This window comes from Oncorhynchus clarkii, chromosome 5 (assembly GCF_045791955.1).
Source record: "Oncorhynchus clarkii lewisi isolate Uvic-CL-2024 chromosome 5, UVic_Ocla_1.0, whole genome shotgun sequence".
NCBI lineage: Eukaryota > Metazoa > Chordata > Actinopteri > Salmoniformes > Salmonidae > Oncorhynchus > Oncorhynchus clarkii.
Genome location: NC_092151.1, coordinates 97,215,649 through 97,347,858, shown reverse-complemented (window position 1 = coordinate 97,347,858; position 132,210 = coordinate 97,215,649). Strand labels below are relative to the sequence as shown.

The window sequence follows — 132,210 nt, the reverse complement described above, 5'->3', positions numbered from 1 at the left end:
CGGTCTGAGAACTAGTTGGTGAACCAGGCGAGGCAGTCATTTGAGAAACCAAGGCTGTCGAGTCTGCCGATAAGAATGTGGTGATTGACAGAGTCGACAGCCTTGGCCAGGTCTATGAATACAGCTGCACAATATTGTCTCTTATCAATGGAGGTTATGATTAGAGGTCGACCGATTATGATTTTTCAACACCGATACCGATACCGATTATTGGAGGACCAAAAAAAGGCGATACCGATTAATCGGCCAATTTTTAAAATGTATTTGTAATAATGACAATTACAACAATACTGAATGAAAACTTATTTTAACTTAATATAATACATCAATAAAATCAATTTAGCCTCAAATAAATAATGAAACATGTTCAATTTGGTTTAAATAATGCAAAAACAAAGTGTTGGAGAAGAAAGTAAAAGTGCAATATGTGCCATGTAAGAAAGCTAAAGTTTAAGTTCCTTGCTCAGAACATGAGAACATATGAAAGCTGGTGGTTCCTTTTAACATGAGTCTTCAATATTCCCACGTAAGAAGTTTTAGGTTGTAGTTATTATAGGACTATTTCTCTCTATACCATTTGTATTTCATATACCTTTGACTATTGGATGTTCTTATAGACACTTTAGTATTGCCAGTGTAACAGTATAGCTTCCGTCCCTCTCCTCGCCCCTACCTGGGCTCGAACCAGGAACACATCGACAATAGCCACCCTCGAAGCAGCGTTACCCATCGCTCCACAAAAGCCACGGCACTTGCAGAGCAAGGGGAACAACTACTTCAAGGTCTCAGAGCGAGTGACGTCACCGATTGAAACGCTATTAGCGCGCACCCCGCTAACTAGCTAGCCATTTCATATCGGTTACACCAGTCTAATCTTTGGAGTTGATAGGCTTGAAGTCATAAACAGCTCAATGCTTGAAGCACAGCGAAGAGCTGCTGGCAAAACGCACGAAAGTGCTGTTTGAATGAATGCTTACGAGCCTGCTGCTGCCTACCACCGCTCAGTCAGACTGCTCTATCAAATCATAGACTTAGTTATAACATAATAACACATAGAAATACGATCCTTTGGTCATTATTAAAATGGTCGAATCTGGAAACTATCATTTCGAAAACAAAACGTCTATTCTTTCAGTGAAATACAGAACCGTTCCGTATTTTATCTAATGGGTGGCATCCCTAAGTCTAAATATTGCTGTTACATTGTACAACCTTCAATGTTATGTCATAGTTATGTACAATTCTGTCATGCCCTGAACTTAGATACCTCTGTTTTCTTTATATTTTGGTTAGGTCAGGGTGTGACTAGGGTGGGTACGCTAGTTTTTGTATTTTCTAGGGTTTTTGTATGTCTAGGGTTGTTGTAGGTCTAGGGGTTCTCAATCAAAGACAGCTGTTTATCGTTGCCTCTGATTGGGGATCATATTTAGGCAGCCATTTTCCCTTTGGTGTTTGTGGGATCTTGTCTATATTTAGTTGCTTGTCAGAACTAGTTGTATAGCTTCACGTTTCGTTTGTTCGTTTTGTAGTTTTTGTTCGGTGTTCATTCATTAAAAGTATAATGTACGCCTACCATGCTGCACCTTGGTCTCATCCTTATAACGAACGTGACAGAAGATCCCTCAGCTCCCAGCTGTGCCCTGGACACCATTTGTGAATTGATCGCCCCCCATCTAGCTTCAGAGTTTGTTCTGTTAGGTGACCTAAACTGGGATATGCACCCCGGCAGTCCTACAATTTAAGCTCAATCCCACACAAATCATCAAGGAACCCACCAGGTACAACCCTAAATCTGTAAACAAGGGCACCCTCATAGACGTCATCCTGACCAACTGGCCCTCCAAATACACCTCTGCTGTCTTCAAACAGGATCTCAGCGATCACTGCCTCATTGCCTGTATCCGCTACGGATCCGCAGTCAAACGACCACCCCTCATCACTGTCAAACGCTCCCTAAAACACTTCTGCGAGCAGGCCTTTCTAATCACTCCAGACCTGACTGCCCTCGACCAGCACAAAAACAGCCTGTGGCGGACTGCAATAGCATCTAATAGTCTCCGTGATATGCAACTGTTCAGGGAAATCAGGAACCAATACACACAGTCAGTCAGGAAAGTAAAGGCCAGCTTCTTCAGGCAGAAATTTGCATCCTGTAGCTCTAACTCCAAAAAGTTCTGGGACACTGTAAAGTCCATAGAGAACAAGAGCACCTCCTCCCAGCTGCCCACTGCAGTGAGGCTAGGTAACACGGTCACCACCGATAAATCCATGATTATCGAAAACTTCTACAAGCATTTCTCAACGGCTGGCCATGCCTTCCTCCTGGCTACTCCAACCTCGGCCAACAGCTCCGCCCCCCCCGCAGCTACTCGCCCAAGCCTCTCCAGGTTCTCCTTTACCCAAATCCAGATAGCAGATGTTCTGAAAGAGCTGCAAAACCTGGACCCGTACAAATCAGCTGGGCTTGACAATCTGGACCCTCTATTTCTGAAACTATCCACCGCCATTGTCGCAACTCCTATTACCAGCCTGTTCAACCTCTCTTTCATATCGTCTGAGATCCCCAAGGATTGGAAAGCTGCCGCAAAGGGGGAGACACCCTGGACCCAAACTGTTACAGACCTATATCCATCCTGCCCTGCCTATCTAAGGTCTTCGAAAGCCAAGTCAACAAACAGGTCACTGACCATCTCGAATCCCACCGTACCTTCTCCGCTGTGCAATCTGGTTTCCGAGCCGGTCACGGGTGCACCTCAGCCACGCTCAAGGTACGAAACGATATCATAACCGCCATCGATAAAAGACAGTACTGTGCAGCCGTCTTCATCGACCTTGCCAAGGCTTTCGACTCTGTCAATCACCATATTCTTATCGGCAGACCCAGTAGCCTCGGTTTTTCTAATGACTGCCTTGCCTGGTTCACCAACTACTTTGCAGACAGAGTTCTGTGTGTCAAATCGGAGGGCATGTTGTCCGGTCCTCTGGCAGTCTCTATGGGGGTGCCACAGGGTTCAATTCTCGGGCCGACTCTTTTCTCTGTATATATCAATGATGTTGCTCTTGCTGCGGGCGATTCCCTGATCCACCTCTACGCAGACGACACCATTCTGTATACTTCCGACCGTTCCTTGGACATTGTGCTATCTAACCTCCAAACGAGCTTCAATGCCATACAACACTCCTTCCGTGGCCTCCAACTGCTCTTAAACGCTAGTAAAACCAAATGCATGCTTTTCAACCGTTCGCTGCCTGCACCCGCACGCCTGACTAGCATCACCACCCTGGATGGTTCCGACCTATAATATGTGGACATCTATAAGTACCTAGGAGTCTGGCTAGACTGTAAACTCTCCTTCCAGACTCATATCAAACATCTCCAATCTAAAATCAAATCTAGAGTCGGCTTTCTATTCCGCAATAAAGCCTCCTTCACTCACGCCGCCAAACTTACCCTAGTAAAACTGACTATCCTACCGATCCTCGACTTCGGCGATGTCATCTACAAAATAGCTTCCAATACTCTACTCAGCAAACTGGATGCAGTTTATCACAGTGCCATCCGTTTTGTTACTAAAGCACCTTATACCACCCACCACTGCGACCTGTATGCTCTAGTCGGCTTGCCCTCGCTACAGATTCATCGCCAGACCCACTGGCTCCAGGTCATCTACAAGTCCATGCTAGGTAAAGCTCCGCCTTATCTCAGTTCACTGGTCACGATGGCAACACCCACCCGTAGCACGCGCTCCAGCAGGTGTATCTCACTGATCATCCCTAAAGCCAACACCTCATTTGGCTGCCTTTCGTTCCAGTTCTCTGCTGCCTGTGACTGGAACGAATTGCAAAAATCGCTGAAGTTGGAGACTTTTATCTCCCTCACCAACTTCAAACATCTGCTATCTGAGCAGCTAACCGATCGCTGCAGCTGTACATAGTCTATCGGTAAATAGCCCACCCAATTTTACCTACCTCATCCCCATACTGTTTATATTTATTTACTTTTCTGCTCTTTTGCACACCAGTATCTCTACCTGTACATGACCATCTGATCATTTATCACTCCAGTGTTAATCTGCAAAATTGTAATTATTCGCCTACCTCCTCATGCCTTTTGCACACAATGTATATAGACTACTGTGTTATTGACTTGTTAATTGTTTACTCCATGTGTAACTCTGTTGTTGTCTGTTCACACTGCTATGCTTTATCTTGGCCGGGTCGCAGTTGTAAATGAGAACTTGTTCTCAACTAGCCTACCTGGTTAAATAAAGGTGAAATAAAAAAATAAAAAAACTTGCCGGGCTCAAGTGAGCATCCAGCCAGGACGCATTGTGCCAGCGCTACGCTCCAGATCTCCAGTGAGCCTCCACAGTCCAGTACGTCCTGTGCCTGCTCCCTGCACTCGCCCTGAGGTGTGTGTCACCAGGCCGGTACCACCAGTGCCGGCACCACGCACCAGACCTCCAGTGAGCCTCCAGAGTCCAGTACGTCCTGTGCCTCCTCCCCGCACTCGCCCTGATGTGCGTGTCTTCAGCCCAGTGCCACCTGTACCGGTCCCAAGTACCAGGCCTCCAGTGCGCCTCCAGAGTCCAGTACGTCTTGTGCCTCCTCCCCGCACTCGCCCTGAGATGCGTCTCTTCAGCCCGGTACCACTAGTGCCGGCACCATGCATCAGGTCTCCAGTGCGCCTCCACAGTCCAGAGCTTCCGGCGACAGTTCCCAGTCCAGAGCTTCCGGCGACAGTTCCCAGTCCAGAGCTTCCGGCGACAGTTCCCAGTCCGTAGCTTCCGGCGACAGTTCACAGTTTCACAGTCCGGAACCTCCAACAACGGGCCACAGTCCGGAACCTCCAACGACGGGCCACAGTCCGGAACCTCCAACGATGGGCCACAGTCCGGAACCTCCAACAACGGGCCACAGTCCGGAACCTCCAACGACGGTCCACAGTCTGGAACCACCAATGAGGGTCCACAGTCCAGAACCTCCAACGACGGTCCACAGTCCTGAACCTCCACCGACGGTCCACAGTCCAGAACTTCCACCGACAGTCCACAATCCGGAACTTTCACCGACGCTCCACAGTCCAGAACCTCCACCAACGGTCCACAGTCGGGAACCTCCACCGACGATCCACTGTCCGGAACCTTCACCGACGGTCCACAGTCCGGAACCTCCAGCGACCGTCCCCAGTCCGGGGTCTCCAGCGACGGTCCCCAGTCCGGGGTCTCCAGCGACGGTCCCCAGTCAGGGGCCTCCGGCGATGATCCACGGTCCAGTTCTTCAAAGGTGGAGGGATCAGCGTAAAGAGGGGGGCCGGCGTCCAGAACCGGAGCCGCCACCGAGGGTAGATGCCCAACCGGACCCTCCTCTATAGGTTCAGGTTTGCGGCCGGGAGTCGGAAAATCGGTGTCCAAAAATACTGATTGTTATGAAAACTTGAAATCGGACCTAATTAATCGGCCATTCAGATTAATCGGTCAACCTCCAGTTATGATATCGTTTAGGACCTTGAGCGTGGCTGAGGTGCATACATGACCAGCTCGGAAACCAGATTGCATAGCGGAGAAGGTACGGTGGGATTCGAAATGGTTGGTGATCTATTTGTTAACTTGGCTTTCGAAGACCTTAGAAAGGCAGGGTAGAATAGATATAGGTCTGTAGCAGTTTGGGTCAAAAGTGTCTCCCCCTTTGCAACAATTTCGCCTGATATTTTTAGAAAGAGAGGGTCCAGATTGTCTAGTCCTTCTGATTTGTAGGGGTCCAGATTTTGCAGCTCTTTCAGAACATCAGCTATCTGGATTTGGGTGAAGGAGAAATGGGGGAGGCTTGGGCAAGTTGCTGTGTGGGGTGCAGGGCTGTTGACCAGGGTAGGGTTGGCCAGGTGGAAAGCATGGCCAGCCGTAGAAAAATGCTTCTTGACATTCTTAATTATTGTGGATTTATCAGTGATGACAGTAGTACTGTGTAATGTGTATATCAAACTGTATTCCTATCATGTAGTACTGTGTATATCAAACTGTATTCCTATCATGTAGTACTGTGGAATGTGTATATCAAACTGTATTCCTATCATGTAGTACTGTGTACTGTGTACTGTATATCAAACTGTATTCCTATCATGTAGTACTGTGTATATCAAACTGTATTCCTATCATGTAGTACTGTGGAATGTGTATATCAAACTGTATTCCTATCATGCAGTACTGTGTACTGTGTACTGTATATCAAACTGTATTCCTATCATGTAGTACTGTGTATATCAAACTGTATTCCTATCATGTAGTACTGTGGAATGTGTATATCAAACTGTATTCCTATCATGTAGTACTGTGTACTGTGTACTGTATATCAAACTGTATTCCTATCATGTAGTACTGTGTATATCAAACTGTATTCCTATCATGTAGTACTTTGGAATGTGTACTGTATATCAAACTGTATTCCTATCATGTAGTACTGTGTACTGTGTACTGTATATCAAACTGTATTCCTATCATGTAGTACTGTGTATATCAAACAGTATTCCTATCATGTAGTACTGTGTATAAACGTATCATGTTTAAATCAGAAGTTTACATACATTTAGGTTGGAGTCATTAAAACTCGTTTTTCAACCACTCCACACATTTCTATAGTCAAAACTATTGTTTTGACAAGTCAGTTAGGACATCTACTTTCCGCATCATTTTTCCAACAATTGTTTACAGACAGATTATTTCACGTATAATTCACTGTATCACAATTACAGTGGGTCAGAAGTTTACATACACTAAGTTGACTGCCTTTAAACAGTTTGGAAAATTCCAGACAATTATGCAATGGCTTTAGAAGCTTCTGATAAGCTATTAGACATAATTTGAGTCAATTGGAGCTGTACCTGTGGATGTATTTCAAGACCTACCTTCAAACTCAGTGCCTCTTTGCTTGACATCATGGGAAAATCTAAAGAAATCAGCCAAGACCTCAGAAAATAAATTGTAGACCTCCACAAGTCTGGTTCATTCTTGGGAGCAATTTCCAAATGCCTGAAGGTACCATGTTCATCTGTACAAACAACAGTACGCAAGTATAAACACCATGGGACCACGCAGCCGTCATACTGCTCAGGAAGGAGACGCGTTCTGTCTCCTAGAGATGAGCGTACTTTGGTGTGGAAAGTGCAAATCAATCGCACCTTTTTTAATTACTAAATGATTCCATGTGTTATATCATAGTTTAATGTCTTCACTATTATTCTACAATGTAGAAAACAGTAGAAATAAAGAAGAACCGTGGAATGAGTCGGTGTCCAAACTGGTGACTGGTATTGTACAGGATGGAACAAAATATTTGTAAAAGAAACGAAAATGTAAAACAAAATGTCCTCCGAAGAGGGGGGAGGATGGGCCACCAAAATATATACTGATAAAGAGTATGTAAGTGGGGTTAGGGTGGTGAGTTACCCCTGTATCGAGTAGGGTTAGGGTGGTGAGTTACCCCTGTATAGAGTGGAGTTAGGGTGGTGAGTTACCCCTGTATAGAGAAGGGTTAGGGTGGTGAGATACCCCTGTATAGATTGGGGTGGTGAGTTACCCCTGTATCGAGTGGAGTGGTGAGTTACCTCTGTATAGAGTGGAGTTAGGGTGGTGAGTTACCCCTGTATAGAGTGGGGTTAGGGTGGTGAGTTACCCCTGTATAGAGTAGGGTTAGGGTGGTGAGTTACCCCTGTATAGAGAAGGGTTAGGGTGGTGAGTTACCCCTGTATAGAGTAGGGTTAGGGTGGTGAGTTACCCCTGTATAGAGTAGGATTAGGGTGGTGAGTTATCCCTGTATAGAGTAGGGTTACGGTGGTGAGTTACCCCTGTATAGAGTGGAGTTAGGGTGGTGAGTTACCCCTGTATAGAGTAGGGTTAGGGTGGTGAGTTACCCCTGTATAGAGTGGAGTTAGGGTGGTGAGTTACCCCTGTATCGAGTAGGGTTAGGGTGGTGAGTTACCCCTGTATAGAGTGGAGTTAGGGTGGTGAGTTACCCCTGTATAGAGAAGGGTTAGGGTGGTGAGATACCCCTGTATAGATTGGGGTGGTGAGTTACCCCTGTATCGAGTGGAGTGGTGAGTTACCTCTGTATAGAGTGGAGTTAGGGTGGTGAGTTACCCCTGTATAGAGTGGGGTTAGGGTGGTGAGTTACCCCTGTATAGAGTAGGGTTAGGGTGGTGAGTTACCCCTGTATAGAGAAGGGTTAGGGTGGTGAGTTACCCCTGTATAGAGTAGGGTTAGGGTGGTGAGTTACCCCTGTATAGAGTAGGGTTAGGGTGGTGAGTTATCCCTGTATAGAGTAGGGTTACGGTGGTGAGTTACCCCTGTATAGAGTGGAATTAGGGTGGTGAGTTACCCCTGTATAGAGTAGGGTTAGGGTGGTGAGTTACCCCTGTATAGAGTGGAGTTAGGGTGGTGAGTTACCCCTGTATCGAGTAGGGTTAGGGTGGTGAGTTACCCCTGTATAGAGTGGAGTTAGGGTGGTGAGTTACCCCTGTATAGAGAAGGGTTAGGGTGGTGAGATACCCCTGTATAGATTGGGGTGGTGAGTTACCCCTGTATCGAGTGGAGTGGTGAGTTACCTCTGTATAGAGTGGAGTTAGGGTGGTGAGTTACCCCTGTATAGAGTGGGGTTAGGGTGGTGAGTTACCCCTGTATAGAGTAGGGTTAGGGTGGTGAGTTACCCCTGTATAGAGAAGGGTTAGGGTGGTGAGTTACCCCTGTATAGAGTAGGGTTAGGGTGGTGAGTTACCCCTGTATAGAGTAGGGTTAGGGTGGTGAGTTATCCCTGTATAGAGTAGGGTTACGGTGGTGAGTTACCCCTGTATAGAGTGGAGTTAGGGTGGTGAGTTACCCCTGTATAGAGTAGGGTTAGGGTGGTGAGTTACCCCTGTATAGAGTGGAGTTAGGGTGGTGAGTTACCCCTATATCGAGTGGGGTTAGGGTGGTGAGTTACCCCTGTATAGAGTGCAGTTAGGGTGGTGAGTTACCCCTGTATCGAGTGGAGTAACGGGTGGTGAGTTACCCCTGTATCGAGTGGAGTTAGGGTGGTGAGTTACCCCTGTATAGAGTAGGGTGGTGAGTTACCCCTGCATAGAGTAGGGTGGTGAGTTACCCCTGTATAGATTGGAGTTAGGGTGGTGAGATACCCCTGTATAGAGTGGAGTTAGGGTGGTGAGATACCCCTGTATAGAGTAGGGTTAGGGTGGTGAGTTACCCCTGTATAGTGTAGGGTTAGGGTGGTGAGTTACCCCTGTATAGAGTGGAGTTAGGGTGGTGAGTTACCCCTGTATCGAGTGGAGTTAGGGTGGTGAGTTACCCCTGTATAGAGTGGAGTTAGGGTGGTGAGTTACCCCTGCATAGAGTAGGGTGGTGAGTTACCCCTGTATAGAGTGGAGTTAGGGTGGTGAGTTACCCCTGTATAGAGTAGGGTTAGGGTGGTGAGTTACCCCTGTATAGAGTAGGGTTAGGGTGGTGAGTTATCCCTGTATAGAGTAGGGTTACGGTGGTGAGTTACCCCTGTATAGAGTGGAGTTAGGGTGGTGAGTTACCCCTGTATAGAGTAGGGTTAGGGTGGTGAGTTACCCCTGTATAGAGTGGAGTTAGGGTGGTGAGTTACCCCTATATCGAGTGGGGTTAGGGTGGTGAGTTACCCCTGTATAGAGTAGGGTTAGGGTGGTGAGTTAGCCCTGTATAGAGTGGAGTTAGGGTGGTGAGTTACCCCTGTATAGAGTAGGGTGGTGAGTTACCCCTGTATTGAGTGGAGTTAGGGTGGTGAGTTACCCCTGTATCGAGTGGAGTTAGGGTGGTGAGTTACCCCTGTATAGAGTAGGATGGTGAGTTACCCCTGCATAGAGTAGGGTGGTGAGCTACCCCTGTATAGAGTGGAGTTAGGGTGGTGAGATACCCCTGTATAGAGTGGAGTTAGGGTGGTGAGATACCCCTGTATAGAGTAGGGTTAGGGTGGTGAGTTACCCCTGTATAGAGTGGAGTTAGGGTGGTGAGTTACCCCTGTATCGATTGGAGTTAGGGTGGTGAGTTACCCCTGTATAGAGTAGGGTTAGGTGGTGAGTTACCCCTGTATAGAGTGGAGTTAGGGTGGTGGGTTACCCCTGTATCGAGTGGAGTTAGGGTGGTGAGTTACCCCTGCATAGAGTAGGGTGGTGAGTTACCCCTGTATAGAGTGGAGTTAGGGTGGTGAGATACCCCTGTATAGAGTGGAGTTAGGGTGGTGAGTTACCCCTGTATAGTGTAGGGTTAAGGTGGTGAGTTACCCCTGTATAGAGTGGAGTTAGGGTGGTGAGTTACCCCTGTATCGATTGGAGTTAGGGTGGTGAGTTACCCCTGTATAGAGTAGGGTTAGGGTGGTGAGTTACCCCTGTATAGAGTGGAGTTAGGGTGGTGAGTTACCCCTGTATCGAGTGGAGTTAGGGTGGTGAGTTACCCCTGCATAGAGTAGGGTGGTGAGTTACCCCTGTATAGAGTGGAGTTAGGGTGGTGAGATACCCCTGTATAGAGTAGGGTTAGGGTGGTGAGTTACCCCTGTATAGTGTAGGGTTAGGGTGGTGAGTTACCCCTGTATAGAGTGGAGTTAGGGTGGTGAGTTACCCCTGTATAGAGTAGGGTTAGGGTGGTGAGATACCCCTGTATAGAGTAGGGTTAGGGTGGTGAGTTACCCCTGTATAGTGTAGGGTTAGGGTGGTGAGTTACCCCTGTATAGAGTGGAGTTAGGGTGGTGAGTTACCCCTGTATAGAATAGGGTGGTGAGTTACCCCTGTATAGAGTGGAGTTAGGGTGGTGAGTTACCCCTGTATCGATTGGAGTTAGGGTGGTGAGTTACCCCTGTATAGAGTAGGGTTAGGGTGGTGAGTTACCCCTGTATAGAGTAGGTTAGGGTGGTGAGTTACCCCTGTATCGAGTGGAGTTAGGGTGGTGAGTTACCCCTGCATAGAGTAGGGTGGTGAGTTACCCCTGTATAGAGTGGAGTTAGGGTGGTGAGTTACCCCTGTATCGAGTGGAGTTAGGGTGGTGAGTTACCCCTGCATAGAGTAGGGTGGTGAGTTACCCCTGTATAGAGTAGGGTTAGGGTGGTGAGATACCCCTGTATAGAGTAGGGTTAGGGTGGTGAGTTACCCCTGTATAGTGTAGGGTTAGGGTGGTGAGTTACCCCTGTATAGAGTGGAGTTAGGGTGGTGAGTTACCCCTGCATAGAGTAGGGTGGTGAGTTACCCCTGTATCGAGTGGAGTTAGGGTGGTGAGTTACCCCTGTATCGAGTGGAGTTAGGGTGGTGAGTTACCCCTGCATAGAGTAGGGTGGTGAGTTACCCCTGTATAGAGTGGAGTTAGGGTGGTGAGATACCCCTGTATAGAGTAGGGTTAGGGTGGTGAGTTACCCCTGCATAGAGTAGGGTGGTGAGTTACCCCTGTATCGAGTGGAGTTAGGGTGGTGAGTTACCCCTGCATAGAGTAGGGTGGTGAGTTACCCCTGTATCGAGTGGAGTTAGGGTGGTGAGTTACCCCTGTATAGAGTGGAGTTAGGGTGGTGAGTTACCCCTGCATAGAGTAGGGTGGTGAGTTACCCCTGTATCGAGTGGAGTTAGGGTGGTGAGTTACCCCTGCATAGAGTAGGGTGGTGAGTTACCCCTGTATAGAGTGGAGTTAGGGTGGTGAGATACCCCTGTATAGAGTAGGGTTAGGGTGGTGAGTTACCCCTGTATAGTGTAGGGTTAGGGTGGTGAGTTACCCCTGTATAGAGTGGAGTTAGGGTGGTGAGTTACCCCTGTATAGAGTAGGGTTAGGGTGGTGAGATACCCCTGTATAGAGTAGGGTTAGGGTGGTGAGTTACCCCTGTATAGTGTAGGGTTAGGGTGGTGAGTTACCCCTGTATAGAGTGGAGTTAGGGTGGTGAGTTACCCCTGTATAGATTAGGGTGGTGAGTTACCCCTGTATAGAGTGGAGTTAGGGTGGTGAGTTACCCCTGTATCGATTGGAGTTAGGGTGGTGAGTTACCCCTGTATAGAGTAGGGTTAGGGTGGTGAGTTACCCCTGTATAGAGTAGGTTAGGGTGGTGAGTTACCCCTGTATCGAGTGGAGTTAGGGTGGTGAGTTACCCCTGCATAGAGTAGGGTGGTGAGTTACCCCTGTATAGAGTGGAGTTAGGGTGGTGAGTTACCCCTGTATCGAGTGGAGTTAGGGTGGTGAGTTACCCCTGCATAGAGTAGGGTGGTGAGTTACCCCTGTATAGAGTAGGGTTAGGGTGGTGAGATACCCCTGTATAGAGTAGGGTTAGGGTGGTGAGTTACCCCTGTATAGTGTAGGGTTAGGGTGGTGAGTTACCCCTGTATAGAGTGGAGTTAGGGTGGTGAGTTACCCCTGCATAGAGTAGGGTGGTGAGTTACCCCTGTATCGAGTGGAGTTAGGGTGGTGAGTTACCCCTGTATCGAGTGGAGTTAGGGTGGTGAGTTACCCCTGCATAGAGTAGGGTGGTGAGTTACCCCTGTATAGAGTGGAGTTAGGGTGGTGAGATACCCCTGTATAGAGTAGGGTTAGGGTGGTGAGTTACCCCTGCATAGAGTAGGGTGGTGAGTTACCCCTGTATCGAGTGGAGTTAGGGTGGTGAGTTACCCCTGCATAGAGTAGGGTGGTGAGTTACCCCTGTATCGAGTGGAGTTAGGGTGGTGAGTTACCCCTGTATAGAGTGGAGTTAGGGTGGTGAGTTACCCCTGCATAGAGTAGGGTGGTGAGTTACCCCTGTATCGAGTGGAGTTAGGGTGGTGAGTTACCCCTGCATAGAGTAGGGTGGTGAGTTACCCCTGTATCGAGTGGAGTTAGGGTGGTGAGTTACCCCTGTATAGAGTAGGGTTAGGGTGGTGATTTACCCCTGCATAGAGTAGGGTGGTGAGTTACCCCTGTATCGAGTGGAGTTAGGGTGGTGAGTTACCCCTGTATCGAGTGGAGTTAGGGTGGTGAGTTACCCCTGTATAGTGTAGGGTTAAGGTGGTGAGTTACCCCTGTATAGAGTGGAGTTAGGGTGGTGAGTTACCCCTGTATCGATTGGAGTTAGGGTGGTGAGTTACCCCTGTATAGAGTAGGGTTAGGGTGGTGAGTTACCCCTGTATAGAGTGGAGTTAGGGTGGTGAGTTACCCCTGTATCGAGTGGAGTTAGGGTGGTGAGATACCCCTGTATAGAGTAGGGTTAGGGTGGTGAGTTACCCCTGTATAGTGTAGGGTTAGGGTGGTGAGTTACCCCTGCATAGAGTAGGGTGGTGAGTTACCCCTGTATAGAGTGGAGTTAGGGTGGTGAGATACCCCTGTATAGAGTAGGGTTAGGGTGGTGAGTTACCCCTGTATAGTGTAGGGTTAGGGTGGTGAGTTACCCCTGTATAGAGTGGAGTTAGGGTGGTGAGTTACCCCTGTATAGAGTAGGGTTAGGGTGGTGAGATACCCCTGTATAGAGTAGGGTTAGGGTGGTGAGTTACCCCTGTATAGTGTAGGGTTAGGGTGGTGAGTTACCCCTGTATAGAGTGGAGTTAGGGTGGTGAGTTACCCCTGTATAGAATAGGGTGGTGAGTTACCCCTGTATAGAGTGGAGTTAGGGTGGTGAGTTACCCCTGTATCGATTGGAGTTAGGGTGGTGAGTTACCCCTGTATAGAGTAGGGTTAGGGTGGTGAGTTACCCCTGTATAGAGTAGGGTTAGGGTGGTGAGTTACCCCTGTATAGAGTGGAGTTAGGGTGGTGAGTTACCCCTGCATAGAGTAGGGTGGTGAGTTACCCCTGTATAGAGTGGAGTTAGGGTGGTGAGTTACCCCTGTATCGAGTGGAGTTAGGGTGGTGAGTTACCCCTGCATAGAGTAGGGTGGTGAGTTACCCCTGTATAGAGTAGGGTTAGGGTGGTGAGATACCCCTGTATAGAGTAGGGTTAGGGTGGTGAGTTACCCCTGTATAGTGTAGGGTTAGGGTGGTGAGTTACCCCTGTATAGAGTGGAGTTAGGGTGGTGAGTTACCCCTGCATAGAGTAGGGTGGTGAGTTACCCCTGTATCGAGTGGAGTTAGGGTGGTGAGTTACCCCTGTATCGAGTGGAGTTAGGGTGGTGAGTTACCCCTGTATCGAGTGGAGTTAGGGTGGTGAGTTACCCCTGTATCGAGTGGAGTTAGGGTGGTGAGTTACCCCTGTATCGAGTGGAGTTAGGGTGGTGAGTTACCCTGTATAGAGTGGAGTTAGGGTGGTGAGTTACCCCTGTATCGAGTGGAGTTAGGGTGGTGAGTTACCCCTGTATAGAGTGGAGTTAGGGTGGTGAGTTACCCCTGTATAGAGTGGAGTTAGGGTGGTGAGTTACCCCTGTATAGAGTGGAGTTAGGGTGGTGAGTTACCCCTGTATAGAGTGGGGTGGTGAGTTACCCCTGTATAGAGTGGAGTTAGGGTGGTGAGTTACCCCTGTATAGAGTGGAGTTAGGGTGGTGAGTTACCCCTGTATAGAGTGGGGTGGTGAGTTACCCCTGTATAGAGTGGAGTTAGGGTGGTGAGTTACCCCTGTATAGAGTGGAGTTAGGGTGGTGAGTTACCCCTGTATAGAGTGGAGTTAGAGTGGTGAGTTACCCCTGTATAGAGTGGAGTTAGGGTGGTGAGTTACCCCTGTATCGAGTGGAGTTAGGGTGGTGAGTTACCCCTGTATCGAGTGGAGTTAGGGTGGTGAGTTACCCCTGTATCGAGTGGAGTTAGGGTGGTGAGTTACCCCTGTATCGAGTGGAGTTAGGGTGGTGAGTTACCCCTGTATAGAGTGGAGTTAGGGTGGTGAGTTACCCCTGCATAGAGTAGGGTGGTGAGATACCCTGTATCGAGTGGAGTTAGGGTGGTGAGTTACCCCTGTATAGAGTGGAGTTAGGGTGGTGAGTTACCCTGTATAGAGTGGAGTTAGGGTGGTGAGTTACCCCTGTATAGAGTGGAGTTAGGGTGGTGAGTTACCCTGTATAGAGTGGAGTTAGGGTGGTGAGTTACCCCTGTATAGAGTGGAGTGGTGAGTTACCCTGTATAGAGTGGTTTTAGGGTGGTGAGTTACCCTGTATAGAGTGGAGTTAGGGTGGCGAGTTACCCTGTATAGAGTGGAGTTAGGGTGGTGAGTTACCCCTGTATAGAGTGGAGTTAGGGTGGTGAGTTACCCTGTATAGAGTGGAGTTAGGGTGGTGAGTTACCCTGTATAGAGTGGAGTTAGGGTGGTGAGTTACCCTGTATAGAGTGGAGTTAGGGTGGTGAGCTACCCCTGCATAGAGTGGAGTTAGGGTGGTGAGTTACCCCTGTATCGAGTGGAGTTAGGGTGGTGAGTTACCCCTGTATAGAGTGGAGTTAGGGTGGTGAGTTACCCCTGTATCGAGTGGAGTTAGGGTGGTGAGTTACCCCTGTATCGAGTGGAGTTAGGGTGGTGAGTTACCCCTGTATAGAGTGGAGTTAGGGTGGACTACAAGGCTATGTTAAGTTCAATAAATAAATTACTATAGTAAGTGCATAGGTGCCAAATAAAGTTATATTTTATCAGCCAAAAATCTGCCAATTTCAAAGATGTATCTTTCTGTGAAACAAAAAAAAAGGCATGTATCTCGGCGTTCGCGTCATCACACTCCCTCATCTGATTGGTGGAGTAGGCTGACTCTGTGGTTATGGTAAGTAGTGAGGAGCCCTTTCCTGTGAGGTCGTTCCCCACACCGTCCCTAGCGGATAAAATCTGCACCGCAGTGGAGGGGTTTCCTGTTCCATTTCCCCGCTTCAGTGGGACAGGAACTCCCTGTTCTCGACTCCCCGCCTGCCTGACGCGATAACCTCAAACAGGGAAGAAGATTGCACCAGACTAAAAAAAACGGTGCTATTTATGCTTTTTCACCGCCATTGCTTTCCAGGGGCGTCAAGCTTATTAATATTAGTGTTGAATGGATTTCTAAGTCGTTGAAGTGGACCAAATTCCCAGGAAAACAACTCCGGGTGAGTATCTAATCAGTTCGGGAAGTTTTAGCTGTGTAACCAACGCCTACGAAAACTTTCTGTGATGTTTCTCTGGATGGGTGTTGCCTTTTGTGGCTTCGCGTTGTTTTACTCCTTATGGGTTTTCTATTCAAGAGAATTACCGTTTGTATCGAATTTAGACGATAAAAAAATTGCTTATGCGCTTATTATTTTGATTTAATTAATGAAAAGTTAACTCTATAAACTGCATATTTTCCTTCAACGCCCTAGGCCTCAAACAGTGCGACTAATCAGACTATAGGATAAGATAGGATCTTGACACGCAGGAATCTGACACAGATCCGCCCGTCGAGAGTAACTCTTATACAGGCGAGTCACAGGTTGCAAGAATTATTTGTACCAATCATGGTGGATGTTGACTGACACATCAATGAGAAAATACTAAAAGTGATCCAAATAATTGCCTGTTGGGGAAGTTACTGTGAAAGCTACTGGTTGATAATGACTCTCTTACAGGGCATTTGGAAAGTATTCAGACACCTTGACTTTTTCCACATTTTTTTATTTTACAGCCTCATTCTAAAATGGATTAAATGTTTTACTCATCAATTTACACACTATCATATTATGACAAAGTGAATGACATCTGGGGAGAGCTCTGAGACAGGATTGTGTCGAGGCACAGATCTGGGGAAGGGTATCAAAACATTTTCTGCAGCATTGAAGGTCTCCAAGAACACAGGGGCCTCCATCATTATTAAATGGAAGGAGTTTGGAACCACCAAGACTCTTCCTAGAGCTGGCTGCCCTGCCAAACGGAGCAATCGGGAGGAGGGCCTTGGTCAGGGAGGTGACCAAGAACCCGATGGTCACTCTGACAGAAATCTAGAGTTCCTCTGTGGAGATGGAAGAGCCTTCCAGAAGGACAGCCATCTCTGCAGCACTCCACCAATCAGGCCTTTATGGTAAAGTGGTCAGACGGAATTCACTTAAAGGATGCTCAGAACATGAGTAACAAGATTCTCTGGTCTGATGAAACTAAGATTGAACTCTTTGGCCTGAATGCCAAGCGTCACATCTGGAGGAAACCTGGCACCATCCCTACGGTGAAGCATGGTGGTGTCAGCGTCCCATCTGGAGGAAACCTGGCACCATCCCTACGGTGAAGCATGGTGGTGGCAGCGTCACATCTGGAGGAAACCTGGCACCATCCCTACGGTGAAGCATGGTGGTGGCAGCGTCACATCTGGAGGAAACCTGGCACCATCCCTACGGTGAAGCATGGTGATGGCAGCGTCACATCTGGAGGAAACCTGGCACCATCCCTATGGTGAAGCATGGTGATGGCAGAATTAAGGGAAAGATGAACAGAGCGAAGTACAGCGAGATTCTTGACGAAAACCTGCTCCAGAGCCCTCAGGACCTCAGACTGGGGGTGAAGGTTCCCCTTCCAACTGAACAACGATCCTGTGTTGTCTTGGCACACAGCCAAGACAACACAGGAGTGGCTTCTGGACAAGTCTTTGAATGTCTGGACAAGTCTCTGAATGTCCTTGAGTGGACCGGACTTGAACCCAATCTAACATCTCTGTAGAGACCTGATAATAGATGTGCAGCGGCGCTCCCCATCCAACCTGACAGAGATTGAGAGGATCTGCAGAGAGGAATGGGGAAACTCCCCAAATACAGGTGTGCCAAGCTTGTAGCGTCATACCCAAGAAGACTTGATGCTGTATGTGCTGCCAAATGTGCCTCAACAAAGAACTGAGTAAAGCGTCTGAATACTTATGTAAATGTGATATTTAAAAAAAAAAAAAAAAAATTGCTAAAATCTCAACTTGTTTTTGCTTTGTCATTATGGGTAATTGTATGTAGCTTGAGGGGGGGAAACACAATTTAATCCACTTTAGAATAAAGGCTGTAATGTAACAAAGGTGGAAAACGTCAAGGGGTCTGAATACTTGTCCGAATGCACACGCGCTCATTGGACGAAGACGTCTTCTGCAGGGGGGAGTTTTGCTAACAGCCGAACATTAACAGGCATCACTCGTTATTTTGGATGTATAAGGACTACGGCGATATGGACTAAAAATCATATCTAAGCTCAGCAGAAAAAGAAACGTCCTCTCACTGTCTTCTGCGTTTATTTTCAGCAAACTTAACATGTGTAAATATTTGTATGAACATAACAAGATTCAACAACTGAGACATAAACTGAACAAGTTCCACAGACATGTGACTAACAGAAATGTATTAATATGTCCCTGAACAAAGGGGGGGTCAAAATCAAAAGTAACAGTCAGTAGCTGGTGTGGCCACCAGCTGCATTAAGTACTGCAGTGCATCTCCTCCTCATGGACTGCACCAGATTTGCCAGTTCTTGCAGTGAGATGTTACCCCACTCTTCCACCAAGGCACCTGCAAGTTCCCGGACATTTCTGGGGGCAATGGCCCTAGCCCTCACCCTCCGATCCAACAGGTCCCAGACGTGCTCAATGGGATTAAGATCATTCCTTGCAGGAAATCACACACAGAACGAGCAGTATGGCTGGAGGGTCATGGAGGGTCAGGATGAGCCTGCAGGAAGGGTACCACGTGAGGGAGGAGGATGTCTTCCCTGTAATGCACAGCATTGAAATTGCCTGCAATGACAACAAGCTCAGTCCGATGATGCTGTGACACTCTACCCCAGACCATGACGGACCCTCCACCTCCAAATCGATCCCGCTCCAGAGTACAGGCCTCGGTGTAACGCTCATTCCTTCGACAATAAATGCGAATCCGACCATCATCCCATGTGAGGCAAAACCACAACTCGTCAGTGAAGAGCACTTTTTCCCAGTCCTGTCTGTTCCAGCAGCGGTGGGTTTGTGCCCATAGGCGATGTAGTTGCCGGTGATGTCTGGTGAGGACCTGCCTTACAACAGGCCTACAAGCCCTCAGTCCAGCCTCTCTCAGCCTATTGCAGACAGTCTGAGCACTGATGGAGGGATTGTGTGTTCCTGGTGTAACTTGGGCAGTTGTTGTTGCCATCCTGTACATAACCCGCAGGTGTGATGTTCGGATGTACCGATCCTGTGCAGGTGTTGTTACACGTGGTCTGCCACTGCGTGGACGATCAGCTGTCCGTCCTGTCTCCCTGTAGTGCTGTCTTAGGCGTCTCACAGTATGGACATTTCAATTTATTGCCCTGGCCACATCTGCAGTCCTCATGCCTCCTTGCAACATGCCTAAGGCACGTTCATGCAGATGAGCAGGGACACTCTTTTTCAGAGTCAGTAGAAAGGCCTCTTTAGTGTCCTAAACGTTCATAACTGTGACCTTAATTGCCTACCGTCTGTAAACTGTTAGTGTTTTAATGACCGTTCCACAGGTGCTTGTTCATTATTTGTTTATGGTTCATTGAACAAGCATGGGAAACAGTGTTTAAACCCTTTACAATGAAGGTCTGTGAAGTGTTTTAGATTTTTACGAATTATCTTTGAAAGACAGGGTCCTGGTTTACACCATAGCTATATACATACATACATACATACATACATACATACATACATACATATGATTAGTCCGTTCAACGCGTTTCCACTGCTCCAGAGTCCAATGGCGGTGAGCTTATCACCACTCCAGCTGACGCTTGGCATTGTGCATGGTGATCTTAGGCTTGTGTGCGGCTGCTAGGCCATGGAAACCCATTTCATGAAGCTCCCTGATGAATTAACCGGACTGCCAGATGGTGAAGTGATTCATCACTCCAGAGAAGGTGTTTCTACTGCTCCAGAGTCCAATGGCGGTGAGCTTATCACCACTCCAGCTGACGCTTGGCATTGTGCATGGTGATTTCATGCTTATGTACGGCTGCTAGGCCATGAACACTTCTTATGCTGACGTTGCTTCCAGGGGTAGTTTGGAACACGGTAGTGAGTGTCGCCACCGAGGACAGACGATTTTTACACGTTTCATCACTCAGTGGTCCTGTTCTGTGAGCTTGTGTGGCCTACCACGTCACAGCTGAGCCGTTGTTGCTCCTAGAAGTTTCCGCTTCACAATAACAGCACTTACACTGGGCCAGTTCTAGCAGGGCAGACATTTGACAAACAGATTTGTTGGAAAGGTGGCATCCTATGACGGTGCCACGTTGAAAGTCAATCAAATTTCAATTAAATGTATTTGTAAAGGCCTTTTTACATCAGCAGTTGTCCCAAAGTTCTATACAGAAACCCAAGGTAGCACGTCTGGTGAACAAGTCTGGGTTCCATAGCCGCAGGCAGAACAGTTGAAACTGGAGCAGAAGCACGACCAGGTGGACTGGGGACAGCAAGGAGTCATCAGGCCAGGTAGTTCTGAGGCATGGTCCCAGGGCTCAGGTCCTCTGGGAGGGGAGGGAGAGAATTAGAGTGAGCATACTTAAATTCACACAGGACACCAGATAAGACAGGAGAATTTCACCAGATATAACAGACTGACCCTAGCCCCCCGACACACAAATTATTGCAACATAGATACTGGAGGCTGAGACAGGGGTGGGTTGGGGGACACTGTGGCCCCGTCTGACGATACCCCCAGACAGGGTCAACCAGGCAGAGTATAACCCCACCCACTTATCAAATCAAAAATCAAATCAAATTTATTTATATAGCCCTTCGTACATCAGCTGATATCTCAAAGTGCTGTACAGAAACTCAGCCTAAAACCCCAAACAGCAAGCAATGCAGGTGTAGAAGCACGGTGGCTAGGAAAAACTCCCTAGAAAGGCCAAAACCTAGGAAGAAACCTAGAGAGGAACCAGGCTATGTGGGGTGGCCAGTTCTCTTCTGGCTGTGCCGGGTGGAGATTATAACAAAACATGGTCAAGATGTTCAAATGTTCATAAATGACCAGCATGGTCGAATAATAATAAGGCAGAATAGTTGAAACTGGAGCAGCAGCACAGTCAGGTGGACTGGGGACAGCAAGGAGTCATCATGTCAGGTATTCCTGGGGCATGGTCCTATGGCTCAGGTCCTCCGAGAGAGAGAAAGAAAGAGAGAATTAGAGAGAGCATATGTGGGATGGCCAGTCCTCTTCTGGCTGTGCCGGGTGGAGATTATAACAGAACATGGCCAAGATGTTCAAATGTTCATAAATGACCAGCATGGTCGAATAATAATAAGGCAGAACAGTTGAAACTGGAGCAGCAGCACAGCCAGGTGGACTGGGGACAGCAAGGAGTCATCATGTCAGGTAGTCCTGGGGCATGGTCCTAGGGCTCAGGTCCTCCGAGAGAGAGAAAGAGAGAAGGAGAGAATTAGAGAACGCACACTTAGATTCACACAGGACACCGAATAGGACAGGAGAAGTACTCCAGATATAACAAACTGACCCTAGCCCCCCGACACATAAACTACTGCAGCATAAATACTGGAGGCTGAGACAGGAGGGGTCAGGAGACACTGTGGCCCCATCCGAGGACACCCCCGGACAGGGCCAAACAGGAAGGATATAACCCCACCCACTTTGCCAAAGCACAGCCCCCACAACACTAGAGGGATATCTTCAACCACCAACTTACCATCCTGAGACAAGGCTGAGTATAGCCCACAAAGACCTCCGCCACGGCACAACCCAAGGGGGGGGGGGGCGCCAACCCAGACAGGATGACCACATCAGTGACTCAACCCACTCAGGTGACGCACCCCCTCCAGGGACGGCATGAGAGAGCCCCAGTAAAGCCAGTGACTCAGCCCCTGTAATAGGGTTAGAGGCAGAGAATCCCAGTGGAAAGAGGGGAACCGGCCAGGCAGAGACAGCAAGGGCGGTTCGTTGCTCCAGAGCCTTTCCGTTCACCCTCCCACTCCTGGGCCAGACTACACTCAATCATATGACCCACTGAAGAGATGAGTCTTCAGTAGAGACTTAAAGGTTGAGACCGAGTTTGCGTCTCTGACATGGGTAGGCAGACCGTTCCATAAAAATGGAGCTCTATAGGAGAAAGCCCTGCCTCCAGCTGTTTGCTTAAAAATTCTAGGGACAATTAGGAGGCCTGCGTCTTGTGACCGTAGCGTACGTGTAGGTATGTACGGCAGGACCAAATCAGAGAGATAGGTAGGAGCAAGCCCATGTAATGCTTTGTAGGTTAGCAGTAAAACCTTGAAATCAGCCCTTGCTTTGACAGGAAGCCAGTGTAGAGAGGCTAGCACTGGAGTAATATGATCAAATTTTTTGGTTCTAGTCAGGATTCTAGCAGCCGAATTTAGCACTAACTGAAGTTTATTTAGTGCTTTATCCGGGTAGCCGGAAAGTAGAGCATTGCAGTAGTCTAACCTGGAAGTGACAAAAGCATGGATTAATTTTTCTGCATCATTTTTGGACAGAAAGTTTCTGATTTTTGCAATGTTACGTAGATGGAAAAAAGCTGTCCTTGAAATGGTCTTGATATGTTCTTCAAAAGAGAGATCAGGGTCCAGAGTAACGCCGAGGTCCTTCACAGTTTTATTTGAGACGACTGTACAACCATTAAGATTAATTGTCAGATTCAACAGAAGATCTCTTTGTTTCTTGGGACTTAGAACAAGCATCTCTGTTTTGTCCGAGTTTAAAAGTAGAAAGTTTGCAGCCATCCACTTCCTTATGTCTGAAACACATTCTTCTAGCAAGGGCAATTTTGGGGCTTCACCATGTTTAATTGAAATGTACAGCTGTGTGTCATCCGCATAGCAGTGAAAGTTAACATTATGTTTTTGAATGACATCCCCAAGAGGTAAAATATATAGTGAAAACAATAGTGGTCCTAAAACGGAACCTTGAGGAACACCGAAATTTACAGTTGATTTGTCAGAGGACAAACCATTCACAGAGACAAACTGATATCTTTCCGACAGATAAGATCTAAACCAGGCCAGAACTTGTCCGTGTAGACCAATTTGGGTTTCCAATCTCTCCAAAAGAATGTGGTGATCGATGGTATCAAAAGCAGCACTAAGGTCTAGGAGCACGAGGACAGATGCAGAGCCTCGGTCCGATGCCATTAAAATGTCATTTACCACCTTCACAAGTGCCGTCTCAGTGCTATGATGGGGTCTAAAACCAGACTGAAGCATTTCGTATACATTGTTTGTCTTCAGGAAGGCAGTGAGTTGTTGCACAACAGCCTTTTCTAAAATTTTTGAGAGGAATGGAAGATTCGATATAGGCCGATAGTTTTTTATATTTTCTGGGTCAAGGTTTGGCTTTTTCAAGAGAGGCTTTATTACTGCCACTTTTAGTGAGTTTGGTACACATCCGGTGGATAGAGAGCCGTTTATTATGTTCAACATAGGAGGGCCAAGCACAGGAAGCAGCTCTTTCAGTAGTTTAGTTGGAATAGGGTCCAGTATGCAGCTTGAAGGTTTAGAGGCCATGATTATTTTCATCATTGTGTCAAGAGATATAGTACTAAAACACTTGAGCGTCTCTCTTGATCCTAGGTCCTGGCAGAGTTGTGCAGACTCAGGACAACTGAGCTTTGAAGGAATACGCAGATTTAAGGAGGAGTCCGTAATTTGCTTTCTAATAATCATAATCTTTTCCTCAAAGAAGTTCATGAATTTATCACTGCTAAAGTGAGTCATCCTCTCTTGGGGAATGCTGCTTTTTAGTTAGCTTTGCGACAGTATCAAAAAGGAATTTCGGATTGTTCTTATTTTCCTCAATTAAGTTAGAAAAATAGGATGATCGAGCAGCAGTAAGGGCTCTTCGGTACTGCACAGTACTGTCTTTCCAAGCTAGTCGGAAGACTTCCAGTTTGGTGTGGCGCCATTTCCGTTCCAATTTTCTGGAAGCTTGCTTCAGAGCTCGGGTATTTTCTGAGTACCAGGGAGCTAGTTTCTTATGAGAAATGTTTTTAATTTTTAGGGGTGCAACTGCATCTAGGGTATTGCGCAAGGTTAAATTGAGTTCCTCAGTTAGGTGGTTAACTGATTTTTGTCCTCTGGCGTCCTTGGGTAGACAGAGGGAATCTGGAAGGACATCAAGGAATCTTTGTGTTGTCTGTGAATTTATAGCACGACTTTTGATGATCCTTAGTTGGGGTCTGAGCAGATTATTTGTTGCAATTGCAAACGTAATAAAATGGTGGTCCGATAGTCCAGGATTATGAGGAAAAACATTAAGATCCACAACATTTATTCCATGGGACAAAACTAGGTCCAGCGTATGACTGTGACAGTGAGTGGGTCCAGAGACATGTTGGACAAAACCCACTGAGTCGATGATGGCTCCGAAAGCCTTTTGGAGTGGGTCTGTGGACTTTTCCATGTGAATATTAAAGTCACCAAAGATTAGAATATTATCCGCTATGACTACAAGGTCCGATAGGAATTCAGGGAACTCAGTGAGGAACGCTGTATATGGCCCAGGAGGCCTGTAAACAGTAGCTATAAAAAGTGATTGAGTAGGCTGCATAGATTTCATGACTAGAAGCTCAAAAGACGAAAACGTCATTTTTTTTTTTTGTAAATTGAAATTTGCTATCGTAAATGTTAGCAACACCTCCGCCTTTGCGGGATGCACGGGGGATATGGTCACTAGTGTAGCCAGGAGGTGAGGCCTCATTTAACACAGTAAATTCATCAGGCTTAAGCCATGTTTCAGTCAGGCCAATCACATCAAGATTATGATCAGTGATTAGTTCATTGACTATAATTGCCTTTGAAGTAAGGGATCTAACATTAAGTAGCCCTATTTTGAGATGTGAGGTATCATGATCTCTTTCAATAATGACAGGAATGGAGGTGGTCTTTATCCTAGTGAGATTGCTAAGGCGAACACCGCCATGTTTAGTTTTGCCCAACCCAGGTCGAGGCACAGACACGGTCTCAATGGTGATAGCTGAGCTGACTACACTGACTGTGCTAGTGGCAGACTCCACTATGCTGGCAGGCTGGCTAACAGCCTGCTGCCTGGCCTGCACCCTATTTCATTGTGGAGCTAGAGGAGTTCTATGTCTATGTTGGTAGATAAAATGAGAGCACCCCTCCAGCTAGGATGGAGTCCGTCACTCCTCAGCAGGTCAGGCTTGGTCCTGTTTGTGGGTGAGTCCCAGAAAGAGGGCCAATTATCTACAAATTCTATCTTTTGGGAGGGGCAGAAAACAGTTTTCAACCAGCGATTGAGTTGTGAGACTCTGCTGTAGAGCTCATCACTCCCCCTAACTGGGAGGGGGCCAGAGACAATTACTCGATGCCGACACATCTTTCTAGCTGATTTACACGCAGAAGCTATGTTGCGCTTGGTGATCTCTGACTGTTTCATCCTAACATCGTTGGTGCCGACGTGGATAACAATATCTCTATACTCTCTACACTCGCCAGTTTTAGCTTTAGCCAGCACCATCTTCAGATTAGCCTTAACGTCGGTAGCCCTGCCCCCCGGTAAACAGTGTATGATCGCTGGATGATTCGTTTTAAGTCTAATACTGCGGGTAATGGAGTCGCCAATGACTAGAGTTTTCAATTTGTCAGAGCTAATGGTGGGAAGCTTCGGCGTCTCAGACCCCGTAACGGGAGGAGTAGAGACCAGAGAAGACTCGGCCTCTGACTCCGACCCGCTGCTTAATGGGGAAAACTTAGCCAATGCACAGCCCCAACACCACGAGAGGCATATCAACAGACCACCAACTTACGACCCTGAGGCAAGGCTGAGTATAGCCACGAAGGTATCATCCACTGCACCAGCCTGAGGGGCTGCGAAACCTGACAGGAAGATCACGTCAGTGACTCACCCCTTCTAGGACTGTCATGCAAGAGCGCTACTAAGCCAGTGACTCAGCCCCCGTAATAGGGTCAGAGGCAGAGAATCCCAGTAGAGAGAAGGGAGCCAGCCAGTCAGAGACAGCAAGAGTGGTTTGTTGCTCCTCCTCCTCTCCAATCCTTACATCTTATGGTTCCACAGGAAAAGGGTAGTAAAACCTTGAAATACTCCCTTCAGATCTGTCCTCACCTCCTGACCTCAACCCCTCCTTCCCCTAGTCCACAGATGTCCATCTGTCTCCCCTGTATCAACACGTTGCTCTGCTCCCGTCCCCCAACACATTCCACAGCCACTCTGTCTTTCTACAGATCTCTCTCCTTAATATGCATCTGATCTATCATGTCTTATCTCAATGTTCAAAATGTCAAATCCAACAATACTGAACAAAAATATAAATGCAACAATTTCAACGATTTTACTGAGTTACAGTTCATGGAAGGAAATCAGTCAATTGAAATAAATTCACAAAGCTCTTATCTATGGATTTCACTTGCCTGGGCAGGGGAGCAGGGGTACAGTGGGCGCAGTGGGCGCAGTGGGCGCAGGGGTGCAGCGGTGCAGTGGGTGCAGTGGGCGCAGGGGTGCAGCGGGCGCAGTGGGCGCAGGGGCGCAGGGGTGCAGCGGGCGCAGGGGTGCAGTGGGCGCAGTGGGCGCAGGGGTGCAGCGGGCGCAGGGGTGCAGTGGGTGCAGCGGGTGCAGTGGGTGCAGGGGTGCAGCTATGGGTGGGGAGTTTTTGCAGGTATGGAACGTTTCTGGGATTTTTGTAATTTCAGCTCATGAAACATGGGACCAACACTTTACATGTTGCGTTTCTTCTATTTGTGTTCAGTGTAGTTCAGCTACCACCTGCAAAATGTCTAGTAGTTGAACTACTAGTTGAACTACGTGTCGGTCACTGCTGTTGGGTTGTTATTGAGGAACAGAGATTTCAAAGTTGACATTTAATTCTTTCTGAACTGAAGTCATATCCATTGCTCTGCAAAAATCAAGGTTTAAATTGTATTTGGTGTCAGTGCATACGAACCAGATGTCTGTAGTGACTTACATTGTTGATTTATAAATGTGGTTTCTATGTACTCGTATCATATCTGTTGGGTGTGGGCTGGGTGGCATGGCCCAGGTTCCTGCAAAACCACAATGTAACCATTCACCGGTTGGTTGGATCCTTGCTTTGTAATACACCCACTATCCTGTAGTCATTCTGCCACCACTAACCAATTCTGCAATTAGATAAGGAGAAGTTTCTCTTAAAGCTCAACACGTCTCTATTGAGACCAGATAGGCCTAGATCTAGTTTGCTGTAGGCCTAGGCCCTCCAGCAGTCTGGTATAGGCCCTCCAGCAGTCTGGTATAGGCCCTCCAGCAGTCTGGTATAGGCCCTCCAGCAGTCTGGTATAGGCCCTCCAGCAGTCTAGTATAGGCCCTCCAGCAGTCTGGTATAGGCCCTCCAGCAGTCTGGTATAGGCCCTCCAGCAGTCTGGTATAGGCCCTCCAGCAGTCTGGTATAGGCCCTCCAGCAGTCTGGTATAGGCCCTCCAGCAGTCTGGTATAGGCCCTCCAGCAGTCTGGTATAGGCCCTCCAGCAGTCTGGTATAGGCCCTCCAGCAGTCTGGTATAGGCCCTCCAGCAGTCTGGTATAGGCCCTCCAGCAGTCTGGTATAGGCCCTCCAGCAGTCTGGTATAGGCCCTCCAGCAGTCTATAGGCCCTCCAGCAGTCTAGTATAGGCCCTCCAGCAGTCTATAGGCCCTCCAGCAGTCTGGTATAGGCCCAAGGAACTCTGTGTGTTTTGTATTTGCTCTGTGTCTTCCTTCCTTGTGTGATCTGGTGAAGCACAGTTGAGAGAGGGGGCAGGGTAGAGGGAGTTGCAGCTGATGTTTAGGAGAAGTGAGAGTTGCTGCTGATGTTTAGGAGAAGTGAGAGTTGCTGCTGAGGTTTAGAAGCGAAAGAGAGAAACTGTAGATGGGGGAGGGTGACAGCTGGACCCTAGTATATCTGGATCTTGGTATTGCAGGTTTGGTTTGTGGTGGGGACGTCATTTATCTCTGCAGGGTTTCTACCTCTGTAGTTGTTTTTCTTGTGGCAAAGTGAGGCTTCGAGCGAAGTGGTTTCCTTGGAAGCTGACGTTTTCATGTGATTTCACACCTCTTGTATATTTGCAACGTGACAACTTGTTGCAACTGCACAGCTACTGTTGGAGGTGTGACTCTGTCAATCTCCTGTTCAGAGGTGCCATTGGCTACATCTTTTGCTGCTGGTCTCGACAACAGGGCCACAAAACATAACTTGACTTGAACGGAGTTTCTACCACGCCAGGCTTCATCCAGACGAGAGTCTGTGAGAGGAGACTTATTTCCAACAGCGCTGGACTCCTGGGCTGGGTTCACTACATTTATACCTTCAATTGAATTGAAACGGTGCTGTATTGAATGACCAGTTGTGGGGGAAAACGGGTTGGGTTGTGGGTTAAAAATGCACCGTTTCCCTTTAAAATACGCCGCTCTTTGCTTCAAGCCACACCCACCTAAATGGAGAAAACTTATCTTTCTGTTTAAGAACTTACAAAAAATGTTTTGGAAAATGTGGCATTCAGGTACAAACCATTCCACAACGTAGCAAACGTCTGAGTGAACTGAACGCCCCCCTAGATATTAGGGCTGGGAATTACCAGGGACCTCACGATCCGATATTATCACGACGCTTCTATGATGTGTATTGTAATTGCATACTGTGATTTTTATTGTGATTCGATGTTGCGAACATATTGCTCACCATGTCTGCTGCAGAGAGACGAGTCATGAGAAAACATCAAGTTTCAATCCGTCATGGAAAGAGAAGTGCTGAAAACAAATTGGCCTCCTAAATTACAAAAAGGACATATTGGTTTCCTTCCCCTGTAAGCAGTCTGTGGCCCTTTGATAAAGGGTGTAGCAAATGACATAAGACTGTAAGCAGTCTGTGGATAAGGTATGACAGCAGACCATGTTTTGGTTTTGTTGGACCCTGTTTCAGATGCTAACTTTTTAGCATTTGTGGCACAAATCCAATGCAAGTCAATGGTACCAATATTAGCATTTTCACGCTTCATATCCAACTCATAATAAAGTATCTAAAAATGTTGTAGCTCAATTATGTTGCTTATAGAGTTGGATATGATGCGTGAAAATGCTAATACTGGTACCATTGACATGCATTGGATTTGTGGGTGGCTCTTGGTTTGGGAGGGGGGGAGGTCCGTGGGTGGCTCTTGGTTTGGGAGGGGGGGGTCCGTGGGTGGCTCTTGGTTTGGGAGGGGGGGGTCCGTGGGTGGCTCTTGATTTGGGAGCGGGAGGTCCGTGGGTGGCTCTTGGTTTGGGAGGGGGGGGTCCGTGGGTGGCTCCTTGGTTTGGGAGGGGGGGGTCCGTGTTTGGCTCTTGGTTTGGGAGGGGGGGTCCGTGGGTGGCTCTTGGTTTGGGAGGGGGGGTCCGTGGGTGGCTCTTGGTTTGGGATTGGGGGTCCGTGGGAGGCTCTTGGCCATTGATTTGGAATCCTGTACATTGACATGAATCCTGTACATTGAAATTACCAATTTGGGTGCAATCAATTACACTACAGACAGGGATCAGGGACACCTCCTGAGTCTCTTAGTTTGCTGTGGTTCAGTCCTACTTGTCTCTCTACTCTGCTGCTGCCCACCTCCCTAGGGCCCGGACCTCCCTAGGGCCCGGACCTCCCTAGGGCCCGGACCTCCCTAGGGCCCGGAACTCCCTATGGCCCGGAACTCCCTAGGGCTTAGACCTAATCCTGGGACAAGGCATTTAACCCTATTTATAAGGGAAGGAGAAGACGACCGGAGACTTTGCAGCTTCAAGAGGAACTGAACCAGAAGTCACTGAGTCTTCCTGCTTTTCTACAGTGAAAGTACACCTATTCTATTTAGCTTCTGGGTTTGCGTCTTTGCTGTTTTTGGGTCTTTTACATAGGGGTTTTGTACACCAGCTTCAAACAGCTGAAAATAGAGTATTCCTGGTTATGGATAATAAATGTCACAGTGGTTGAGAGGGAACGGTGATTCTCTACACTACACTTGCTTGTTTTGTAGTCAAACTACTAGTTTTATCAACCAGGAAATGGCAGAGTGATATCTGCATAGTGAATCTGTTAAGTCATTTGTAGAAACGTAAGCATAACATACCATGTGTAGTTCTCTCCAGTTACTACCCTGCTCTGCCAGACTGTATTCCACAGGTCTGCCAGACTGTATTCCACAGGTCTGCCAGACTGTATTCCACAGGTCTGCCAGTGAGTCAGTGTTGAAGAGCTTCACAACTATAATACGTATTCGGTCTACTTCCATCTTTTAGATTGAGTGTTTCAACCAAGAAATGTGATTGTTGTATCCCATACCAGTGTTTATTCTAAGCCAATCGGATGTCTTATTGATCAGTTATGTGTAAGTTCCTGTCAGGGGTTTGCTGACATGGCTATACTCATAATCATATCCGTAAATTGACAGTTGGATCGGATGATACTTGTGATTGTAAAACACAACAGGGAAGTGTTTTAATGTGAATAGATGTTGGCTAAATATGTCACTGCAAAAAAAGCTTCAGATTAGCACTCTGAGTGTCTGTGGTCAAGTTGCAGCAGGCAGCCAAGTTTACTGTCACTCAGTCAGAATGTGCATTAGCATTTCATAGTGTCTTCTCTACTCTTACCCCGCCTGTTAGATAGTATACACATTGATAGCCTCCAGCCTGTTAGATAGTATACACATTGATAGCCTGATGCCTGTTAGATAGTATACACATTGATAGCCTCCAGCCTGTTAGATAGTATACACATTGATAGCCTCCAGCCTGTTAGATAGTATACACATTGATAGCCTCCAGCCTGTTAGATAGTATACACATTGATAGCCTCCAGCCTGTTAGATAGTATACACATTGATAGCCTCCAGCCTGTTAGATAGTATACACATTGATAGCCTCCAGCCTGTTAGATAGTATACACATTGATAGCCTCCAGCCTGTTAGATAGTATACACATTGATAGCCTCCAGCCTGTTAGATAGTATACACATTGATAGCCTCCAGCCTGTTAGATAGTATACACATTGATAGCCTCCAGCCTGTTAGATAGTATACACATTGATAGCCTGGTGCACTTACCCCGCCCTCTTTTCCTTTGATAGGTGCACTTACCCTAACCCCGCCCTCTTTTCCTTTGATAGGTGCACTTACCCTAACCCCGCTCTCTTTCTGCTCTACATGCAGTTGGAGTCGCAACATTAAGATGTTTTGTACCACAAATGGAATGAGCATAGACAATGCAGCTGCTCTATGGGTCTGGACTTAAGCCATACAGCTGTGGGTGCCGTTATTTTGGGTGCCGTTATTTTGGGTGCCGTTATTTTGGGTGCCGTTATTTTGGGTGCCGGTATTTTGGGTGCCGGTATTTTGGGTTCTGGTGTTTGGGTTCTGGTGTTTGGGTTCTGGTGTTTGGGTTCTGGTATTGCAGTGGTGGGAAAAAGTACCCAATTGTCAAAGTTGAGTAAAAATATAGATTCTTTGATAAAGTTACTCAAGTAAAAGTCAGCCAGTAAAATAGTACTTGAGTAAAAGTCTAAAACTATTTGATTTTAAATATATGTAAGTATCAAAAGTAAATGTAATTGCTAAAGTATACTTAATTATCAAAAGTAGAAGTAAAAGTATAAATAATTTCAAATTCCTTATATTAAGCAAACCAGACATGGCCATTTATTTACTAAAGATGCGTTTGTGTTTATCGAGTCCTCCAGACCAAAGGCAGTAGGGATGACCACGTGTTCTCTGGTGCGTCAATTTCAAAAAATGTTCTGTCCTGCTAAGCATTCAAAATGGAACGAATACTTTGGGTTGTCAGGGAAAATGGAACGAATACTTTGGGTTGTCAGGGAAAATGGAACGAATACTTTGGGTTGTCAGGGAAAATGGAACGAATACTTTGGGTTGTCAGGGAAAATGGAACGAATACTTTGGGTTGTCAGGGAAAATGGAACGAATACTTTGGGTTGTCAGGGAAAATGGAACGAATACTTTGGGTTGTCAGGGAAAATGGAACGAATACTTTGGGTTGTCAGGGAAAATGGAACGAATACTTTGGGTTGTCAGGGAAAATGGAACGAATACTTTGGGTTGTCAGGGAAAATGGAACGAATACTTTGGGTTGTCAGGGAAAATGGAACGAATACTTTGGGTTGTCAGGGAAAATGGAACGAATACTTTGGGTTGTCAGGGAAAATGGAACGAATACTTTGGGTTGTCAGGGAAAATGGAACGAATACCTTGGGCTGTCTTACAAAATCACTATTTTGTAGTTCTTCAAAGTAAAATAAGGCATACTTTCATGACTGCTGAATACCAACTATCAATCAGTGTTTCCCAAACTCGGTCCTGGGGCCCCCCTGAGTGCATTTTTTTTGTTTTTTTTTGCCCGAGTACTACACAGCTGATTCAAATAACGAACTCATCATCAATCTTTGATTATTTGAATCAGCTGTGTCGTGCTAGGGCAAAAAACGAAACTTGCACCCAAGTGGGGCACCAGGACCGAGTTTGGGAACCCCCGACTTAGTGCATGTATTTTCAGGTAGCGATACCTCGAGATGCAACAAATTTAAATACCTGGACATCTGAGATCATGTATTTTCAGGTAGAGATACCTCGAGATGCAACAGATTTATAAACCTGGAGATCTGAGATCATGTATTTTCAGGTAGAGATACCTTGCGATGCAACAGATTTATAAACCTGGAGATCTGAGATCATGTATTTTCAGGTAGAGATACCTCGAGATGCAACAGATTTATAAACCTGGAGATCTGAGATCATGTATTTTCAGGTAGAGATACCTCGCGATGCAACAGATTTATAAACCTGGAGATCTGAGATCATGTATTTTCAGGTAGAGATACCTCGCGATGCAACAGATTTATAAACCTGGAGATCTGAGATCATGTATTTTCAGGTAGAGATACCTCGAGATGCAACAGATTTATAAACCTGGAGATCTGAGATCATGTATTTTCAGGTAGAGATACCTCGCGATGCAACAGATTTATAAACCTGGAGATCTGAGATCATGTATTTTCAGGTAGAGATACCTCGCGATGCAACAGATTTATAAACCTGGAGATCTGAGATCATGTATTTTCAGGTAGAGATACCTCGAGATGCAACAGATTTATAAACCTGGAGATCTGAGATCATGTATTTTCAGGTAGAGATACCTCGAGATGCAACAGATTTATAAACCTGGAGATCTGAGATCATGTAGAGATACCCCACGAGACATTCTTCTCACTACTGTCCGTGTCTGCCCAACACTACTAACCTAACGTAGCCGTCGTAAAAGAAACACACCTGCGAGCAATGGATGATATGGTCATTGTAGTTAATTACCACGGTTTCTGAGCTAAAATATGTAGAGTTTTGTCCTGTTGGAAACTACAACTCCCATCGCACAGTTCAGCTGGTCTGATTTACTGTATCTCTAGAGCAGTGGTTCATCCCGGTGCTGGGGACCCACAGGGTGCACATTGTAGTTTTTTCCCTAGCACTACACAGCTGATTCAAATGATCAACTCATCATCTTTGATGATTTCAATCAGGTGTGTAGTGCGAATGCAACAACTACAATGTGCGCCCTGTGGGTCCCCAGGACCAGGATGATGCACCGCTGCTCAAGGAAAACTAGGAAATGTGTGCATTAAGCTCTCAGAAAAAAACCCAGAAGGAAATGGAATTCATATTATTGAACCGATGTCGGTCAATTAGTTGTTTAAAATCGAAAAATAGCCAACATTTCAGTTCATTTCTCAGCACTAGTGTCTGTTAGTGGAGCGTCCCCTGAACCGGTCTGCCGCCTGTCTGGCCGGTATCCCTCTCACACCCTGTCCATGGGTGATTGTGTGTCCCCACAGTCCTTTGTAATACCGATCTGACGGTCTGTTTTGATTGCAGTGAGTCTTTATTGTTCCATGGCAATAAATCTCCATCAGCAGTTGAGATAAAGAGAAGAGAAGCATGTGACTGTATTATCAAGACTGCAACGAAGCTAATTAGAATGTGTTTAACCTACAGCTGGAGGCCTTTAATCATGATTTAACCTACAGCCGGAGGCCTTTAGTCATTATTTAACCTACAGCCGGAGGCCTTTAATCATGATTTAACCTACAGCCGGAGGTATTTAATCATTATTTAACCTACAGCCGGAGGCCTTTAGTCATTATTTAACCTACAGCCGGAGGCCTTTAGTCATTATTTAACCTACAGCCGGAGGCCTTTAATCATGATTTAACCTACAGCCGGAGGTATTTAATCATTATTTAACCTACAGCCGGAGGCGTTTAATCATTATTTAACCTACAGCCGGAGGTGTTTAATCATTATTTAACCTACAGCCGGAGGTATTTAATCATTATTTAACCTACAGCCGGAGGTGTTTAATCATTATTTAACCTACAGCCGGAGGCCTTTAATCATGATTTAACCTACAGCCGGAGGTATTTAATCATTATTTAACCTACAGCCGGAGGCATTTAATCATTATTTAACCTATAGCCGGAGGCCTTTAATCATGATTTAACCTACAGCCGGAGGTGTTTAATCATTATTTAACCTACAGCCGGAGGCGTTTAATCATTATTTAACCTACAGCCGGATGTATTTAATCATTATTTAACCTACAGCCGGAGGCCTTTAATCATTATTTAACCTACAGCCGGAGGTGTTTAATCATTATTTAACCTACAGCCGGAGGTGTTTAATCATTATTTAACCTACAGCCGGAGGCCTTTAATCATGATTTAACCTACAGCCGGAGGTGTTTAATCATTATTTAACCTACAGCCGGAGGCGTTTAATCATTATTTAACCTACAGCCGGAGGTGTTTAATCATTATTTAACCTACAGCCGGAGGTGTTTAATCATTATTTAACCTACAGCCGGAGGTGTTTAATCATTATTTAACCTACAGCCGGATGTATTTAATCATTATTTAACCTACAGCCGGAGGTGTTTAATCATTATTTAACCTACAGCCGGAGGTGTTTAATCATTATTTAACCTACAGCCGGAGGTGTTTAATCATTATTTAACCTACAGCCGGAGGTATTTAATCATTATTTAACCTACAGCCGGAGGCCTTTAATCATTATTTAACCTACAGCCGGAGGCGTATTTAACCTACAGCCGGAGGTGTTTTAATCATTTATACTAGGCTATTATGTTATACCTGGACCTGTCCTGTACTTTACACTGTCTATATAAAAGTATGTGGACACGCCTTCAAATTCAGCTATTTCAGCGCAACCCATTGCTGACCGGTGTGTAACATCGAGCACACAGCTATGCAATCTCCATAAACAAACTGGCCGAGCAGCCGCACACAAGACTCTGGACTCTGGAGCAGTGGAAACACGTTCTCTGGAGGGATGAATCGAGCTACACTATCTGGGTTTGGTGGATGCTAGGACAACGCTACCTGGCCCCAATGCATAGTGCCAACTGAAACGTTTGGTGAAGGAGGAATAATGGTCTGGGGCTGTTTTTCATGGTTCAGACTAGGCCTCTTAGTTCCAGTGAAGGGAAGTCTTAAAATTACATTCTAGACTAGGGATGCACATTTTGGGGAATATTCAGACGTGGAAACTTTCTATGGGAATTAACAGGAATATATGGGAATTCATATTGATACTGTTTATATGTAGATGTCTTTTTGCATTGGATATATTTACCAGGATGAGGGCTGCAGTAGATATCTCAGATAAGGGGGAGTGAGGCCTAAGACGGTTTTATAAATAAGCATATAACTAGTGGGTCTTGCGACGGGTATACAGAGATGACCAGTTTACAGAGGAGTATAGAGTGCAGTGATGTGTCCTGTAAGGAGCATTGGTGGCAAATCTGATGTTGGATGGACAAGGAGGCATGGCTGAGTCAAATAGGAGTCCTGACCTATATCTGTGTGTTGTTGCAGCATCATATCTCTAACTCTTATATCTGTGTGTTGTTGCAGCATCATATCTCTAACTCATATCTGTGTTGTTGTTGCAGCATCATATCTCTAACTCCTATATCTGTGTGTTCCAGCAGCATCATATCTCTAACTCATATCTGTGTGTTGTTGCAGCATCATATCTCTAACTCATATCTGTGTTGTTGTTGCAGCATCATATCTCTAACTCCTATATCTGTGTGTTCCAGCAGCATCATATCTCTAACTCTTATATCTGTGTGTTGTTGCAGCATCATATCTCTAACTCATATCTGTGTTGTTGTTGCAGCATCATATCTCTAACTCCTATATCTGTGTGTTCCAGCAGCATCATATCTCTAACTCATATCTGTGTTGTTGTTGCAGCATCATATCTCTAACTCCTATATCTGTGTGTTCCAGCAGCATCATATCTCTAACTCTTATATCTGTGTGTTGTTGCAGCATCATATCTCTAACTCATATCTGTGTGTTGTTGCAGCATCATATCTCTAACTCATATCTGTGTTGTTGTTGCAGCATCATGTCTCTAACTCCTATATCTGTGTTGTTGTTGCAGCATCATGTCTCTAACTCCTATATCTGTGTGTTCCAGCAGCATCATGTCTCTAACTCCTATATCTGTGTTGTTGCAGCAGCATGGCGTCCACGGTGACCCTGGAGGATGCTCTGTCCAATGTGGACCTTCTGGAGGAGCTGCCTCTCCCAGACCAGCAGCCCTGCATCGAGCCCCTGCCCTGCTCCCTCATGTACCAGGTAAGAAGTGTTCTCAGATCTCCTGTCAAGCTCAGCAGGTAAACACCTGAATGTAGATTTAATTTGATTAAAACATCCTCTCTCTCTCCAAAGCCCAACTTCAACACCAACTTTGAGGACCGTAATGCCTTTGTGACGGGGATCGCCAGATATATCGAGCAGGCCACCGTCCACTCTAGCATGGTAAGTACCAGGTTCCAGACACATCGAGCAGGCCACCGTCCACTCTAGCATGGTAAGTACCAGGTTCCAGACACATCGAGCAGGCCACCGTCCACTCTAGCATGGTAAGTACCAGGTTCCAGACACATCGAGCAGGCCACCGTCCACTCTAGCATGGTAAGTACCAGGTTCCAGACACATCGAGCAGGCCACCGTCCACTCTAGCATGGTAAGTACCAGGTTCCAGACACATCGAGCAGGCCACCGTCCACTCTAGCATGGTAAGTACCAGGTTCCAGACACATCGAGCAGGCCACCGTCCACTCTAGCATGGTAAGTACCAGGTTCCAGACTTCCTTACCATGTGAACATAGCCACTACCCCAGCCTGTGTCAGGGTTGTTCCCTACCATGTGAACATAGCCACTACCCCAGCCTGTGTCAGGGTTGTTCCTTACCATGTGAACATAGCCACTACCCCAGCCTGTGTCAGGGTTGTTCCCTACCATGTGAACATAGCCACTACCCCAGCCTGTGTCAGGGTTGTTCCTTACCATGTGAACATAGCCACTACCCCAGCCTGTGTCAGGGTTGTTCCCTACCATGTGAACATAGCCACTACCCCAGCCTGTGTCAGGGTTGTTCCCTACCATGTGAACATAGCCAGGGATATGGTGCAGCATTCACAGAGAGCCAGGGATATGGCGCAGCATTCACAGAGAGCCAGGGATATGGCGCAGCATTCACAGAGAGCCAGGGATATGGCGCAGCAAAAATATGATTTATTTTCCTTTAAATCTAAAAAAGTATTCTCCGATCAACTAAAAGCCCAGACTATTTGAAATGAAAAGGCATGATATGGTCAAGACTTTACAGCTCCTGCGTCTAGCTAGGACTCCTCCCACAGAAGGCCCAACTTCCTCCATTTACCTGCACACTTGCCAAAGTGCAGCAAAAAATAATTTATATTCCTTTTAATCGAACAAATCCTATCAACTTAAAGCATAGACAACAAGACAGGAAAATACATCATCTGATCTCCTCTGTGTATGGTCAACAGACCAAGCACTTCCCCCACCGAAGGCCCGACTTCCTGTCTTTATCCTTCTACTTCCACACTTGCCACAGTACAATGAATGGCCAAGAGGGGGAGCCATATACAGTTGCAGTCAGAGTTTACATACAGTACACCTTAGCCAAATACATTTCAACTCAGTTTTTCACAATTCCTGAATCAAGGGCGATGGTGATGTCATTGAGGACCTTTAAGGTTGCAGTGACACATCCATAACCTGAGTGGAAACCAGATTGCATACCAGATATAACTATAGACATTAAGAAAACCAGTCAGTTGATTATTGACAACACTTTTGATAAACAGGGCTAAATAGAAATAGGCCTATAACAGTTATGATCAGCTTGATCTCCCCCTTTAAATAAAGGATGCACCGTGGCTGCCTTCCAAGCAATGGGAACCTCCCCAGAAAGGAGAGAGAGGTTAGAAAGGCTTGGCGATGATAGGGGCAGCAACCTTAAAGAAGAAAGGGTCTAAACCATCTGACCCAGATGTTTTTTGGGTCAAGTTTAAGGAGCCCCTTTAGCACCTTGGAGTAAGGGACGCCCTGCAGGGAGAAACTTTGTAGCAGGGCTAGGGAGGAGCATCGGGGCTAGACGCATTAGAAGGCGTGGGAGATGAGGAAATGTTGGACGGGCAAGGAGGCGTGGCTTAGTCAAATAGGAATCCTGACTTAATGAAGTGGTGATTAAAGAGCTCAGCCATGTGCTGCTTGTCAGTAACAACCACATCAACCAGGATCCCCATTAGTTCCTGCCAAGGCAGCAGATACTCTTCCTGGGGTTTATTATGGATCCCCATTAGTTCCTGCCAAGGCAGCAGCTACTCTTCCTGGGGTTTATTATGGATCCCCATTAGTTCCTGCCAAGGCAGCAGCTACTTTTCCTGGGGTTTATTATGGATCCCCATTAGTTCCTGCCAAGGAAGCAGCTACTCTTCCTGGGGTTTATTATGGATCCCCATTAGTTCCTGCCAAGGCAGCAGCTACTCTTCCTGGGGTTTATTATGGATCCCCATTAGTTCCTGCCAAGGAAGCAGCTACTCTTCCTGGGGTTTATTATGGATCCCCATTAGTTCCTGCCAAGGCAGCAGCTACTCTTCCTGGGGTTTATTATGGATCCCCATTAGTTCCTGTCAAGGCAGCAGCTACTCTTCCTGGGGTTTATTATGGATCCCCATTAGTTCCTGTCAAGGCAGCAGCTACTCTTCCTGGGGTCCAGCAACATTAAGGCAGTTATATACAGTTTAAAATATGACATGACATTACATTTCATAACCCTTTTCACAACACATTTAGTGTGTTCCCTCTGACCACTTCTCCACTATCACATATTTACAATATAACATCCATGTTCACGTGTGTCTTATCATGTGTGTCCGTGCCTGTGTGTCTCTTCACCGTCCCCTCCATTCCATAAGGTGTTTTAATCTGATTCTACTGCTGCATCAGTTACCTGATGTGGAATAGAGTTCCATGTAGTCATGGCTCTATGTAGTACTGTGGAATAGAGTTCCATGTAGTCATGGCTCTATGTAGTACTGTGGAATAGAGTTCCATGTAGTCATGGCTCTATGTAGTACTGTGGAATAGAGTTCCATGTAGTCATGGCTCTATGTAGTACAGTGGAATAGAGTTCCATGTAGTCATGGCTCTATGTAGTACTGTGGAATAGAGTTCCATGTAGTCATGGCTCTATGTAGTACTGTGGAATAGAGTTCCATGTAGTCATGGCTCTGTGTAGTACTGTGGAATAGAGTTCCATGTAGTCATGGCTCTATGTAGTACTGTGGAATAGAGTTCCATGTAGTCATGGCTCTATGTAGTACTGTGGAATAGAGTTCCATGTAGTCATGGCTCTGTGTAGTACTGTGGAATAGAGTTCCATGTAGTCATGGCTCTATGTAGTACTGTGGAATAGAGTTCCATGTAGTCATGGTTCTATGTAGTACTGTGGAATAGAGTTCCATGTAGTCACGGCTCTGTGTAGTACTGTGGAATAGAGTTCCATGTAGTCATGGCTCTGTGTAGTACTGTGGAATAGAGTTCCATGTAGTCATGGTTCTATGTAGTACTGTGGAATAGAGTTCCATGTAGTCATGGTTCTATGTAGTACTGTGGAATAGAGTTCCATGTAGTCACGGCTCTGTGTAGTACTGTGGAATAGAGTTCCATGTAGTCATGGCTCTGTGTAGTACTGTGGAATAGAGTTCCATGTAGTCATGGCTCTGTGTAGTACTGTGGAATAGAGTTCCATGTAGTCATGGCTCTATGTAGTACTGTGGAATAGAGTTCCATGTAGTCATGGCTCTGTGTAGTACTGTGGAATAGAGTTCCATGTAGTCATGGCTCTATGTAGTACTGTGGAATAGAGTTCCATGTAGTCATGGCTCTATGTAGTACTGTGGAATAGAGTTCCATGTAGTAATAGAATCCAATATGGATGGTGTAAAGAGATAGATGGGAGGGGTTGAATGGAGCTGAAGGTTGGGAATAATAACAAGATAACTAATGTTAAACATACTGTGACGTACAACAAAGGTTCAGAACGTTTGGGAAACAGCACAGTTAAAAATACAAGGCAAATAGAAATCAAACTGGATGGACATCAGTAATAGATGGGAAGGGTTGAGGGTAGAGGAAGGACAGTACTAAAAACAAACCAAATATAACTATTGTAGATAGACTGTATCCATAAAATGTGTATAGTATGTATAAACTGGGAGAGGGGTGGTGGGGTTTTTCCACATTATAAGATTCCGTTGAGGTTTACAGTTTTAGTGAATGATTTGTCCCAAATGCAGTGCTCTTAGTTTAAATATGTGGGACTAATTTATTTCTGGCCACCCATTCTGAAACTAACTGCAGCTCTTTAAGTGTTGCAGTGGCATGTCATTAGTAAAGATTGAAAAAGTAAGGGGCCTAGACAGCTGCCCTGGGGAATTCCTGATTTTACCTGGATAATGATTCTGAGGGGAACATCAATTAACTCTTTATCCACATTATAGCAGGGGGGGGGGGGGGGGTGTAAAGCCATAACACAAGTTTTTCCAGCAGCAGACTATGACCGATAATGTCAAAAGCTGCGTTGAAGTCTTAACAAAACAGCCCCACAATCTTTTTGTCAACAATTTCTGTCAGCAAATCATCATTCATTTGTGTAAGTGCTGTGCTTGTTGAATGTCCTTCCTTATAAGCATGCTGAAAGTCTGTTGTCAATTTGTTTACCATAAAATAGCATTGTATCTGGTGAAACACAATTTTTCGTAAAAATATACTACGGGTTGGTAACAGACTGATTGGTCGTCTATTTGAGCCAGTAAAGGGTGCTCTACTATTCTTAGGTGGTGGAATTACTTTTGCTCCCTTCAGGCCCGAGGACACGCCCTTTATAGTAGGTTTAGATTGAAGATGTGGCAATATCGTCCATTATTATCCTCAGTAATTTTCCATCCAAGATGTCAGACCCCAGTGGCTTGTCATTGTAGATAGACGACAACAAAAAATGTCACTTCTTCCACACTCACTTTACAAATTCAAAATGATTAATGTTAATAAGTGTGGTAATTGGTGTTTTAGAGCGACCGCCAGGTCACCATGAAACAGCACTGTTAGCCAACCAGCCAGCCAGCCAGTCAGCCAGCCAGCCAGCCAGCCAGTCAGCCAACCAACCACCGAGACCAAGCCTGCTCTGAATGCACTGATGCACAACCTCAGAGGCTAGTAGCTGTATTGTACCTCAGGAACCTCAGAGAGAGAGAGAGAGAGGCTAGTAGCTGTATTATACCTCAGAAACCTCAGAGAGAGAGAGAGAGAGGCTAGTAGCTGTATTGTACCTCAGGAACCTCAGAGAGAGAGAGAGAGAGAGGCTAGTAGCTGTATTGTACCTCACCAACCTCAGAGAGAGAGGCTAGTAGCTGTATTGTACCTCAGAACCTCAGCGAGAGAGAGAGGCTAGTAGCTGTATTGTACCTCACCAACCTCCGTGAGAGAGGCTAGTAGCTGTATTGTACCTCACCAACCTCAGAGAGAGAGAGGCTAGTAGCTGTATTGTACCTCAGGAACCTCAGAGAGTGAGGCTAGTAGCTGTATTGTACCTCACCAACCTCAAAGAGAGAGGCTAGTAGCTGTATTGTGTTTGAGAGCATTGTAACTGTCTTCCTTTTAGAATGAGATGCTGGAGGAGGGCCAGGAGTATGCTGTGATGCTGTACACGTGGAGGAGCTGCTCTCGCGCTATCCCACAGGTAACCTCCATATAACTCACCTGACAAACCGTCTATACTGTGGGGTTCTAGTTGCAACCTGTTGTGCACTGGACCTCTATGTAAATATGTTACCGATCATCTCCCCTTCATCAGGTGAAGTGTAATGAGCAGCCCAACAGAGTGGAGATCTATGAGAAGACAGTGGAGGTGCTGGAGCCTGAGGTCACCAAGCTCATGAACTTTATGTACTTCCAGGTAACACCAACCAGCCGGAGGCACCCTCACCTCTCTCGCTCACACACCCTCGCCTCTCTCTCTCACACACACACCCCCTCGCCTCTCTCACACACACACACACCCCCTCGCCTCTCTCACACACACACACACCCCCTCGCCTCTCTCACACACACACACACCCCCTCGCCTCTCTCACACACACACACACCCCCTCGCCTCTCTCACACACACACACCCCCTCGCCTCTCAAACACACACCCCCTCACCTCTCTCACACACACACCCCCTCACCTCTCTCACACACACACCCCCTCACCTCTCTCGCACACACACCCCCTCACCTCTCTCGCACACACACCCCCTCACCTCTCTCGCACACACACCCCCTCACCTCTCTCGCACACACACCCCCTCACCTCTCTCGCACACACACCCCCTCACCTCTCTCGCACACACACCCCCTCATCTCTCTCGCACACACACCCCCCCACCTCTCTCGCACACACACCCCCTCACCTCTCTCTGTCACACCAACCAACCAGAGGCTCCCTCACTCCCTCACTCACTCACTCACTCACTCACTCACTCACTCACTCACTCACTCACTCACTCACTCACTCACACACCTCTCTCTGTAGATAATATTCTCATATGTTCTGTGAAATATTGTATACACATTTAGTTAAAATAATTTGTTCAAATTAAATTAATATAAAGATGTGTTCTTGAAATGTAACTGTTAAACCTTCTATCCATGTCGAACCCCCCCCCCCCCCCTCTTTCTCCTCATCAGCGATTGGCTATAGACCGGTTCTGTGGGGAGGTGCGTCGTCTCTGCCACGCTGAGAGGAGGAAGGACTTTGTCTCCGAGGCCTACCTCCTGACCTTGGGGAAGTTCATCAACATGTTCGCTGTGCTGGATGAACTCAAGAACATGAAGTGTAGCGTCAAAAACGACCACTCTGCATACAAACGGTACAGAAAGGTCCTACATGGGATTCTATTCCCTTTATAGTGCACTGTTGTGGAACTGGGCCCAAAGGTCTCTGGTCAACAGTGGTGGAACTGGGCCCATAGGTCTCTGGTCAACAGTGGTGGAACTGGGCCCATGGGTCTCTGGTCAACAGTGGTGGAACTGGACCCATGGGTCTCTGGTCAACAGTGGTGGAACTGGGCCCATGGGTCTCTGGTCAACAGTGGTGGAACTGGGCCCATGGGTCTCTGGTCAACAGTGGTGGAACTGGGCCCATAGGTCTCTGGTCAACAGTGGTGGAACTGGGCCCATGGGTCTCTGGTCAACAGTGGTGGAACTGGGCCCATAGGTCTCTGGTCAACAGTGGTGGAACTGGGCCCATAGGTCTCTGGTCAACAGTGGTGGAACTGGGCCCATGGGTCTCTGGTCAACAGTGGTGGAACTGGGCCCATAGGTCTCTGGTCAACAGTGGTGGAACTGGGCCCATAGGTCTCTGGTCAACAGTGGTGGAACTGGGCCCATGGGTCTCTGGTCAACAGTGGTGGAACTGGGCCCATAGGTCTCTGGTCAACAGTGGTGGAACTGGGCCCAAAGGTCTCTGGTCAACAGTGGTGGAACTGGGCCCATAGGTCTCTGGTCAACAGTGGTGGAACTGGGCCCATAGGTCTCTGGTCAACAGTGGTGGAACTGGGCCCATAGGTCTCTGGTCAACAGTGGTGGAACTGGGCCCAAAGGTCTCTGGTCAACAGTGGTGGAACTGGGCCCATAGGTCTCTGGTCAACAGTGGTGGAACTGGGCCCATAGGTCTCTGGTCAACAGTGGTGGAACTGGGCCCAAAGGTCTCTGGTCAACAGTGGTGGAACTGGGCCCAAAGGTCTCTGGTCAACAGTGGTGGAACTGGGCCCAAAGGTCTCTGGTCAACAGTGGTGGAACTGGGCCCATGGGTCTCTGGTCAACAGTGGTGGAACTGGGCCCAAAGGTCTCTGGTCAACAGTGGTGGAACTGGGCCCATGGGTCTCTGGTCAACAGTGGTGGAACTGGGCCCATGGGTCTCTGGTCAACAGTGGTGGAACTGGGCCCATGGGTCTCTGGTCAACAGTGGTGGAACTGGGCCCATGGGTCTCTGGTCAACAGTGGTGGAACTGGGCCCAAAGGTCTCTGGTCAACAGTGGTGGAACTGGGCCCATGGGTCTCTGGTCAACAGTGGTGGAACTGGGCCCATGGGTCTCTGGTCAACAGTGGTGGAACTGGGCCCAAAGGTCTCTGGTCAACAGTGGTGGAACTGGGCCCAAAGGTCTCTGGTCAACAGTGGTGGAACTGGGCCCATGGGTCTCTGGTCAAGTGGTGGAACTGGGCCCAAAGGTCTCTGGTCAACAGTGGTGGAACTGGGCCCAAAGGTCTCTGGTCAACAGTGGTGGAACTGGGCCCATAGGTCTCTGGTCAACAGTGGTGGAACTGGGCCCAAAGGTCTCTGGTCAACAGTGGTGGAACTGGGCCCATGGGTCTCTGGTCAACAGTGGTGGAACTGGGCCCAAAGGTCTCTGGTCAAGTGGTGGAACTGGGCCCAAAGGTCTCTGGTCAACAGTGGTGGAACTGGGCCCAAAGGTCTCTGGTCAAGTGGTGGAACTGGGCCCAAAGGTCTCTGGTCAAGTGGTGGAACTGGGCCCAAAGGTCTCTGGTCAACAGTGGTGGAACTGGGCCCAAAGGTCTCTGGTCAAGTGGTGGAACTGGGCCCAAAGGTCTCTGGTCAACAGTGGTGGAACTGGGCCCATAGGTCTCTGGTCAACAGTGGTGGAACTGGGCCCATAGGTCTCTGGTCAACAGTGGTGGAACTGGGCCCAAAGGTCTCTGGTCAACAGTGGTGGAACTGGGCCCATGGGTCTCTGGTCAACAGTGGTGGAACTGGGCCCATGGGTCTCTGGTCAACAGTGGTGGAACTGGGCCCAAAGGTCTCTGGTCAACAGTGGTGGAACTGGGCCCATAGGTCTCTGGTCAACAGTGGTGGAACTGGGCCCAAAGGTCTCTGGTCAACAGTGGTGGAACTGGGCCCATAGGTCTCTGGTCAACAGTGGTGGAACTGGGCCCATGGGTCTCTGGTCAACAGTGGTGGAACTGGGCCCAAAGGTCTCTGGTCAACAGTGGTGGAACTGGGCCCAAAGGTCTCTGGTCAACAGTGGTGGAACTGGGCCCATGGGTCTCTGGTCAACAGTGGTGGAACTGGGCCCAAAGGTCTCTGGTCAAGTGGTGGAACTGGGCCCAAAGGTCTCTGGTCAACAGTGGTGGAACTGGGCCCAAAGGTCTCTGGTCAAGTGGTGGAACTGGGCCCAAAGGTCTCTGGTCAACAGTGGTGGAACTGGGCCCATAGGTCTCTGGTCAACAGTGGTGGAACTGGGCCCATAGGTCTCTGGTCAACAGTGGTGGAACTGGGCCCAAAGGTCTCTGGTCAACAGTGGTGGAACTGGGCCCATGGGTCTCTGGTCAACAGTGGTGGAACTGGGCCCATGGGTCTCTGGTCAACAGTGGTGGAACTGGGCCCAAAGGTCTCTGGTCAACAGTGGTGGAACTGGGCCCATAGGTCTCTGGTCAACAGTGGTGGAACTGGGCCCATAGGTCTCTGGTCAACAGTGGTGGAACTGGGCCCATGGGTCTCTGGTCAACAGTGGTGGAACTGGGCCCATGGGTCTCTGGTCAACAGTGGTGGAACTGGGCCCATAGGTCTCTGGTCAACAGTGGTGGAACTGGGCCCATAGGTCTCTGGTCAACAGTGGTGGAACTGGGCCCATGGGTCTCTGGTCAACAGTGGTGGAACTGGGCCCATAGGTCTCTGGTCAACAGTGGTGGAACTGGGCCCATAGGTCTCTGGTCAACAGTGGTGGAACTGGGCCCATAGGTCTCTGGTCAAGTGGTGGAACTGGGCCCATAGGTCTCTTGTCAAGTGGTGGAACTGGGCCCATAGGTCTCTGGTCAACAGTGGTGGAACTGGGCCCAAAGGTCTCTGGTCAACAGTGGTGGAACTGGGCCCAAAGGTCTCTGGTCAACAGTGGTGGAACTGGGCCCATAGGTCTCTGGTCAACAGTGGTGGAACTGGGCCCATAGGTCTCTGGTCAAGTGGTGGAACTGGGCCCATAGGTCTCTGGTCAAGTGGTGGAACTGGGCCCATAGGTCTCTGGTCAACAGTGGTGGAACTGGGCCCAAAGGTCTCTGGTCAACAGTGGTGGAACTGGGCCCAAAGGTCTCTGGTCAACAGTGGTGGAACTGGGCCCATAGGTCTCTGGTCAACAGTGGTGGAACTGGGCCCATAGGTCTCTGGTCAACAGTGGTGGAACTGGGCCCATAGGTCTCTGGTCAACAGTGGTGGAACTGGGCCCATAGGTCTCTGGTCAACAGTGGTGGAACTGGGCCCAAAGGTCTCTGGTCAACAGTGGTGGAACTGGGCCCATGGGTCTCTGGTCAACAGTGGTGGAACTGGGCCCAAAGGTCTCTGGTCAACAGTGGTGGAACTGGGCCCATAGGTCTCTGGTCAACAGTGGTGGAACTGGGCCCATAGGTCTCTGGTCAAGTGGTGGAACTGGGCCCATAGGTCTCTTGTCAAGTGGTGGAACTGGGCCCATAGGTCTCTGGTCAACAGTGGTGGAACTGGGCCCAAAGGTCTCTGGTCAACAGTGGTGGAACTGGGCCCAAAGGTCTCTGGTCAACAGTGGTGGAACTGGGCCCATAGGTCTCTGGTCAACAGTGGTGGAACTGGGCCCATAGGTCTCTGGTCAAGTGGTGGAACTGGGCCCATAGGTCTCTGGTCAAGTGGTGGAACTGGGCCCATAGGTCTCTGGTCAACAGTGGTGGAACTGGGCCCAAAGGTCTCTGGTCAACAGTGGTGGAACTGGGCCCAAAGGTCTCTGGTCAACAGTGGTGGAACTGGGCCCATAGGTCTCTGGTCAACAGTGGTGGAACTGGGCCCATAGGTCTCTGGTCAACAGTGGTGGAACTGGGCCCATAGGTCTCTGGTCAACAGTGGTGGAACTGGGCCCAAAGGTCTCTGGTCAACAGTGGTGGAACTGGGCCCATGGGTCTCTGGTCAACAGTGGTGGAACTGGGCCCAAAGGTCTCTGGTCAAGTGGTGGAACTGGGCCCAAAGATCTCTGGTCAACAGTGGTGGAACTGGGCCCATGGGTCTCTGGTAAACAGTGGTGGAACTGGGCCCAAAGGTCTCTGGTCAAGTGGTGGAACTGGGCCCAAAGATCTCTGGTCAACAGTGGTGGAACTGGGCCCATGGGTCTCTGGTCAACAGTGGTGGAACTGGGCCCATAGGTCTCTGGTCAACAGTGGTGGAACTGGGCCCATGGGTCTCTGGTCAACAGTGGTGGAACTGGGCCCATGGGTCTCTGGTCAACAGTGGTGGAACTGGGCCCAAAGATCTCTGGTCAACAGTGGTGGAACTGGGCCCATGGGTCTCTGGTCAACAGTGGTGGAACTGGGCCCATGGGTCTCTGGTCAACAGTGGTGGAACTGGGCCCATGGGTCTCTGGTCAACAGTGGTGGAACTGGGCCCATGGGTCTCTGGTCAACAGTGGTGGAACTGGGCCCATGGGTCTCTGGTCAACAGTGGTGGAGCTGGGCCCAAAGATCTCTGGTCAACAGTGGTGGAACTGGGCCCAAAGATCTCTGGTCAACAGTGGTGGAACTGGGCCCATGGGTCTCTGGTCAACAGTGGTGGAACTGGGCCCATGGGTCTCTGGTCAACAGTGGTGGAACTGGGCCCAAAGATCTCTGGTCAACAGTGGTGGAACTGGGCCCATGGGTCTCTGGGCAACAGTGGTGGAACTGGGCCCATGGGTCTCTGGTCAACAGTGGTGGAACTGGGCCCATAGGTCTCTGGTCAACAGTGGTGGAACTGGGCCCAAAGATCTCTGGTCAACAGTGGTGGAACTGGGCCCATGGGTCTCTGGTCAACAGTGGTGGAACTGGGCCCATGGGTCTCTGGTCAACAGTGGTGGAACTGGGCCCATGGGTCTCTGGTCAACAGTGGTGGAACTGGGCCCATGGGTCTCTGGTCAACAGTGGTGGAACTGGGCCCAAAGATCTCTGGTCAACAGTGGTGGAACTGGGCCCAAAGATCTCTGGTCAACAGTGGTGGAACTGGGCCCATGGGTCTCTGGTCAACAGTGGTGGAACTGGGCCCATGGGTCTCTGGTCAACAGTGGTGGAACTGGGCCCAAAGATCTCTGGTCAACAGTGGTGGAACTGGGCCCATGGGTCTCTGGGCAACAGTGGTGGAACTGGGCCCATGGGTCTCTGGTCAACAGTGGTGGAACTGGGCCCATAGGTCTCTGGTCAACAGTGGTGGAACTGGGCCCAAAGATCTCTGGTCAACAGTGGTGGAACTGGGCCCATGGGTCTCTGGTCAACAGTGGTGGAACTGGGCCCATGGGTCTCTGGTCAACAGTGGTGGAACTGGGCCCATGGGTCTCTGGTCAACAGTGGTGGAACTGGGCCCAAAGATCTCTGGTCAACAGTGGTGGAACTGGGCCCATGGGTCTCTGGTCAACAGTGGTGGAACTGGGCCCATGGGTCTCTGGTCAACAGTGGTGGAACTGGGCCCAAAGATCTCTGGTCAACAGTGGTGGAACTGGGCCCATGGGTCTCTGGTCAACAGTGGTGGAACTGGGCCCATGGGTCTCTGGTCAACAGTGGTGGAACTGGGCCCATAGGTCTCTGGTCAACAGTGGTGGAACTGGGCCCATGGGTCTCTGGTCAACAGTGGTGGAACTGGGCCCATGGGTCTCTGGTCAACAGTGGTGGAACTGGGCCCATAGGTCTCTGGTCAACAGTGGTGGAACTGGGCCCATGGGTCTCTGGTCAACAGTGGTGGAACTGGGCCCATGGGTCTCTGGTCAACAGTGATATCCTATCAGGAGCAGTGATATGAGCAGTGATATCCTACCAGGAGCAGTGTCATCCTATCATGAGCAGTGGGAGATGCAGTATATTCTGGAACACATTTGCTATCATAGACACTAGATGGTATCATCACTCAGCGTCCCCTCCCTGCTATCATAGACACTAGATGGTATCATCACTCAGCGTACCCTCCCTGCTATCATAGACACTAGATGGTATCGTCACTCAGCGTCCCCTCCCTGCTATCATAGACACTAGATGGTATCATCACTCAGCGTCCCCTCCCTGCTATCATAGACACTAGATGGTATCATCACTCAGCGTCCCCTCCCTGCTATCATAGACACTAGATGGTATCATCACTCAGCGTCCCCTCCCTGCTATCATAGACACTAGATGGTATCATCACTCAGCGTCCCCTCCCTGCTATCATAGACACTAGATGGTATCATCACTCAGCGTCCCCTCCCTGCTATCATAGACACTAGATGGTATCATCACTCAGCGTCCCCTCCCTGCTATCATAGACACTAGATGGTATCATCACTCACCGTCCCCTCCCTGCTATCATAGAGACTAGATGGTATCATCACTCAGCGTCCCCTCCCTGCTATCATAGACACTAGATGGTATCATCACTCAGCGTCCCCTCCCTGCTATCATAGACACTAGATGGTATCATCACTCAGCGTCCCCTCCCTGCTATCATAGAGACTAGATGGTATCATCACTCAGCGTCCCCTCCCTGCTATCATAGACACTAGATGGTATCATCACTCAGCGTCCCCTCCCTGCTACCATAGACACTAGATGGTATCATCACTCGGCGTCCCCTCCCTGCTATCATAGACACTAGATGGTATCATCACTCAGCGTCCCCTCCCTGCTACCATAGACACTAGATGGTATCATCACTCAGCGTCCCCTCCCTGCTATCATAGACACTAGATGGTATCATCACTCAGCGTCCCCTCCCTGCTACCATAGACACTAGATGGTATCATCACTCAGCGTCCCCTCGCCGCCTTGATCTCTCACGTACTGTTCTTCCTCCGTCTCTCCCTCCCGCCTTCTATCTCCTTCCCTCTCTCCCTCCCGCCTTCTTCTTCCCTCTGTCTCTCTCCCTCCATCTCCTCCCCCCTTCCTCTCCTCTCTGTAGAGCTGCCCAGTTCCTCAGGAAGATGTCAGAACCCTCGTCCATCCAGGAGTCTCAGAACCTCTCCATGTTTCTGGCCAACCACAACAAGATCACTCAGGTAACACACACACCTGGCCAACCACAACAAGATCAGTCAGGTAACACACACACCTGGCCAACCACAACAAGATCAGTCAGGTAACACACACACACCTGGCCAACCACAACAAGATCAGTCAGGTAACACACACACACCTGGCCAACCACAACAAGATCACTCAGGTAACACACACACCTGGCCAACCACAACAAGATCAGTCAGGTAACACACACACCTGGCCAACCACAACAAGATCAGTCAGGTAACACACACACACCTGGCCAACCACAACAAGATCAGTCAGGTAACACACACACACCTGGCCAACCACAACAAGATCAGTCAGGTAACACACACACACCTGGCCAACCACAACAAGATCAGTCAGGTAACACACACACACCTGGCCAACCACAACAAGATCAGTCAGGTAACACACACACACCTGGCCAACCACAACAAGATCAGTCAGGTAACACACACACACCTGGCCAACCACAACAAGATCAGTCAGGTAACACACACACACCTGGCCAACCACAACAAGATCAGTCAGGTAACACACACACACCTGGCCAACCACAACAAGATCACTCAGGTAACACACACACCTGGCCAACCACAACAAGATCACTCAGGTAACACACACACCTGGCCAACCACAACAAGATCACTCAGGTAACACACCGTGCCGACGAACATACTACTGTCCATCATTCTCTGTTAATCTCCAACGATTCTATTTGTTGAATCGCCACCCAGCAGGTTTCAGCTGTTGGTCTTTCCTCTCTAAAACAACACTTGTCAGTTAAACATCTCTCTCTGTCTCCAGTCTCTGCAGCAGCAGTTGGAGGTGATTAACGGCCACGATGAGCTGCTGGCTGACATAGTCAACCTGTGTGTTGATTACTATGAGAACAGGATGTACCTGACCCCCAACGAGAAACACATGCTGCTCAAGGTACGCTACCGTCTGGCTGGCCGGCTCCGAACATGGCCTCCTATTCCCTTCGACCATGGGGTTAGGACTGTACCTGTCTGTTACCTCTAGGTGATGGGGTTAGGTCTGTACCTGTCTGTTACCTCTAGGTGATGGGGTTTGGTCTGTACCTGTCTGTTACCTCTAGGTGATGGGGTTTGGTCTGTACCTGTCTGTTACCTCTAGGTGATGGGATTTGGTCTGTACCTGTCTGTTACCTCTAGGTGATGGGGTTTGGTCTGTACCTGTCTGTTACCTCTAGGTGATGGGGTTTGGTCTGTACCTGTCTGTTACCTCTAGGTGATGGGGTTTGGTCTGTACCTGTCTGTTACCTCTAGGTGATGGGGTTTGGTCTGTACCTGTCTGTTACCTCTAGGTGATGGGGTTTGGTCTGTACCTGTCTGTTACCTCTAGGTGATGGGATTTGGTCTGTACCTGTCTGTTATCTCTAGGTGATGGGGTTTGGTCTGTACCTGTCTGTTACCTCTAGGTGATGGGGTTTGGTCTGTACCTGTCTGTTACCTCTAGGTGATGGGGTTAGGTCTGTACCTGTCTGTTACCTCTAGGTGATGGGGTTTGGTCTGTACCTGTCTGTTACCTCTAGGTGATGGGATTTGGTCTGTACCTGTCTTATCTCTTGGTGATGGGGTTTGGTCTGTACCTGTCTGTTACCTCTAGGTGATGGGGTTTGGTCTGTACCTGTCTGTTACCTCTAGGTGATGGGGTTTGGTCTGTACCTGTCTGTTACCTCTAGGTGATGGGATTTGGTCTGTACCTGTCTGTTATCTCTAGGTGATGGGGTTTGGTCTGTACCTGTCTGTTACCTCTAGGTGATGGGGTTTGGTCTGTACCTGTCTGTTACCTCTAGGTGATGGGGTTAGGTCTGTACCTGTCTGTTACCTCTAGGTGATGGGGTTTGGTCTGTACCTGTCTGTTATCTCTAGGTGATGGGGTTTGGTCTGTACCTGTCTGTTACCTCTAGGTGATGGGGTTTGGTCTGTACCTGTCTGTTACCTCTAGGTGATGGGATTAGGTCTGTACCTGTCTGTTACCTCTAGGTGATGGGGTTAGGTCTGTACCTGTCTGTTACCTCTAGGTGATGGGGTTAGGTCTGTACCTGTCTGTTACCTCTAGGTGATGGGGTTAGGTCTGTACCTGTCTGTTACCTCTAGGTGATGGGGTTAGGTCTGTACCTGTCTGTTACCTCTAGGTGATGGGGTTTGGTCTGTACCTGTCTGTTACCTCTAGGTGATGGGGTTAGGTCTGTACCTGTCTGTTACCTCTAGGTGATGGGGTTTGGTCTGTACCTGTCTGTTACCTCTAGGTGATGGGGTTTAGTCTGTACCTGTCTGTTACCTCTAGGTGATGGGGTTTAGTCTGTACCTGTCTGTTATCTCTAGGTGATGGGGTTTGGTCTGTACCTGTCTGTTACCTCTAGGTGATGGGGTTTGGTCTGTACCTGTCTGTTACCTCTAGGTGATGGGGTTTGGTCTGTACCTGTCTGTTATCTCTAGGTGATGGGGTTTGGTCTGTACCTGTCTGTTATCTCTAGGTGATGGGGTTTGGTCTGTACCTGATGGATGGCAGTAACAGCAACATCTACAAAATGGACGCCAAGAAGAGGATCAACCTGACAAAGATTGACAAGTTCTTCAAGGTGAGCAGTAGGAGAGACATGTTGCTGTGGGTGTTATCAGTATGTGTCTAAACCAAGGATGTGTCGCTGACCTTTCACCCTCAATCAACATTGAAAATCTAATCGTTTTTATGTCTGTGTGTGTTCATAAACTGTCTGTGTAGTGAATTAGGGGTACATGGGCCTTACTGTCTGTGTAGTGAATTAGGGGTACATGGGCCTTATTGTCTGTGTAGTGAATTAGGGGTACATGGGCCTTACTGTCTGTGTAGTGAATTAGGGGTACATGGGCCTTACTGTCTGTGTAGTGAATTAGGGGTACATGGGCCTTACTGTCTGTGTAGTGAATTAGGGGTACATGGGCCTTACTGTCTGTGTAGTGAATTAGGGGTACATGGGCCTTACTGTCTGTGTAGTGAATTAGGGGTACATGGGCCTTACTGTCTGTGTAGTGAATTAGGGGTACATGGGCCTTACTGTCTGTGTAGTGAATTAGGGGTACATGGGCCTGACTGGTCTTCATGTATCTGAAATGGCTCTGACTAACTGACTGGTCTTCATGTATCTGAAATGGCTCTGACTAACTGACTGGTCTTCATGTATCTGGAATGGCTCTGACTAACTGACTGGTCTTCATGTATCTGAAATGGCTCTGACTAACTGACTGGTCTTCATGTATCTGAAATGGCTCTGACTAACTGACTGGTCTTCATGTATCTGAAATGCCTCTGACTAACTGACTGGTCTTCATGTATCTGAAATGCCTCTGACTAACTGACTGGTCTTCATGTATCTGAAATGGCTCTGACTAACTGACTGGTCTTCATGTATCTGAAATGGCTCTGACTAACTGACTGGTCTTCATGTATCTGGAATGGCTCTGACTAACTGACTGGTCTTCATGTATCTGAAATGGCTCTGACTAACTGACTGGTCTTCATGTATCTGAAATGGCTCTGACTAACTGACTGGTCTTCATGTATCTGAAATGGCTCTGACTAACTGACTGGTCTTCATGTATCTGAAATGGCTCTGACTAACTGACTGGTCTTCATGTATCTGGAATGGCTCTGACTAACTGACTGGTCTTCATGTATCTGGAATGGCTCTGACTAACTGACTGGTCTTCATGTATCTGGAATGGCTCTGACTAACTGACTGGTCTTCATGTATCTGAAATGGCTCTGACTAACTGACTGGTCTTCATGTATCTGGAATGGCTCTGACTAACTGACTGGTCTTCATGTATCTGAAATGGCTCTGACTAACTGACTGGTCTTCATGTATCTGTCCCCAACAGCAACTGCAGGTGGTGCCTCTGTTTGGTGACATGCAGATTGAGCTGTCCAGGTACATCAAGACAAGCGCACACTTTGAAGAGAACAAGAACAGGTGAGGTTTTCTCTTCTCTCTCTTTCTCTCTCTCTTCTCTCTCTTTCTCTCTCCTCCATCCACCTCTTCTCACCTCTCTCTCCTCCCTGTTCCCAGGTGGTCATGTACCTCAACAGGCAGCAGTCCTCAGTATAATATCTGTGAGCAGATGGTTCAGATCAGGGAAGACCACATGAGGTTCATCTCTGAGCTGGCTCGCTACAGCAACAGTGAGGTGAGCACCTAGCAACACACCTTTCCCTGTCTGGGTCTGTTAACCTGTTATGTCCTAATAAAGATGTCTTTCTCTAGGTGGAGACCAGGGTCTGTTATGTCCTAATAAAGATGTCTCTCTAGGTGGAGACCAGGGTCTGTTATGTCCTAATAAAGATGTCTCTCTCTAGGTGGAGACCAGGGTCTGTTATGTCCTAATAAAGATGTCTCTCTCTAGGTGGAGACCAGGGTCTGTTATGTCCTATTAAAGATGTCTCTCTAGGTGGAGACCAGGGTCTGTTATGTCCTAATAAAGATGTCTCTCTAGGTGGAGACCAGGGTCTGTTATGTCCTAATAAAGATGTCTCTCTCTAGGTGGAAACCAGGGTCTGTTATGTCCTAATAAAGATGTCTCTCTCTAGGTGGAGACCAGGGTCTGTTATGTCCTAATAAAGATGTCTCTCTCTAGGTGGAGACCAGGGTCTGTTATGTCCTATTAAAGATGTCTCTCTAGGTGGAGACCAGGGTCTGTTATGTCCTAATAAAGATGTCTCTCTAGGTGGAGACCAGGGTCTGTTATGTCCTAATAAAGATGTCTCTCTCTAGGTGGAGACCAGGGTATGTTATGTCCTAATAAAGATGTCTCTCTCTAGGTGGAGACCAGGGTCTGTTGACCTGTTATGTCCTAATAAAGATGTCTCTCTCTAGGTGGAGACCAGGGTCTGTTATGTCCTAATAAAGATGTCTCTCTCTAGGTGGAGACCAGGGTCTGTTATGTCCTAATGAAGATGTCTCTCTCTAGGTGGAGACCAGGGTCTGTTAACCTGTTATGTCCTAATAAAGATGTGTCTCTCTAGGTGGAGACCAGGGTCTGTTATGTCCTATTAAAGATGTCTCTCTAGGTGGAGACCAGGGTCTGTTATGTCCTAATAAAGATGTCTCTCTAGGTGGAGACCAGGGTCTGTTATGTCCTAATAAAGATGTCTCTCTCTAGGTGGAGACCAGGGTCTGTTATGTCCTAATGAAGATGTCTCTCTCTAGGTGGAGACCAGGGTCTGTTATGTCCTAATAAAGATGTCTCTCTCTAGGTGGAGACTAGGGTCTGTTATGTCCTAATAAAGATGTCTCTCTCTAGGTGGAGACCAGGGTCTGTTATGTCCTAATAAAGATGTCTCTCTAGGTGGAGACCAGGGTCTGTTAACCTGTTTTGTCCTAATAAAGGTGTCTCTCTCTAGGTGGTGACCAGAGTCTGTTATGTCCTAACAAAGATGTCTCTCTCTAGGTGGAGACCAGGGTCTGTTATGTCCTAATAAAGATGTCTCTCTAGGTGGAGACCAGGGTCTGTTATGTCCTAATAAAGATGTCTCTCTCTAGGTGGTGACGGGGTCCGGTCGTCAGGAGGCCCACAAGACAGACCATGAGTACAGGAAGCTGTTTGACCTGTCTCTGCAGGGGATGCAGCTACTGTCCCAGTGGAGCGCACACGTCATGGAAGTGGTGAGTGACCCCTGACCTCGGACCCATCCAGGGTTAAGGTTGGCACTAAAACAACACGACAGGACAGAATAAATGAACTGGGTTCATGCCGATTGATCTCACTAAAGCTATAATATAAAGCAGTGTCCTTGTAGTAAGCTGAAGATGTTTAAATACTTCATGTTATAAAAGCAGGTTTTCTAACACGGTGGTGATGATGATGATGACTCTTCTTCTTGCAGTACTCGTGGAAGCTGGTTCATCCAACAGATAAGTACTCGAACAAGGAGTGTCCTGACAACGCGGAGGAGTATGAACGAGCTACACGATACAACTACACAAGCGAGGAGAAGTTCTCCCTGGTAGAGGTCAGTCAGCCTAACCCCTCTTTAGCGAGGAGAAGTTCTCCCTGGTAGAGGTCAGTCAGCCTAACCCCTCTTTAGTGAGGAGAAGTTCTCCCTGGTAGAGGTCAGTCAGCCTAACCCCTCTTTAGTGAGGAGAAGTTCTCCCTGGTAGAGGTCAGTCAGCCTAACCCCTCTTTAGCGAGGAGAAGTTCTCCCTGGTAGAGGTCAGTCAGCCTAACCCCTCTTTAGTGAGGAGAAGTTCTCCCTGGTAGAGGTCAGTCAGCCTAACCCCTCTTTAGCGAGGAGAAGTTCTCCCTGGTAGAGGTCAGTCAGCCTAACCCCTCTTTAGTGAGGAGAAGTTCTCCCTGGTAGAGGTCAGTCAGCCTAACCCCTCTTTAGTGAGGAGAAGTTCTCCCTGGTAGAGGTCAGTCAGCCTAACCCCTCTTTAGCGAGGAGAAGTTCTCCCTGGTAGAGGTCAGTCAGCCTAACCCCTCTTTAGTGAGGAGAAGTTCTCCCTGGTAGAGGTCAGTCAGCCTAACCCCTCTTTAGTGAGGAGAAGTTCTCCCTGGTAGAGGTCAGTCAGCCTAACCCCTCTTTAGCGAGGAGAAGTTCTGTCTTTAGGCGTGTCTCTAACTAACCTGTGTGAGGTGTGTCTCTAACTAACCTGTCTCTAACTAACCTGTGTGAGGTGTGTCTCTAACTAACCTGTCTCTAGGTGTGTCTCTAACTAACCTGTGTGAGGCGTGTCTCTAACTAACCTGTGTGAGGTGTGTCTCTAACTAACCTGTCTCTAATTAACCTGTGTGAGGTGTCTCTAACTAACCTGTCTCTGACTAACCTGTCTCTAATGAACCTGTCTCTAACTAACCTGTCTCTAATTAACCTGTGTGAGGTGTGTCTCTAACTAACCTGTCTCTAACAAACCTGTCTCTAATTAACCTGTGTGAGGTGTGTCTCTGACTAACCTGTCTCTGACTAACCTGTCTCTAATTAACTTGTGTGAGGTGTCTCTGCCTAACCTGTCTCTAATTAACCTGTGTGATGTGTGTCTCTAACTAACCTGTCTCTGACTAACCTGTCTCTAATGAACCTGTCTCTAATGAACCTGTCTCTAACTTAACTGTCTCTAATTAACCTGTCTCTGGGTGTGTCTCTAATTAACCTGTCTCTGACTAACCTGTCTCTAATTAACCTGTCTCTAGGCGTGTCTCTAATTAACCTGTGTGAGGTGTCTCTAACTAACCCGTCTCTGACTAACCTGTCTCTAATGAACCTGTCTCTAGGTGTGTCTCTAATTAACCTGTCTCTAATTTACCTGTCTCTAATTTACCTGTGTGAGGTGTGTCTCTAACTAACCTGTCTCTAATTAACCTGTCTCTAATTAACCTGTGTGAGGTGTGTCTCTAACTAACCTGTGTGAGGTGTGTCTCTAACTAACCTGTGTGAGGTGTGTCTCTAACTAACCTGTGTGAGGTGTGTCTCTAACTAACCTGTGTGAGGTGTGTCTCTAATTAACCTGTGTGAGGTGTGTCTCTAATTAACCTGTGTGAGGTGTGTCTCTAACTAACCTGTGTGAGGTGTGTCTCTAATTAACCTGTGTGAGGTGTGTCTCTAACTAACCTGTGTGAGGTGTGTCTCTAATTAACCTGTGTGAGGTGTGTCTCTAATTAACCTGTCTCTAATTAACCTGTCTCTAATTTACCTGTGTGAGGTGTGTCTCTAACTAACCTGTCTCTAACTAACCTGTCTCTAATTAACCTGTGTGAGGTGTGTCTCTGACTAACCTGTCTCTGACTAACCTGTCTCTAATGAACCTGTCTCTAACAAACCTGTCTCTAATTAACCTGTGTGAGGTGTGTCTCTGACTAACCTGTCTCTGACTAACCTGTCTCTAATGAACCTGTGTGAGGTGTGTCTCTAACTAACCTGTCTCTAACTAACCTGTCTCTAATTAACCTGTGTGAGGTGTGTCTCTAACTAACCTGTCTCTGACTAACCTGTCTCTAATGAACCTGTCTCTAACAAACCTGTCTCTAATTAACCTGTGTGAGGTGTGTCTCTGACTAACCTGTCTCTGACTAACCTGTCTCTAATGAACCTGTGTGAGGTGTGTCTCTAACTAACCTGTCTCTAACTAACCTGTCTCTAATTAACCTGTGTGAGGTGTGTCTCTAACTAACCTGTCTCTAACAAACCTGTCTCTAATTAACCTGTGTGAGGTGTGTCTCTGACTAACCTGTCTCTAACAAACCTGTCTCTAATTAACCTGTGTGAGGTGTGTCTCTAACAAACCTGTCTCTAATTAACCTGTGTGAGGTGTGTCTCTGACTAACCTGTCTCTGACTATCCTGTCTCTAATTAACCTGTGTGAGGTGTGTCTCTGACTAACCTGTCTCTAATTAACATGTGTGAGGTGTGTCTCTAACTAACCTGTCTCTAACTTACCTGTCTCTAATTAACCTGTCTCTGGGTGTGTCTCTAATTAACCTGTCTCTAGGCGTGTCTCTAATTAACCTGTGTGAGGTGTGTCTCTAACTAACCCGTCTCTGACTAACCTGTCTCTAATTAACCTGTCTCTTGGCGTGTCTCTAATTAACCTGTGTGAGGTGTCTCTAATTAACCTGTCTCTAGGTGTGTCTCTAATTAAACATGTCTCTAATTTACTTGTTCGAGGTGTCTCTAATTAACCTGTCTCTAATTTACCTGTGTGAGGTGTCTCTAACTTACCTGTCTCTAATTAACCTGTCTCTGAGGTGTCTCTAACTAACCTGTCTCTAATTAACCTGTCTTTAGGTGTGTCTCTAATTAACCTGTCTCTAGGTGTGTCTCTAACTAACCTGTCTCTAGGTGTGTCTCTAACTAACCTGTCTCTAGCTAACCTGTCTCTAATTAACCTGTTTCTAATTAACCTGTCTCTAGGTCTGTCTCTAATGAACCTGTGTGAGGTGTGTCTCTAACTAACCTGTCTCTAATTAACCTGTCTTTAGGTGTGTCTCTAATTAACCTGTCTCTAGGTGTGTCTCTAATTAACCTGTCTCTAGGTGTGTCTCTAATTAACCTGTCTTTAGGTGTGTCTCTAATTAACCTGTCTCTAGGTGTGTCTCTAATTAACCTGTCTCTAGGTGTGTCTCTAATTAACCTGTCTTTAGGTGTGTCTCTAATTAACCTGTTTCTAATTAACCTGTCTCTAGGTCTGTCTCTAACTAACCTGTCTCTAGGTGTATTAGAGACTAACTAACCTGTCTCTAGGTGTGTTAGACCAACTAACCTGTCTCTAGGTGTGTCTCTAACTAACCTGTCTCTAATTAACCTGTCTTTAGGTGTGTCTCTAACTAACCTGTCTCTAATTAACCTGTCTCTAGGTGTGTCTCTAACTAACCTGTCTCTAATTAACCTGTCTCTAGGTGTGTCTCTAACTAACCTGTCTCTAATTAACCTGTCTCTAGGTGTGTCTCTAACTAACCTGTCTCTAATTAACCTGTCTCTAGGTGTGTCTCTAACTAACCTGTCTCTAATTAACCTGTCTCTAGGTGTGTCTCTAACTAACCTGTCTCTAATTAACCTGTCTCTAGGTGTGTCTCTAACTAACCTGTCTCTAATTAACCTGTCTCTAGGTGTGTCTCTAACTAACCTGTCTCTAATTAACCTGTCTCTAGGTGTGTCTCTAACTAACCTGTCTCTAATTAACCTGTCTCTAGGTGTGTCTCTAACTAACCTGTCTCTAATTAACCTGTCTCTAGGTGTGTCTCTAACTAACCTGTCTCTAATTAACCTGTCTCTAGGTGTGTCTCTAACTAACCTGTCTCTAATTAACCTGTCTTTAGGTGTGTCTCTAACTAACCTGTCTCTAATTAACCTGTTTCTAATTAACCTGTCTCTAGGTGTGTCTCTAACTAACCTGTCTCTAGGTGTATTAGAGACTAACTAACCTGTCTCTAGGTATGTTAGAGACTAACTAACCGTGAGGTGGTCCTTCCCTCCAGGTGATGGCCATGATAAAGGGTTTACAGGTCCTGATGGGTCGTATGGAGTCGGTGTTTAACCACGCTATCCGCCACACCATCTACTCGGCCCTGCAGGACTTCGCCCAGCTCACCCTGAGAGACCCGCTACGGCAGGCCATCAAGAAGAAGAAGAACGTGGTGCAGAGGTACTACGGAGCGCAACACACACACACACACACACGCTCAGTCACTCTGATGTACTGATCAACATGTTTCTCTCCCCAGTGTCCTGCAGGCCATCAGGAAGACCATCTGTGATTGGGAGGCAGGACATGAGCCCCACAATGACCCTGCCCTGCGAGGAGAGAAAGACCCCAAGGGAGGCTTTGACATCAAGGTTCCTCGCCGCGCCGTCGGCCCTTCCAGCACACAGGTCTGTCTGAGCCCTCTCTCTCAGCACCCTCGGTCTCTCCCCCTCTCTCTCAGCACCCTCGGTCTCTCCCCCTCTCTCTCAGCACCCTCGGTCTCTCCCCCTCTCTCTCAGCACCCTCGGTCTCTCCCCCTCTCTCTCAGCACCCTCGGTCTCTCTCTCTCAGCACCCTCGGTCTCTCTCTCTCAGCACCATCGGTCTCTCTCTCTCAGCACCCTCGGTCTCTCTCTCTCACAGCACCCTCGGTGTCTCTCTCTCGGCACCCCCGGTCTCTCTCTCAGCACCCTCGGTCTCTCTCCCTCTCTCTCAGCACCCTCGGTCTCTCTCCCTCTCTCTCAGCACCATCGGTCTCTCTCTCTCAGCACCATCGGTCTCTCTCTCTCAGCACCCTCGGTCTCTCTCTCTCACAGCACCCTCGGTGTCTCTCTCACAGCACCCTCGGTGTCTCTCTCTCAGCACCCTCGGTGTCTCTCTCTCTCAGCACCCTCGGTGTCTCTCTCTCTCAGCACCCTCGGTGTCTCTCTCTCTCAGCACCCTTGGTGTCTCTCTCTCTCAGCACCCTTGGTGTCTCTCTCTCTCAGCACCCTCGGTCTCTCTCTCAGCACCCTCGGTCTCTCTCTCAGCACCCTCGGTCTCTCTTTCTCTCTCTCAGCACCCTCGGTCTCTCTTTCTCTCTCTCAGCACCCTCGGTCTCTCTTTCTCTCTCTCAGCACCCTCGGTCTCTCTCTCAGCACCCTCGGTCTCTCTCTCTCTCTCAGCACCCTCGGTCTCTCTCTCTCTCTCAGCACCCTCGGTGTCTCTCTCTCTCTCTCAGCACCCTCGGTGTCTCTCTCTCTCTCAGCACCCTCGGTGTCTCTCTCTCTCTCTCAGCACCCTCGGTGTCTCTCTCTCTCTCTCAGCACCCTCGGTGTCTCTCTCTCTCTCTCAGCACCCTCGGTGTCTCTCTCTCTCTCAGCACCCTCGGTGTCTCTCTCTCTCTCAGCACCCTCGGTGTCTCTCTCTCTCTCTCAGCACCCTCGGTGTCTCGCTCTCTCTCTCAGCACCCTCGGTGTCTCTCTCTCTCTCAGCACCCTCGGTGTCTCTCTCTCTCTCAGCACCCTCGGTGTCTCTCTCTCTCTCAGCACCCTCGGTGTGTCTCTCTCTCTCTCAGCACCCTCGGTGTGTCTCTCTCTCTCTCTCAGCACCCTCGGTGTGTCTCTCTCTCTCTCTCAGCACCCTCGGTGTGTCTCTCTCTCTCTCAGCACCCTCGGTGTGTCTCTCTCTCTCTCAGCACCCTCGGTGTGTCTCTCTCTCTCTCAGCACCCTCGGTGTGTCTCTCTCTCTCAGCACCCTCGGTGTGTCTCTCTCTCTCAGCACCCTCGGTGTGTCTCTCTCTCTCAGCACCCTCGGTGTCTCTCTCTCTCTCAGCACCCTCGGTGTCTCTCTCTCTCTCAGCACCCTCGGTCTCTCCCCCTCACTCTCAGCACCCTCGGTCTCTCTCTATCAGCACCCCCGGTCTCTCTCTCTCAGCACCCCCGGACTCTCTCTCTCTCTCTCAGCACCCTCGGTCTCTCTCTCTCTCTCAGCACCCTCGGTCTCAGCACATGGTTTCAGGATGGATCTTAGTAGTGAGACACCACATGGTTTCAGGATGGATCTTAGTAGTGAGACACACAACATGGTTTCAGGATGGATCTTAGTAGTGAGACACCACATGGTTTCAGGATGGATCTTAGTAGTGAGACACCACATGGTTTCAGGATGGATCTTAGTAGTGAGACACCACATGGTTTCAGGATGGATCTTAGTAGTGAGACACCACATGGTTTCAGGATGGATCTTAGTAGTGAGACACCACATGGTTTCAGGATGGATCTTAGTAGTGAGACACACAACATGGTTTCAGGATGGATCTTAGTAGTGAGACACAACTGGGCTTTTCGTTTAATGTCCTCTTCTCCTGCTCTTCCTCTCCTCCTCCTCCTCCTCTGTAGCTGTACATGGTTCGTACCATGCTGGAGTCTCTGATAGCTGATAAGAGTGGTTCTAAGAAGACTCTCCGCAGCAGTCTGGAGGGACCCACCATCATGGACATGGAGAAGTTCCACAGAGAGTCCTTCTTCTATACTCACCTGCTCAACTTCAGCGGTAGGGAGTTTACAGAACCATCCTGCTCTGTCTCTCCCTGTTCCCTCTCTCTCTAACCCTCCGTCTGTCCCCCCCTAACCCTCCGTCTGTCTCCCCCTAACCCTCCGTCTGTCCCCCCCCTAACCCTGTCCTCCTTCTATACTCACCTGCTCAACTTCAGCGGTAAGGAGTTTACAGAACCATCCTGCTCTGTCTCTCCCTGTTCCCTCTCTCTCTAACCCTCCGTCTGTCCCCCCCTAACCCTCCGTCTGTCCCCCCCTAACCCTCCGTCTGTCCCCCCCCTAACCCTGTCCTCCTTCTATACTCACCTGCTCAACTTCAGCGGTAAGGAGTTTACAGAACCATCCTGCTCTGTCTCTCCCTGTTCCCTCTCTACCTCTAACCCTCCGTCTGTCCCCCCCTAACCCTCCGTCTGTCCCCCCCCTAACCCTGTCCTTCTTCTATACTCACCTGCTCAACTTCAGCGGTAAGGAGTTTACAGAACCATCCTGCTCTGTCTCTCCCTGTTCCCTCTCTACCTCTAACCCTCCGTCTGTCCCCCCCCAACCCTCCGTCTGTCCCCCCCTAACCCTCCGTCTGTCCCCCCCTAACCCTGTCCTTCTTCTATACTCACCTGCTCAACTTCAGCGGTAAGGAGTTTACAGAACCATCCTGCTCTGTCTCTCCCTGTTCCGTCTCTACCTCTAACCCTCCGTCTGTCCCCCCCTAACCCTCCGTCTGTCCCCCCCTAACCCTGTCCTCCTTCTATACTCACCTGCTCAACTTCAGCGGTAAGGAGTTTACAGAACCATCCTGCTCTGTCTCTCCCTGTTCCCTCTCTACCCCTAACCCTCCGTCTGTCCCCCCCCTAACCCTCCGTCTGTCCCCCCCTAACCCTCCGTCTGTCCCCCCCTAACCCTCCGTCTGTCCCCCCCCTAACCCTGTCCTTCTTCTATACTCACCTGCTCAACTTCAGCGGTAAGGAGTTTACAGAACCATCCTGCTCTGTCTCTCCCTGTTCCCTCTCTACCTCTAACCCTCCGTCTTTCCCCCCTCTAACCCTCCCTCTGTCCCCTCTCTAACCCTCCCTCTGTCCCCTCTCTAACCCTCCCTCTGTCCCCTCTCTAACCCTCCCTCTGTCCCCTCTCTAACCCTCCCTCTGTCCCCTCTCTAACCCTCCCTCTGTCCCCTCTCTAACCCTCCCTCTGTCCCCTCTCTAACCCTCCCTCTGTCCCCTCTCTAACCCTCCCTCTGTCCCCTCTCTAACCCTCCCTCTGTCCCCTCCCTAACCCTCCCTCTGTCCCCTCCCTAACCCTCCGTCTGTCCCCTCTCTAACCCCCTGTCCCCTCTCTAACCCTCTGTCCCCCCTCTAACCCTCCCTCTGTCCCCTCTCTAACCCTCGGTCCCCTCTCTAACCCTCCCTCTGTCCCCTCTCTAACCCTTTGTCCCCTCCCTAACAGAGACCCTACAGCAGTGCTGTGACCTGTCTCAGCTGTGGTTCAGAGAGTTCTTCCTGGAGCTGACCATGGGTCGCAGGATCCAGTTCCCCATCGAGATGTCCATGCCCTGGATCCTCACAGACCACATTCTGGAGACCAAGGAGGCCTCTATGATGGAGTAAGGAGGAGACACACACACACACACACAGTCGTGTCTTCCATCCAGAGCCAGTCTCATGAAGTGTCTGTCCCCCAGGTATGTGCTGTATCCTCTGGACCTCTATAATGACAGTGCCCACTATGCCCTGACCAAGTTCAAGAAGCAGTTCCTCTATGATGAGATAGAAGCAGAGGTATGTAGTTCACCATTAGACTAGTCATCACTACAGCAGAGGTATGTAGTTCACCATTAGACTAGTCATCACTACAGCAGAGGTAAGTAGTTCACCATTAGACTAGTCATCACTACAGCAGAGGTAACTAGTTCACCATTAGACTAGTCATCACTACAGCAGAGGTAACTAGTTCACCATTAGACTAGTCATCACTACAGCAGAGGTAACTAGTTCACCATTAGACTAGTCATCACTACAGCAGAGGTAACTAGTTCACCATTAGACTAGTCATCACTACAGCAGAGGTAACTAGTTCACCATTAGACTAGTCATCACTACAGCAGAGGTAACTAGTTCACCATTAGACTAGTCATCACTACAGCAGAGGTAACTAGTTCACCATTAGACTAGTCATCACTACAGCAGAGGTAACTAGTTCACCATTAGACTAGTCATCACTACAGCAGAGGTAACTAGTTCACCATTAGACTAGTCATCACTACAGCAGAGGTAACTAGTTCACCATTAGACTAGTCATCACTACAGCAGAGGTAACTAGTTCACCATTAGACTAGTCATCACTACAGCAGAGGTAACTAGTTCACCATTAGACTAGTCATCACTAAATGACATCCTCTTCAGGTCAACCTGTATTAATCTGTAACTAACCTAAATGATACCCTCTTACCTCAGGTCAACCTGTGTTTTGATGATGACTGATACTATACTTCCTATATGACATCCTCTGCAGGTCAACCTGTGTTTTGATCAGTTTGTCTACAAGCTGGCTGATCAGATATTTGCCTACTACAAGATTCTAGCTGGAAGGTACGTTAAACTTCTGAATCAATACTGTTCAATAACTGAAATACGGGTGGGGTGGGGTGGGGCGGGGCGGGGGCGGGGCGGGTGGGGGCGGGGGTTGGGCGGGGGCGGGCGGGGTGGGGTGGGTGCGGGGTTGGGCGGGCGGGGTGGCGCAATGGGACGACATGTTTTCCTTTTGCTCCTGCAATATTCTTAAAGTTTAAGTTTATTTGAATTTAGCAATAAAACTATTTATTTTCAAAAAATTAGTTTGGGGATCCCTGTCTGTAGTAGGCAAGACTACCCTGCTTTCAAATGTCAGCATGTCATGAAACAAAAAGCCAAAAATAGGACTGAGAAAACCCGGCCTACAAGACTGTTTCATCACCGTCCTCTCCTAAGCCTGTAAACCCGGAGGTACGCGCTCTGTATCACTCAAACAGAGTTGCACACCGTGACGATTACAGCACTGGAGACCTCCGCTACCAGTGTCTCTGACCTGACTACCAGTATCTCTGACCTGACTACCGGTATCTCTGACCTGACTACCGGTATCTCCGACCTGACTACCGGTATCTCTGACCTGACTACCGGTATCTCTGACCTGACTACCGGTATCTCTGACCTGACTACCGGTGTCTCTGACCTGACTACCGGTGTCTCTGACCTGACTAGCGGTGTCTCTGACCTGACTAGCGGTGTCTCTGACCTGACTAGCGGTGTCTCTGACCTGACTAGCGGTGTCTCTGACCTGACTAGCGGTGTCTCTGACCTGACTAGCGGTGAATTTGTTCTTAACTGACTAAAATGAGAAAATAACACAGAACGTTACTTTAAAGGGCTGGGGGTTTGGGTTTAACACTGCACTCTCAGACTGTTTTCTTCTCACAGTCTATCTAGACCTGTACCTTGTTTGGGGAGGTGTTGTCTGAGGGGGGAGGTTGAATTGTTTAGTTGTCATTATGTATTTTCAGTTGATTTTACCCTGGTGTTACCCTGGTGTTACCCTGGTGTTACCCTGGTATTATCCTGCCTGGTATTACCCTGGTGTTACCCTGGTGTTACCCTGCCTGGTGTTACCCTGCCTGGTGTTATCCTGGTGCTACCCTGCCTGGTGTTATCCTGGTGTTACCCTGCCTGGTGTTATCCTGGTGTTACCCTGCCTGGTGTTATCCTGGTGTTACCCTGCCTGGTGTTATCCTGGTGTTACCCTGCCTGGTGTTATCCTGGTGTTACCCTGCCTGGTGTTATCCTGGTGTTACCCTGCCTGGTGTTACCCTGGTGTTACCCTGCCTGGTGTTACCCTGGTGTTATCCTGCCTGGTGTTACCCTGGTGTTATCCTGGTAGTATCCTGCCTGGTGTTATCCTGCCTGGTGTTATCCTGCCTGGTGTTATCCTGCCTGGTGTTACCCTGGTGTTACCCATCCTGGTGTTACCCATCCTGGTGTTACCCTGCCTGGTGTTACCCTGCCTGGTGTTACCCTGGTGTTACCCTGGTAGTATCCTGCCTGGTGTTACCCTGGTGTTACCCTGCCTGGTGTTACCCTGGTGTTACCCTGCCTGGTGTTACCCTGCCTGGTGTTATCCTGCCTGGTGTTATCCTGCCTGGTGTTATCCTGCCTGGTGTTATCCTGCCTGGTGTTACCCTGCCTGGTGTTACCCTGGTGTTACCCTGGTGTTACCCTGCCTGGTGTTACCCTGCCTGGTGTTATCCTGCCTGGTGTTACCCTGCCTGGTGTTACCCTGCCTGGTGTTACCCTGCCTGGTGTTACCCTGCCTGGTGTTACCCTGGTGTTACCCTGGTGTTACCCTGGTGTTAACCTGGTGTTACCCTGCCTGGTGTTACCCTGGTGTTACCCTGGTAGTATCCTGCCTGGTGTTACCCTGGTGTTACCCTGCCTGGTGTTACCCTGGTGTTACCCTGCCTGGTGTTACCCTGCCTGGTGTTACCCTGCCTGGTGTTATCCTGCCTGGTGTTACCCTGCCTGGTGTTACCCTGGTGTTACCCTGCCTGGTGTTACCCTGGTGTTACCCTGCCTGGTGTTATCCTGGTGTTACTCTGCCTGGTGTTACCCTGCCTGGTGTTACCCTGGTGTTACCCAGCCTGGTGTTATCCTGGTGTTACCCTGCCTGGTGTTATCCTGGTGTTACCATGGTGTTATCCTGCCTGGTGTTACCCTGGTGTTACCCTGCCTGGTGTTACCCTGGTGTTACCCTGGTGTTACCCTGCCTGGTGTTACCCTGGTGTTACCCTGCCTGGTGTTACCCTGGTGTTACCCTGCCTGGTGTTACCCTGGTGTTACCCTGCCTGGTGTTATCCTGCCTGGTGTTACCCTGGTGTTATCCTGCCTGGTGTTACCCTGCTGTTACCCTGCCTGGTGTTATCCTGGTGTTACCCTGCCTGGTGTTATCCTGGTGTTACCCTGCCTGGTGTTACCCTGGTGTTACCCTGGTGTTACCCTGCCTGGTGTTACCCTGGTGTTACCCTGCCTGGTGTTACCCTGCCTGGTGTTATCCTGCCTGGTGTTACCCTGCCTGGTGTTACCCTGGTAGTATCCTGCCTGGTGTTACCCTGGTGTTACCCTGCCTGGTGTTACCCTGGTGTTACCCTGCCTGGTGTTACCCTGCCTGGTGTTATCCTGCCTGGTGTTACCCTGCCTGGTGTTACCCTGCCTGGTGTTATCCTGCCTGGTGTTATCCTGCCTGGTGTTATCCTGCCTGGTGTTACCCTGCCTGGTGTTACCCTGGTGTTAACCTGGTGTTACCCTGCCTGGTGTTACCCTGGTGTTACCCTGGTAGTATCCTGCCTGGTGTTACCCTGGTGTTACCCTGCCTGGTGTTACCCTGGTGTTACCCTGCCTGGTGTTACCCTGGTGTTACCCTGCCTGGTGTTACCCTGGTGTTACCCTGCCTGGTGTTACCCTGGTGTTACCCTGCCTGGTGTTACCCTGCCTGGTGTTATCCTGGTGTTACTCTGCCTGGTGTTACCCTGCCTGGTGTTACCCTGGTGTTACCCAGCCTGGTGTTATCCTGGTGTTACCCTGCCTGGTGTTACCATGGTGTTACCATGGTGTTATCCTGCCTGGTGTTACCCTGGTGTTACCCTGCCTGGTGTTACCCTGGTGTTACCCTGGTGTTACCCTGCCTGGTGTTACCCTGGTGTTACCCTGCCTGGTGTTACCCTGGTGTTACCCTGCCTGGTGTTACCCTGGTGTTATCCTGCCTGGTGTTACCCTGGTGTTATCCTGCCTGGTGTTACCCTGCTGTTACCCTGCCTGGTGTTATCCTGGTGTTACCCTGCCTGGTGTTATCCTGGTGTTACCCTGCCTGGTGTTACCCTGGTGTTACCCTGCCTGGTGTTACCCTGGTGTTATCCTGCCTGGTGTTACCCTGGTGTTACCCTGCCTGGTGTTACCCTGGTGTTACCCTGCCTGGTGTTACCCTGCCTGGTGTTACCCTGCCTGGTGTTACCCTGCCTGGTGTTACCCTGGTGTTACCCTGCCTGGTGTTACCCTGCCTGGTGTTACCCTGGTGTTATCCTGCCTGGTGTTACCCTGGTGTTATCCTGCCTGGTGTTACCCTGGTGTTATCCTGCCTGGTGTTTCCCCGCTGTTATCCTGCCTGGTGTTATCCTGGTGTTACCCTGCCTGGTGTTACCCTGCCTGGTGTTACCCTGGTGTTACCCTGCCTGGTGTTACCCTGGTGTTACCCTGCCTGGTGTTACCCTGGTGTTATCCTGCCTGGTGTTACCCTGCCTGGTGTTATCCTGGTGTTACCCTGCCTGGTGTTACCCTGCCTGGTGTTACCCTGCCTGGTGTTACCCTGCCTGGTGTTACCCTGGTGTTATCCTGCCTGGTGTTACCCTGGTGTTATCCTGGTGTTACCCTGCCTGGTGTTACACTGCCTGGTGTTACCCTGCCTGGTGTTACCCTGCTTGGTGTTACCCTGCCTGGTGTTACCCTGCCTGGTGTTACCCTGCCTGGTGTTACCCTGGTGTTATCCTGGTGTTACCCTGCCTGGTGTTACCCTGCCTGGTGTTACCCTGCCTGGTGTTACCCTGCCTGGTGTTACCCTGCCTGGTGTTACCCTGCCTGGTGTTACCCTGCCTGGTGTTACCCTGGTGTTATCCTGGTGTTACCCTGCCTGGTGTTATCCTGGTGTTACCCTGCCTGGTGTTATCCTGGTGTTACCCTGGTGTTATCCTGGCGTTATCCTGCCTGGTGTTATCCTGGCGTTACCCTGCCTGGTGTTATCCTGGCGTTACCCTGCCTGGTGTTATCCTGGCGTTACCCTGCCTGGTGTTATCCTGGTGTTACCCTGCCTGGTGTTATCCTGGTGTTACCCTGCCTGGTGTTATCCTGGTGTTACCCTGCCTGGTGTTACCCTGCCTGGTGTTACCCTGCCTGGTGTTACCCTGCCTGGTGTTACCCTGGTGTTATCCTGGTGTTAACCTGGTAGTATCCTGCCTGGTGTTACCCTGGTGTTACCCTGCCTGGTGTTACCCTGCCTGGTGTTACCCTGCCTGGTGTTACCCTGCCTGGTGTTACCCAGCCTGATGTTATCCTGGTGTTACCATGGTGTTACCCTGCCTGGTGTTACCCTGGTGTTACCCTGCCTGGTGTTACCCTGGTGTTACCCTGCCTGGTGTTACCCTGCCTGGTGTTACCCTGCCTGGTGTTACCCTGCCTGGTGTTACCCTGCCTGGTGTTATCCTTGTGTTGAACCTGCCTGGTGTTACCCTGGTGTTACCCTGCCTGGTGTTACCCTGGTGTTACCCTGCCTGGTGTTACCCTGGTGTTACCCTGCCTGGTGTTACCCTGGTGTTATCCTGCCTGGTGTTACCCTGCCTGGTGTTATCCTGGTGTTACCCTGCCTGGTGTTACCCTGCCTGGTGTTACCCTGCCTGGTGTTACCCTGCCTGGTGTTACCCTGCCTGGTGTTACCCTGCCTGGTGTTACCCTGCCTGGTGTTATCCTGGTGTTACCCTGCCTGGTGTTACCCTGGTAGTATCCTGCCTGGTGTTACCCTGGTGTTATCCTGCCTGGTGTTACCCTGCCTGGTGTTACCCTGCCTGGTGTTACCCTGCCTGGTGTTACCCTGCCTGGTGTTATCCTGGTGTTACCCTGCCTGGTGTTATCCTGGTGTTACCCTGCCTGGTGTTATCCTGGTGTTACCCTGCCTGGTGTTACCCTGGTAGTATCCTGGTGTTACCCTGGTGTTACCCTGCCTGGTGTTATACTGGTGTTACCCTGCCTGGTGTTATCCTGGTGTTACCCTGCCTGGTGTTATCCTGGTGTTAGCCTGCCTGGTGTTATCCTGGTGTTAGCCTGCCTGGTGTTATCCTGGTGTTACCCTGCCTGGTGTTACCCTGGTGTTACCCTGCCTGGTGTTACCCTGCCTGGTGTTACCCTGCCTGGTGTTACCCTGCCTGGTGTTACCCTGCCTGGTGTTACCCTGGTGTTATCCTGCCTGGTGTTACCCTGGTGTTATCCTGGTGTTACCCTGCCTGGTGTTACCCTGCCTGGTGTTACCCTGCCTGGTGTTACCCTGCCTGGTGTTACCCTGCCTGGTGTTACCCTGCCTGGTGTTACCCTGGTGTTATCCTGGTGTTACCCTGCCTGGTGTTACCCTGCCTGGTGTTACCCTGGTGTTATCCTGGTGTTACCCTGCCTGGTGTAATCCTGGCGTTATCCTGCCTGGTGTTATCCTGGTGTTACCCTGCCTGGTGTTATCCTGGTGTTACCCTGCCTGGTGTTACCCTGGTGTTATCCTGCCTGGTGTTACCCTGGTGTTATCCTGGCGTTACCCTGCCTGGTGTTATCCTGGTGTTACCCTGCCTGGTGTTATCCTGGTGTTACCCTGCCTGGTGTTATCCTGGTGTTACCCTGCCTGGTGTTTTCCTGGTGTTACCCTGCCTGGTGTTATCCTGGTGTTACCCTGCCTGGTGTTATCCTGGTGTTACCCTGCCTGGTGTTACCCTGGTGTTTTCCTGGTGTTACCCTGGTAGTATCCTGCCTGGTGTTACCCTGCCTGGTGTTACCCTGCCTGGTGTTACCCTGCCTGGTGTTACCCTGCCTGGTGTTACCCTGCCTGGTGTTACCCTGCCTGGTGTTACCCTGCCTGGTGTTACCCTGGTGTTACCCTGGTGTTACCATGGTGTTACCCTGCCTGGTGTTACCCTGCCTGGTGTTACCCTGGTGTTACCCTGCCTGGTGTTACCCTGCCTGGTGTTACCCTGCCTGGTGTTACCCTGCCTGGTGTTACCCTGCCTGGTGTTATCCTGGTGTTACCCTGCCTGGTGTTATCCTGGTGTTACCCTGCCTGGTGTTATCCTGGTGTTACCCTGGTGTTACCCTGCCTGGTGTTAGCCTGGTATTACCCTGCCTGGTGTTATCCTGGTGTTACCCTGCCTGGTGTTATCCTGCCTGGTGTTATCCTGCCTGGTGTTACCCTGCCTGGTGTTACCCTGCCTGGTGTTACCCTGCCTGGTGTTACCCTGCCTGGTGTTACCCTGCCTGGTGTTACCCTGCCCGGTGTTATCCTGGTGTTACCCTGCCTGGTGTTACCCTGCCTGGTGTTACCCTGCCTGGTGTTACCCTGTCTGGTGTTACCCTGCCTGGTGTTATCCTGCCTGGTGTTATCCTGCCTGGTGTTACCCTTCCTGGTGTTACACTTCCTGGTGTTACCCTGCCTGGTGTTACCCTGCCTGGTGTTACCCTGCCTGGTGTTACCCTGCCTGGTGTTACCCTGCCTGGTGTTACCCTGCCTGGTGTTATCCTGGTGTTACCCTGCCTGGTGTTACCCTGCCTGGTGTTACCCTGCCTGGTGTTAGCCTGCCTGGTGTTAGCCTGCCTGGTGTTAGCCTGGTGTTATCCTGGTAGTATCCTGCCTGGTGTTACCCTGGTGTTACCCTGCCTGGTGTTATCCTGGTGTTACCCTGCCTGGTGTTACCCTGCCTGGTGTTACCCTGCCTGGTGTTACCCATCCTGGTGTTACCCTGCCTGGTGTTACCCTGCCTGGTGTTACCCTGCCTGGTGTTACCCTGCCTGGTGTTACCCAGCCTGGTGTTACCCAGCCTGGTGTTACCCTGCCTGGTGTTACCCTGCCTGGTGTTACCCTGGTGTATCCTGGTGTTATCCTGGTGTTATCCTGGTGTATCCTGGTGTTACCCTGGTGTTACCCTGGTGTTATCCTGGTGTTACCCTGGTGTTATCCTGGTGTTACCATGGTGTTATCCTGCCTGGTGTTACCCTGCCTGGTGTTACCCTGGTGTTACCCTGCCTGGTGTTATCCTGGTGTTACCCTGACTGGTGTTATCCTGGTGTTACCCTGCCTGGTGTTATCCTGGTGTTACCCTGCCTGGTGTTATCCTGGTGTTACCCTGCCTGGTGTTACCCTGGTGTTACCCTGCCTGGTGTTACCCTGGTGTTACCCTGCCTGGTGTTACCCTGGTGTTATCCTGCCTGGTGTTACCCTGGTGTTATCCTGCCTGGTGTTACCCTGGTGTTATCCTGCCTGGTGTTACCCTGTTGTTATCCTGCCTGGTGTTACCCTGGTGTTATCCTGCCTGGTGTTACCCTGGTTTTATCCTGCCTGGTGTTACCCTGGTGTTATCCTGCCTGGTGTTACCCTGGTGTTATCCTGCCTGGTGTTACCCTGGTGTTACCCTGCCTGGTATTACCCTGGTGTTACCCTGCCTGGTGTTACCCTGCCTGGTGTTACCCTGCCTGGTGTTACCCTGCCTGGTGTTACCCTGCCTGGTGTTACCCTGCCTGGTGTTACCCTGCCTGGTGTTACCCTGCCTGGTGTTACCCTGGTGTTATCCTGGTGTTACCCTGCCTGGTTTTACCCTGGTGTTACCCTGCCTGGTGTTACCCTGCCTGGTGTTATCCTGCCTGGTGTTATCCTGCCTGGTGTTATCCTGCCTGGTGTTACCCTGCCTGGTGTTACCCTGCCTGGTGTTATCCTGCCTGGTGTTATCCTGCCTGGTGTTATCCTGCCTGGTGTTATCCTGCCTGGTGTTACCCTGCCTGGTGTTACCCTGGTGTTATCCTGGTGTTACCCTTCCTGGTGTTACCCTGCCTGTTGTTACCCTGCCTGTCCTGCCTGTTGTTACCCTGCCTGGTGTTACCCTGCCTGGTGTTACCCTGCCTGGTGTTACCCTGCCTGGTGTTACCCTGCCTGGTGTTACCCTGCCTGGTGTTATCCTGGTGTTACCCTTCCTGGTGTTACCCTGCCTGTTGTTACCCTGCCTGTTGTTACCCTGCCTGTCCTGCCTGTTGTTACCCTTCCTGGTGTTACCCTTCCTGGTGTTACCCTGCCTGGTGTTACCCTGCCTGGTGTTACCCTGCCTGGTGTTACCCTGGTGTTTTGGTATTCCTTGCTTAATAACGGGTGTGTAATGGGGGTGCTCCGGGTGGCAGAAATAATAGCATGAAGTACATTTCGTTTGACTTCTATACCCTTCTGCCCAGCGTGTTTAACTCATCTAAAGTAGGGTCTCTCTCTGGTTGTCTTATTGTTTATATGGTGTTTCTCTTCTCCTCAGTCTGCTACTGGACAAGCGTCTGAGAGCGGACTGTAAGAACCAGGGAGCTAACATCCCCTGGCCCGCGTCCAACCGCTACGAGACCCTGTTGAAACAACGCCACGTTCAGGTAACCCCCTGACCTCTGACCCCTAACCGCTACGAGACCCTGCTGAAACAACGCCACGTTCAGGTAACCCCCTGACCTCTGACCCCCTAACCGTCCAACCTCTACGAGACCCTGTTGAAACAACGCCACGTTCAGGTAACCCCCTGACCTCTGACCCCTAACCCTCCAACCGCTACGAGACCCTGTTGAAACAACGCCACGTTCACGTAACCCCCTGACCTCTGACCCCTAACCCTACCCCTCCAACCTCTACGAGACCCTGTTGAAACAACGCCACGTTCACGTAACCCCCTGACCTCTGACCCCCTAACCCTCCAACCGCTGCTAGACCCTGTTGAAACAACGGCACGTACAGGTAACCCTCTGACCTCTAACCCTCCAACCACTACTAGACCCAGGCTAAATAATCGGCAAGTCCAGGTAACCATCTGACCCCTAACCCTCGAACTGCCTTCGAGACTGCTAAAACAACACCACGTCCAGATGACCCCTAACCTCTGACCCCTAACCCTCCAACTGCCTTCGAGACTGCTAAAACAACACCACGTCCAGATGACCTCTGACCACTAACCCTCCAACTAGAGGTATTCACGGGTGCAACAGACCCGAAATTCCGAGATCCAAGCGGGTCCAGGTCCTAAATTCAGATTTATTTTCATAATGTATCTGGGTTGGGTCTGATATAATTGCCACGGGTCTTAGATTTACCGCCTAGACCGCTCCTCTGTTAATGTGTGAGGTGATGAGAACTGTGTCAGCCAATGACAACTCAATAAAACGAACAGCTGATGTCCACTACTCCCCCACTCCCCCCACTACTCCACTCCTACTCAACCCACTGCCCCACTACTCCCCCCACTACTCCCCATCCCAGTGTTGCCTCTCTGTACTTCACCCCACTACTCCACTACTCCCCCACTCCCCCACTACTCCCCCCACTACTCCCCCACTACCCACTCCACTACCCACTCCACTACTCCCCCACTACTCCCCCACTACTACCCCACTACTACCCCACTACTCAACCCACTACTCCCCCGCTACTCCCCCACTACTCCCTCCTACTCAACTCACTACCCCACTACTACCCCACTACTCAACCCACTACTCCACTACTCCCCCACTACCCACTCCACTACTCCCCCACTACTCCCCCACTACTCCACTACTCCCCCACTACTCCACTCCTACTACTCCACTACTCCCCCCACTACTCCACTACTCCCCCCACTACTCCACTACTACCCCACTACTCAACCCACTACTCCCCCACTACTCCACTCCTACTCAACCCACTACCCCACTACTCCCCCACTACTCAACCCACTACCCCACTACTCCCCCACTACTCCACTCCTACTCAACCCACTACCCCACTACTACCCCACTACTACCCCACTACTCCCCCACTACTCCACTACTACCCCCCTACTCCACTCCTACTCAACCCACTACCCCACTACTCCCCCACTACTCCCCCACTACTCAACCCACTACCCCACTACTCCCCCACTACTCCCCCACTACTCCCCCACTACTCAACCCACTACTCCCCCACTACCCCACTCCTACTCAACCCACTACCCCACTACTCCCCCACTACTCCCCCCACTACTCCACTACTCCCCCCACTACTCCCCCACTACTCCACTCCTACTCCCCCACTACTCCCCCCACTACTCCCCATCCCAGTGTTGCCTCTCTCTTTACTTCATGTAGTCCTTGTCTGTCTGGGTTGTGTCTCATGATGGTTCCTCTCCTCTCTCTAGCTGCTGGGTCGTTCCATAGACCTGAACCGTCTGATCACCCAGAGAGTGTCTGCTGCTCTCTACAAGTCTCTGGAGCTGGCCATCAACCGCTTTGAGAGCGAGGACCTCACATCCATCGTGGTACGACCTGCTTTAAGTGTGTCAGTGTTTTCACTGTTTTCTCTGGGAACTAGAAGGTCTGATCAAATCACATTTATTTATAAAGCCCTTCATACATCAGCTGATGTCTCAAAGTGCTTTACAGAAACCCAGCCTAAAACCCCAAACAGCAAGCAATGCAGGTGTAGAAGCATGGTGTCTAGGAAAAACTCCCTAGAAAGGCCAAAACCTAGGAAGAAACCTAGAGAGGAACCAGGCTATGTGGGGTGGCCAGTCCTCTTCTGGCTGTGCCGGGTGGAGATTATAACAAAACATGGTCAAGATGTTCAAATGTTCATAAATGACCAGCATGGTCCAATAATAATAAGGCAGAACAGTTGAAACTGGAGCAGCAGCACGGCCAGGTGGACTGGGGACAGCAAGGAGTCATCATGTCAGGTAGTTCTGAGGCATGGTCCCAGGGCTCAGGTCCTCCGAGAGAGAGAAAGAAAGAGAGAAAGAGAGAATTAGAGAGAGCACACTTAAATTCACACAGGACACCGGATAGGACAGGAGAAGTACTCCAGATATAACAAACGGACCCTAGCCCCCCGACACAAACTACTGCAGTATAAATACTGGAGGCTAAGACAGGAGGGGTCAGGATGAACATCAACCGTATGACCCACAAACTGTCTTCTCCTCCTCCTTGTAACAGGAACTAGAAGGTCTGATTGGACATCATCCGTATGACCCACAAACTGTCTTCTCCTCCTCCTTGTAACAGGAACTAGAAGGTCTGATTGGACATCATCCGTATGACCCACAAACTGTCTTCTCCCCCTCCTTGTAACAGGAACTAGAAGGTCTGATGAACATCAACCGTATGACCCACAAGCTGTCTTCTCCCCATCCTTGTAACAGGAACTATAAGGTCTGATGAACATCAACCGTATGACCCACAAGCTGTCTTCTCCTCCTCCTTGTAACAGGAACTAGAAGGTCTGATGAACATCAACCGTATGACCCACAAACTGTCTTCTCCTCCTCCTTGTAACAGGAACTAGGTCTGATGAACATCAACCGTATGACCCACAAGCTGTCTTCTCCTCCTCCTTGTAACAGGAACTAGAAGGTCTGATGAACATCAACCGTATGACCCACAAGCTGTCTTCTCCCCATCCTTGTAACAGGAACTAGAAGGTCTGATGAACATCAACCGTATGACCCACAAGCTGTCTTCTCCCCATCCTTGTAACAGGAACTAGAAGGTCTGATGAACATCAACCGTATGACCCACAAGCTGTCTTCTCCTCCTCCTTGTAACAGGAACTAGAAGGTCTGATGAACATCAACCGTATGACCCACAAACTGTCTTCTCCTCCTCCTTGTAACAGGAACTAGAAGGTCTGATGAACATCAACCGTATGACCCACAAGCTGTCTTCTCCCCATCCTTGTAACAGGAACTAGAAGGTCTGATGAACATCAACCGTATGACCCACAAGCTGTCTTCTCCTCCTCCTTGTAACAGGAACTAGAAGGTCTGATGAACATCAACCGTATGACCCACAAGCTGTCTTCTCCTCCTCCTTGTAACAGGAACTAGAAGGTCTGATGAACATCAACCGTATGACCCACAAACTGTCTTCTCCCCCACCTTGTAACAGGAACTAGAAGGTATGATGAACATCAACCGTATGACCCACAAGCTGTCTTCTCCTCCTCCTTGTAACAGGAACTAGAAGATCTGATGAACATCAACCGTATGACCCACAAGCTGTCTTCTCCCCATCCTTGTAACAGGAACTAGAAGGTCTGATGAACATCAACCGTATGACCCACAAGCTGTCTTCTCCTCCTCCTTGTAACAGGAACTAGAAGGCCTGATGAACATCAACCGTATGACCCACAAACTGTCTTCTCCTCCTCCTTGTAACAGGAACTAGAAGGTCTGATGAACATCAACCGTATGACCCACAAGCTGTCTTCTCCTCCTCCTTGTAACAGGAACTAGAAGGTCTGATGAACATCAACCGTATGACCCACAAGCTGCTGTCTAAGTTCCTGACGCTGGACAGTATGGACGCCATGTTCCGGGAGGCCAATCACAATGTCTCCGCCCCCTACGGACGCATCACACTCCATGTCTTCTGGGAACTCAACTACGATTTCCTCCCCAACTACTGCTACAACGGATCTACTAACAGGTAACACAACTACACCCAACTACTGCTACAACTACACACAAGTAATACTACACAACCACACACAACTACTGCTACAACTACACACAACTACTGCTACAAGGGATCTACTAACAGGTAACAACTAAACACTACTACACGCTGCTCCTACAATTACACACTACTACAACTACACACTATTATTACTACAACTACACACTACTACTAGAATTACACACTACTATTACTACAACTACACACCTACAACTACTGCTACAAATACACACTACTACTACAACTACACACTGCTACAACTACACACACACACACACACACAGACAGACCAGTGTAACAGGAATTAAGGCCATTCAGAGCTCTGTTTAACACATCTTTTCTCATTTTCTAAACATTGACATTATGAGCTTTCCACCTGTCCTTGTTTCCCTCAGAGGGCTGGTTATGAACACTGGCACAAGCTTCATTACATATGAGGCAGTCAGTCACACTGTAATACTACTGCTGATGAGGGCCAATTGTGCGCCGCCTCATGGGTCTCCCGGTCACGGTCAGCTTCCACACAGTCCGGGATCAAACTCGGGTCTGTAGTGCCGCCTCTAGCACTGCAGATACAAGTCAGTGCGTGATGACAGTGCGCTTCAGTTTTCATGTACCAAATAAAAATATCAAGTTCAATGTGTTTCCATCCAGTTTCAACTCCTCCGCTGCGGTAAATAGAAAATGTGCCGACTCTGGTCTTGGTACGTTCGTTCTAGCCAACAGCTCCCAGACAGTGTGGACAGGCTAGTAGTCTACATGATGACATTATTATGGATCCTCATGTCATCAGAACCTCAATATTTATTGGAAAGGAGCATCAAGATCAACGTGCACGTTCACCACCTTGTGAAGTTCTTCACTAGTTTCATTTGTAGCCTAATAAACGGCATAGTTCCCTGAGTTGTAGTGAGAGGACCACACACACACGCCATATCATCGCGTGACTCCACATTTCCCCTGCCATTTCCCTCATGAACAGTTTAACACAAAAAGATCACACCATGTCTAACAAACTTTCTGTCAGCATTTATAAAATGACATCAAAACTTCCTGTTTCCATCACAGCTCTTTTTTTTTTTTAAACAACCAATCCCTCTCTCTAGGTTCGTCCGCACGGTCCTGCCGTTCTCACAGGAGTTCCAGAGGGACAAGCCACCCAACGCCCAGCCCCAGTACCTGTATGGGTCAAAGGTCAGTACAACCCTACACAGCCCCAGTACCTGTACGGGTCAAAGAACAGTATAACCCTACCCAGCCCCAGTACCTGTACAGGTCAAAGGTCAGTATAACCCTACCCCGGTACCTGTACAGGTCAAAGGTCAGTATAACCCTACCCAGTACCTGTACGGGTCAAAGGTCAGTACAACCCTACCCAGCCCCAGTACCTGTACGAGTCAAAGGTCAGTACAACCCTAATACCTGACCCCTAACTCCCTGTAAAACTACCTGAAGTCAAACTCTCTAGCCGTTCACACACTTATGTGTTTCAGCCAAACAGACGTAGAACATCAAACGTCTGCTATTGGTTTATTTGGTATCAAACGTCTGCTATTGGTTTATCTGGTATCAAATGTCTGCTATTGGTTTATCTGGTATCAAACGTCTGCTATTGGTTTATCTGGTATCAAACAGACGTAGAACATCAAACAATACCAGAGCCTGGGTGCGAACCCAGAGTCTCTGGTGGCACAGCTAGCGCTGCAATGCAGTGCCCTAGACCACTTCTTCCTTGCTGAGAGGCCTTTCAGGTTATATCGATATAGGACTCGTTTTACTGTGGATATAGATACTTTTGTACCTGCTTCCTCCAGAATCTTCACAAGGTCCTTTGCTGTTGTTCTGGGATTGATTTGCACTTTTCACACCAAAGTACATTCATCTCTAGGAGACAGAACACGTCTCCTTCCTGAGCGGTATGACGGCTGCGTGGTCCCATGGTGTTTATACTTGCGTACTATAGTTTGTACAGATGAACGTGGTACCTTCAGGCGTTTGGAAATTTCTTCCAAGGATGAACCAGACTTGTGGAGGTCTACAATTTGTTTTCTGAGGTCTTGGCTGATTTCTTTTGATTTTCCCATGATGTCAAGCAAAGAGGCACTGAGTTTGAAGGTAGGCCTTGAAATACATCCACAGATACACCTCCAATTGACTCAAATGATGTCAATTAGCCTATCAGAAGCTTCTAAAGCCATGACATCATTTTCTGGAATTTTCTAAGCTGTTTAAAGGCACAGTCAACTTAGTGTATGTAAACTTCTGACCCACTGGAATTGTGATACAGTGAATTATAAGTGCAATAATCTGTCTGTAAACAATTGTTGGAAAAATACTTGTGTCATGCACAAAGTAGATGTCCTAACCGACTTGCCAAAACTATAGTTTGTTCACAAGAAATGTATGGAGTGGTTGAAAAACGAGCTTTAATGACTCCAACCTAAGTGTATGTAAACTTCTGACTTCAGCTATATCATTAGAGCTGTAGTACCCCCTAGTCTGGCTGTAGTACCCCCTAGTCTGGCTGTAGTACCCCCTAGTCTGGCTGTAATACCCCCTAGTCTGGCTGTAGTACCCCCTAGTCTGGCTGTAGTACCCCCTAGTCTGGCTGTAGTACCCCCTAGTCTGGCTGTAGTACCCCCTAGTCTGGCTGTAGTACCCCCTAGTCTGGCTGTAGTACCCCCTAGTCTGGCTGTAGTACCCCCTAGTCTGGCTGTAGTACCCCCTAGTCTGGCTGTAGTACCCCCTAGTCTGGCTGTAGTACCCCCTAGTCTGGCTGTAGTACCCCCTAGTCTGGCTGTGTATCTGTCATAGTAGTTGTGACGTGAATGAAGATGTAAACCAGGTGATGAGCAGTACAGTCGTGGCCAAAAGTTTTGAGAATGACACATATTAATTTCCACTAAGTTTGCTGCTTCAGTGCCTTTAGATATTTTTGTCAGATGTTACTATGGATACTGAAGTATAATTACAAGCATTTCATAAGTGTCAAAGGCTTTTATTGACAATAACATGAAGTTGATGCAAAGAGTCAATATTTGCAGTGTTGACCCTTCTTTTTCAAGACCTCTGCAATCCGCCCTGGCATGCTGTCAATTAACTTCTGGGCCACATCCTGACTGATGGCAGCCCATTCTTACATAATCAATGCTTGGAGTTTGTCAGAGTTTGTGGGTTTTGTTTGTCCACCTGCCTCTTGAGGATTGACCACAAGTTCTCAATGGGATTAAGGTCTGGGGAGTTTCCTGGCCATGGACCCAAAACATCAATGTTTTGTTCCCCGAGCCACTTAGTTATCACTTTTGCCTTATAGCAAGGTGCTCCATCATGCTGGAAAAGGCATTGTTCATCACCAAACTGTTCCTGGATGGTTGGGAGAAGTTGCTCTCGGAGGATGTGTTGGTACCATTCTTTATTCATGGCTGTGTTCTTAGGCAACAGTGAGCCCACTCCCTTGGCTGAGAAGCAACGCCACACATGAATGGTCTCAGGATTCTTTACTGTTGGCATGACACAGGACTGATGGTAGCGCTCACCTTGTCTTCCCCGGACAAGCTTTTTTCCGGATGCCCCAAACAATCGGAAAGGGGATTCATCAGAGAAAATGACTTTACCCCAGTCCTCAGCAGTCCAATCCCTGTACCTTTTGCAGAATATCAGTCTGTCGCTGATGTTTTTCCTGGAGAGAAGTGGCTTCTTTGCTGCCCTTCTTGACACCAGGCCATCCTCCAAAAGTCTTTGTCTCACTGTGCGTGCAGATGCCCTCACACCTGCCTGCTGCCATTCCTGAGCAAGCTCTGTACTGGTGGTGCCCCGATCCCACAGCTGAATCAACTTTAGGTCATAGCGCTTGCTGGACTTTCTTGGGCGCCCTGAAGCCTTCTTCACAACAATTGAACCACTCTCTTTGAAGTTCTTGATGATTCGATAAATGGTTGATTTCGGTGCAATCTTACTGGCAGCAATATCCTTGCCTGTGAAGCCCTTTTTGTGGAAAGCAATGATGACGGCACGTGTTTCCTTGCAGGTAACCATGGTTGACAGAGGAAGAACAATGATTCCAAGCACCACCCTCCTTTTGAAGCTTCCAGCCTGTTGTTCGAACTCAATCAGCATGACAGAGTGATCTCCAGCCTTGTCCTCGTCAACACTCACACCTGTGTTAACGAGAGAATCACTGACATGATGTCAGCTGGTCCTTTTGTGGCAGGGCTGAAATGCAGTGGAAATGTTTATTTGGGTTTCAGTTCATTTGCATGGCAAATAGGGACTTTGGAATTAATTTCAATTCATCTGATCACTCTTCATAACATTCTTTCAGTATATGCAAATTGCCATCATACAAACTGAGGCAGCAGACTTTGTGAAAATGTATATTTGTGTCCTTCTCAAAACTTTTGGCCATGACTGTAGTGTAGGGTTTACCAGGTGATCAGCAGTAGTGTCTGGTTTACCAGGTGATCAGCAGTAGTGTCTGGTTTACCAGGTGATCAGAAGGAGTGTCGAGTTTACCAGGTGCACAAAACAAAAACAGTGAAATGAAAGAAAAATAAATGTCCTTAGTTTACTGCATCGCGGGGAGCATATTAAACTACAGCAGTTTACTGCATCGCGGGGAGCATATTAAACTACAGCAGTTTACTGCATCGTGGGGAGCATATTAAACTACAGCAGTTTACTGCATCGCGGGGAGCATATTAAACTACAGCAGTTTACTGCATCGCGGGGAGCATATTAAACTACAGCAGTTTACTGCATCGCGGGGAGCATATTAAACTACAGCAGTTTACTGCATCGCGGGGAGCATATTAAACTACAGCAGTTTACTGCATCGCGGGGAGCATATTAAACTACAGCAGTTTACTGCATCGCGGGGAGCATATTAAACTACAGCAGTTTACTGCATCGTGGGGAGCATATTAAACTACAGCAGTTTACTGCATCGTGGGGAGCATATTAAACTACAGCAGTTTACTGCATCGCGGGGAGCATATTAAACTACAGCAGTTTACTGCATCGTGGGGAGCATATTAAACTACAGCAGTTTACTGCATCGTGGGGAGCATATTAAACTACAGCAGTTTACTGCATCGTGGGGAGCATATTTAACTACAGCAGTTTACTGCATCGCGGGGAGCATATTAAACTACAGCAGTTTACTGCATCGCGGGGAGCATATTAAACTACAGCAGTTTACTGCATCGTGGGGAGCATATTAAAATACAGCAGTTTACTGCATCGTGGGGAGCATATTAAACTACAGCAGTTTACTGCATCGCGGGGAGCATATTAAACTACAGCAGTTTACTGCATCGCGGGGAGCATATTAAACTACAGCAGTTTACTGCATCGCGGGGAGCATATTAAACTACAGCAGTTTACTGCATCGTGGGGAGCATATTAAACTACAGCAGTTTACTGCATCGCGGGGAGCATATTAAACTACAGCAGTTTACTGCATCGTGGGGAGCATATTAAACTACAGCAGTTTACTGCATCGTGGGGAGCATATTAAACTACAGCAGTTTACTGCATCGCGGGGAGCATATTAAACTACAGCAGTTTACTGCATCGCGGGGAGCATATTAAACTACAGCAGTTTACTGCATCGTGGGGAGCATATTAAACTACAGCAGTTTACTGCATCGTGGGGAGCATATTAAACTACAGCAGTTTACTGCATCGTGGGGAGCATATTAAACTACAGCAGTTTACTGCATCGTGGGGAGCATATTAAACTACAGCAAGCAGGAACAACAGTCTGCAGATATTTCTATTCCTTTCATGTACCACGTGAAATCAAAATAGAGGTTGTTCTTTGAATCTCCTGATCTAACGACATTATCCTCATGTTCACACTCCTCTGTTTGTTATGCATTTCTACAGGCCCTTAACTTCCTGTCTCCCTCTACCTCTCCCCTCTCTACAGGCCCTTAACTTCCTGTCTCCCTCTACCTCTCCACAGGCCCTTAACTTCCTGTCTCCCTCTACCTCTCCCCTCTCTACAGGCCCTTAACTTCCTGTCTCCCTCTACCTCTCCCCTCTCTACAGGCCCTTAACTTCCTGTCTCCCTCTACCTCTCCCCTCTCCACAGGCCCTTAATTTCCTGTCTCCCTCTACCTCTCCCCTCTCCACAGGCCCTTAATTTCCTGTCTCCCTCTACCTCTCCCCTCTCTACAGGCCCTTAACTTCCTGTCTCCCTCTACCTCTCTACAGGCTCTGAACCTGGCGTACAGCAGTATCTTTGGTTTCTACAGACACTTTGTTGGTCCTCCTCACATCAAGGCCATGTGTCGTCTGCTGGGGTACCAGGGCATCGCTGTGGTCATGGAGGAGTTGCTGAAAGTGGTCAAGAGCCTGGTGAGAAAGGAGAGGGATGGTGGAATGGTGGGATGGAGGAGGGGTGGGGTGGTAGAATGGAGGAGGGGTGGTAGAATGGAGGAGGGGTGGAATGGTGGAGGGGTGGGATGGAGGAGGGGTGGGATGGAGGAGGGGTGGGATGGAGGAGGGGTAGAATGGAGGGGTGGGATGGTGGAGGGGTGGTAGAATGGTGGAGGGGTGGTAGAATGGTGGAGGGGTGGTAGAATGGAGGAGGGGTGGTAGAATGGAGGAGGGGTGGTAGAATGGAGGAGGGGTGGGATGGAGGAGGGGTGGGATGGTGGAGGGGTGGTAGAATGGAGTATGTTATGTACCCCCCCCTCAGCTCCAGGGCACCATCATGCAGTATGTTATTAACCCCCCCCCCCCCCCTCCTCCCCTCAGCTCCAGGGCACCATCATGCAGTATGTTATTAACCCCCCCCCCCCCCCAGCTCCGGGGCACCATCATGCAGTATGTTATTAACCCTGCCCCCCCCCCCCCCCCCCCCCCCCCCCCCCCTCAGCTCCAGGGCACCATCATGCAGTATGTGAAGACCCTGATGGAGGTGATGCCTAAGATCTGCCGTCTCCCTCGCCACGAGTACGGCTCGCCGGGTGAGTCATGAGGGAGCTTTCTTCAATGTCTTGACATATCGTTATGTAATTAAAGGTTTTAGCAAGGCAAAGTAGACGGCAGTAGCTAGCTGTTTAATTAAAGGTTTTAGCAAGGCAAAGTAGACGACAGTAGCTAGCTGTTTAATTAAAGGTTTTAGCAAGGCAAAGTAGACGGCAGTAGCTAGCTGTTTAAATAAAGGTTTTAGCAAGGCAAAGTAAACGACAGTAGCTAGCTGTGTAATTAAAGGTTTTAGCAAGGCAAAGTAGACGACAGTAGCTAGCTGTTTAGCTGATGTAAAACAAATCAAATTTTATTTGTCACATACACATGGTTAGCAGATGTTAATGCGAGTGTAGCGAAATGCTTGTGCTTCTAGTTCCGACCGTGCAGTAACATCTAACAATAGCCGCCTCTCCTCCCTGCCAGGTATCCTGGAGTTTTTCCACCACCAGCTGAAGGACATAGTGGAGTACGCCGAGTTGAAGACCGTCTGTTTCCAGAACCTCAGAGAAGTCGGCAATGCTCTCCTCTTCTGTCTGCTCAGTGAACAGAGCCTGGTAAGAACTTCAACCACAGCGCCACCTTGTCAGTGATTTGATACCATCCACCTTTCATACTAGCCTGAGAGCTAACCCTCATACTGGCCGCCTTTCATACTAGCCTGAGAGCTAACCCTCATACTGGCCGCCTGTCATACTAGCCTGAGAGCTAACCCTCATACCGGCCACCTTTCATACTAGCCTGAGAGCTAAACCTCATACCGGCCACCTTTCATACTAGCCTGAGAGCTAACCCTCATACTGGCTGCCTTTCATACTAGCCTGAGAGCTAACCCTCATACCGTCCACCTTTCATACTAGCCTGAGAGCTAACCCTCATACTGGCCACCTTTCATACTAGCCTGAGAGCTAACCCTCATACTGGCTGCCTTTCTTACTAGCCTGAGAGCTAACCCTCATACCGGCCACCTTTCATACTAGCCTGAGAGCTAACCCTCATACCGGCCGCCTTTCATACTAGCCTGAGAGCTAACCCTCATACCGGCCGCCTTTCATACTAGCCTGAGAGCTAACCCTCATACCGGCCGCCTTTCATACTAGCCTGAGAGCTAACCCTCATACCGGCCGCCTTTCATACTAGCCTGAGAGCTAACCCTCATACTAGCCTGGGAGCTAACCCTCATACCGTCCACCTTTCATACTAGCCTGAGAGCTAAACCTCATACCGGCCACCTTTCATACTAGCCTGAGAGCTAACCCTCACCGTCCACCTTTCATACTAGCCTGAGAGCTAACCCTCATACTGGCCACCTTTCATACTAGCCTGAGAGCTAACCCTCATACTGGCTGCCTTTCTTACTAGCCTGAGAGCTAACCCTCATACCGGCCACCTTTCATACTAGCCTGAGAGCTAACCCTCATACCGTCCACCTTTCATACTAGCCTGAGAGCTAACCCTCATACTGGCCACCTTTCATACTAGCCTGAGAGCTAACCCTCATACTGGCTGCCTTTCTTACTAGCCTGAGAGCTAACCCTCATACCGGCCACCTTTCATACTAGCCTGAGAGCTAACCCTCATACCGGCCGCCTTTCATACTAGCCTGAGAGCTAACCCTCATACCGGCCGCCTTTCATACTAGCCTGAGAGCTAACCCTCATACCGGCCACCTTTCATACTAGCCTGAGAGCTAACCCTCATACTGGCCGCCTGTCATACTAGCCTGAGAGCTAACCCTCATACCGGCCACCTTTCATACTAGCCTGAGAGCTAACCCTCATACCGGCCGCCTTTCATACTAGCCTGAGAGCTAACCCTCATACTGTCTTTCTAAAGACTATTTCATACAGAGTGCATCCGTGCAACTTGTTATTTTACTTATTTGGGCATGACATAAAGGGGTTGAATTCTTATTGACTCAAGGACATTGCAGCTTTCATTTATAAAAATGTCTAAACAATTTCACTTTGACATTATGGGGCATTGTGTGTAGGCCATTGACACAATCTCATGTAATCCATTTTAAATTCAGGCTGTAACACAACAAAATGTGGAGAATGTCCTTTTGTGTGAATACGTTCTGAAGGCACTAGCTGTGATAATATGTTTCCTCTCAGTCGCAGGAGGAAGTTTGTGACCTGCTTCATGCCGCACCGTTCCAGAACATTCTGCCCAGGGTCCATGTCAAAGGTAATAATGTCTTTATTTATTCTGTGCTGTGTGTTAGTGTCAGACTAGTGCATGTGTCAGTCTGTCTGAATGGATCTCTTGTCTCTTCTCAGAGGGTGAGCGTCTTGATGCCAAGATGAAACGCCTGGAGGCTAAGTACACAGCCCTGCACCTGGTTCCTCTGATAGAACGCCTGGGAACCCCACAGGTACCATCACACTGCCTTAGTGAACCCCACAGGTACCATCACACTGCCTTAGTTAACACCAGCCCTGGGAACCCCACAGGTACCATCACACTGCCTTAGTAAACACCAGCCCCGGGAACCCCACAGGTACCATCACACTGCCTTAGTAAACACCAGCCCTGGGAACCCCACAGGTACCACCACACTGCCTTAGTAAACACCAGCCCTGGGAACCCCACAGGTACCACCACACTGCCTTAGTTAACACCAGCCCTGGGAACCCCACAGGTACCATCACACTGCCTTAGTAAACACCAGCCCTGGGAACCCCACAGGTACCATCACACTGCCTTAGTTAACACCAGCCCTGGGAACCCCACAGGTACCATCACACTGCCTTAGTTAACACCAGCCCTGGGAACCCCACAGGTACCATCACACTGCCTTAGTAAACACCAGCCCTGGGAACCCCACAGGTACCACCACACTGCCTTAGTTAACACCAGCCCTGGGAACCCCACAGGTACCTGCCTTAGTAAACACCAGCCCTGGGAACCCCACAGGTACCACCACACTGCCTTAGTTAACACCAGCCCTGGGAACCCCACAGGTACCATCACACTGCCTTAGTAAACACCAGCCCTGGGAACCCCACAGGTACCATCACACTGCCTTAGTAAACACCAGCCCTGGGAACCCCACAGGTACCATCACACTGCCTTAGTTAACACCAGTACTGGGAACCATCACACTGCCTTAGTAAACACCAGCCCTGGGAACCCCACAGGTACCAACACACTGCCTTAGTTAACACCAGCCCTGGGAACCCCACAGGTACCACCATCACACTGCCTTAGTAAACACCAGCCCTGGGAACCCCACAGGTACCATCACACTGCCTTAGTTAACACCAGCCCTGGGAACCCCACAGGTACCATCACACTGCCTTAGTTAACACCAGCCCTGGGAACCCCACAGGTACCATCACACTGCCTTAGTAAACACCAGCCCTGGGAACCCCACAGGTACCATCACACTGCCTTAGTTAACACCAGCCCTGGGAACCCCACAGGTACCACCACACTGCCTTAGTAAACACCAGCCCTGGGAACCCCACAGGTACCATCACACTGCCTTAGTAAACACCAGCCCTGGGAACCCCACAGGTACCATCACACTGCCTTAGTAAACACCAGCCCTGGGAACCCCACAGGTACCATCACACTGCCTTAGTTAACACCAGCCCTGGGAACCCCACAGGTACCATCACACTGCCTTAGTTAACACCAGCCCTGGGAACCCCACAGGTACCATCACACTGCCTTAGTTAACACCAGCCCTGGGAACCCCACAGGTACCACCATCACACTGCCTTAGTAAACACCAGCCCTGGGAACCCCACAGGTACCATCACACTGCCTTAGTAAACACCAGCCCTGGGAACCCCACAGGTACCATCACACTGCCTTAGTTAACACCAGCCCTGGGAACCCCACAGGTACCATCACACTGCCTTAGTTAACACCAGCCCTGGGAACCCCACAGGTACCATCACACTGCCTTTGTAAACACCAGCCCTGCACCTGGGAACCCCACAGGTACCACCACACTGCCCCATACTTCTGTGGCTGTACACGGAATCTCATCTCTACCCTCTCCCTCCCCCCTGTAGCAAATAGCCATAGCTCGTGAAGGTGACCTGCTGACCAAAGAGCGTCTGTGCTGTGGCCTGTCCATGTTCGAGGTCATCCTGACTCGCGTCCGCGGTTTCCTGGACGACCCCATCTGGCGCGGCCCGTTGCCCAGCAATGGCGTGATGCACGTGGACGAGTGTGTGGAGTTTCACCGGCTGTGGAGTGCCATGCAGTTTGTTTACTGCATCCCTGTAGGAGCACACGAGTTCACCGTGGAGTGAGTAGTGACACATCATCGGTCTAGAAGGATCCCTGAGGGGTTTACACTGCTCTGTATAGAGGGGGGATCTCTGCTCTGTATAGAGGGGGGTGATCTCTGAGGGGTTTACACTGCTCTGTATAGAGGGGGGATCTCTGCTCTGTATAGAGGGGGGTGATCTCTGAGGGGTTTACACTGCTCTGCATAGAGGGGGGTGATCTGATGGGTTTACACTGCTCTGTATAGAGGGGGGGGGGTGATCTGAGGGGTTTACACTGCTCTGTATAGAGGGGGGTGATCTGAGGGGTTTACACTGCTCTGTATAGGGGGGGGGGTGATCTGAGGGGTTTACACTGCTCTGTATAGAGGGGGGATGATCTTTGCTCTGTATAGAGGGGGGGGGGGTGATCTGAGGGGTTTACACTGCTCTGTATAGAGGGGGGGGGGTGATCTGAGGGGTTTACACTGCTCTGTATAGAGGGGGGTGATCTGAGGGGTTTACACTGCTCTGTATAGGGGGGGGGGTGATCTGAGGGGTTTACACTGCTCTGTATAGAGGGGGGATGATCTTTGCTCTGTATAGAGGGGGGGGGGGTGATCTGAGGGGTTTACACTGCTCTGTATAGAGGGGGGGGGGTGATCTGAGGGGTTTACACTGCTCTGTATAGAGGGGGGATGATCTCTGCTCTGTATAGAGGGGGGGGGTGATCTGAGGGGTTTACACTGCTCTGTATAGAGGGGGGGTGATCTGAGGGGTTTACACTGCTCTGTATAGAGGGGGGGGGGGGTGATCTGAGGGGTTTACACTGCTCTGTATAGAGGGGGGATGATCTCTGCTCTGTAGAGAGGGGGGGGGGTCTCTGAGGAGTTTACACTGCTCTGTATAGAGGGGGGGGATCTCTGAGGGGTTCACACTGCTCTGTACGGTCTCCACTGGGATGGGTGTATAACCTGTGTTTCGGGGACGGTCTCCACTGGGCTGGGTGTATAACCTGTGTTGTATTTTCCAGGCAGTGTTTTGGGGACTGTCTCCACTGGGCTGGGTATATAACCAGTGTTTTGGGGACGGTCTCCACTGGGCTGGTTGTATAACCTATGTTTCGGGGACTGTCTCCACTGGGCTGGGTGTATAACCTGTGTTGTATTTTCCAGGCAGTGTTTCGGGGACGGTCTCCACTGGGCTGGGTATATAACCAGTGTTTTGGGGACGGTCTCCACTGGGCTGGGTGTATAACCTGTGTTTCGGGGACGGTCTCCACTGGGCTGGGTGTATAACCTGTGTGTCGGGGACGGTCTCCACTGGGCTGGGTATATAACCTGTGTTTCGGGGACGGTCTCCACTGGGCTGGGTATATAACCTGTGTTTTGGGGACGGTCTCCACTGGGCTGGGTATATAACCTGTGTTTCGGGGACGGTCTCCACTGTGCTGGGTATATAACCTGTGTTTCGGGGACTGTCTCCACTGGGCTGAGTATATAACCTGTGTTTCGGGGACGGTCTCCACTGGGCTGGGTGTATAACCTGTGTGTCGGGGACGGGTATATAACCTGTGTTTCGGGGACTGTCTCCACTGGGCTGAGTATATAACCTGTGTTTCGGGGACGGTCTCCACTGGGCTGGGTATATAACCTGTGTTTCGGGGACGGTCTCCACTGGGCTGGGTATATAACCTGTGTTTCGGGGACGGTCTCCACTGGGCTGAGTATATAACCTGTGTTTCGGGGACGGTCTCCACTGGGCTGGGTATATAACCTGTGTTTCGGGGACGGTCTCCACTGGGCTGAGTATATAACCTGTGTTTCGGGGACGGTCTCCACTGGGCTGAGTATATAACCTGTGTTTCGGGGACGGTCTCCACTGGGCTGGGTATACAGTGCCTTGCGAAAGTATTCGGCCCCCTTGAACTTTGCGACCTTTTGCCACATTTCAGGCTTCAAACATAAAGATATAAAACTGTATTTTTTTGTGAAGAATCAACAACAAGTGGGACACAATCATGAAGTGGAACGACATTTATTGGATATTTCAAACTTTTTTAACAAATCAAAAACTGAACAATTGGGCGTGCAAAATTATTCAGCCCCCTTAAGTTAATACTCTGTAGCGCCACCTTTTGCTGCGATTACAGCTGTAAGTCGCTTGGGGTATGTCTCTATCAGTTTTGCACATCGAGAGACTGACATTTTTTCCCATTCCTCCTTGCAAAACAGCTCGAGCTCAGTGAGGTTGGATGGAGAGCATTTGTGAACAGCAGTTTTCAGTTCTTTCCACAGATTCTCGATTGGATTCAGGTCTGGACTTTGACTTTGCCATTCTAACACCTGAATATGTTTATTTTTGAACCATTCCATTGTAGATTTTGCTTTATGTTTTGGATCATTGTCTTGTTGGAAGACAAATCTCCGTCCCAGTCTCAGGTCTTTTGCAGACTCCATCAGGTTCTCTTCCAGAACGGTCCTGTATTTGGCTCCATCCATCTTCCCATCAATTTTAACCATCTTCCCTGTCCCTGCTGAAGAAAAGCAGGCCCAAACCATGATGCTGCCACCACCATGTTTGACAGTGGGTATGGTGTGTTCAGGGTGATCAGTTGTGTTGCTTTTACGCCAAACATAACGTTTTGCATTGTTGCCAAAAAGTTCAATTTTGGTTTCATCTGACCAGAGCACCTTCTTCCACATGTTTGGTGTGTCTCCCAGGTGGCTTGTGGCAAACTTTAACCAACACTTTTTATGGATATCTTTAAGAAATGGCTTTCTTCTTGCCACTCTTCCATAAAGGCCAGATTTGTGCAATATACGACTGATTGTTGTCCTATGGACAGAGTCTCCCACCTCAGCTGTAGATCTCTGCAGTTCATCCAGAGTGATCATGGGCCTCTTGGCTGCATCTCTGATCAGTCTTCTCCTTGTATGAGCTGAAAGTTTAGAGGGACGGCCAGGTCTTGGTAGATTTGCAGTGGTCTGATACTCCTTCCATTTCAATATTATCGCTTGCACAGTGCTCCTTGGGATGTTTAAAGCTTGGGAAATATTTTTGTATCCAAATCCGGCTTTAAACTTCTTCACAACAGTATCTCGGACCTGCCTGGTGTGTTCCTTGTTCTTCATGATGCTCTCTGCGCTTTTAACGGACCTCTGAGACTATCACAGTGCAGGTGCATTTATACAGAGACTTGATTACACACAGGTGGATTGTATTTATCATCATTAGTCATTTAGGTCAACATTGGATCATTCAGAGATCCTCACTGAACTTCTGGAGAGAGTTTGCTGCACTGAAAGTAAAGGGGCTGAATAATTTTGCACGCCCAATTTTTCAGTTTTTGATTTGTTAAAAAAGTTTGAAATATCCAATAAATGTCGTTCCACTTCATGATTGTGTCCCACTGTTGTTGATTCTTCACAAAAAAATACAGTTTTATATCTTTATGTTTGAAGCCTGAAATGTGGCAAAAGGTCGCAAAGTTAAAGGGGGCCGAATACTTTCGCAAGGCACTGTATAACCTGTGTTTCGGGGACGGTCTCCACTGGGCTGGGTATATAACCTGTGTTTCGGGGACTGTCTCCACTGGGCTGGGTATATAACCTGTGTTTCGGGGACGGTCTCCACTGGGCTGGGTGTATAACCTGTGTTTCGGGGACTGTCTCCACTGGGCTGGGTATATAACCTGTGTTGTATTTTCCAGGCAGTGTTTCGGGGACGGTCTCCACTGGGCTGGGTGTATGATCATCTCCCTACTGGGTCAACAGAGACGCTTTGACATCCTGGACTTCAGCTATCACCTGCTGAAGGTGCAGAAACACGATGGAAAGGATGAGATCATCAAGAGTGTGGTGAGTGGAGGGTCAGGGGTCAGCGACACTAGAACCTTCAGATCCCAAACATGTTCATTAGTGCAAACCGTAGCAACGAGAACTAACATTTGTCAATGGTATAAGTTCTAGTCAGTCCCTTACCTTTGGTTCCTCGTCAACATGACCATGGACACATTTTAGGCTTCCAAGGGGGTGTCATGCTTGGGTCTTTTTGGTATCCACCTCTGTCTTCTTTCCCTCTCCTTCCTCAGCCTCTTAAAAAGATGGTGGACAGAATCCGCAAGTTCCAGGTCCTCAACGATGAGATCTTTGCCATCCTGAACAAGTACCTGAAGTCAGGTGATGGAGAGAACATGCCAGTGGAGCACGTCCGGTGTTTCCAGCCTCCTATCCACCAATCCCTGGCCAGCAACTGAGATTGACCGGTGCACGTTTCCTATAGTACCATCCTGTGTCAGACTAGACACAAAGGATGTGTCTGAAATGGCACCCTATGCCCTATATAGGACACTACTTTATATAAACGGCACTACATAGGGAATAGGGTGCCTTTTGGAACGTATCCCATCAGACTAGACACGCAATATTCCTTAATCTGCTTCTTCCACCTTTTAGGTTTTAAAGCAGCACCGGACCATGAGACTAAAGCCTTGTTCACACTTAATGCCTAAATGCTCAAACAGCTGACATCGCTACGCTGGTTGTCATAGTAACAACAGGTGTGAGTGCACAGTGGTGTAGGCTGATTGGTGGTGGTGAGTATGACACCCCTGCCTCGAAGGATGAGATGATCCAACTTTTCAAAACGAGTCCTCTCTTGCTCGCCACAGCAGTCAACTAGCTAGCCGTTGGGCTTTCTAGCACAATCACTCATTCGTTTCTAAATAACACGCTAGTTAGTTCTTGTCAAACTGTCAGAGTAGCTAGCAAGCAACAAGATATGTTGGGGAAATAAATCAGATTTGACCATTCAGGCAAGTCCCCTACAAATGTGGCTTGAAATATCTGCTTCCGTGTGTTTTTTGGCTGTTCAGACGGCAGGAAGCAGATCGGGTCACTTCAAACCGCCAGTGTGAACAGGGCTTGAGGTCTAACTTTCCTGACGAACTGTTTGTACCCAATTGTGCCTTATGATCTTAATAGCCGTTTTCATTCTAAACTCTTCTGTTTTATGGAGCATTTAAACTATCAAATGATTATTTAAGGGGTTTGCGGTGGTGGGATGTTATTGGTGAACAGTAGCCTGTAGTCAATGAGAAGTAGTATGATTAGCAGCTTAAAGGAGACCAAGTTCTTACTTATAACCATTTATTCACTGTGCCTTTTTGGAATCATTTTTAATTCAATAAATATATAACAAATCTCTGCTTGTTCTTTGAGAAAAAAAATTATGCAAACAATACAAAAAAAAAAAGGTTAATGGTGATTTTCAGAACTCTTCCTTTCAAGTGTCATATTGACCAGACAAAGACCAGGGGTTGAATAAGGATATTTTACCTAAATAAATCTGTGGATTTGTAGACACTCAGTGGCTGGTTAAACATGTGGAGTAGACTACTGACCACTCTATGGAGATGAAGCTCCGTCCACGTAGTCAGATATCCAGGGAAACAGAAGGGAAATACAATCAGTTGGTCGAAGCAAACACACCAATGTAATGGTCCTAGTCAGTAGAACTACACCAGGCCGCCAGCTAGTTCCTCTAAGAGGCTGTCATATCACCATTCCTCCTGGACAGGCTGTCAAACGGCAGGCCCACCTCCCTCTCCTCCAGGTTCATGTCTGTGGAGTCATTGCGAAGCAGTTCGTAGCTGCCGTGTGTTGCCACTCCGTTAGCTGCCGGCCCGGGCCTCTCGTCCTTCCTGATGGACACCGCCAGCGTGGACAGGCTCACACTAAGGTCCTTAAAGGCATGGAGCAGAAAGATACCAACTATAATGGTCAGGAACCCACTCAGAGTCCCGATAACATCCGCAGTAGCCATGTGCTCCCACTCTTTGAAGAGGATGGCAGAGCAGGAGAGGACTGAGGTGGTGAAGAACACGTAGTAGATGGGTGTGACCAGGGACGTGTTGAAGATATCCAGAGCCTTGTTCAGGTAGTTGATCTGAGTGGAGACGCAGGCCACCAGCCCGAGCAGTAACACCCAGGCTAAAGGGTTCCCCACCACGGACCTCCCAGCTATGGCCTCTTTGATGGCGATGCCCAACCCCTTCACACACGACACCGACAGAGCTCCTATCACAGAGCAGATGGTAATATACACCATGATGTTGGTCTGGCCGTGCCGAGGGCCCACCACCAAGATGAAGATGAGCGCTACGATGATGACGAAGGTGGCAAACACCAGGAAACCTGAGGAAGAGGAAGGATCATTAGAAACATAACGAAGGAGATGCTTTCATCCAAAGCGAGTCATGTGCATACACTTTTACAAATGAGTGGTCCCGGGAATCAAACCTACTACCCTGGCATTACCAGCACCATGCTCTACCAACTGAGCTACAAGAGACCACTTGTAAAGGGGATTAAAAGAGCAGTCCGGGATAAAGTCGATCCTAAATCAAGTTGCAACAGGGAGACAACATCCAGCATAGAAAAAGTAACATTCTTATATATATTAAATCAGACGACACCAAATGTTCTGTAAACAGCAGCCAGATTTATATTAAATCAATCCATAAGTCACTCACCATGTTCATTATATATCAATCCATAAGTCACTCACCATGTCAATCCATAAATCACTCACCATGTTTATCATATCAATCCATAAGTCACTCACCATGTCAATCCATAAATCACTCACCATGTTTATCATATCAATCCATAAGTCACTCGCCATGTTTATCATATCAATCACCATGTTTATTATACACTGCTCAAAAAAATAAAGGGAACACTAAAATAACACATCATAGATCTGAATGAATGAAATATTCTTATTAAATACTTTTTTCTTTACATAGTTGAATGTGCTGACAACAAAATCACACAAAAATTATCAATGGAAATCAAATGTATCAACCCATGGAGGTCTGGTTTGGAGTCGCACTCAAAATTAAAGTGGAAAACCACACTACAGGCTGATCCAACTTTGATGTAAAGTCCTTAAAACAAGTCAAAATGAGGCTCAGTAGTGTGTGTGGCCTCCACGTGCCTGTATGACCTCCCTACAACGCCTGGGCATGCTCCTGATGAGGTGGCGGATGGTCTCCTGAGGGATCTCCTCCCAGACCTGGACTAAAGCATCCGCCAACTCCTGGACAGTCTGTGGATGGAGCGAGACATGATGTCCCAGATGTGCTCAGTTGGATTCAGGTCTGGGGAACGGGCGGGCCAGTCCATAGCATCAATGCCTTCCTCTTGCAGGAACTGCTGACACACTCCAGCCACATGAGGTCTAGCATTGTCTTGCATTAGGAGGAACCCAGGGCCAACCACACCAGCATATGGTCTCACAAGGGGTCTGAGGATCTCATCTCGGTACCTATTGGCAGTCAGGCTACATCTGGCGAGCACATGGAGGGCTGTGCGGCCCCCCAAAGAAATGTCACCCCACACCATGACTGACCCAACGCCAAACCGGTCATGCTGGAGTATGTTGCAGGCAGCAGAACGTTCTCCACGGCGTCTCCAGACTCTCACGTCTGTCACGTGCTCAGTGTGAACCTGCTTTCATATGTGAAGAGCACAGGGCGCTAGTGGCGAATTTGCCAATCTTGGTGTTCTCTGGCAAATGCCAAACGTCCTGCACAGTGTTGGGCTGTAAGCACAACCCCCACCTGTGGACGTCGGGCCCTCATACCTCATGGAGTCTGTTTCTGACCGTTTGAGCAGACACATGCACATTTGTGGCCTGCTGGAGGTCATTTTGCAGGGCTCTGGCAGTGCTCCTCCTGCTCCTCCTTGCACAAAGGTGGAGGTAGCGGTCCTGCTGCTGGGTTGTTGCCCTCCTACGGCCTCCTCCACGTCTCCTGATGTACTGGCCTGTCTCCTGGTAGAGCCTCCATGCTCTGGACACTACGCTGACAGACACAGCAAACCTTCTTGCCACAGCTCGCATTGATGTGCCATCCTGGATGAGCTGCACTACCTGAGCCACTTGTGTGGGTTGTAGACTCCGTCTCATGCTACCACTAGAGTGAAAGCACCGCCAGCATTCAAAAGTGACCAAAACATCAGCCAGGAAGCATAGGAACTGAGAAGTGGTCTGTGGTCACCACCTGCAGAACCACTCCTTTATTGGGGGTGTCTTGCTAATTGCCTATAATTTCCACCTGTTGTCTATTCCATTTGCACAACAGCATGTGAAATTTACTGTCAATCAGTTTTGCTTCCTAAGTGGACAATTTTGATTTCACAGAAGTGTGATTGACTTGGAGTTACATTGTGTTGTTTCAGTGTTCCCTTTATTTTTTTGAGCAGTGTATATCAATCCATAAGTCACTCAAATACAGGAAAATAATTACTCCCATTACAAAAGTTAAACCGAAGAATGTTGTACTCTAGCCCAAATTATCTCCTCCACCCACCTCCTGTCTGGTACCAACCTGGGTGGATCAGTTTCCCTCTCCTGTCTGTCTGGTACCGACCTGGCTGGACCAGTTTCCCTCTCCTGTCTGGTACCGACCTGGGTGGACCAGTGTCCCTCTCCTGTCTGGTACTGACCTGGCTGGACCGGTTTCCCTCTCCTGTCTGGTACGTACTGACCTGGGTGGACCAGTTTCCCTCTCCTGTCTGGTACCGACCTGGCTGGACCAGTTTCCGAGCCATGTGGTCCAGACTGTTGATCTCTTCCTCCTGAGGGGCGTGGATCACCATGGTAGTAGAGCCCAAGATACTGAGCAGACAGCCCAGCTTCCCGTGCAGGTTCAGACGCTCGGTCAGGAAGTACGAGGACAGCACCGCACTGCAACAACACACACACCGTTACATCATGGACACACAGCCCTGCAACAACACACACACCGTTACATCATGGACACACAGCACTGCAACAACACACACACCGTTACAGCACTGCAACAACACACACACCGTTACAGCACTGCAACAACACACACACCGTTACAGCACTGCAACAACACACACACCGTTACATCATGGACACACAGCCCTGCAACAACACAGTAAATATCTTGCTAAAGAGATATTCAAATACTATGGCTTGGTAGTTTCTAGTAAGAAGTCTACAGGGGTTAGAGCAAAACATCATTGTGAATAGGACTGTTAGACCATATGGTCCAACCGGCCTAACTGACAAGCACACCTGATTCAACTTGTCAACTAATCATCAAACCCTCAAGTTGAATCAGGTTTGCCCGGGGTTACAATAACGTGTGCTGTTGGAGGTACTGGAGTTGGGCTGTTGGGGGACTGGAGTTGGGCTGATGGGAGGAATTATCTGGCAAATATTCCTGCAGTCAACATGACAATTGCACGCTCCCTCAAATCTTGAGACATGTAAAACTGCACATTGTAGAGTGGCCTTTTATTGTCCCCAGCACAAGGTGCACCTGTGTAATGATCATGCTGTTTAATCAGCTTCTTCATTTTCCACACCTGTCAGGTGGATGGATTATCTGGGCAAAGGAGAAATGTTCACTAACAGGGATGTGCACAAAATTTGAGTGAAATAAGCTTTTTGTGCGAATGAAACATTCCTGGGATCTTTTATTTCAGCTCATGAAACACGGGACCAACACTTCACATGTTGCCTTTATATTTTGGTTCGGTGTAAAATGGATACAATGTCACTTGCCTACACACAATACTGCATAATGTCAAAGTGGAATGATGTTTTTAGAAATGTTTACAAATTACAAAATGAAAGGCTGAAATGTCATGAGTCAATTCATATTCAGCCCCTTTGTTAGAGCAAGCCTCAATAAGATCAGGAGCGAAAAGGCACATAAGTTGCATGGACTCACTGTGCTCAATTTTCACCTAAAATCACATACCCAAATCTAACTGCCTGTTGCTCAGGACCTGTAGCAAGGACATGCATATTATTGATACCATGAAGTTTGTGAAAATGTGAAATTAATTAAAGGAATGTAGGAGAATATAACACATTAGATCTGGTAAAAGATAATACAAAGAACAAAAAACGTGCTTTTAGAAATGCAAGAGAAATGTATTATTCCAGTTTAGGCACAATTTAGATTTTGGCCATTAGATGGCAGCAGTGTACAGTTGAAGTTTACATACACTTAGGTTGGAGTCATTAAAACTAGTTTTTCAACCACTCCACAAATTTCTTGTTAACAAACTATAGTTTTGCCAAGTCAGATCGTACATCTTCTTTGTGCATGACACAAGTAATTTTTCCAACAATTGTTTACAGACAATTATTATTTCGCTTATAATTCACTGTCTCACAATTCCAGTGGGTCAGAAGTTTACAAACACTAAGTTGACTCTGCCTTTAAATAGCTTGGAAAATTCCAGAAAATGATGCCATGGCTTGTACCTGTGGATGTATTTCAAGGCCTACCTTCAAACTCAGTGCCTCTTTGCTTGACATCATGGGAACATTTTTTTTTAAATCAGCCAAGACCTCAGAAAAAAATGTGTAGACCTCCACAAGTCTGGTTCATCCTTGGGAGCAATTTCCAAACGCCTGAAGGTACCAAGTTCATCTGTACAAACAATAGTACGCAAGTATAAACACCATGGGACCACGCAGCCGTCATACCGCTCAGGAAGGAGACGTGTTCTGTCTCCTAGAGATGAATGTACTTTGGTGTGAAAAGTGCAAATCAATCCCAGAACAACAGCAAAGGACCTTGTGAAGATGCTGGAGGAAACAGGTACAAAAGTATCAATATCCACAGTAAAACGAGTCCTATATCAACATAACCTGAAAGGCCGCTCAGCAAGGAGGAAGCCACTACTCCAAAACCGCCATAAAAAGCCAGACTACAGTTTGCAACTGCACATGGGACAAAGATTATAATTTTTGGAGAAATGTCACTGGTCTGATGAAACAAAAATAGAACTGTTTGGCCATAATGACCATCGTTATGTTTGGAGGAAAAAGGGCTTGCAAGCCGAAGGACACCATCCCAACCGTGAAGCACGGGGGTGGCAGCATCATGCTGTGGGGGTGCTTTGCTGCAGGAGGGACCGGTTGCACTTCACAAAATAGATGGCATCATGAGGTAAGAAAATTATGTGGGTATATTGAAGCAACATCTCAAGACATCAGTCAGGAAGTTAAAGCTTGGTCACAAAGGGGTCTTCCAAATGGACAATGACCCAAAGCATACTTCCAAAGTTGTGGCAAAATGGCTTAAGGACAACAAAGTCAAGGTATTGGAGTGGCCATCACAAAGCCCTGACTTCAACCCTATAGAAAATGTGTGGGCAGAAATGAAAAAGCGTGTGCGAGCAAGGAGGCCGACAAACCTGACTCAGTTACACCAGCTCTGTCAGGAGGCCTACAAACCTGACTCAGTTACACCAGCTCTGTCAGGAGGCCTACAAACCTGACTCAGTTACACCAGCTCTGTCAGGAGGCCTATAAACCTGACTCAGTTTCACCAGCTCTGTCAGGAGGCCTACAAACCTGACTCAGTTACACCAGCTCTGTCAGGAGGCCTACAAACCTGACTCAGTTACACCAGCTCTGTCAGGAGGCCTACAAACCTGACTCAGTTACACCAGCTCTGTCAGGAGGCCTACAAACCTGACTCAGTTACACCAGCTCTGTCAGGAGGCCTACAAACCTGACTCAGTTACACCAGCTCTGTCAGGAGGCCTACAAACCTGACTCAGTTACACCAGCTCTGTCAGGAGGCCTACAAACCTGACTCAGTTACACCAGCTCTGTCAGGAGGCCTACAAACCTGACTCAGTTACACCAGCTCTGTCAGGAGGCCTACAAACCTGACTCAGTTACACCAGCTCTGTCAGGAGGCCTACAAACCTGACTCAGTTACACCAGCTCTGTCAGGAGGCCTACAAACCTGACTCAGTTACACCAGCTCTGTCAGGAGGTCTACAAACCTGACTCAGTTACACCAGCTCTGTCAGGAGGCCTACAAACCTGACTCAGTTACACCAGCTCTGTCAGGAGGCCTACAAACCTGACTCAGTTACACCAGCTCTGTCAGGAGGCCTACAAACCTGACTCAGTTACACCAGCTCTGTCAGGAGGCCTACAAACCTGACTCAGTTACACCAGCTCTGTCAGGTTCCTCAGTCGAGCAGTGAATTTCAAACAGATTCAAGCACAAAGACCAGGGAGGTTTTCCACTGCCTCGCAAAGGGCTCCTATAGGTAGATGGTTAAACATTTTTCATAAAAGTAGACAGTACCCCTTTGAGCATGGTGAAGTTATTAAATTACACTTTAGATGGTGTATCAATACATCCAGTCACGACAAAGATACAGGCGTCCTCCGTTTTCGGAGAGGAAGGGAACAGCTCTGGGATTTAATGGCTGTGATAGAAGAAAACTGAGGATGGATCCACATTGTAGTTACTCCACAATACTAACCTAATTGACAGAGTGAAAAGGAAGCCTGTACAGAATAAAACATGCATTCTGTTTGCAATAAGGCACTAAAGTAATACTGCAAAAAATGTGGCAAAGAAATTAACTTTATGTCCTGAATACAAAAGTGTTATGTTTGGGGGAAAATCCAGCACAACACACCACTGAGTACCACTCTTCATATTGTCAAGCAGGTGGTGGCTGCAGTTACACAGGGCAGGGTTGAGACCCAAGGCCTCAAGCTTAATGATGAGCTTGGAGGGAACTATGGTGTTGAATGCTGAGCTGTAGTCAATGAACGCATTCTTACATAGGTATTCCTCTTGTCCAGATGGGACAGGGCAGTGCATCATCTGTGGATCTATTGGGGTAGTGTAGTCATTTAGTTCAGTTACCTTTGTTCCTGTCCACAAGAAAGAAATGGTGGCCATCTTGAAGCATGTGGGGGACAGCAGACTGGGATAGGGAGAAATGTTATATGTCTGTAAACACTCCAGCCAAGTTTTGAGGGCCATTGTGGTATCGGCTTGAGGGGATATATGCACGGCTGTGACGACTGAAGAGAATTCTCTCGGGAGGTAATACGATCGGCATTTGATTGTGAGATATTCTAGGTCAGGTGAACAAAAGGACTTGAGTTCCTGTATGTTATCACAGTAGTTAATCATGAAACATACACCACCGCCTTTCTTCTTCCCGGATAGTTCTTTATTCCTGTCTGCTTGATAAACTGAGAACCCAGCTGGCTGTATGGACGAGGACAGTATATCCAGAGAGAGCCATGATTTTGTGAAACAAAGTATGTTGCAGTCCCTGATGTCTCTCTGGAAGGAGATCCTCGCCCTGAGCTCGTCTACTTTATTGTTCAGAAGAGGTGGATGGTGTGCATGCCTCCAGAGTCAGACTAGAAGTCCACTCCGGGTTATCTCTCCCAATACCTCTTCTCCACCGGCGGCATCGTGGTGCAGCCTCTGGGATAAGTTACATTTCCTTGGGGGGGTACGAACAAAGGATCCAATTCTTGAAAGTGGTATTTATGGTGGTAATGCTGGTGAGTTACCGCCGCTCTGATATCCAGCTGTATGTACGTTCTGAAATAACACAAACTAAGTTGCTTAGGAGCAGAGCTGTCTGTCAGCACCATCTTCATCACCTCTGCCTGTCCATACTGATAGTGACTAATATTTAACATGATACAAATAGGAAACAGAAAGTTAGGGCTGGGAGATACGGCATAAAAATCCATTCATATTTTGGGTATTGAAAAGCATAACGTCGGTATTTCGAAATACCCCGGTATATCACCCAAGCCTAATAGTAATGTAAAAATGCTCATCACAAAACTGTCCAAGTTCAACCTTTCACCCGATGCCTTGAGATGGATGAAATCATACCTTGGAGGCAGAACCCAGTGTGTCAGAGTGAGCAATGAGCTGTCGCCCACTCTTAGCTATGATGTGGGCGTGCCCCAAGGGTCAATACTGGGGCCCCTCCTGTTCACCCTGTACATTAATGATCTACCTTCTGTCTGTACTGGGTCTGTAGTTCAGCCTGTACATTAATGATCTGCCTTCCGTCTGTACTGGGTCTGAAGTTCAGCCTGTACATTAATGATCTGCCTTCTGTCTGTAGTTCAGATGTAGTTCAGACCTACCTGACCAGCACACTGAGGGCCCCCAGAGGGGTGACCTACCTGACCAGCACACTGAGGGCCCCCAGAGGGGTGACCTACCTGACCAGCACACTGAGGGCCCCCAGAGGGGTGACCTACCTGACCAGCACACTGAGGGCCCCCAGAGGGGTGACCTACCTGACCAGCACACTGAGGGCCCCCAGAGGGGTGACGAGAGTAGCAGGAGCGAAGGCATACGCTGCAAAGTTCGCCCCTTCTCCAGCTGCCACTGTGAAAACACAGATATATCAACCCCACATACGAAGGTGAACAGATACATCTAGTAAAACACAACCACAGAAAACAAGATGGAAACTGTGAACTGAAACACGTCATCTTAGTGTAGAAATGTTCACTTACTTGATAATAAGCCAGCCCACCAGAGCCATTCTTTAAGATATGCATGTCCGCCCTGGCCTAAACAAAAACAACAGGACTATATTACTATTCAAATATATTCAAATGTACGTTCAATAATACAATGTCATGCACTGGAGTGCCACCATATCAGCTGGACTGTCAAGCTCTAGGGTGTTATGGTAACTACCAGGGTTACATGTTCTGATGTCGTCACGCTGAAGGTTTGGCAACAGTGAACTTTGACCCTGTATGACACTAGCTGCATCTTTATCTGGTCTGTGTCCCAAAGGGCACTACTTCCTATGAGCCCTGGTCTAAAGTAGTGCACTACATAGGGAATAGGGTACAATAGAGCTCTGGTCTAAAGTAGTGCACTACATAGGGAATATGCTACCATAGAGCTCTGGTCTAAAGTAGTGCACTACATAGGGAATAGGGTACCATAGAGCTCTGGTCTAAAGTAGTGCACTACATAGGGAATAGGGTACCATAGGGCTCTGGTCTAAAGTAGTGCACCACATAGGGAGTAGGGTACCATAGGGCTCTGGTCTAAAGTAGTGCACTACATAGGGAATAGGGTACCATAGGGCTCTGGTCTAAAGTAGTGCACTACATAGGGAATAGGGTACCATAGGGCTCTGGTCTAAAGTAGTGCACTACATAGGGAATAGGGTACCATAGAGCTCTGGTCTAAAGTAGTGCACTACATAGGGAATAGGGTACCATAGGGCTCTGGTCTAAAGTAGTGCACTGCATAGGGAATAGGGTACCATTTGGGTGTTTATATAGAACTGTCAACTCAGCCTTCTGCATGTTTGCACCAGTCTGTTGCTTCCACATTCTAAGCTGGACTCGCAGGTGCAGTGATCTATGAGCTGCTCAAATATGAACGTACCCGCTCTCTCTCGAATGTACAATGCCCTGCCTCAAATGTACAAATTCAACCTAACGATATGCCATGCAGAGCTACATGTTACAGTGCCATACAGAGCTACATGTTACAGTATATCTCAGTGCCATACAGAGCTACATGTTACAGTATATCTCAGTGCCATACAGAGCTACATGTTACAGTATATCTCAGTGCCATACAGAGCTACAGTATATCTCAGTGCCATACAGAGCTACATGCTACAGTATATCTCAGTGCCACAGAGCTACATGTTACAGTATGTCTCAGTGCCATACAGAGTTACATGTTACAGTATGTCTCAGTGCCATACAGAGCTACATGTTACAGTGCCATACAGAGCTACATGTTACAGTATATCTCAGTGCCACAGAGCTACATGTTACAGTATGTCTCAGTGCCACAGAGCTACATGCTACAGTATATCTCAGTGCCATACAGAGCTACATGCTACAGTATATCTCAGTGCCATACAGAGCTACATGCTACAGTATATCTCAGTGCCATACAGAGCTACATGTTACAGTATGTCTCAGTGCCATACAGAGCTACATGTTACAGTATATCTCAGTGCCACAGAGCTACAGTATATCTCAGTGCCATACAGAGCTACATGTTACAGTATATCTCAGTGCCATACAGAGCTACATGTTACAGTATATCTCAGTGCCATACAGAGCTACATGTTACAGTATATCTCAGTGCCATACAGAGCTACATGTTACAGTATGTCTCAGTGCCATACAGAGCTATTATGTTACAGTATATCTCAGTGCCATACAGAGCTACAGTATATCTCAGTGCCATACAGAGCTACATGCTACAGTATATCTCAGTGCCACAGAGCTACATGTTACAGTATGTCTCAGTGCCATACAGAGTTACATGTTACAGTATGTCTCAGTGCCATACAGAGCTACATGTTACAGTGCCATACAGAGCTACATGTTACAGTATATCTCAGTGCCACAGAGCTACATGTTACAGTATGTCTCAGTGCCACAGAGCTACATGCTACAGTATATCTCAGTGCCATACAGAGCTACATGCTACAGTATATCTCAGTGCCATACAGAGCTACATGCTACAGTATATCTCAGTGCCATACAGAGCTACATGTTACAGTATGTCTCAGTGCCATACAGAGCTACATGTTACAGTATATCTCAGTGCCACAGAGCTACAGTATATCTCAGTGCCATACAGAGCTACATGTTACAGTATATCTCAGTGCCATACAGAGCTACATGTTACAGTATATATCAGTGCCACAGAGCTACATGTTACAGTATGTCTCAGTGCCATACAGAGCTACATGTTACAGTATATCTCAGTGCCATACAGAGCTACATGTTACAGTATATCTCAGTGCCATACAGAGCTACATGTTACAGTATGTCTCAGTGCCATACAGAGCTACATGTTACAGTATATCTCAGTGCCATACAGAGCTACAGTATATCTCAGTGCCATACAGAGCTACATGTTACAGTATGTCTCAGTGCCATACAGAGCTACATGTTACAGTATATCTCAGTGCCATACAGAGCTACATGCTACAGTATATCTCAGTGCCACAGAGCTACATGTTACAGTATGTCTCAGTGCCATACAGAGTTACATGTTACAGTATGTCCCAGTGCCATACAGAGCTACATGTTACAGTGCCATACAGAGCTACATGTTACAGTATATCTCAGTGCCATACAGAGCTACATGTTACAGTATATCTCAGTGCCACAGAGCTACATGTTACAGTATGTCTCAGTGCCATACAGAGTTACATGTTACAGTATGTCTCAGTGCCATACAGAGCTACATGTTACAGTGCCATACAGAGCTACATGTTACAGTATATCTCAGTGCCATACAGAGCTACATGTTACAGTATATCTCAGTGCCATACAGAGCTACATGTTACAGTATATCTCATAGTGCCATACAGAGCTACATGCTACAGTATATCTCAGTGCCATACAGAGCTACATGTTACAGTATATCTCAGTGCCACAGAGCTACATGTTACAGTATGTCTCAGTGCCATACAGAGCTACATGTTACAGTATATCTCAGTGCCATACAGAGCTACAGTATATCTCAGTGCCATACAGAGCTACATGTTACAGTATGTCTCAGTGCCATACAGAGCTACATGTTACAGTATATCTCAGTGCCATACAGAGCTACATGCTACAGTATATCTCAGTGCCACAGAGCTACATGTTACAGTATGTCTCAGTGCCATACAGAGTTACATGTTACAGTATGTCTCAGTGCCATACAGAGCTACATGTTACAGTGCCATACAGAGCTACATGTTACAGTATATCTCAGTGCCATACAGAGCTACATGTTACAGTATATCTCATAGTGCCATACAGAGCTACATGCTACAGTATATCTCAGTGCCATACAGAGCTACATGTTACAGTATATCTCAGTGCCATACAGAGCTACATGTTACAGTATATCTCAGTGCCATACAGAGCTACATGTTACAGTATATCTCATAGTGCCATACAGAGCTACATGCTACAGTATGTCTCAGTGCCATACAGAGCTACATGTTATAGTATGTCTCAGTGCCACAGAGCTACAGTGCGTACTGTACAGGGTTTCCGGTAGCCGGTAATTGCCCGCTTCTGGCCGATTATAAAGGATAAAAGCAGATACATGTTGCCGCCCAAATTGACCGGGACAAAAAACAACCCCACTGCAAAATAATACTTTTTATTATTTTATGTAAATATCAGCCAATGTAAATACATTTCATCGTTATGCTTATCGATCGATAGGTTAATTTGCTAAAGTTAGTGGAATTAAATTGGGCTGTATATTTTCATTTAGTATCTTATTCATCATTCGACCATAGAAACATGGAGACAATTATGTTGATAAAGATTTACTCGTATGCCATTGAAGCCAGCATTTAATTCAAGCGCGCCTCCCATTCACCATTGGAGTGCAGAGGCTATAGTCAACAGAAGGTTGGCCATCAGGCTGTCACCCACCAGGCCGTCGCCCACCAGGCCGTCGCCCACCAGGCCGTCGCCCACCACTTCACACTGTGAGCTTTACCTTCCTTCAAAGTAGCCATAGCAATGTGGAGGCAGTTATTTTATAAAGATTTCCACATGCCATTAACCAGAATTTCTCTCCTGTTCTATTGGTTGTCATATCATCTTTCTTTCATTGTCCAGAAGACAAAAAGCACAACCCTAGTCATATTATACTGAACAAAAATATAAACACAACATGTGAAGTGTTGGTCCCATGTTCAAGAGCTTAAATAAAATATCCCAGAAATGTTCCATATGCAGAACAAGCGTTTTTCTCTCATTCTGTGCACAAGTTTGTTTACATCCCTGTTAGTGAGCATTTCTCCTTTGCCAAGATAATCCATCCACCAGGCAGTTGTGGCATATTAAGAAACTGATTAAACAGCATGATCATTACACAGGTGCACCTGGGCAATAAAAGGCCACTCCAAAATGTGCAGTTTTGTCACACAACACAATTCCACAGACTTCTCAAGTTTTGAGGGAGTGGGCAATGCTGACTGCAGGAATGTCCACCAGAGCTGTTGCTAGAAAATGTCATGTTAATTTCTCTACCATAAGCCGCCTCCAATGTCATTTTAGAGAATTTGGCAGTACGTCCAACCGGTCTCACAACCGCAGACCACGTGTAACCACGCCATTCCAGGACCTCCACATCTGTTTTCTTCACCTACGGGATCGTCTGAGACCAGCCACCCGGACAGCTGATGAAACTGTGGGTTTGCACAATTGAAGAATTGTACGCTGGAGAACTGTTCTCTTCACAGGTGAATCCCGGTTTCAACTGTACCGGGCAGATGGCAGACAGTATGGCGTTATGAGGGCAAGCGCTTTGGTGGCAGTGGGGTTATGATATGGACAGGCATAAGCTACGGACAACGAACACAATTGCATTTTATCGATGGCAATTTGAATGCACAGAGATATCGTGACAAGATCCTGAGGCCCATTGTCGTGCCATTCATCCTCCACCATCACCTCATGTTTCAGCATGATAATGCACGGCACCATGCCGCAAGGATCTGAAAATGTCCCAGTTCTTCCATGGCCTGTATACTCAGACATGTCACCCATTGAGCATGTTTGGGATGCTCTGGATCGACGTGTACGACAACGTATTCCAGTTTCCCGCCACAATCAACAGCCTGATCAACTCAACGTGAAGGAGACGTGTCACGCTGCATGAGGCAAATGGTGTTCATTTACTGACTGGTTTTCTGAATGGGAGGTGTGCTTTAATTACAATAAAAATATATATTTGTAATCGTGGCCATCAAAACAGTTAACACGCGTTTGCATTTAGAATTGTTATTTGTTGCTCAATGACTGGCCTTACCAATGACTGGCCTTACCAATGACTGGCCCTACCAATGACTGGCCCTACCAATGACTGGCCTTACCAATGACTGGCCTTACCAATGACCGGCCCTACCAATGACCGGCCCTACCAATGACTGGCCTTACCAATGACTGGCCTTACCAATGACTGGCCTTACCAATGACTGGCCTTACCAATGACTGGCTTTACCAATGACTGGCCTTACCAATGACTGGCCTTACCAATGACTGGCCTTACCAATGACCGGCCCTACCAATGACTGGCCTTACCAATGACTGGCCCTACCAATGACCGGCCTTACCAATGACCGGCCTTACCAATGACTGGCCTTACCAATGACTGGCCCTACCAATGACTGGCTTTACCAATGACTGGCCCTACCAATGACTGGCCTTACCAATGACTGGCCTTACCAATGACTGGCCTTACCAATGACTGGCCTTACCAATGACTGGCCTTACCAATGACTGGCCTTACCAATGACTGGCCTTACCAATGACTGGCCTTACCAATGACTGGCCCTACCAATGACTGGCCTTACCAATGACTGGCCTTACCAATGACTGGCCTTACCAATGACTCTACTTACCAATGGCTGGCCCTACCAATGACTGGCCTTACCAATGACCGGCCCTACCAATGACTGGCCCTACCAATGACTGGCCTTACCAATGACTGGCCTTACCAATGACTGGGCTTACCAATGACTGGCCTTACCAATGACTCTACTTACCAATGGCTGGCCCTACCAATGACTGGCCTTACCAATGACTGGGCTTACCAATGACTGGCCTTCCCAATGACTGGCCTTACCAATGACTGGGCTTACCAATGACTGGGCTTACAAATGACTGGCCTTACCAATGACTGGCCTTACCAATGACTGGCCTTACCAATGACTGGGCTTACCAAAGCACATTTCACTCCATTACCAGCTTTTTGAGGAGCTGCTCTCACATTGTCTGACAGGTGATAGGCTATTCCGCTCATCAAACTAGGCTCTGTATGCTGTGCGCGTGATAAGTGAGATACATGACTATCGAGAACACACACGCAGCAATTTAATTAAACTAAATTATGCAAATTAATGTATTTTAACCATTTAACTGATTAATGGTCAACTTTCCTAGACTGAACACAAAAACACTACCTGCTCTGCACTGTCCCTTCCTGGCCAGGCGGAGTAGTCCTTTCTTCTTGAGGAGGAAGCTTCCTCCTATGAAGATGCTGGAGCTGATGGCTAGTCCCAGGCCGATGTAGAAATCATACTTCCCTCTGTCCTGGCCCATGGCAACGCTGGATGAGTTGTTCGTACTGTCTGTTACATTGACCACCACACACAGCAGTTCCTGACCAGCTGAACACTTGTCACCAACCCAAGTACCTTTAGTAAGCAAAACAAGACTCCTACATCAATGTACCTAGGAACTCAATATACCTCAAGTTTACAACTGTTAATGTTAGTAATTAAATGGTCAAATCAGAGTCCTCCCAGGTAGGCTACCTGGCCATTTCCCAGTTAGGCTACCTGGCCATTTCCCAGTTAGGCTACCTGGCCATTTCCCAATTAGGCTACCTGGCCATTTCCCAGTTAGGCTACCTGGCCATTTCCCAGTTAGGCTACCTGGCCATTTCCCAGTTAGACTACCTGGCCATTTCCCAGTTAGGCTACCTGGTCATTTCCCAGTTAGGCTACCTGGCCATTTCCCAGGTAGGCAACCTGGCCATTTCCCAGTTAGGCTACCTGACCATTTCCCAGTTAGGCTACCTGACCATTTCCCAGGTACTTGACCATTTCCCAGTTAGGCTACCTGGCCATTTCCCAGTTAGGCTACCTGGCCATTTCCCAATTAGGCTACCTGGCCATTTCCCAGTTAGGCTACCTGGCCATTTCCCAATTAGGCTACCTGGCCATTTCCCAGTTAGGCTACCTGGCCATTTCCCAGTTAGGCTACCTGGCCATTTCCCAATTAGGCTACCTGGCCATTTCCCAATTAGGCTACCTGGCCATTTCCCAGTTAGGCTACCTGGCCATTTCCCAGTTAGGCTACCTGGCCATTTCCCAATTAGGCCACCTGGCCATTTCCCAATTAGGCCACCTGGCCATTTCCCAGTTAGGCCACCTGACCATTTCCCAATTAGGCCACCTGGCCATTTCCCAATTTAGGCCACCTGGCCATTTCCCAGTTAGGCTACCTGGCCATTTCCCAGGTAGGCTACCTGGCCATTTCCCAGTTAGGCTACCTGACCATTTCCCAGTTAGGCTACCTGGCCATTTCCCAGTTAGGCTACCTGGCCATTTCCCAATTAGGCCACCTGGCCATTTCCCAATTAGGCCACCTGGCCATTTCCCAATTAGGCCACCTGGCCATTTCCCAGTTAGGCTACCTGGCCATTTCCCAGTTAGGCTACCTGGCCATTTCCCAATTAGGCCACCTGGCCATTTCCCAATTAGGCTACCTTATCATTGACAAGTTACATCACAGAGTGAACAACCCTGAACAAATACAGTTGGTTCCATTATAGAAATGGCACATTGACTATCTGTATGCAAAGACTACGTGGATCAATCCAATCGGTCACTTCCGCAACATGTACTCATGAATATTCAATGAGTCAAGAATTATGGAAGTGATTCAAGATTGCAGAAATGCCGCATTCAAGACAACTCGGAACTATGACATTTCAGACTTTTAAACACGTAGAATGATAAGCTCCGAGTTCCTCACTGGTAAAGTATCAGAATGCTTCCTGCCTCCCGGCCCAACTCTCTAACCACTAGGCTACCTGCCTCCCGGTCCTACTCTCTAACCATTAGGCTACCTGCCTCCCGGTCCAACTCTCTAACCACTAGGCTACCTGTCTCCCGGTCCTACTCTCTAACCACTAGGCTACCTGCCTCCCGGTCCAACTCTCTAACCACTAGGCTACCTGCCTCCCGGTCCAACTCTCTAACCACTAGGCTACCTGCCTCCCGGTCCAACTCTCTAACCACTAGGCTACTTGTCTCCCGGTCCAACTCTCTAACCACTAGGCTACCTGTCTCCCGGTCCAACTCTCTAACCACTAGGCTACCTGCCTCCCGGTCCAACTCTCTAACCACTAGGCTACCTGCCTCCCGGTCCAACTCTCTAACCACTGGGCTACCTGCCTCCCGGTCCAACTCTCTAACCACTAGGCTTCCTGCCTCCCAGTCCAACTCTCTAACCACTAGGATACCTGCCTCCCGGTCCAACTCTCTAACCACTAGGATACCTGCCTCCCGGTCCAACTCTCTAACCACTAGGATACCTGCCTCCCGGTCCAACTCTCTAACCACTAGGCTACCTGCCTCCCGGTCCAACTCTCTAACCACTAGGCTACTTGTCTCCCGGTCCAACTCTCTAACCACTAGGCTACCTGTCTCCCGGTCCAACTCTCTAACCACTAGGCTACCTGCCTCCCGGTCCAACTTTCTAACCACTAGGCTACCTGCCTCCCGGTCCAACTCTCTAACCACTGGGCTACCTGCCTCCCGGTCCAACTCTCTAACCACTAGGCTACCTGCCTCCCGGTCCAACTCTCTAACCACTAGGCTACCTGCCTCCCGGTCCAACTCTCTAACCACTAGGCTTCCTGCCTCCCAGTCCAACTCTCTAACCACTAGGATACCTGCCTCCCGGTCCAACTCTCTAACCACTAGGATACCTGCCTCCCGGTCCAACTCTCTAACCACTAGGCTACCTGCCTCCCGGTCCAACTCTCTAACCACTAGGATACCTGCCTCCCGGTCCAACTCTCTAACCACTAGGCTACCTGCCTCCCAATATGTATATACTGTACTCTATACCATCTTGCCAATACCGCACGGCCATCACTCATTCATATATCTTTATGTACATATTCTTATTCATTCCTTTACACTTGTGTGTATAAGGTAGTTGTTGTGTAATTGTTAGGTTAGATTACTCGTTGGTTATTGCTGCATTGTCGGGACTAGAAGCGCAAGCATTTCGCTAAACTCGCATTAACATCTGCTAACCATGTGTATGTGACAAAACTTTGACTAGTAACTCATTAACTAACGTTAACATATCTAACTTATCATTTTATTGAGCTAAAGCTTAATCCTTCTTGTCTACCTCAGAACGACACTAGCTAGCTTGTTAGCATAAGGCTAATGTTGGCTAAATCCGTTGACAACTGTACCAGCTACTGAGCTAGTTCAGCAAACTGACATTATTTGTAAACGTGCCCAAATAACTAAACATTAGCAAGCTAGCTGACTGGCATGCTATCGTAAACATTAATATCCTCGGTATGTTTCCATACGAAATACCTGGCAAAAAAAAGATCCCTTGTTTGACCAATAAGACGTTGGTAATTTGCAAACTATATATTAATCACATCGTTAGCTAGATCTCTTCACATTTTGTTACGACCCAACTTGACAGCAAGGTTGACGCAACCACACGGGTCGTTACTAGTGATGGGACGATTGATACCGATGCGGTTTCCAAAGCACCAGCTACCAAAGGCAGTTCCGGTACGCTCTGACGAATTACTTATCCGACACGACGTAGGGACGTTCCTCCCAAAATAACATTACCACGTGATTAACGACGTCCAGAGCAGCTGCTGTTCTTCTTCTTTGGTAGAATGCCGTTCGCAACAATGATATGTGCATTCCGCCACCTACTGTACAGGTGGATAAAATGATCCAAAAAGGAGAAGAAAAAAATACGGATAAAAAAAAAAATACAATAAAAACATACAAACTACCAGTAACGAGATGCTAATGAAATTAAATCAGCTTTTCTGTTTTAATCAGGTCCCTACATAGGCTCAGAAGGATCCTGTGATGGCGGGATATTTCCTGGAGACAGTCATCCTTGCAGTGCTCGTGCCGTTAAGTCTTGGAGGCCCAAGCCTCCCGGGTGGTGCAGTGGTCTAGGGCACTGCATCGCAGCACTAGCTGTGCCACCAGAGACTCTGGGTTCACGCTCAGGCTCTGTTGCAGCCGGCCGCGACCGGGAGGCTCAAGGATTATATGCTTGAGGTAGCTTCTTTGATCACATAGGTTGCCAGTTAGAAACTGGGGGAAAACAGAGTGGAATGTTTACCTTTTCTACACCGGTGGCTGGACGACGTTTGCGCATGCTGGATGCATCTCCGTCTTGTCGTTTGTCATTATCCAACTGGCCGGTGTTGCCTTGAGTTTCTTTGCCAGTGGAGCCATCTCCTGCTTCTCCTCCCCCATTTGACAGAGGAGTCAAAGGAGCACAGCAAGAGGAGCATGGTTATCAACGATGGTTGCATGTAACGAGCCGTGGAAGCCGAAGACAGTGGCCTCCCGCAAAGCAGTTTAAACTCCCAACGAGAGGCCAAGAACGGATACAAACAACAAATAGTTGTTTGCCACCCTGGAGCCTGATCTTCCTGCACCTTTGCCCCTGGCGGTACCTGTGTCTGCGGCCGCTGTGCCTACTCCTACTCCTTCCCCTACGATTTTGAAGTCGATGTCGGCAATCTTCCGTCCCCGCTCTGGATCGAGCAGGACTTCTACATCTGTCGGTGGCACCATCCTGTGAAGCATGGGAGTGGGTGGATTTCCTTGTCCTTATCGCCAGCTGTGATTTTGGGCAGCTCCATGGTAAGAAATGTGACTGTACCTGGTGCAAAAACAATGTCCCATCCAGGAGCGAGAGTAAATTTCATCACTAAGCTGTTCCTGAATGTACTACGCCAGGACATGTAAATCCATTCTAGTCCATGTGGGTTTTCAAATCTAATGTTATTAGTCACATGCGCCGAATACTTATTTACGAGCCCCTAACCAACAATGCAGTTAAAAAAAATACAGATAAGAATAAGAAATAGAAGTAACAAGTAATTAAAGAGCAGCAGTAAAATAACGAGACTATATACAGGGGGGGTACCGATACAGAGTTAATGTGTGGGGGCACCGGTTATTTAAAGTAATATGTACATGTAGGTAGAGTTATTGAAGTGACTATGCAGAGATGACAACAGAGAGTAACAGTGGTATAAAGAAGGGATGGGGGGGGGGGCGCAATACAAATAGTCTAGGAAGCCATTTGACAAGATGTTCAGGAGTCTTATGGCTTGGGGGTAGAAGCTGTTTAGAAGCCTCTTGGACCGAGACTTGGCGCTCCGATACCGCTTGCTGTGCGGTAGCAGAGAGAACAGTCTATGACCAGGGTGGCTGGAGTCTTTGACAATTTTCAGGGCCCTCCTCTGACACAGCCTTGTATAGAGGTCCTGGATGGCAGGAAGCTTGGCCCCAGTGATGTACTGGGCTGTTTACACTACCCTCTGTAGTGCCTTGCAGTCGGGGGCCGAGCAGTTGCCATAACAGGCAGCGATGCAACCGATGCAACCATGCTCTCGATGGTGCAGCTGTAGAACCTTTTGAGGATCTGAGGACCCGTGCCAAATCTTTTCAGTTTCCTGGGGGGGAATAGGTTTTGTCAAGCTGTCTTCGACTGTCTTGGTGTGCTTGGACCATGTTAGTTTGTTGGTGATGTGGACTCTCTCAACCTGCTCCACTACAGCCCCGTCAATGAGAATGGGGGCGTGCTCTGTCCTCCTTTTCCTGTATCCTACAATCATCTCCTTAGTCTTGATTACATTGAGGGAGAGGTTGTTGTCCTGGCACCACACGGCCGGGTCTCTGACCTCCCTATACGCTGTCTCGTCGTTGTCGGTGATCAGGCCTACCAACGTTGTGACGTCAGAAAACTTGATGATAGTGTTGGAGTCGTGCCTGGCCATGCAGTCATGAATGAACAGGGAGTACAGGAGGGGACTGAGCACGCACCCCTGAGAGGCCCCTGTGTTAAGGATCAGCGTGGCGGATGTGCTGTTACACACCCTTACCACCTGGGGGCAACCTGTCAGGAAGTCCAGGATCCACTTGCAGAGGGAGGTGTTTAGTCCCAGGTTTCTTAACTTAGTGATTAACTTTGAGGGCACTATGGTGTTGAACGCTGATCTGTAGTCAATTAATAGCATTCTCACATACAGTGGGGAGAACAAGTATTTGATACACTGCCGATTTTGCAGGTTTTCCTACTTACAAAGCATGTAGAGGTCAAATTTTTATCATAGGTACACTTCAACTGTGAGAGATAGAATCTAAAACAAAAATCCAGAAAATCACATTGTATGATTTTTAAGTAATTCATTTGCATTTTATTGCATGACATAAGTATTTGATACATCAGAAAAGCAGAACTTAATATTTGGTACAGTAACCTTTGTTTGCAAATACAGAGATCATACGTTTCCTGTAGTTCTTGACCAGGTTTGCACACACTGCAGCAGGGATTTTGGCCCACTCCTCCATACAGACTTTCTCCAGATTCTTCAGGTTTCGGGGCTGTCGCTGGGCAAATGGACTTTCAGCTCCCTCCAAAGATGTTCTATTGGGTTCAGGTCTGGAGACTGGCTAGGCCACTCCAGGACCTTGAGATGCTTCTTACGGAGCCACTCCTTAGTTGCCCTGGCTGTGTGTTTCGGGTCGTTGTCATGCTGGAAGACTCAGCCACGACCCATCTTCAATGCTCTCACTGAGGGAAGGAGATTGTTGGCCAAGATCTCGCGATACATGGCCCCATCCATCCTCCCCTAAATACGGTGCAGTTGACCTGTCCCCTTTGCAGAAAACCATCCCCAAAGAATGATGTTTCCACTTCCATGCTTCACGGTTGGTATGGTGTTCTTGGGGTTGTACTCATCCTTCTTCTTCCTCCAAACACGGCGAGTGGAGTTTAGCTCAAAAAGCTCTATTTTTGTCTCATCAGACCACATGACCTTCTCCCATTCCTCCTCTGGATCATCCAGATGGTCATTGGCAAACTTCAGACGGGCCTGGACATGCGCTGGCTTGAGCAGGGGGACCTTGCGTGCGCTGCAGGATTTTAATCCATGACAGCGTAGGGTGTTACTAATGGTTCTTTGAGACTGTGGTCCCAGCTCTCTTCAGGTCATTGACCAGGTCCTGCCGTGTAGTTTTGGGCTGATCCCTCACCTTCCTCATGATCATTGATGCCCCACGAGGTGAGATCTTGCATGGAGCCCCAGACCGAGGGTGATTGACCGTCATCTTGAACTTCTTCCATTTTCTAATAATTGCGCCAACAGTTGTTGCCTTCTCACCAAGCTGCTTGCCTATTGTCCTGTAGCCCATCCCAGCCTTGTGCAGGTCTACAATTTTAACCCTGATGTCCTTACACAGCTATCTGGTCTTGGCCATTGTGGAGAGGTTGGAGTCTGTTTGATTGAGTGTGTGGACAGGTGTCTTTTATACAGGTAACGAGTTCAAACAGGTGCAGTTAATACAGGTAATGAGTGGAGAACAGGAGGGCCTCTTAAAGAAAAACGAACAGGTCTGTGAGAGCCGGAATTCTTACCGGTTGGTGGGTGATCAAATACTTATGTCATGCAATAAAATGCTAATTAATTACTTAAAAATCATACAATGTGATTTTCTTGATTTTTGTTTTTAGATTTGGTCTCTCACAGTTGAAGTGTATCTATGAAAAAAAAAATTACAGACCTCTACATGCTTTGTAAGTAGGAAAACCTGCAAAATCAGCAGTGTATCAAATACTTGTTCTCCCCACTGTCGGTGTTCCTTTTGTCCAGGTGGGAAAGGGCAGTGTGGAGTGCAATGGAGATTGCATTATGTGGGGATCTGTTGGGCAGTATGCAAATTGGAGTGGGTCTAGGGTTTCTGGGATGATGGTTTTGATGTGAGCCATGACCAGCCTTTCAAAGCACTTCATGGCTACAGACGTGAGTGCTACGGGTCGGTAGTCATTTAGGCAGGTTACCTTCGTGTTCTTGGGCACAGGGACTATGGAGGTCTGCTTAATTAAAACCTCTTGGTGTTAGGGGGCAGTATTTTCATTTTTGGAAAAAAAACGTTCCCGTTTTAAACGGGATATTTTGTAAGGAAAAGATGCTAGAATATGCATAGACAGCTTTGGATAGAAAACACTCTAACATTTCCAAAACTGTAAAGATATTGTCTGTAAGTATAACAGAACTGATGTTGCAGGCGAAAGCCTGAGAAAAATCCAATCCGGAAGTGCCCCAGGTTTTGAAAGCACTGCATTCCAATGACTCCCTATATGGCTGTGAATGTACCATCAACGAGCTTACGCTTTCTACGTATTCCCCAAGGTGTCTACAGCATTGTGGCGTAGTTTTACGCATTTCTGTTGAAGAATAGCCGTAGGTGGCCACATTGCGTAAGTGGTCACATGGTGGCTCCGAGAGAGATTCTCGCGTAAAATACAGAGGTAGCCATTATTCCAATCGCTTCTACTGAGAAACCAATTGTCTGGTTGATATATTATTATCAAATAGATATTAGAAAAACACCTTGAGGATGGATTCTAAACAGCGTTTGCCATGTTTCTGTCGATATTATGGAGCTAATTTGGAATATTTTTCGGAGTTGTGGTGACTGCAATTTCTGGGCGATTTCTCAGCCAAACGTGAAGAACAAACGGAGCTATTTCGCCTACAAAAATAATATTTGGGGAAAAAATATACTTTGGCTGTCTACCTGGGAGTCTCGTGAGTGAAAACATCCGAATACTATGATAAACTTACACAAATGCTTGTCTAGCGTTGGCTGTAAAGCATATTTTGAAAATATGAGATGACAGGGTGATTAACAAAAGGCTAAGCTGTGTTCCAATATATTTCACTTGTGATTTTCATGAATAGGAATATTTTCTAGGAAGATTTATGTCCGTTGCATTATGCTAATTAGTGTCAGATGATGACAACGGTCCCGTTCACGGGATGGGGTGTCACTACAGGTTAAACATGTTGGTATTACAGACTCGGACAGGGAGAGATTGAAAATGTCAGTGAAGACACTTGCTAGTTGGTCAGCGCCTGTTCGCAGTACATGTCCTGGTAATCTGTCTGGCCCTGCTGCGGCCTTGTGAATGTTGACCTGTTTAAAGTTCTTACTCACATCGGCTGCGGAGAGCGTGATCACACAGTCATCCGGAACAGCTGGTGCTCTCATGCGTGTTTCAGTGTTATTTGCCTCGAAGCGAGCATAGAGGTAGTTTAGCTCATCCGGTAGGCTCGTGTCACTGGGAAGCTCTCGGCTGTGCTTCCCCTTGAAGTCTGTAATAGTTTGCAAGCCCTGCCATATCCGACGAGTGTCAGAGCCGGTGTAGTAGGATTCAATCTTAGTCCTGTATTGACGCTTTGCCTGTTTGATGGTTCGTCGGAGGGCGTAGCGGGATTTCTCATAAACTTCCGGGTTAGAGTCCCGCTCCTTTAAAGCCTCAGCTCTACCCTTTAGCTCAGTGTGGATGTTGCCTGTAATCCATGGCTTCTGGTTGGGGTATGTATGTACAGTCACTGTAGGGACGACGTCATTGATGTACTTATTGATGAAGACAGTGACTGATGTGGTGTACTCCTCAATCCCGGAACATATTCCAGTCTGTGCTAGCAAAACAGTCCTGTAGCTTAGCATCTCCGTCATCTGACCAGTTCTTTATTGACCGAGTCACTGGTTCTTCCTGCTTTAGTTTTTGCTTGTAAGCAGGAATCATGAGGATAGAATTATGGTCAGATTTGCAAAATGGAGGGCGAGGGAGAGCTGTGTATGCGTCTCTGTGTGTGGAGTCTCAGCCTCCAGTATTTATGCTGCAGTAGTTTGTGTCGGGGGGCTAGGGTCAGTTTGTTATATCTGGAGTACTTCTCCTGTCTCAGCCTCCAGTATTTATGCTGCAGTAGTTTGTGTCGGGGGGCTAGGGTCAGTTTGTTATATCTGGAGTACTTATCCTGTCTCAGCCTCCAGTATTTATGCTGCAGTAGTTTATGTGTCGGGGGGCTAGGGTCAGTTTGTTATATCTGGAGTACTTCTCCTGTCTTATCCGGTGTCCTGTGTGAATAATTAACTGCCTCTATTTAAAGGTATGCTGCTATGCTCATACATTTAGTAAATACATTCTGTAAACTGGAATTGTGAAGTATGTTTGAGAACTTATTTGAATGCAATCAGTCTAATGCAGTTACCCTGTTTGTATTGATCATTTAATCAAATCAAAACTAACTTTGTCACATGCGCCGAATACAACAAGTGTAGACCGTACCGTGAAATGCTTACTTACAAGCCCAACAGTGCAGTTCAAGAAAAGTTAAGAAAATATTTACCAAGTAGACTAAAGTAAAAACAAAAATGCTAAAAAGTAACACAATAAGAATAACGAGGCTTATTACAGGGGGCACCGATGCTGAGTCAGTGTGGAGGCTATATACAGGGGGCACCGGTTCAGAGTCAATGTGGAGGCTATATACAGGGGGTACCGGTACAGAGTCAATGTGGAGGCTATATACAGGAGGTACCGGTACAGAGTCAATGTGGAGGCTATATACAGGGGGTACCGGTACAGAGTCAATGTGGAGGCTATATACAGGGGGTACCGGTACAGAGTCAATGTGGAGGCTATATATAGGGGGTACCGGTACCGAGTCAGTGTGGAGGGTTACAGGTTAGTCAAGGTCATTTGTACATGTAGGTGGGGGTGAAGTGATTATGCATAGATAAAACAGTGAGCGGCAGCAGTGTACAAAACCCCCCAAAGAGGGGGGTCAATGTAAATAGTTCGGTGGCCACACATTTGATGAATTGTTTAGCAGTCTTATGTCTTGGGGGTAGAAGCTGTTAAGGAGCCTTTTGGTCCTAGACTTGCCGCTCCGGTACCGCGGTGCGGTAGCAGAGAAAACAGTCTGACAATTTGATGGGTATTCCTCTGACACCGCCTGGTATAGAGGTCCTGGATGGCAGGAAGTTTGGCCCCAGTGATGTACTGAACCCTACGCACTACCCTCTGTAGCGCCTTACGGTCAGATGCCAAGCAGTTGCCGTACCAGGCGGTGACGCAACCGGTCAGGATGCTCTCGATGGTGCAGCTGTAGAACTTTTTGAGGATCTGGGGACCCATGCCAAATATTTTATGGGACAAACATACAGTACCAGTCAAAAGTTAGGACACACCTACTCATTCCAGTGTTTTAGTTGTTGTTGTTTTACTATTTTCTACATTGTAGAATAATAGTGAAGACATCAAAACTATGAAATAACTCAAAACTTTTTTGGTTACTACATGATAAGTAAATCAAAATATATTTTATATTTGAGATTTTTCAAAAGTAGCCAGCTTTTGCCTTGATGACAGCTTTGCACATTCTTGGCATTCTCTCAACCAGCCTCATGATGTAGTCACCTGGAATGCATTTCAAGTAACAGGTGTGCCTTGTTAAAAGTTAATTTGTGGATTTTCTTTCCTTCTTAATGCGTTTGAGCCAGTCAGTTGTGTTGTGACAAGGTAGGGTGGTATACAGAAGATAACCCTGTTTGGTAAAAGCCCAAGAACAGACCATTATTACTTGAAGACATGAAGGTCAGTCAATCCAGAAAATGTCTTCAAGTGCAGTCGCAAAAACCATCAAGCGCTATGATGATACTAGCTCTCATGAGGACCGCCACAGGAATGGAAGACCCAGAGTTACCTCTGCTGCAGAAGATAAGTTCATTAAAGTTCACTGCACCTCAGAATGCAGACCAAATAAATGCTTCAGAGTTAAAGTAATAGACACATCTCAACATCAACTGTTCAGAGGAGACTGTGTGAGTCAGGCCTTCATGGTCAAATTGCTGCAAAGAAACCACTACTAAAGGACACCAATAAGATATGACCCATTACACCACTACTCTCCAGATCTGACCCATCACACCACTATGTTCCAGATCTGACCCATCACGCCACAATGTGCCAGATCTGACCCATCACACCACTACTCTCCAGATCTGACCCATCACACCACTATGTTCCAGATCTGACCCATCGCACCACTATGTTCCAGATCTGACCCATCACACCACTACTCTCCAGATCTGACCACTACTCTCCAGATCTGACCCATCACACCACTATGTTCCAGATCTGACCCATCACACCACTACTCTCCAGATCTGACCACTACTCTCCAGATCTGACCCATCACACCACTATGTTCCAGATCTGACCCATCACACCACTATGTTCCAGATCTGACCCATCACACCACTACGCTCCAGATCTGACCCATCACACCACTACGCTCCAGATCTGACCCATCACACCACTACTCTCCAGATCTGACCCATCACACCACTACTCTCCAGATCTGACCCATCACACCACTACTCTCCAGATCTGACCCATCACACAACTACTCTCCAGATCTGACCCATCACACCACTACTCTCCAGATCTGACCCATCACACCACTACTCTCCAGATCTGACCCATCACACCACTACTCTCCAGATCTGACCCATCATACCACTACTCTCCAGATCTGACCCATCACACCACTACTCTCCAGATCTGACCCATCACACCACTACTCTCCAGATCTGACCCATCACACCACTATGTTCCAGATCTGACCCATCATACCACTACTCTCCAGATCTGACCCATCACACCACTACTCTCCAGATCTGACCCATCACACCACTACTCTCCAGATCTGACCCATCACACCACTATGTTCCAGATCTGACCCATCACACCACTACTCTCCAGATCTGACCCATCACACCACTATGTGCCAGATCTGACCCATCATACCACTATGTTCCAGATCTGACCCATCACACCACTACGCTCCAGATCTGACCCATCACACCACTACTCTCCAGATCTGACCCATCACACCACTATGTTCCAGATCTGACCCATCACACCACTGTGTTCCAGATCTGACCCATCATACCACTACTCTCCAGATCTGACCCATCACACCACTACTCTCCAGATCTGACCCATCATACCACTACTCTCCAGATCTGACCCATCATACCACTACTCTCCAGATCTGACCCATCACACCACTACTCTCCAGATCTGACCCATCACACCACTACTCTCCAGATCTGACCCATCACACCACTACTCTCCAGATCTGACCCATCACACCACTACTCTCCAGATCTGACCCATCACACCACTACTCTCCAGATCTGACCCATCACACCACTACTCTCCAGATCTGACCCATCACACCACTATGTTCCAGATCTGACCCATCATACCACTACTCTCCAGATCTGACCCATCACACCACTACTCTCCAGATCTGACCCATCACACCACTACTCTCCAGATCTGACCCATCACACCACTATGTTCCAGATCTGACCCATCACACCACTACTCTCCAGATCTGACCCATCACACCACTATGTTCCAGATCTGACCCATCACGCCACAATGTGCCAGATCTGACCCATCACACCACTACTCTCCAGATCTGACCCATCACACCACTATGTTCCAGATCTGACCCATCGCACCACTATGTTCCAGATCTGACCCATCACACCACTACTCTCCAGATCTGACCACTACTCTCCAGATCTGACCCATCACACCACTATGTTCCAGATCTGACCCATCACACCACTACTCTCCAGATCTGACCACTACTCTCCAGATCTGACCCATCACACCACTATGTTCCAGATCTGACCCATCACACCACTATGTTCCAGATCTGACCCATCACACCACTACGCTCCAGATCTGACCCATCACACCACTACGCTCCAGATCTGACCCATCACACCACTACTCTCCAGATCTGACCCATCACACCACTACTCTCCAGATCTGACCCATCACACCACTGTGTTCCAGATCTGACCCATCACACCACTACTCTCCAGATCTGACCCATCATACCACTACTCTCCAGATCTGACCCATCACACCACTACTCTCCAGATCTGACCCATCACACCACTACTCTCCAGATCTGACCCATCACACCACTACTCTCCAGATCTGACCCATCACACCACTACTCTCCAGATCTGACCCATCACACCACTACTCTCCAGATCTGACCCATCACACCACTACTCTCCAGATCTGACCCATCACACCACTATGTTCCAGATCTGACCCATCATACCACTACTCTCCAGATCTGACCCATCACACCACTACTCTCCAGATCTGACCCATCACACCACTACTCTCCAGATCTGACCCATCACACCACTATGTTCCAGATCTGACCCATCACACCACTACTCCCCAGATCTGACCCATCACACCACTATGTTCCAGATCTGACCCATCATACCACTATGTTCCAGATCTGACCCATCACACCACTACGCTCCAGATCTGACCCATCACACCACTACTCTCCAGATCTGACCCATCACACCACTATGTTCCAGATCTGACCCATCACACCACTGTGTTCCAGATCTGACCCATCATACCACTACTCTCCAGATCTGACCCATCACACCACTACTCTCCAGATCTGACCCATCATACCACTACTCTCCAGATCTGACCCATCACACCACTACTCTCCAGATCTGACCCATCACACCACTACTCTCCAGATCTGACCCATCACACCACTATGTTCCAGATCTGACCCATCACACCACTACTCTCCAGATCTGACCCATCACACCACTACTCTCCAGATCTGACCCATCACACCACTACTCTCCAGATCTGACCCATCACACCACTACTCTCCAGATCTGACCCATCACACCACTACTCTCCAGATCTGACCCATCACACCACTATGTTCCAGATCTGACCCATCATACCACTACTCTCCAGATCTGACCCATCACACCACTACTCTCCAGATCTGACCCATCACACCACTACTCTCCAGATCTGACCCATCACACCACTACTCTCCAGATCTGACCCATCACACCACTACTCTCCAGATCTGACCCATCACACCACTACTCTCCAGATCTGACCCATCACACCACTACTCTCCAGATGCGTTGGGCTACTATCCGTGAGCCCAGCCTGCCCTCTGGTTACCTTGTCTCCCATGCCTTGTTGGGCTACTATCCGTGAGCCCAGCCTGCCCTCTGGTTACCTTGTCTCCCATGCCTTGTTGGGCTACTATCCGTGAGCCCAGCCTGCCCTCTGGTTACCTTGTCTCCCATGCCTTGTTGGGCTACTATCCGTGAGCCCAGCCTGCCCTCTGGTTACCTTGTTGGGCTGCTATCCGTGAGCCCAGCCTGCCCTCTGGTTGCCTTGTTGGGCTGCTATCCGTGAGCCCAGCCTGCCCTCTGGTTACCTTGTCTCCCATGCCTTGTTGGGCTACTATCCGTGAGCCCAGCCTGCCCTCTGGTTACCTTGTCTCCCATGCCTTGTTGGGCTACTATCCGTGAGCCCAGCCTGCCCTCTGGTTACCTTGTCTCCCATGCCTTGTTGGGCTACTATCCGTGAGCCCAGCCTGTCCTCTGGTTGCCTTGTTGGGCTGCTATCCGTGAGCCCAGCCTGCCCTCTGGTGGTCCTTCCACAATAACTACTCAATATTATTTGTAGATCAGTCAGTTTTGATGCTCTCCAACACCGGAGTGTATTCATTATGCCGACTCTGTTGGAAAACGTATAATCTGTTGCAAAATGTTTTACAAAGGAAACGGTTTACTCCAAACGGAAAACGTTTTGCAACAAAAACAAGAGTTTCTATTGGACAAAATCAGGTCGGTCCCTTCTCGTTTCATTCCATTTGGTTCTTAAAATGGTAAACGTTTTTCGTTGTAAGGCGTTATGACTACACCCCAGGCCGGAGTTTGGTTTGGCAAGTCAATAGGAAATGTGAAAAATGGGGCCTTAGTTGTTCATTTTCTTCAATTCTAAAGGCAAAACCTTGATTGGAGACAATGCCTTAAGTTGCTGAACCTGCCATTACTACAACCTTGTAAAACGGACAAGTTTTTATTTTTGTTAGGCACGACATGTTTCTGCGCATGAGCTCACGGATTGATGTTCACATAAGTCACATGGGCCGTACGGATGTAAAAATCTCTCAATCTGACGTTGGCTCCCATTCAAATGAACCCCAAGGTTGCCTTGTTCATGCTCTTCAATTAAATACCATGAATGTTTTCTCATTAGCTGTGAATGTTGTTTGAAATGTCTGATACAACATACTTTGGTGAAAACAATTAGCATTTTTGGCTGAATTTAAGATTAGGATTAGGCATAAAGTCAGCAGTGGGGTTAGGGTTAAAATAAGATTGTAGAAATGTAGAAAAGGGCGGGGTTTATGAATTTGTGGCTATAGCAGCTAGCTAGCTAGCGACCCTTTCAATTGATAAAGATGGCTTCTTTATCAAGGTTTTTTTTTTTTAGGTTGAAGACAAATGTTAAGACCACTCTAGGTTGAAGACCCCGCTCGAGTGAATTTAATTGAAAACGTCACTTTACCATGTTGACCTATGCTAGCTAATTTCGATGTCGCCTTGTGGAAGCAGTTTCTGCAAATCTTCATAGATATACAGTAGGTCATCATATACAAAATGGAAGCAATGTTTGAAATGATTACGTTTTAGTCAAATATTACATCTGTTTTAATTATGTTAATTATGCCCCCTGACATCTGCCAATTTTTTTTTACAAATAATAATAATGATGATATTCAGACAGCAGTTGAATCTAATTTAATCCAGTTTAATCTAATTTAATCCAGTTTAATCTAGTTTAATCCAGTTTAAACTAGCTTAATCCAGTGTAACCTAGCTTAATCCAGTTTAACCTAGCTTAATCCAGTTTGATCTAGTTGATTATCGCTTTTTTGGTGAAATGGTGATTCTTCACACACGCGTAGAAATAGGTCCTGTGAAATAACACTTCCTCTCATTCTAGCGGAAACTATCTAGATTAATATTTTAGTGAACAACACTAATACAAAGTCCCCTTTTTCATTAACCATATTCTGAACTATTGACCGTTTCACCTTGAAAGTTTTTCAAACACATTTGACTCCAATCTGCTGTAAATATTTGGATATTTGGATTGATGATATGCTGTCTTTTAAAACACACATTGAAAAACACACGAGGGAGCTGAGAATTGAGATTGATTTCCTTTATATAAATAAATGCTGCCACGTTGTTTTTAAACAGTGAGGCATAGGTTACAAACACTGCATGGAGAGACGGACTCACCTCAGTACTCATCATCCTCCCCCAACAACCATCATGGATTCTTGTGGAGGGCAATTACATGAACTATTTGATACTGTTGCACAAATCAAAATGTGAAAACTATAGTTAAATGTACCTTTCTGACCATATAAGTCAGGAGCAGTCACTGTATGTGTCATACATGTAATCTCATTCCCTACTACTATAAAGTAGTGCACTATACAGGGAATAGGGCTCTGGTCTAAAGTAGTGCACAATCAAATCAAATCAAATGTTATTTGTCACATACACCTGGTTAGCAGATGTTAATGCGAGTGTAGCGAAATGCTTGTGCTTCTAGTTCCGACAATGCAGTAATAACCAACAAGTAATCTAACTAACAATTCCAAAACTACTACCTTATAGACACAAGTGTAAGGGGATAAAGAATATGTACATAAGATATATGAATGAGTGATGGTACAGAGCGGCATAGGCAAGATACAGTAGATGGTATTGAGTGCAGTATATACATATGAGATGAGTATGTAAACAAAGTGGCATAGTTAAAGTGGCTAGTGATACATGTATTACATTAAGATGCAGTAGATGATATAGAGTACAGAATATACATATGAATACAGATGAATAATGTAGGGTATGTAACATTATATTAGGTAGCATTGTTTAAAGTGGCTAGTGATATATTTTACATCATTTCCCATCAATTCCCATTATTAAAGTGGCTGGAGTTGAGTCAGTGTCAGTGTGTTGGCAGCAGCCACTCAATGTTAGTGGTGGCTGTTTAACAGTCTGATGGCCTTGAGATAGAAGCTGTTTTTCAGTCTCTCGGTCCCTGTACTGACCTCGCCTTCTGGATGATAGCGGGGTGAACAGGCAGTGGCTCGGGTGGTTGTTGTCCTTGACGACCTTTTTGGCCTTCCTGTGACATCGGGTGGTGTAGGTGTCCTGGAGGGTAGGTAGTTTGCCCCCGGTGATGCGTTGTGCAGACCTCACTACCCTCTGGAGAGCCTTACGGTTGTGGGCGGAGCAGTTGCCGTACCAGGCGGTGATACAGCCCGACAGGATGCTCTCGATTGTGCATCTGTAGAAGTTTGTGAGTGCTTTTGGTGACAAGCCGAATTTCTTCAGCCTCCCGAAGGGAGGGAATAGGGTTCTGGTCTAAAGTAGTGCACTATATAGGGAATAGGGTTCTGGTCTAAAGTAGAGCACTAAATAGGGAATAGGGCTCTGGTCTAAAGTAGTGCACTATATAGGGAATAGGGTGCCATTTGAGACGTAATATACATGTCCTGGTCCCACCCACCTGAGCCAGCCAGCCTCTCCTCCAGCTCCAGACTATAGGTGACGCTCTTTGATTTAGGGGAGTGTGTGATGAGCACGACAGAACCAGAGCAACACATCACACAGCCCAGCTTCCCCAGGACATCCAGCTGAAGGAGATGAGGCCCCCAGGACATCCATCTGAAGGAGATGAGGCCCCCAGGATATCCAGCTGAAGGAGATGAGGCCCCCAGGACATCCAGCTGAAGGAGATGAGGCCCCCAGGACATCCAGCTGAAGGAGATATGAGGCCCCCAGGACATCCAGCTGAAGGAGATGAGGCCCCCAGGACATCCAGCTGAAGGAGATGAGGCCCCCAGGACATCCAGCTGAAGGAGATATGAGGCCCCCAGGACATCCAGCTGAAGGAGATATGAGGCCCCCAGGACATCCAGTGATCAACAGTCATACGTTCAGGGGAACATTATATCACTGTAACCCCTGTAGTAAAACAAAACAGGAGTTTATGATCTATGCATAGTCACTTTACCCCTACCTACATGTACAAATTAACTTGACTAACCTGTACACCCGCACATTGACTATGTACCGGTAACCCCTGTATATAGCCTCATTTTTGTTATTTTATTCTGTTACATTATTAGTATTTAATTTTTTTAAACTTTTGTTTATTTATTAAATATTTTAACTCTATTTCTTGAACTGCATTGTTGGTTAAGGGCTTGTAAGTAGCATTTCCTGGTTAGGTCTGCTACACCGGTTGTATTCGGCATTTCCTGGTTAGGTCTGCTACACCGGTTGTATTCGGCATTTCATGGTTAGGTCTACTACACCGGTTGTATTCGGCATTTCATGGTTAGGTCTACTACACCGGTTGTATTCGGCATTTCATGGTTAGATCTACTACACCTGTTGTATTCGGCATTTCCTGGTTAGGTCTACTACACCGGTTCTATTCGGCATTTCCTGGTTAGGTGTACTACACCGGTTGTATTCGGCATTTCCTGGTTAGGTCTACTACACCGGTTGTATTCTGCATTTCCTGGTTAGGTCTGCTACACCGGTTCTATTCAGCCTTTCATGGTTAGGTCTACTACACCGGTTGTATTCGGCTCATGTGACATAACATTTGATTTGATTTGAGTTACACACTCAATGATAACATGCCAAACAATAATTCTCACTAAACCAGCACCCCAGGGTTCCTAAAAGTGTGACCCTCACAGCAGGGGTTGCGTTATAGGTCAGGAAGTCCCCAATCTGGTCCATAATCACTGTTGGAAGAAATTCACAAGAGGTCAGTGCATTCAAGGAATATCAAAAATTATATATTTTTATTGTTTTTGAAAAAGTGTACCCATGTGCAGTATCATACCGGAGCTCCAAGTCAAGGTCCAAGAGGCTTCTAAACAGCTTCCATCCCCAAACCATGAGACTCCTGAACATCTAGTCGGATAGCTACCCAGACTATTTGCATTGCCCCCCCCCCCATCCTCCTCTTCCACGCTGCTGCTGCTACTCTCTGTTATTATCTATGCATAGTCAGTTTAATAACTCTACTTAAATGTACATATTACCTCAATTACCTCGACACCGGTGCCCCCGGTACATAGACCCCTTATTGTTATTTATGGATGCGTCACTGCAACCTTTAAGGTCCTCAATGACGTCACCATTGCCCTTGATTCTAAGCAATATTGTGCTGCTATTTTTATTGACTCGGAAAAAGCTTTTGATACGGTAGACCATTCCAGTCTTGTGGGCCGGCTAAGGAGTATTGGTGTCTCTGAGGGGTCTTTGGCCTGGTTTGCTAACTACCTCTCTCAAAGAGTGCAGTGTATAAAGTCAGAACATCTGCTGTCTCAGCCACTGCCTGTCACCAAGGGAGTTCCCCATGGCTCGATCCTAGGCCCCACGCTCTTCTCAATTTACATCAACAACATAGCTCAGGCAGTAGGAAGCTCTCTCATCCACTTATATTCAGATGATACAGTCTTATACTCAGCTGGCCCCTCCCCGGACTTTGTATTAAACGCTCTACAACAAAGCTTTCTTCATGTCCAACAAGCTTTCTCTGCCCTTAACCTTGTTCTGAACACCTCCAAAACAAAGGTCATATGGTTTTGTAAGAAAAATGCCCCTCTCCCCACAGGTGTGATTACTACCTCTGAGGGTTTAGAGCTTGATGTTGTCACCCCCTGACCATAGAGAGCTGTTTATTCTCTGTTGGTTGGGGCGCGATAGTGACTAGGGTGGGTCATCTAAGTGATTAATGGTTTATGTTGGCCTGGTATGGTTCCCAATCAGAGACAGCTGTTTATCGTTGTCTCTGATTGGGGATCATATTTCGGTAGCCATTTTCTCCATTGTGGGATCTTGACTATGTTTAGTTGCCTAGTAGCACTGTTAGCTTCACGTTTTGTGTGTGCTTTATTGTTTTGTTCGGTGAGTTTTAATTTATTAAAATATGTGGAACTCTACGCGTGCTGCGCCTTGGTCCAATCATTTCGGCGAGCGTGACAGATGTAGTCACCTCATACAAGTACTTGGGAGTATGGCTAGACGGTGCACTGTCTTTCTCTCAGCACATAACAAAGCTGCAGGCTGAAATTAAATCTAGACTTGGTTTTCTCTATCGTAATCACTCCTCTTTCACCCGAGCTGCCAAACTAACCCTGATTCAGATGACCATCCTACCCATGCTAGATTACGGAGATGTAATTTATAGATCGGCAGGTAAGGGTGCTCTCGAGCGGCCAGAGGTGGGACCAAGTCATTGTTTTACAAGTTAGAAGTAAGTCCCAGATCAAAACAGGCAAGTCCGAGTCAACACGTCAAGTCTCAGGTCATAATGTGCTCTTCACCAAATTTAATACCATTTCATATTTTTAATAAGCGTAATAGTATATTACATTTTGCTGCGCCTCCGTCTGTAATTTTCTTCCTGTATGTTTTGCAAGTTGCAATCCGTTTTTTGTTGATACAGCGTCGTCTTTATATCCGAAAATAATACTTTGGGGCATCATCTTTCCAAGGGCTCCGTCTGAATCCACCGACGTTCCTCTGCACTGCCATGTACAACTTTTTCTCAGCTGGCACAATTTGATTGGCTGCTGTCCGATTCAAACTGTAATCCGTTAAATGAAGAGTTGATACGCTGCACACTTTGTTTAATAGCATCATTTTAATATTTGGGCTTGGGGAGGCTTGGGGAGGGTTGGGGAGGGTATCAAGTCAGGTCGAGTCAAAAGGCTCAAGTCCGAGTCAAGTCACAAGTCATTGGTGTTAAAGACAGTCGAGTTGCAAGTCATCATATTTGTGACTCGAGTCCACACCTCTGGAGCGGCTAGATGTTCTTTACCATTAGGCCATCAGATTTGCCACCAATGCTTCTTAGGTTGCAAGTTCAAATCCCCGAGCTGACAAGGTACAAATCTGTCGTTCTGCCCCTGAATAGGCAGTTAACCCACTGTTCCTAGGCCGTCATTGAAAATAATAATTTGTTCTTAACTGACTTGCCTAGTTAAATAAAGATAAAATAAAAAAATTGGACATCACTGCACTCTATACTCCTCTGTAAACTGGTCATCTCTGCAAGACCCTCTGGTTGATGCTTATTTACAAAACCCTCTTAGGCCTCACTCCCCCCTAACTGAGATATCTTCTGCAGCCCTCATCCTCCACATACAACACCCGTTCTGCCAGTCACCTTCTGTTAAAGGTCCCCAAAGCTCACTTTTCAGTTCGCTGCAGCTGGTGACTGGAACAAGCTGCAACAAACACTCAAACTGGACAGTTTTATCTCCATCTCTTCATTCAAAGACTCAATCATGGACACTCTTACTGACAGTTGTGGCTACTTTGCGTGATGTATTGTTGTCTCTACCTTCTTACCCTTTGTGCT

The 132,210-nt window shown here is 48.0% G+C and overlaps 2 protein-coding genes across 8 annotated transcripts; one reads left to right on the top strand and one right to left on the bottom strand.

Moving 5' to 3' along the window:
- The first annotated feature begins 15,745 nt into the window (after positions 1 to 15,745).
- LOC139409594 (cytoplasmic FMR1-interacting protein 1 homolog) lies at positions 15,746 to 94,520 on the top strand. Of its 4 annotated transcripts, none has more exons than XM_071154992.1 (31): positions 15,746 to 15,985; positions 36,387 to 36,507; positions 36,601 to 36,690; positions 41,910 to 41,987; positions 42,102 to 42,203; positions 42,979 to 43,160; positions 50,213 to 50,309; positions 51,124 to 51,252; positions 52,823 to 52,927; positions 54,207 to 54,298; positions 54,395 to 54,512; positions 55,865 to 55,987; positions 56,209 to 56,334; positions 60,294 to 60,460; positions 60,540 to 60,687; positions 62,658 to 62,811; positions 64,251 to 64,407; positions 64,486 to 64,582; positions 65,316 to 65,392; positions 73,918 to 74,026; positions 75,796 to 75,915; positions 77,883 to 78,082; positions 79,219 to 79,306; positions 84,329 to 84,472; positions 84,996 to 85,086; positions 85,514 to 85,644; positions 87,205 to 87,277; positions 87,370 to 87,464; positions 89,116 to 89,354; positions 93,026 to 93,173; positions 93,407 to 94,520. In XM_071154992.1, the coding sequence occupies exons 2-31, from the start codon at positions 36,391 to 36,393 to the stop codon at positions 93,569 to 93,571; spliced, it is 3,762 nt and encodes a 1,253-aa protein (XP_071011093.1). In that variant the 5' UTR covers positions 15,746 to 15,985; positions 36,387 to 36,390; the 3' UTR covers positions 93,572 to 94,520. The 4 variants fall into 4 exon arrangements, with proteins under 4 accessions (XP_071011093.1, XP_071011094.1, XP_071011095.1 ...); XM_071154993.1 differs by having other exon boundaries at positions 15,770 to 15,985; positions 36,390 to 36,507; XM_071154994.1 differs by lacking the exons at positions 15,746 to 15,985; positions 36,387 to 36,507; positions 36,601 to 36,690 and adding an exon at positions 36,979 to 37,002.
- LOC139409595 (magnesium transporter NIPA2-like) lies at positions 94,453 to 113,556 on the bottom strand. Of its 4 annotated transcripts, none has more exons than XM_071154997.1 (6): positions 113,316 to 113,556; positions 110,148 to 110,381; positions 103,690 to 103,746; positions 103,468 to 103,558; positions 97,907 to 98,067; positions 94,453 to 95,510 (listed from the first exon to the last, which is right to left on the bottom strand). In XM_071154997.1, the coding sequence occupies exons 2-6, from the start codon at positions 110,284 to 110,286 to the stop codon at positions 94,858 to 94,860; spliced, it is 1,101 nt and encodes a 366-aa protein (XP_071011098.1). In that variant the 5' UTR covers positions 110,287 to 110,381; positions 113,316 to 113,556; the 3' UTR covers positions 94,453 to 94,857. The 4 variants fall into 4 exon arrangements, with proteins under 4 accessions (XP_071011098.1, XP_071011101.1, XP_071011100.1 ...); XM_071155000.1 differs by having other exon boundaries at positions 97,869 to 98,067; positions 113,316 to 113,509; XM_071154999.1 differs by having other exon boundaries at positions 113,384 to 113,509.
- Positions 113,557 to 132,210: the final 18,654 nt, after the last annotated feature.

Coding starts and splice junctions, on each gene's coding strand:
- LOC139409595 (XM_071154996.1), bottom strand. CDS start 103,718: ATGGCTCTGGTGGGCTGGCTTATTATCAA. Junction 103,559..103,689: donor GTGGGCTGGCTTATTATCAA/GTAAGTGAACAT, acceptor GTGTTTTCACAG/TGGCAGCTGGAGAAGGGGCG. Junction 98,068..103,311: donor GCCCTCAGTGTGCTGGTCAG/GTAGGTCTGAAC, acceptor GTGTTGTTGCAG/TGCGGTGCTGTCCTCGTACT.
- LOC139409594 (XM_071154992.1), top strand. CDS start 36,391: ATGGCGTCCACGGTGACCCTGGAGGATGCTCTGTCCAATGTGGACCTT. Junction 87,465..89,115: donor AACGCCTGGGAACCCCACAG/GTACCATCACAC, acceptor TCCCCCCTGTAG/CAAATAGCCATAGCTCGTGA. Junction 89,355..93,025: donor GCACACGAGTTCACCGTGGA/GTGAGTAGTGAC, acceptor TGTATTTTCCAG/GCAGTGTTTCGGGGACGGTC.